Source organism: Anguilla anguilla, chromosome 2 (assembly GCF_013347855.1).
Source record: "Anguilla anguilla isolate fAngAng1 chromosome 2, fAngAng1.pri, whole genome shotgun sequence".
NCBI classification, from domain to species: Eukaryota; Metazoa; Chordata; class Actinopteri; order Anguilliformes; family Anguillidae; genus Anguilla; species Anguilla anguilla.
Window position 1 is genome coordinate 9236321 of NC_049202.1, and position 110363 is coordinate 9346683.

General features: G+C 45.9%; 2 protein-coding genes across 9 annotated transcripts in view; one reads left to right on the plus strand and one right to left on the minus strand.

Moving 5' to 3' along the window:
- Window positions 1–8003, minus strand: part of LOC118221102 (zinc finger and BTB domain-containing protein 18-like) — a 10176-nt gene extending 2173 nt beyond the window's left edge. Inside the window, exons 1-3 of one of the 8 annotated variants that reach the window (XM_035405816.1) lie at window positions 5456–5533; window positions 5270–5423; window positions 1–2228 (exon numbers count right to left, since the gene is read on the minus strand). The exon at window positions 1–2228 is cut by the window's left edge and continues 2173 nt beyond it. In XM_035405816.1, the coding sequence (XP_035261707.1) occupies window positions 733–2228; window positions 5270–5423; window positions 5456–5533 (1728 nt within the window). In that variant the 3' untranslated portion in view covers window positions 1–732. Of the gene's footprint in view, window positions 2229–3930; window positions 4127–4357; window positions 4595–5269; window positions 5567–7561 lie in introns of those variants that run through there. The other 7 variants (XM_035405822.1, XM_035405819.1, XM_035405817.1 and 4 more) reach the window with 7 other exon arrangements.
- Window positions 8004–23632: 15629 nt separating this feature from the next.
- Window positions 23633–97832, plus strand: LOC118221018 (RAC-gamma serine/threonine-protein kinase-like). Its single transcript, XM_035405581.1, has 14 exons — window positions 23633–24154; window positions 36892–37243; window positions 75057–75182; window positions 80117–80228; window positions 80513–80657; window positions 81025–81156; window positions 81528–81593; window positions 82237–82305; window positions 84182–84304; window positions 85172–85300; window positions 88151–88365; window positions 88634–88721; window positions 89259–89361; window positions 90576–97832. Exons 2-14 carry the CDS (start codon window positions 37198–37200, stop codon window positions 90659–90661), a joined length of 1440 nt encoding a protein of 479 aa, XP_035261472.1. The 5' UTR covers window positions 23633–24154; window positions 36892–37197; the 3' UTR covers window positions 90662–97832.
- Window positions 97833–110363: the final 12531 nt, after the last annotated feature.

The following is a 110363-nucleotide window of genomic DNA, read 5'->3' on the forward strand; positions in this document are numbered from 1 at the left end:
AAAACACATCCACTTAACCCACATCCACGTTAAACACATCCACATTAAACACAGCAGAAGATCCGATCCTGTTCAGCCACGGTAGTGCGCTACACACACACGCACACACACGCACACACACTCACTCACAAAAACCCACTCACACACACTGCACGTATGTTCATGTATTCACTGTACCCGTTTAGTGTACTACAATAATATCTCTTCAGTGTCTTAACTGCATTTCTTCTGAGATGTGAAAGACTTTGCAAATGAAACAAGTGAATTTTCTCCTTCAAAGAGACAAGAAGCCTTGAGGTGAAATCTTCTGACCATACGAGTCAAACATGAAAGACCCAGATATCTGAAATAATTAAAACGCTAAACCACAAATTACCTCTGCATTTGTTTCCAGAGAAAAACTGAACCATTTCCCTCCCCACTCACCCCAAATGGAAATATACAGATACATTTCCAATTAAGTCCCCCCTCCCCCCACCCACCCCCACAAAAAGAAAATCAGTAGTAATATTTATTTCAGACTAAAGTGCAGTTTCAGCAAGGTTGAGACGGACGTATAAGAACCGTGACCGATTCTAGAAAAAAACAAAAATAAAAAAAACCCTCCCGCCCTTTCCCACCAACACCACCACCCTGTCCCCACCTCCCTTACCTCTCTGCCCAACTCAAACGTCTTTTCATAATTTAAAAAGAGTCTGCTTTTGCGCCCCGTTTTTTTATTTTCACACCGCGTCATTTCCAGAGGTCCTGCGAGCTGTCCTCCAGGGTCCAGTCCCTGACGGGCGGCAGGCCCAGCGCGGCCGCCGCCGCCTCGCTCTTGACCGAGACGGACAGCGAGTTGACCAGCTCGCAGTGGAACTTGCGGATGTGGCGGTAGAGGTCGCCGGACTGCGTGAAGCGGCGCTCGCACCACTTGCAGGCGTGCGGCTTCTCGCGGGTGTGCACCACGGCGTGCCGGCTCAGGTTGTGCGAGTACTGGAAGCTCTTGCCGCAGGTGGCGCAGGTGTAGGGCTTCTCGCCCGAGTGTGTGCGCTCGTGCCGCTTCAGCGTGTACATGCAGGAGAAGGTCTTGCCGCAGATGGAGCAGGTGGGCACGTTGACGTCGGGCGCCGGCTTGGCGCGGGCGCCCTCCTGCTCGCGGAAGTGCGAGCTGAGGTGGATCTGCAGGACGTGCGGGCTGGGGAAGACCTTGCTGCAGAGCGGGCACATGAAGATCTGCCCGTGGGGGGCGCCGGCGAGCATGTTGGAGACGTAGGGCAGCAGGGCGCCGTCCAGCCCCGGCGGGTCGGCCTGGGCGCGGTCGCTCTCCGGGCTCAGCATCTCCTCGTCCTCGCTGGCCTTGTCCTCGCGCTCCAGCTCGCCGCACAGGCCCAGGTGGGCGTGGTTGCGGGCGTGGCCGTGGTTGCGGGCGTGGTCGTGGTCCGCGTCGTAGTCCCGCCCCCCCAGGCCCTCGTCGTCCGACCCCGTGTCCCTCTCCACCTTCACCTGCGCCAGGCCGGGCGTCGACCCCCCGCAGAGGTACGGGTTGGTGGGCGTGGCCTCCCCGGCCCCGCCCACCGATCCGGACTTGACGGACAGGTCCAGGACGCAGTCCGCGTCGGCCGACGCCCTCCGGGAGACGGAGCCGGCCGAGCTGCAGGGGCTCCTGCCGATCTCCGCTTTCCCCGCCCCCAGCCCCGCCCCCAGCTCCGCCTCCCACGCCCCGTTCCCTACCGGGGACCCCCGCCTGCCGTTCGCCTCCTCGTCCTCGTCGCTAGGCAGCAGGTCCCCGGAGACGGGGTGCCCCGCGCTGGCCTCGGAGGGGCTCCCGGGCCCGGAGGAGTCGTCCTCCCGCTTGGCCCCGCCCACCCCCGCCTCCCTCTTCAGCCGCTTCTTGCACACCTTGACGATGTCGTACATGTGCAGGTAGCTGGCGGCGGCCAGCACGTCCTCCACGGGCAGCGCCTCGAACTGCAGCCGGCCCTCGTACATGAACTCCAGCAGCAGGGCGAAGGCGGGCGCCGTCACGATGTCGCTGTTCAGCTGCACCACGTCCCGCTTGTCCAGCTGGTCCTTGTAGAAGAGGTGGAAGTACATGCTGCAGGAGGCCAGCACGGCGCGGTGCGCGCGGAACTGGGCGTCGCCCACCAGCACCGTGGAGTCGCACAGGAAGCCCTGGTGCCTCTGCTCCCTCAGACACTGGAGCAAATGTCTGCTGTGGTCCGGAAACTCCATGCTGTCTACATAACCTGCAACACACACAGGCCCGGCGCGTTAGCGTTAGCGTCCCCGCTCACAGCTTCACTCACACACAGCTCAATTACGCCACGTATTTACTTTACTTCATACGGACATAAAGATCATACTGATGCCCTGCAGCAGCATCAGCCATAAACTCATTTGCATCTCTAGTCTCCTGGCAGGTCCCTACAGTGCAGCTGGCTATTTTTTTTGCCCATTGTGGGCAACTGGTCTTGTAACAGTATGGAATACAATCCAAAAAATTTACATGCCTAGAACACACACATAACAGGCATTCAACACGCATACAACACACAACCACGCATTCAGTACGTATCCAACACACAAACCCGTCTTCAACATGCATACAACACACATTAAATGCGCATTTAACAAACAAAACAACAGACAGTGTGTGAGACGGAAAGTGTGGAAGCTAAGGGATTGTGGGTAAATGGAGAGAGCGCAGAAGAGTGGAGTGTTGGGCAGGTGTGTGGGTCGGGCGGGCAGGTGTGCGTCGGGCCGTAGACGCCCGATTGCTCCCTCTTCAGCGCGTTCCCTCACTGTGCCGGTTCCCTCACACGAGCCGGGTCACTCGCTCAATCTGAGCGCCAGCCAGAACTAACACGCATTTCCAGAAGGCTGGAAACGGACGGCTCCAGTTCTCAAGGATTAATCTGAATGAACAGGCGGCATCGCGCAGTCCACCAACTTACTTCACCCACAGCCCCCCATTTACAAAATAATAATCATTTTTGTTTTTCTAAAAAATTAGCTGCATTTCCATTTTTGTTTTGTTTGGCATGATTCAATGAGAGAGCACTTTTAGCAGAAAAAGAATACATCACAACACTCATCTAAAAACACATAATCTACCTCTATTTTAGGGCCTGCATTTCAGATGGATAATAATTTTTAAAAATAATACCGACATATTTTCCCTTACTAACAAAGCATTAAACTTTTTTTTTTTTTAAATGACAAAATGAATGGGGGGGGGGGATGCTCCAGTAGAAGCATCGCTGAGACGCTTCATCCCTGGGGGAGGCTGCAGTGGGAGGCGGACGGAGAGCTTCCTCAAACGCAGACCGCTAACGCCGCGCGCTAGCGCCACGCCACCCTGCTTTTCCCACACAGCGCTGCGGCCGCGTGTATTTTTAAAATAACCCGCTTTAGCCACACCGCGACTCGCTTAGGTAACAGGCTTTTCCGCTGCGCCCCCAACCCCTCACCCCTCCATCCCCCCCCCACCCCCGCCCGGTACGTACACCCCCCCCCCCCCACAGGCCCTACTGCAGGCAGGCAACAGAGTTTATTTTCACCGATTTTTCACTAAAACTGCTTTTTTTTTTCCCCCAGACCCTAACTGTCTCAAACGAAGGCGGACGCACATCAAGAGCTTTTCACACGCAAGACAGCTGACAGCAATAAAGCCAAACGCTGCGGGCCCCAGAGACACTCCGTCTTCAGAAAGATCCCGAGTTCTTGATCAATACGGAAAAAATCACACGCATACACATGCAGGTAAGTAAAGAATACAGGAACTGAAAATTGGAACGTGGGGGTTTAAAAAAACGAAAAACCGCCAGCCAACACTCACTCCCGCTATGCTCTCATAGTCAATGCTAATTCTAAAAAAAAAAAGAACAAAATCGACAATTTCACCACATCGGCAGAGACTGTCCCGGAATCTGAAAGAAGAGAGCACACCTGTTCCCCACAGAGACGGCAGCCTCGCCATCTTTCTCTCCGTTCGCAAAAAAACAAAAAAAAACAAACAAAAAAAAAAACGCTTTTTCTTACACTAGTCTGATCGGCGCGCTGAGGGAGACCCTCTTTCCAGAGCTTCGGATTTCCTTCAGTGCGAAACGGCTTAAAGGCGTACAACTGATCACCTCCTCAGCACGCCCCCCCGCCCCCAACCAACCCACCCATGCCCCCCACGCCCACTTACCGCCCCCCGCCCGCCCCCCCAACCCCATCTTTCAAGGAACTACACATGTCTCCCCAAAGAAGACGCGCAACAGATTTACAATACAATCACTTTAAGTGCCTTGTAGTCCACACCGATCCTAATCCTTAAGATGGCCTAAAAATAAAGAGGAGAGTGGAGCGCGCGCACACACACACAGCTCACAAGGTAGCGCCGATCAAATTAGGAGGCAGGGAGGACGGAGCGGGGCGAAGGAGGCGGCTTACAAACATCTGATCCAGCTGACTGGGGCCGTATGGCAGCTGCAGCTCAGATAAAGAGATTAAGACTGGGAGGACTGCGATTACAGCTGTCTGGCCAATTCAGGCAGCTCAAACCTGCGAGTGCTAAATTAGTCACAGCCGGAGGGGGGGGGGGGAAGAGAAAAAAGTATTCAAGGAAAAAGGAAAACGGAACAGTACTTTCAAAACTGACTTCAAATAAAATTCATTGGAAATTTTTTTTTTTTTTTTAAAGGGTTTCAAAATTGGAACGGGTTTTTTTTTTTTGAACCCTTGGAAAAGCCATAAAACCCCAGTCCCTGCATGTACTCTTGGAGTGGAAGTATACTGGCAGAAAATAGCACTGTGCCTCTTCTTCAACTGCCACAGGACAAGTGTCAAAAGTTACACTTATTTTTTTGTTAATTTTCTAATATAAACAAATGTTCCACCAGTATACAATACCGCATACATACAACCAACCAGGATAAATCTAAAAAGACATCATTCACAAAGCTTCAAAACAGACGAATACACTTCGGGAAAGATTCAAAATGTAACTTCTCATTAATATTTTGCCACATTTTTCCCCGAAATACCTGTGTATAAATGTACTGAAATTTACAGTAAGTCACAGCTGCCAAACTGCCTGCAAAGATCCCAAACGAAAGGACTACTGCGGATAACGTTCGTCCTGTTGACAAATTTCATCTGCCTTCCTGAACTGGAAGCCAAAAACTAAACAAACTAACTAACAAACAAAACAAACAAAAAAAAAAGAACCTAAATAAAACAAAACAATTAAAAAAAAAAAAAAAAAAAAAGCTCTAATGTCCCATTTGGAAATGTTACTTACAGACCGTAAGCATGTGTGCGGAGAGGAGATGAGTCTCTGCGTATGAGACGCCGGCACACAGTACCTGCCGCACGCGATAAAAGTCCTCCTTTAGCAGCACCAAAGACAGCTGCTGTCCCTTTGCCCGAATTAGGGAGAGAGAGAGAGAGAGAGAAAGAGAGGGAGAAAGAGAGAGAGAGAGAGAGAGAGACGATCTGACTGGCAGACACAGACGCAAATGTGGAGAAGACGTTGGAGGGACTGAAACCCCTCATACACATCCATGCGCACGCACACACACACGCACACACACAGACTCCTGGTCTGTGTGTTAGAATAAAAGACTTCGGGGGGGGGGGGGAGTGGGGGGTGTGTGTGTGAGAGTGGGGGTGGGGGGTGGCAGCCTGTCAGCTGCTCTGACATCATGTTCAGATGGAAATGCTACCTCCAGCTGTGCTCCTTTTACCGCCATATGCTGCTCTTCTCCTCTCTGCCACCAGCCCCTCTCTTCCACACAACTTTGTTTCTTTCTCTCCTTTTTAGAAAAAAAGGGGGGTGGAGGTTGGGGGGGGGGGCGTACAGCCAGCGAGGTGCTTGTCTAAAGCTGGCCAAGTCCCCCCCCCCCCCCCAATCCCTTCTCCTTACATTTAATTCCCAAGTAAAAACAACTTTGGAAAATAGATCCATGAGGAAGAAAACGATACAGCACCTTTCTAAACTACTTTTTTTTTTTTTTTTTTTGCAGGAGGAGATTTTTGTTTCTATGTATTATTTCTCACTGGGTGTCCCTCCTAGGAGCCGTAAACAATAGCAGGCGCCGCGCATTTGCAACTGACAGATCCACGCAGCTGATATTGTTTTCGACTTCTTTCTGGTTCAGTGCCCTCGCCAGAGCCGTCATTCATTTCACTAACCCCTTTGCACAACTTGTAGTGGGGGGGACGGGGATGGGGGGAATATAATGAAGAACAATTGGAACAATCATATTGAGCTCATGAGAAGGATTCTACACAAAAGCAAAAAATTCCTTGATGGAACAACTAAAGCTTATTACGACCCCGATTACCCACGCGCGACTCAAATGCTTTACTCTCGAATATGACCCTTTCCCTTCTCAACTCATTTTATTGTCATAAGACCAAATATAGACGGCATTAAACTACAGGAACAACCAAACAGCGAGTTTAACCAAGACGCGGTTCCCAGGAAATTAAAAGCGAACGTGCTGTCCAAACCGCCAGCTCTTGTACAGTTCAATTCATTAACCGAAATGGCAGGGTGCGCGGACGTTCCGACGCAGTTTTTCGAGGGATAGCTTACTGTTAAACATGTATATATGACCTGACCATACATGCGAGTTGACATGTTTTTATACTCGACATCGCTTTCATTTCTGGTCTACTTCCGCTCTACCCTTCAGAGATGAGATGCTTCAAAAACACAAATTACATGGTAAAATAACGGTCTAAGCTACGGCGCGCTAACAATCTACAAAAATATGAAAACTAGTCAGCATCTTTCAATGGAGGGGAACATTAACAAACAAATATCAATTGAACTTCCTCAACTGTATATCAGCCAGAGTGCATAAACTTGCCTCGGATTAAACGGCAACAAGCGAACTTGTATCTTGTGTAGGTACGATAACTTTCGGAACACAATGAGTTGCTGTCTAATTTGAAAGGTTTGCTACAGAATAGGCTACGCACTGATACAAAAACAAACTTGCTAAAAATGAAAAGTATGTCCATAAACTCTATCGCTGGAACATTCAATGTCGCGAGCGGTTTAGATAATTACTTTTAAATACTAGAAATGACTGTAGTGGGCAACGCTTTGAACAGTCACGAGAACCAAAGTACTTTTTTTCTAAATAACGCGTTGTGTTTAAACAAACAAACAAACAAACAAACAAACAAACAAACAAACAAATGTAGACTACTTCCCTAAACATCACATCTTGCACATTGCCATTTCTCTCCTGCAATTCAGTCCCAGTTTCACCTCCCACCTTGTTCTACATTAGAACTATACTATAGCATATAATACTAACATACACACACACCGACAGAGACAAATAAAGAGAAAAGACTTGAAAAATAATACGACTACAATCTTCTCCCCTGGAGAAAACATAAAAAAGTAACCAACCAAGCAGCAGTAAGAATATTGTGGGCTCTTTAAGGGCCTTGCTGCTTCGCCTTGACACATTCACATGACCGTAAAACACCAACTACTCATTGCAACTATTTTATATAGCCTAAGGGAAACTCGCTTGTACAGCACTACTTTTTTCTCCGTCTTATAACCTACCTCTCCCTGCAACCCACTCCGTCACTGCTCTCCTGTGGAAAGCACGTCCGTATAAAATGTAGTCTAGTCTACTTACACACAAGGTCCCGTTTCTTCCGATCAGCGCCGTCAAAATCCTCTCAGGGGGGGAAAAAAGAAGTAGATTGACTTTCAACAGCACTCCGTAACAACCTGCGGTTGCAGGAAGACGGTGCGAACAGGCGAGTAGGCGAGCTGCAGTAGCCAGATGTTCCCGAGCTGTTGCTGCTGAACTCCAGTGAGCGAAAGGAAAGCGTCTGACTGGCACCACAGAAGCCAATAGAGTCGACGATAAGAAAAGCCGAAGCAAATTGAAAACGGCCGCTGGGGGAAGGAGGCGGAGGGATGTCAGTTCTCCGCGTAGGTTGACACCAGGCAACAGTGAGAAGGCAGAAAAAAGACAAGTGAGCTTGTTCCTCGAACAGACTGGCGCAGACACTGGGCGCAGAGCACGGAACGAGCGAGACAGCGCAGTGTTTTATGGGAAGTGTAGTCTTGCGTTTTAAAGGGAGAAGAAGAACAGGTGCATTGACTAACTTTTCTTGCAGAATTATTAAGGAACGCACCGGGAGCGCAGAATACAGCGAAGGGACCGGGAGGAATGAGGCATGACAATGCCTTTCATTTTGAAACAATCTGGATAAGTAAACGATGAGATGTCGATATTTTGATTATGGTTTTAGAAGTTAGTCATTTCACAATGATTTAAAAGTATTGGTTTGCTGAATGCGCTTTAAGCTTGTAGGATGGTTTAATTTTTTAAAACTATATCTAGTCCTACGAATTAATTGACTGTACTTTCCATTAGTACTTTCAATTTGCATTTGTGTTATCTGTTTGCTGATAAGATGCAAATTTACTGGGTTTAGTTGTTGCACGACAACATCGAGAGTGCAATGGTTCTTTAAACGTACAATGTGCCATGCGCAAACCATTTTCAGATGTGGACATGGGGGAATCCAATGCAAGAAGATTGAAAACGACAATTTTCTACGAAGATTGTGATACTGAATTTTAATTTATTTTTTTCATGTTGAATTTATGATTGATGGGTGAGAAACCCTTTACTGTAAAGCATTCTGAGATGCAATCCTGATAGACGATATATAATATGATATATAATTATTAATCCATTATTATATTTAATAATAATTTTAAATAGATTATTAATGATCAAATACATACCACACTGTCATATATAGAGCCAATTCCCCTTAGATTGCGCAGTATATTAGTATTTCATTGTTGTATATTGACACAGTGAACCAAAAACAGCATCTAAGGACAATCCAGAAGACTAATTTAGAACAAATGTCGCTATAATTTTGCAGTATTCCAAACTTTCATAAAGAAAAATACATAATTGAAATAATAAAAAACATTATCAAGAAAGTATGACGTTTCATTATTTTATTTTCATTTTTTGATGAATTGATGAATTTGTTTCCACCTCTCTCACTGACCATAAACACAGATGTTAAATATTAATATGGTAATCATAAAACAACATCATCCCGTATGTCAAGATTTATTGGTCATATGTCTTTTTATTGCTTTCGTTAGTGTATGAAAATAAAACAGGACAGAATGTTAGTTTTAATGTTAGTAATTAAATTACCATTGTCATTTGATTCCACCTTAAACATCAGAAGTTATCACTCATCTTCTATTCCTGATTTATTCAGGGTAAGATGAAATTTAACAGGAAAGAATGGAATGGATCTTCAAACAGCACACATTAAATGCACAATATTAAAGACATGTCAGACTTCTGGATCTGTCTGTAGATTGCAGGTGTCCATTTTCCTAACCCAGTCAACTGTTAGTTGGTATATATGTCAAGCGTATAAGTCATTTTCCCTGTGACCTCAATGTACATCTTTTGAAGTAGCACTTGCCTGGAAATAGAGCTATGGTTTCACTTAATATCCATGGTAAATACTGTAGGTCAAAATAAACATACGGTGACATGAAAGTCTGAAATTCTGTAACTCATTGCAGTTTGACCGCTACTGAATCTGAATGCCACTTGCCACAATTCCTTCTAATTATGTGCTTTACAGTACGGTTATAAAGCAATTACCTTCTAACATCTTTTTAATTGTGGGGTAACTTTGCAAAGAACTGCCTACACAGGATTACAGGAATTCAGAGGTTTCCAGTCTGAATGAATGAGTGATCAAATTAATGATTTTTAAATTAAATTTGTAAGCAGAGATTTTTATTTTATTTTAGATTACTTTTACGTTTTATCAAAATATTTAAAAGTTGGCTGGGTGATATTTCGATTACCTAACAACTACAACGATGATGTCCACAGTTTTTCTGGTCACCTAGACTGAATTATGCATATTTAAGCAGTTTAAAAAAAAAAAAAAATTTAATGGCAATAAGGACATTACTCCTCTTCTGCCTGGTAGTGCTTTCGTTTTAGCCAGGATCAGAACTCTGACTCATGAGCCCAAGGATTCAAATCAAAGGTTGGAACAACTTCGGACATAATCCTTCCAGCCACACGTTCCATACGACGACTATTCTGTTTGTATTCGCCTCCTTTACATATATTTTAATTGAAAAGGTCCCTAACATTTCACACTAATCGCATGCACTTGTGTTAGCTGCCGGGCTGGGTCCCTTTGGTGGAAGACTGGAGTGAACGCTGTTCTCTAACATCTCTTCCTAACTCAGGTGACAAGTTTTTTTGGGGGGACAGGGGTCAAAGCAGCACCTTCCCATAAATTCTCAAATTTGTACAAATTAAAGAAAGATTAATAATTGAATTAAAGATGTACAAATTAAAGAAAACCGAGACAATGTATTTGGTGAGTATTGAACTGTTTTCTAATTATAGAGAAATGCATGATTACTCTATACAGTAGGTCATTTTAGGACAATTCTACACTAGAACTTAAGGAGGATGGGGCAGTTTAGTTTTCCATGCCACATTCTGAAATAAATTGCGGTTTATTTTACACAGATGTAAATGTAGCATTGTTGCTTTTTGTTTTTAATGTTTCTATGATATCTGACCTAAGAATATTGGTTTGTAGTACTGCTATGACAGATTGCATAAATGAATGATTTCTTTATGAATGGCTGCCAGTGTTATGATGCTGAAAGGCTCCCCATTCATCCTGAAAAATAAATCTGTTTGAGGAAAATTCACCATGCAATCTTCAGATATCACTAGTTTTTCAGTTCCATATGCAGCGATGGAGATGTTCCTAAAGGAGTAGTATCTTTGTAAAGCAAAGTGTATAAATAAAAATAAAAAACAAAACCAAATAAAACCAAACCCCCAGAATTCTTGTACCTTTTTCTTTAAATGTTGCTGGAAATGACAGTTGTTCAACAATGGCCACATTCAGAGAGGAGACAGCCTGATGTTAAAATGAATTGGGGTCCTCACACTCGGTCTGTTTCAACAGACGTCAAAGATGTTTTAAAATCTTCTGTTGTTTTTTTTGTTGTTGTCTTTTAAAGGCCTGCATGGACATATACTTTACGAACATTATAGTATATATTTTAAATATGAAATGCAACCAACATGGAATATATTTACAATAGTTTTTTTTTTTTTTTTTTTTGGGGGGGGGGGGGGGGGGGGGGGTATTTGTCAATATATATCAATATACATAGTATATTTTAACAATTTAGATATCATGAAACACTCCTGCAGAGAATTTTCAACAATATGTTTACTATGAAAAAATGTACAGTGATATTTAAGGAGAACTTTGTTGGAATAAATTTTGGTGAAAATAAAATATATTTCTTTAAAACTGTCAGTAATTTGCTAAAAATTTACACAAATGCGTTAATGGATGCAAACGATTATTTTACCCAGGTCTGCTGACAGTAAAACACATTCGGAAGTGTCTGTGTGAGACTTGGGTAGTAAAACATCATGTGTCCACATTCTGAAACGGCGCGTTTTTTCAGCTCGTTAAGGCCAGATTGCGTTACATGCAGAGATGCCTCACCGCAGTACAAGTGTGCTAGCTGTGTAGCCGACCTCCGGCATTCATAAAGTCCGTTGCAACGGAAAATGCGGGGCTTTACCACGGCCTGTTGTGTGCGTTCAGTCCTGTAGAGGTCGCTGTGGAGCACGTTTTCTGTGTAGCTCAAAGAAGCCCGTACACAACGCGTCCACAAATCTTCTCTGAATTAAATACGTTTTTTTTACTGACTAACCTGATTGAGCGTTATTCTGGCTTCTTATAAGAACTGCAACATTTTGAGCCAAATATATACAATATGATGCTCAATCATAATCATCAGGTGTGTGGAAGGCAGAGAGGGGTGGGGGGTGTGGATGGTCTCCGAGTGCCCCATGTACTTGATGTCCCCCTTTTACTCATATTAATATTTTATATATGAATAAAATCAAATCCTTAATTATTCTTTTGCTGCGCTTCACTTTGGAAGAATGTGTTTTGGGCAATAACTGGGTGTCAGAAAGCGGTTTTTCTAGGTTGGTGTGCCCTTTCCTCACTTTCCAAAGGTTCCTACATGGGCCTGGTTATCATCATCATCAACATGGCTATGCAGATGGAGGTGTAGCCTGTGCAGCTGATAAGTAGTTCACTATCGCTGTTGGTCTTCCTGCAAACAGGAAATTTGTGAACTATCAGGGTCCCAAGGCATTCAGGGTCCTCGTAATCCCTTAGGTAAGTTGTCAAACAATCTGAAAACTATACTCGGGCTAAAATGCATATTCCAGTGGTTTTTGCTAATGTGAGTCTAAATAAGTACCATATCTTTATGCGCCGTGTGCATTCCTAGGCCTACACACCCAGTGTGAGAACTGTGGTCTGACACTTGTCACGGTTTTGACAGTTCATACTGAGAGGGAATTTTGTAAAAATACGTTTCTCAAAAGGGTGGTGGTCAAGGCCTTCATTTCAAACAGTTTGTTATCGTGTCTCTTCAGCTATACACTTGTACGCTAAGTGCTGTAACTTGTGGACCGTGTCCTTCAAGGCGCCATGTTCAGCGACAGAATGGATTGCTTTTGTACACTTGAGTGGCTGTCTGTCCCCGTGTGAATAGACCCGGTGGAAGGATTTCTGTCGTGCCAGACACATCGTTCCCGTCTGTGATATTTTAATAAAACCTTCTGTTCATGCCTATGGTTCATCGTCTGTTAGTAAAACTGAGGGGTTAAAATACGGAAGGACAGGATTCTGGAGTTCCTCGGTAATTCTAAGGCACTCAGAACGGTTTACTTGCATCTGGCGTCTGTGAAAACAGTGTCATTATCTAAATGAACTCAGTCTTCGCCACATGCCACACATGCAGATGTATTGTATATATGAATAGCATGAAACCAATGGCATACTGTAGGGTTGGAGCGTGTATATTTGACCCTGATGGAAATTATGCAAGATTGGAAGCCACTGAATCTACAGTCACAAGAGACTCAGGAGGCCTTGAACATTCAGTCTTAGCAATGTTCTCCCGCATTCTTCCCAATCGGCTGCTTCTCTGATCTGACTGGTAATAAGCACAGTCTTACATTACTGTTTATTTTTTAAAAACTTTTTTTAATGGGGGGCATAGAGGGAGGCACGCCTGTCCTGTCTCTTTATTTGGAGGGGGAGGGGGCAGATATGGGACGTGATCGACGACACCCAAAAACAACACCGCAGCGCGTAAATAATTCATGCCGCTGAGGGCCCGTCCTGCGTGTGTCCAGCGCGCCGGGGGGGGAAACAGCTGCTGCCTCTCAGCACTCAGAGGAAGACTCTGGAGGCGCAGCATCTGTTTCGGTAGGGTGGGGGGTTGAGGGGGTGGGGGTGGAGGCACAGACATGGGGGTGTTGGGGGGGGGGGGGGGGGCTCTCTCAGGGGGTACAGCCTCGATGGGTGACTCTGCTATGGGCTTAACATCCCCAGATGTCAGGGTTGGCAGAATAACGCGGCGCTGAAAGGCAGTTTTCAAGCCTTTTAAAATTTCCGAAAAATTAAACAGAAAGAACGTTTTAATTAAAGGAGATCAATAACTAATTTCCCCTTGTTGGGAAATAATGCAAAATGCCAGTTGCTGGAATGACACCATAACCATCAAAAAACTATTTTATAAATGACATCCCTCTCAAGGGGGTTATTTCTGCACATCTATGATAATCAACTGATGATCTCCTATGTCTTTCCATCAACGATCAATGGATAATTCACCCCAGCATTGTAGATACTCAGCACTGCAATGGTCTCGTAAATTCCATCACCTTTAAACATGTGGAGCTTAACGACTTGGTGCTCTGCGGTGAACTTTGATCCCAGGACCTTGTTAAAGTGGCCACCCACTGAACAACCTCAGTGTCGTATAATGTTATGGAAGTCGCTTTAACCTAGAGGTTGCAGGTTCGATTGTCAGGTGGGGCATTGCCATTGTACCCTGGAGCAAGGTGCTTATACTTAATTGCTTCAGTAAATATCCAGCTACATAAATGCATTGTGAAAATATAATATATATCTGGATATGGATGTCTGTGAAATATAAAGATTATTTCATACCATACCAATTAACCTGATTGTGTACATTTAGTATCTAGAGTCAAACTCAGTGAACCAGAATAGTTAACACAGTCTCCATTTGAGTGGCATCGACAACCAATTAAGCATAGCGCGCTAATGCGCGCTGTGGCTTTAAATGTTTTGTAATGCTATTATGCCTGCGGCACCTTTGTACTTAGCCAATGAGGAGGGCTGCAAGATTGATGTTCCTTAGCACCCCTCCCCCCGGGACGTGTTTTTAAAGCAGATGTTTACTCCTGGGTCCGTTGGGGAAACTTCACCGCGAGACAAGCTCACTTAGCCCTCTATACGGGAAAAAAAAGGAACTCAGTTTGTTCAGATTTTCTACACGGTCACGTCCACATACTAAATGAACCCCAAAATCATGGTTTTTAGCTAAAAGCAAACACAAGGGAAAATAGACAGGACGCTGAGAGTTCTCTAGGGGGGGCTGTGGGTTTACTAGTTTTAGTCTTCCCCCAAATCAGCCGATAAATATTTCAGTTTACTTACAAGACTTTAAAAAGGTCATAATTAATAATGCCTTCCTATTCATACCTTCAGATTCCGCAGAGAAATGTACTTTTGTGTGTGTTGCCGACAACTTGAACGATCGGTCATTACAGGAATTTTGACACCTATCCTGTCATGCATGCATATACACATTTATATATATACATATATATATATGTAACAGGTCAGAATTGACATGTATCAGCAATGCATTTTGTACTTGCATACTTAGAACATAGTGAAAAGTAAAAATAGGCAATTACAGAAGTCATTACAGAACAGGCTCTACTGCTCATTGCTCTGAAGCACGAGAAACTCTTGTCATCATGGTGTCATTGCTCTGTCTGTAAACTGCGTGTAATGACACCAAAGCACACGGTGGTTTATTACATCATCACTCCAGTCTGAATGTACAAATGAGCTATGTGCTTGTGCAGTTAAGAGTGGTCTGACTGTTGTTTTATATGCGGTAAGAGAAAGATCTGTCTTGGCGGGCAGTGCTAGTTTATGTGTAAAGGTAAAGTAAAATGTATTTTTATTTATTTATTTATTTATTTTTGGATGAGCAGGGTCAGTTTTCTGAAGATAAACAGGAGTCCAGGCTGCACAGAGATGGCTGTCCTTTTGGTAGAAATGGCACTCTGTTTTAGCTTGGAGGCTCCATTAACCAATTGGCCCTCCAGATGTCAGACGGCATACGATGGCCAGACCTGCATAGATCTGTTCACTCAGACCACTGTCCCGGACATCTGGACCTGCTGTCTCTCTCTCTCTCTCTCTCTCTCTCACACACACACACACACACACACACATTCTTTCAGTCAGTCCCACACGCACTCCATCTCTCTCTCCCACTCTCTTTCTCTGTCTCAGTCGCTTTCTCTCTCTCTCTCTGTCTCTCTCTTGTGCTGTCTTTCTTTGTCTTTGAATCGCTCTTTTAATCTCTCGTCTGTCTCTCTGCGTGTTTCTCACTCTCTCTCTCAGAAGAGCCCATTTGAGTTTGAGCTCATCTGCGCTTCGCGCATCGTAGTTTTTGCGGTCCATATTCCTATATTTTAGATGCTATTTGTGTAATGCGTCGCCGTGTAGAGACCACAGCGGTTTGAGTCTCTCTCTCTCAGGAAATGCATGGCGAGAGGGAAAAAAAAAGAAAAGAAAAAAACGTCTGAAGAATCAATTGATGAAAGCGACACCGAATGAGATGTGTGCAGAAGCTCTGGAAACGGCAGAGATGTTGGCAGGCGCCGAACGCGTTGGCACGGAGTCCGCTGGCGCCAAACCTCGGCTGGTAGGCAGCAAGTCCCCCAACCTGAGGAGCCCCGAATATTTCGGAAAAGGGAACGAGACGCAGAGAGGAGGGACAGACGAAAAACACAAACACGAGCGGGGTTAAGGGCCCTCTCGCGTGCCAGTGCTGACCGCTGGAGAGGCCAAGGGGGAGACTGGCCCTTCCTCCCAACGCTGGTAAACTTGATTCATGCACTTGAATTCGTTCCAAGCTCATTGTTTCGTCTAAATCAAGTGGCATGTTGTTTTCTTGTTGCAGAAATTCTCTGGAAGAATCTTCAGTGTAGACCAATTGGGTGGGGCGGGGGGGGATGGGGGGTGGTTCTGTGTGTGTGTGTGTGTGTGTGTGAGGGGGGGGAAAAAGAAAAATCATTCAAATTCTTTGTGTTAACGGTGTTATTAATCAAGTTTCAGTAATTTCATGATGAACTATTTATTTTTATGCCTGATTTGTAAGTTTTTTATATTCTGTATGTGTAGTTTTTGGTCATTTTATTTTGTATTTCTGTTTGAAGAAGTACAGAACATTTGGAAAACATGGTGGATGAACAGGTGACAACAAAGCTAAGGGGTCTTCTCTATCTTTCTTCCCAAGTGGAACAAAACTCCCAGAAAATTCATGATCAAGTGTGTGGAGGGACCATATCTGCAGATTCTCAATTTTCCTTGAACACATTACATGCCCTGATGACCTCACTTGGAAATTCTGTTGAATGTCCTAAAACTGAATTGAGAAACAAAGGTCTAAGAGAAAGGAGGTGTCACAGTGTGAGAATAGAATATATACAACACACTAGCTCTATATTTCTCCACTAACCCAGACTGCCCCATTCACTGATAGATTTTCTTCTGTCTTCTATTTTTACTGAAGATGTAAGGCTCTTATAAGAGCGTATATCCTCTATTGCCAGATATTGTATGGGCCGAACAAAACAGGCACTTAAAATGAAGGGTTATCACTCATATTTGGGGAAGATTTATCCTCGGTTGGACCGCTTGTGTTAGCGTGGCCTTGATGGGGAAGCATTATTTCCTGAACAAGTGTTGTGCCTTAACAAGAGATTTATAAATCTGGCAAACTGGTCCACATCCCTGACCTGAGTAGATTTGTTAGGGAACACCAAACAAAACCAACCAAGGGGTAGAGAGAAAAAATACATCGCCCAACCACCCCGCACCCCCCACCCCCCACCCCCCGATGGCACCAGTATTGGTGGGCGGAGCCAGTGGTGGCGACATCAGCCAATGCGAGCATTTGCCTCGCGGAACCAATTCCCAGGGGCGGCAAACCTGCGGCAGCTGCGGGCGACGCTGCACCCATGCCAACCGCCAACCGCGGCGGCTTTGCCCGCTGGATCATCTGTTCCGGCACGTCCATCTGCACCCGCACCCCCAACCCAAACCTCCCCCCCTCGCCACTGCATCTGCACCTCCTATAGAAAACCTTCCAACAGTGCGCTCTGTGGAGGCTCCGCCAGAGGGGCCAGATGCTGGAGCTGTAAGCCCCAGGCTCAATCCACCAGGCCTTTTCTTTTTTTTTTTCACTCGTTATTTCGGGGCTGAGGAAGCGGCCATTTTGGCTGAATGTTTTTTTTTTTTAAATAAAAAAAAATGGGCATTGGATCTATGTGAGAGTTGCGATGGGGTACGTGGGAATTATTTCCTGTTGCCGATGGAGACCGTTGGAAAACACCTGCCATCTCGAGGTTGCTAAGGCAGGAGGTTTGGATCGGGGGGGAAATTGTGTCCCGGGAACGAGGGGCGAGAATCACTGCATGTTGAAAGCGTGAAGCACACAGAGGCACAAAAATTAGCCTCATTATCTCTATCATTATCTGTATAGCGGTAGGATTTATTTTGGCGGGGGGGGGGGGGGGGGGGGGGGGGGCTGAGAGCCGGGTAGTTAGGGGGGCACTGTCCAGATGGTAATTTCCCACTAAACTGGCTCTCATCTGGCCACCTAATCACCCCCCTATATTTGATTGGCTGTCCAATCCCTGGCATTCCCCATCCAGTTTGATTCCCCAGGCCATCACTGCTAAAGAGGAGCTCACTTCTCAGTTGACAGACATGGTTAAATGAAAGTTAAATAAATGAAAAATAAATAAATAAGTATCAGTCCTCACTAATGATGGCACAGTGAGGTTTCACGCAAACCATGAAACGGCGGGGCCACAATGTCCTTTCATCCATTCATAAATCCATTATTTATACTGGGCAGGGTCGCGGGGGGTGCTAGAGCCTGTCCTCGGGTGCATTGGGTGAGAGGCAGGAATACATTCCGGACAGGCCGCCAATATATCACCGGGCACACACACCATTCACTCATTATTCACTCACACACTCGATTTAGAGTCTCCAATTAGCTTAACTGCATGTCTTTGGACTGTGGAAGGAAATCCATGTGGACACATGCAGAACATGCCAACTCCACACAGAAGTGCCCAGTGTGTTTTGCTGTGAAGAACAAAGCCTTTTGAGGGAAAGGTTTTATGCAGAAACTTCAATCTCCTGTTACTTGTCCAACCTCAATATATCAATGAAAACCTGCACATAAAATCAAATTGTAACAGTATGGCCCTGTACATTAGGGTCTTAGAAGCAGATAGCATTTTCTCCCTTTTTGAATTCCATTGGCATCCATTAATTTACTCTAGTCTTGAATTAATCAATTAATTCCCCCTTAATTTCCTTCCCCATGACTTCAAGCAGAAGCAGGTATGATAAAACAAATATACAATATTAACTTCCATGATGTTCCAATTTACTTTTTCCTCTATAGAAAGATGAAGTGTCTGAGCACGAGTGAAAGGAGGACACCAGAAAATGGAGAAATTGTCTGCGATCGAAGTTCATTCACAGAATCTGAGAATCCATCTACTCTGTTTTCTGTATGACGGCAGGAAAAGATATTGGCAGAGACGCGGATGAAAAACTGAAGAGCAAAAAGATTAATGAGCATTTGTTCATTCGGCTGAATGGATCAATAATGGGAGGAAGGATACGGTGGTTAATAAGATCTCGCGTAATGTGTGAGCTTTCTGGGAAGCTGGATCTGCTCAGGCACTTCTACTGAGTGGCCAGCTTTCCATGTCCTCAATTGCACTTCCTGGTCCGGCAGTCAAATATCTCATTAAAAGAAATTAGTGCCGTCCAGATACTTAGCGCACACACTTGGGAAGCCTCCTGTGGGACCGTCATTCCGATATTGAATGGGGGGAGGGGGTGGAAAAAAATCAAAGATGAGCCACTCCAAATGGGGGGATTTGCGGGGGTACAAAACCTAAATACCTAAATAAAAATTGGAATGCAATCTGTGGGTCCAGATGCGACCTCTGTTCCCCACTGAGACCGTACTGTCCCGCCGGGGCACTGATGGCTAACGTGCTAACGTGCTAAAGCCAGCAGCGGAAAGCATGCGATGCTAATGAGCGCTGGAGGAGAGCACAGATCTCCAGCTGTGCTGCAAGGGGTCTTGGGATACATTGTCATACGGCTGTGTTCAGGGACGGGGGTTAGTCCCCCAGCAGTTTTGAGGCATACTCAAGGGAGGGGTGCACAAGTCTCCTGATGTTTTTGTTGAACACCCCCACATTGCCTTTCTGTCCTATTTAAGCCCCCCCCCCCCCCAACCCCCAAAATGTGACAGCTGCTCATTGGCTGCCAATCAATAAAACCCTCTGTCCTATTCCCACGATGTTTTCCTGAAAATGTCAGTGACTCACCAGTGTATGTGGGTGCATCAGTGCTTACACACTAAGATCCAGAAAAACAAAGTTATTTAAAATTATGACCCATATTTTAGACTCTGCCCTGGGGGGGGGGGGGGCGGGGGGGGGGCTCTATCGTGACATCCCTCAGTGTCTGACACCAGCAGAGCCAGAGCCGAGCAGTCTGCTGCACCCAGACACGCGAGCGTTAATACCTGCCGAAAACGTTAAGTAACTAACGTCATTAAGAGCTGTGTTTTCCGGGCGCGCTCCGGTCATGCCAGCGGCTGGCCTCCGGGGGCAGCGGGCGAGTCACTTCCACAACAAGACGATTACAGCGCCTAAATCCCGTCTCTGTAGGTAAGCTGCCGTGCGACGGGCGCAGATCACGCAGAGTTCAAGGTGGATTTGTGCTCCCAAGTGCACGACCCGTGTTCACCTGCGCCCCGTCTGTTTCGGTGACCCCTCGGCGCCCCAGGACTCACTGCTCTGCTGCTTCTTCTTTTCGGGGGAAAAGTATCAATGGGACAAAAGTACTCTCTGCAGAAGCGTGTGGAATAAATTCATGGGGTCACTTTAAGCTTAACCTGAAGATCAGAAGTTAGTTGCTCTATTACCAAAAATATATATAGAGTATATTTGAGAGTGTGGCAAAATATACAGCATCAGGTTGCTGGGTGAGTCATCCTGTTAAAACATTGTTCCAGTGTGTGGATGGGCATCACTGTTATACTTTATTACAACTGTAAATGTATTTATACAGTAAAATGATTACTCTGTACCATACTTAAATTAAAAAATAGCATTGCAAATGTTAAGAAATGATATCGAAATAGTGACGTCATATCATTGCATCATTGCGTTTTTTTGCGTCATTACTTCATCTAGGCTGGGAATCCTAGTGACAAATTGACCAATCACTAGAGACATACCATGAAAAAAGTTGGTAGCACTCTGGGACCCCGTAACATAGGAATTTGTGACTTTAGTGCTCACACTTTAATGTGTGCTAACCGAGGGAAATAACCATGCGGAGCGTCATTGGAAAGAGGGTTCAAAGAAACTGTTTTGCGATACAATTATTTTTGGTTTTACTGCTGCATGAAAGAAATTACGGGATTATTTATAGAGAAAGTGTTCGGAGACCCACAGTAAAGTGAACGGGTTTAAGCATGTGGAAAACCACTTTAATATTAGGTGCATGGTTTTTTTTTTTTTTTGTCTTTTTCTCTCCAGCGGGTACTCAAGCACTCTATCACGAAAAATAATCACAATGGACGTCCCCGGAGTGTTGTAATATCGGAAAATGGATTTCTAAAAGCTGCGCAGCAAGTGTTCAGTGTAAAATCAATTCTGATATACGATAGAATGGAATACGTGTGGTCCTGTTGGACTGTATTTAGAGTAAAAGCTGAGAATTTTTATGCGTGTAATACCTGTGTTTTTTTTTAGGTGAGAGGTTTGGCCGACTCTGTCTTATGAATTTCCCCCTGCATAGATGGAGGTTCAGTCCCTCCCATGGCACCTTCTCTGTTGTGGACCCCTTTCTATTTGTTACCCTTTCTGCTTTTTACCTGTCTGAATAAAATAAATAAATAAATATGAAAGGAGGATGGACAGCCATGCTCTCAGTTTTTGCTATTATTTTTCAAATCCTATTTTTAAACTGTTTGTATTACTTATGAATACAGATTTTATTTTTCTATTTAAGGCATCACATCTGATTTGATTTACCTTTTTCCCAAACATCAGAATTACAAATGTGCTATTGCCACTGCCAGTCTGCATTGAGTAACAGTACTGCTCATCCACACTAGCTGCAGGTGAGCTACGCCTACGGGAAGCCTGGGGGCGTTCCTGCAGCAATCCGATTGGCTGTCAGCAAGCTGACCAGCCCCAGATATGACAGGAGATTGGCCCAGAGCCTAAACAAGTCAAGTGGGTTTGTTCTGCATAAAATAACAAATCCACGCACTTTTTCAGTATTTATGAAAGATTTTCTTGTTCCTCTTTTATCCCTGATTTTCAGGAAATACGAAGCACGCCCTGCAGCTACATGTGCAGGATCTGCATATAATCAGCTCTGTCAACTGTGGTCTTTTTGCTGTCTCTTTTAAATGGGAACAACAAAATACAGATACAGGAATTCTCTGCCCATCATTGGGAACTGAGCAAAAAGCCACATATTTATTCTCAAGGAAACGTGTGTATGTAAATATGTGGAGTTATAGCAAAATCCAACAAAGATATCCAACCAGGTTTCGAGTCAATTCAGTTTTCAGTTCAGTTAATTGACAAGATGAACTTAAATTCAATTCATGATCCTTTGAAAATGATCCTTCGTGATCCTTTTATATTTTCATTTTGTGAACTGACTGAACTCCCATTGCTTGATGAGGTATAAATGTCTGATGGACTTTCTAAACTTGCAGATATTACATTAAAATGGAAGGATTTCAGAGAGTACTTATTGTGTTGTAAATATTAGCAAATGGTCCATTATTATTATTATTATTATTATTATTATTATTATTATTATCAGGGCTATGATGCCTGATTATTGACACAATTTAGCTTTGGATAATTGATCTAAGGGAAGGAGAGAGAGAGAGAAAATGACAGACAGACAGATAGACTGTTAAGAAGATCTGAAATGTTGATACAAAGCTACACAGAAATGAAAGATTTACGTTTAGCGATTGAAAGAGATTGTGAAAAGCAATTAAGGGAGAAGACCAGGCTCGCATAAACGTGAAAAATTAGCGCTGGAACTAACGGCAAGAAAATAACATTGCAAGAAATGCAATATAATTTTCTGCAAGAGCAGCTTTAGGCCTACCAGAGGTGGTCCATCACCTACAATGGGCTTAGTGCTGTTTCACAGGGTCAAGGGTGTTCCTGAATTTACAGACTGGGCAGGTGCAGTGATAAGCCCCAGAGAAAGAGACATACATTAATTAAGCATGAACACACGTTATGTAAATGGAATTAATTTTGTAATCTATAGAAAATTTGACACAAAAATAAACTGTAATATTAATAATCACAGGCACACTTTCATCGCTCTCATCTAGGATTACTTCCACGGCAGCCACAGACTATTTTTTTTAATTATGCAGGCTACTGTAATTGTAATACATAACATGTCGCTCTTGTGTAGTGCTTTTCAAACTTGGTCCTGCACGGGGACCCACAGTGAACGCTGATTATTGTCACAGCCAATATTTTGGAATTTTTGATCAAATAAAGTTGCCGAAAACGTGTTTGAATTCTAACATAATTTTGCACTTCCCTTACTCCAGAAAAAAACAGCCATTTGTTCTGTCGTTACACTCTTTGTTTTTCCAAGATATCTTAGTTCCAGTGACCATGGTGACCACAGTTTGAGCAATTAGAACCCCAATGATTTCACCTGCCACGTGTAGCCTCTTTCTAAAGAGAATCGTTTGTCTTACAGCACACTTCAGAAAATTAAAGCATTAGTCGGTCCGTACTGATTAAAAGTCCTGGGATGTAAAAGTGGAATATTTATCACGCAGCTATTTCTGCCATAATGCGGCCCTAAGAGGGTAAATCATCCTGCAGTAGACATTACGTGTCCAATTAAGGACAATTAACAGCTCATTTACTATTCAATTTGCAATTATGGTAGGAACGGAAACCAGCATGCAGAGTGGGTCCCACTCCCCAGGATCACGTTTGAAAATCAAGTTTCCTTATTTACTTTCTGAAATAAATAAATAATGTAGATGCCAGCACGTGGTAGTATGTATTCGCAACTCTTATGTAAGATGCAGCGCGCGTGCTGCGCTGAACCTCCACAACGTGCCAGGTCGCTAAAGGGGGGATTATGCATTGAGAGATTTTCCCCAAGATAGATGTGATCTTTTTGACGGTTTTATCCACATATTTATGTAGGCTCATTTAAATACACTGGAGGGGTGATAGTGTCTCCGCTCTCGATTAATGCAGAAAAAAACACTCGCGAGTGTTGCAGGGAGAAACGGGGGAAAGACAGGGCAGCTTGCAGCCTGGAGACTCCGTATACAGTCGAAAATGTACCGATTACCGATCCAGGATCAGCGCATCTCTCCCCACTGCACATTCTACACATTTGGGCAAAAACCCGAGCCCTGATCAGAAGTCAGTGCTCGGGGATGCGAGATATCCGCATTTGGGAGCAGCCGAACCGAGACTGACACGCTCGAGTCAGGGACAGGGAAGCCGTCCGAAAAGTGGTTGGGCGTGACGTCACGAGCTTTCCTGAAAGTCAACAACAAGCGCTAGCGGCAGAAGCGCAGCGGCGGTGCGAGAGGGAACTGCTGCCGCTCATCACATGCTGTGTCTATCCTTTTCTGCAGGGCGACCGAATAGACGGCATTATCCGGAGCAGCAACAGCGTTAGCACTCGTCTCCTGTTTATTTTTGCGAGTGACTGTTTTTTCCCCTCCCGATTCATTGCTGCGGCGTAGAAAAGGGCACGAGCGTGCAAGGGACACTGTCGAAGGGGAGCCCCAGAGGTCTCCCCGTCACTGCCCGCCAGTCAGGTAATAAGTAGTCTAATAATAGATATCAGTTATAATAATATTTCTTATTGGCTGCGGACAGACTTGCTCATTGAAGAATTGCACCGTTTTTGTACCGGGTCTGCTCTGTGTATCGTGAATGGGTGACACCGTTGCTAGCTGGCTAACGTTAGCAAGCTTGCACATTTACAAGGATGGGAGGCTCGGTATCTTGATGCTGCAAAAGGAGGCTGTCACACTCAGACGAGCGGAGGTGGTGGGATTGTATGGCTCTGGCCTACTGCACGTTTCTGGAGGCTCCTATCTTATTTTCCAGATCGGGAAAAAAGGATGATGCTTACTTTCTCGAGCATAACAATAAACGCAATTTAACCACCTTTATGCAAATTAGTGGTGTCGTGCAAATTTAAGGAAAATGCTGTATTGTTAGGTAGCTAGCTATCCAGCTATAGTAGCTGGGAGCTAACTGGCTAGCTACCTAGCTAAATGCAGAATGTTGCTGGCGGCGTGCCTTTTTTAGATATAGGTAGCTATATTCCTTGGAATGGGTGATGTCAGTGACATTTGTCCAGCTATAGCAGTAAGTATTTGCATATCATATTCTGGCATTAAATAAATGTCTGATGTAGGATTTATTTCCGCTAGTAGTGTATTATATAACAGAAAATGACACCCCACCCCCTTTAGACAAAAGCTCTTGTTTGTTTGTTTATGGTAAGGACACAATGGTTTGTCCTTATTTGACGGCCAGAACAATGCCTGTTTATGGAGAGTACGGCGGTGCGATGGTATACGATAAACAAACCATTAGTTGGTGGTTCGAAGATATGCCTGCCGGTGTCAGCCATTGTTTGTGTTGTCATTAGCTACATTTTCCTGTTTATGTCGCATCCCAAGCCGGTACTTCCAGAAGCTGCAGAAATCGCCCATTTGAACAGCTAACTTCAAATACGACATTATGACTTTGTGGTCCCAGTTTTTGATCGATTAACATGCAGATTCGTTCATTATATAATGCAGTGGTGGTGAAATGAGCAATTCTGCGCCGATGCGTATCATACACTTATTGTGAATGATAACAATGGGAGGGGGAGGTCATTATGAATCTAAGCAGTAGCCGGCACAGTTGGAAGCAGGTTTAACTGCTCACTGGTTTCACTGACACATATTCTTAATTGAAACGATCAGAGGCAGAACAAGTGTATTCCTGAAATCAAAATGGTGATATGTGAATGTACTGTATGCGAACATGGAAGTGTTTATATGTACAAATAAAAAATGAAATGGTCAGCTGTAGGTTAATCCCAGTAAACATTTGCTTGAGAATGCTTGCAGAAATAACTAAGGCAAAACACTAAATGCCATATAGTGCAATTTTCATGAATAATCTTACACGAGACCACAATATACAGTAATCTAGAATGCGGTTAAAGCTAATTTATAACTTAAACTGCTAAGCAACATTCTGAATTTCTCTGAGACATTAAACTAGGGTAGCCAGGATACAGTCGGTATATCTATTTAATTACACGCCTTAACTGTAGAACATGATATGGTTTGCACAGTTGAAACCTTTGTAATGAGAAGAGAAAGTTGGTTCCGTTTGCAGCTTTCTCAAATAATGTTATTACTGTTCAATTATTGTGTACCTCTTGACACTACATAGCGTTTGCTTTGCTGTCACCAAAGATTCTATAGACTGACCAGATTATCATCTCCATAATCTTGCCTTAACCTTCCGCCTCCCTACTGTCTACACAGAGAAGTTATCATTTTATGTATCTTATGAACATTCATTAAGGAGCATGGCTGAGTACAGATACAATAATTATGCAGTAATATAGCACCACAAACTCTAAACTGTAGTTAAGAAGCAGTGAGAATGGAAGGAGTGTAGGAACTAGGCTAAGTGTCTGGTGAGTGTGTAGGATCTGTGCTTCCTCTTGCTCCGATGCTTCCTGTTCTGAACCAATGCCCTTCTTTGTCGCCTTTAGCTTGCTCTGAGTTCACAAATACTGTGCACTGCACTTGCTGATGGTCTGATATCCGTAAATTTGTCATAAATTGTGCTAATGGCAGTTGAGTTGTTAAAAGTTTCTTTTTAAGTCTAGTGTGATATTTATTTTGCCATACTCACTATTCCGACTTCTGTTTCATCTCATACTTGACAAACCCAGTTATCTCACAAAACAGAGACAGATGTGTTATAAAGTGTGCTGAAATAAGGGTTCTGTTTTTTTTTATCTCTTGTGCATTTGTGGATTGATGTTACTGTTCTTGTCTTAGGCTGTTTAGATGATTGTCACCAAACTGTTCATATTCTTCATATTTTATGTTAAAATTGAGGTTTTAATTAGCTATATATTTATTATTCATTGAAGCCAGGTTTGAATTTTGTCTATAACCATGAAGAATTGAAAGTGCTTAGTTAGCCTTCTTGTACCAGACAGTTTTAAAGCAACCTTCTGCCTGTTTTTTAAAAAACTTTTCCCACCTAGACTCTCCCTTTCTCTCATAGCCTAATTGAGAGGTTGCAAGCTGTACAGTTTCGGGGACCTTCTGTCCTAAATCTAAGTTTTCTTTCAGTTTCAGTTTCAAGCACCAAACGAATATTGATATGAACATTTTAAGTGAACAGTAATTCTTCAGAGAGCAGCTGTAGTCAGTGCCTTCTGCCCCCACTTGACAGTACTGTGTCCGCCTGCATGTCAGTGCTGTGTCCCTGTGTGTCAGTGCTGTGTCCCTGTGTGTCACTGCTGTGTCCCTGTGTGCCAGTGCTGTGTATCCCCATGTGTCATTTCTGTGAGTTCCCAAAAGTCAGTACTGTGTGTCCCTACGTGTCAGTGCTGTGTGTCCCTGCATGTCAGTGCTGTGTGTCCCTCCATGTCAGTGCTGTGTCCCTGCATGTCATTGCTGTGTCCCCCTGCATGTCAGTGCTGTGTGTCCCTCCATGTCAGTGCTGTGTGTCCCTCCATGTCAGTGCTGTGTCCCTGCATGTCAGTGCTGTGTGTCCCTGCATGTCAGTGCTGTGTGTCCCTCCATGTCAGTGCTGTGTCCCTGCATGTCAGTGCTGTGTGTCCCTGCATGTCAGTGCTGTGTGTCCTTACGTGTCAGTGCTGTGTGTCCCCGTGCGTCAGTGCTGTTCCAGGCAAGGCTCTACAGCCTCTCTGTCAGTGATATTGGGAGGATGTGTCTCAGTGTTGAGTTGTCGAAAGCGGCATCAGTTTTACGGCATCACGTGTGCATGTGAGCCTTTCTCAGGTTACCCGCCCGACACGGTTTTCACTTCCATTCATAAGTGAAGACAGCAGCAGTCTGAGGTTCCGTTTCCACCCAGGAAGTTCCTGTGCTTTGATGGGGTTAGATGAGGTAACCTCAGTTCCCCTTCTTTGCAGACACCACATACGCACTCAGACGCAACTCAGACACAGCCCAAACCGAATAGAGTTCATTAAATATTTCTCTCACACACGCACATGCAGACGCACACACACACAAATAAATGAACACATGCACAGACACGCTTATACACAAATTCATAGACACACACACAAATAAACACGTGCTTACACACTCAAACATACACACAAACACACACACATACAAACACACATACACACGCGCACGCATTGAGGAACAGCCCATAGTTTTGTTTGTTGATGCTGTCGTCATGTGGTCCCGTCTTGTCTTCTTTTGTTTCCTCCATGTTTGAAAAGAAAGGGGAGTGCAGAGTGGACCCCTTGCACCTGTCTACTGACACACACTGCTGTGGGACAGCCAATCAGAGCCTCTCTAGGGTTTTTACCATTGTCTCTCTAGGGAAGAGATTAGCACAAAGGGTTTTATTCTGTAGTCTGTCAGTTCTTTTATTTTAAGATTACAGTTGTAGTTGTTCGAAATGCGTTTTTTTTTTTGTTGCTTGAAATGTAAATTCATCTTGGCTTCCTGTTTTCATTAAATTCCTAACCCACGGTTCGAGATGAAACTTATTCGTACTTTTTTTTTTTTAAGAATGTAAAAATAAGTGCAGGTAGGTTCATTAAAACCATCATATTCTTATGAATAAAACATGCTCATTTCTTTGCCTGCGCTGTATGAATAAGGCATTTTGTCTCTGTGCCATTTTGTGTTAGGGTAGACTCAAGGCCAAAGTGTAGGCTCTTGTTTAAAATTCACTGGCAATATCCCAGCAGAGATATTTATTAATTTTTTAAAAAAGGTCAGTTTGGGTAAGTGTTCCCTTGAGTTGCAATAAAAACAGAGTTCTGAACAGTCAGTCTGCGTTTTCTTTATAAGAGGAAGCCATTTGTTTTGTCCTGAATTAGAAAATGTACATTATTTTATTTAAACCTTATAGGTTTCATTTATTATAGAAATTTTTGTGAAATCCTAAAGGTCCCTATTGTTCTCCGGTCCGCTGACAGAACTTCAGGTTTGATCCATGGAAATCCTTGGAAACAGGATTCAGCCTGTGAAAAATGGGATTTAAGATGGATGTTTCACTGTAGAATTGGACATTTTAAAAACTGAATAAAATTATTCCTGTGTAATTCCGCATAATTGTTGCATAGTTGCTGGTATTACATGAGCTAAATTGGCAGCGTAGTTTAATTATTTGCAGATAAGTTTGCTTAATGATTGTTTTTTTGTCTGCATTGCTCAGAAAGGAAGAATGAAGCTAATGTAATGTGGACTGTCTGCGTCTCTACTTGGTGTGGAATACTCAATACTGAAGAAACTAGCATGTTGTTTCATTATACAGCTGTCCCTTCGCAAATTGACAGCCTGAAGTTGCTGGATGAACATGAGTGGTGCTCTTCTACCACCTGAAAACACTTCATTGACTGCCTAAGAAAAGGCTATAAAAAAAGCTAGTTTTTATTAGTGTTTATTATTTTTAAAATGTAATCCCCGTGGAATGTATCTATGACGTTGCTTTATTCAAATATCGTGGTGTTTTCGTTAAACAAATAACATAAGTATATGTGCACATGAACATGGTCAAAAATGGAATTATCAATTTTTTAAATGGACTGCGCTCTTTTTGAAAGCTCAATGTTATTATGCTACAAACAGCTTCTACACTGAATCTGATTGTAGCACTATACATTAAGCCCTCTCCAGGTCCTGGCTCCTCCCCTTTCTAGCCTTTGGCTCCTCCCCTCTCCCAGCCTCCAACCCCTCCCCTAATCAGAATTGGCCCCTCCTACAGGTGTATAAAATAAGGAATGCTTTGTACTGTATTCTCGACTGTACTTGTGTGGTTTGCCTGTGAGTCGTCGGTCGGTATGTGCCATTATTCACTTTTCAGTGTCAGAACAACCTTGCGCTTTCTCTCACACCAACTTGTGCCTGAACACTTTATTGTGTGGAATGCACAATAAAACTTTATTTATAAATCCCACCTGCCTGCAGGTGCTTTGATTTTGTCAGACATCATTCTTGTGTGTTTCCGATTACCCGCTGATCGATTTATAATTTTACAAAATGGCTTGCAAACGGCTCCGCTGGTCATTATCCTTTGCCTGAAAAGCACCTTGCTGAGGGGGTACAACGGCAAGTGCCCCACCTGGGAGTCGAACTTGCAACCTCTGGGTGAGAAACCCAGTTCCCTAACCGCTATACCACATGGCCGTTTCAGCTCTTCTGTGGAGCTCTGTGCAGACTGTGGCAGTCTGATTCGTTCTGTGTCTCAGCAAAGAGCCCACCTCAGCTTAAACAGGAAGCTTGCAGTACAGATGACTGAACGTGTCTGTGTGTCCTCAGCCCAACGAGCACCCCTCTCCTCTCCTCCACTCTCTCCCAGACGACCCGGCTGCTCTCTCTCCGTTTATTTTTATAGCTGGTTCTCTGGCTGGCTTTATTGCACCTGAGACAAAAAAAAAAAAACCTGCATAGGCGCTCTCAGAATTTATCCTGCCCACGTTAAAAAAAAGAGTGTGGAGTGGGGGGGGGGGGGCTAGGGGGAGATGGGGGGCTGGGGGTTGGGGGGGTGAGTTTGGAGAGAATCTCCCGTCTGAACAATTACAATCTGCGGCAGGGTCTGTGTGTGACTGTCCCTAATGCCGCCTGGTTTTAATGCGGTGGGGATTTACGCGAGCTTGTGACACGGTGAGACTGATTAATGGTGTGTGGTTGCCTCTGTCTGGATCCGCCGCCTTGCCCCCCTCCCCTCACAACCCCCCCCCCCCCCCCCACGCACCCCCTCCCCAGAAATTAAATTAATATCTGGAGGGTGCTCCCTCCGGTTATGTAAAGAGATTGAATTGAGTGCGGCTGCCTCAGCGGCGGCGGCGGCGGCTGCAGCCGGTTGCCGCGGTGACGGCCATTGTCAAGGCAGCGTCTGCCTTTTGTGTCGCGCCGGGGAAACGGCCGCGTGCGACGCGAGGGAGCCGAAAAAATCGCATCGGGGGGGAAACGCCGCCCGGCCGCCCAAAATAAAGAGAGAGAAACACTGCACTGCACCAAAAATTCAGCACCGGGGGAAGAAAGACGCTGGAAACGCAACACCTGCCTCTGCTCCAGCCCGCTTTTCCAGCTGCCGCTCTCGTTGTACAGGGGCCAGGAGTGCTTAGCAGGGCACGTGAGACTAAACTTGTTAAAAGGTAAAAAAAAAAAAAAAAAGGGGGGGTGCTCTCTGGAGGGGGAGGAGCTACTGTGTTTGACTGCTTTTGGGGTTTCGTTTGGTAACTCGGGGTGGGGGGTGGGTTTGGGGTGCAGGTTAGGCAGCAGGTCAGCTCATGTCTCGTACTGATACAGTGTCTGGGACAGAGAGCATGCTCCCGCTGCACGCTCTCTTTGTTTCGCCGCTGCGTCTGCATGTGCACGGTTTCCAAACTGCGGAGCGGAGACCGCGGACGGTGACGGTCCGAGCGGCGCGCGGGGGGGGCATCCGCGGACGCCTCGGGTGCGTGCGCGTGGCGTGGGGTGGGTGGAGCTAACGCGATCGCGATTGAGATGCTGGTCAGAGGCGGGCGGGCGGGCGGGCGAGCCGCGAGCCGTGAGCCTGCCTCAGACTGAGCACGTGCGCTCGGCTGTCGCTCGCCGCAGAGCGAAGAGAACCCCGTATGCTCGCCGCGCGGCGCGGACGTGCTCTCAGATGACCCGCGCGGATTCGCTAACGCGCCGAGCGGCGGACTGCGCTGGTGGGGGGAGCGAGTCTCTGACTTTTCTGCCTCTCATTTTTTTCCTCTACTCTCTCTTTTTTTCTGGCAAAAAAAGAAAAGAAACTTAAACGTGGAAAGTCAACAAACTTATGCGTGTGCACGGTTACCACGTGAACGATGATTTGTAAGTTTCTGAATCCTGTGCCAAATCATACCGGTCAGGTCAGGACACAATCATATTTTTTTGTTGTAGTTGAACCTCACTGATTTACTGCAGTGCATGCTGGGATAAACAACTTTTCCTGACAGGCTAACTAAAGGATGTTCACCCTCTGTTCAGATGATACTTTTTTGTACCATCCAGAGGAAGGTAAATGTTGCTGCATATTTATAATGGGAGAGTGGGCTTGGGACCAATCAGCTGCTAATACCATAATGTCCCTGACCCCCCTCAGCATAACCATCCTTAACTATCCACTCAGAATCCACTCCCTTACCACAGGTAAGGTCTGGGGCGGTTTTATTTGGATTATTGGAAGGGGGTTATTTGGGTAAAGAGGTACATTACTCAGTGAGACTCTTAGTTATGTTTCTTGAATATTTCATACGTCTTCCATGATTTCTTCTTGTTGGAAGGCTTCAGTCTCAATATAAGGCTTGCAGCAGTTAATAATATGATGTTAGGCCTAACTGAGCGACATGTATATTGGATTTGTCCAACAGTGTGAATGGATTAGTTCAGACAATGCTTTCGATAATATAAGTTATACCAGCTGCAGAAATGTTTTTTTTTTCACTCTGCAGACCTCATGTGGAACTGCACTGTTTTTTTGTAACCTAAAGGTTGCAGGTTCGATTCCCAGGTGGGACGCTGCCGTTGTACCCAAGAGCAAGGTACTGAAGTCGTCCAGCTGTTGTGGATATTATGGATATAAAAAGCTTCAGAAAGCAGAGCATGTTGCTCTGCATAAGAGCGTGTTAAAAGTGCCTGTGTAATGTAATGCCAGGCAGTCCTATTGTTTACGCTGAGAGAAGAGTGTATGAAGCACAAGCAAACCAATCTCTCTTTTTTCCTTCGCCTGTTTAAGGCCAACGCATCAGACACAGATCTATGGGACTGTTTACTTCACAAAGTATATACCAGCTCAGGTCTTTGGGAGGGTCCTGTTCAAATACCGGGAAACAAAATCTAACATTCACCCAAAGTATTAGAAGTCAGTTTATTTCCTCTTTGACGCATGCAAACATGGGTACCTGCTGTCAGGTGCTTGAATTATAAACATTTCTTTGTACTGTTTTATTAGCAGCGTTGTATTTGTGATGATGTATTGCCAGTGTTGTATTAGCAGTGTTATATTTGTGATATTTTATTAGCTGGGTTGCATTAGTGATGTTGTATTAACAGTGTTTTATTAGTGGTGTTGTACTTGCGGTGTTATATTACCAGTGTTGTATTACCAGTGTTATGTTAGCAGTGTTGTATTAGCAGTGTTATATTTGTGATATTTTATTAGCTGGGTTGCATTAGTGATGTTGTATTAACAGTGTTTTATTAGTGGTGTTGTACTTGCGGTGTTATATTACCAGTGTTGTATTACCAGTGTTATGTTAGCAGTGTTGTATTAGCGGTGTTGCGTTAACAGTGTCTCCAAATGTCACACGCATGACATTTTGAATGTATTCGGTATCCATTCTGACCCGACTCTTACTCTAAAGCCAGTGCAGCTTCGGTATTTCCTACACGCTCACTACAGTGCAGGGTGAATCCGTGTGGGTGTCACTGCCTTTCTCTCACACCACAGCGACTCCTTGGTCTGCTCCACTGTGTCTCGCGCGCCGGTTCGGCCGAGCGCAGATTTCCTCCTAATAGACGCACGAACACGGAAACCGTCTCTGAAACGTGGACGGAATTATGAACTTTCTGCTTTCAGCAGGGCGGAATAACAATAAGGGTTTTTTTGTGTGTGTGTGTGTGTGTGTGTGTGTGCCGAGCCGTTTGCCGCGTCTCTCCGGAGCGCCGGATCTGATGGCTCCGGCGGTACGTGCCGTCTGCGAAGCCGGAGCCGCGCGAAAAAGAGACGCCGCGGGACGCCCGAGGCCGCGGACGCCGCTCTTCCGTCTCGCGCCCGCGCGTCTCGGGCCGCCGCTTCCCCGTACGTAACTCGTACGCGCTTTCTACCGGTTTCCCCCCCAAAATCGTTTTCTTCTTTTTGGCTGGACCGCAACAGCGGGGCCAACCCTACAAACGCGAATGACTGTGACTGAGTGACTGAGTGAGTGATGGAGTTACACCATTGGTCGGCCGAGTTTATGAAGTTACACCATTGGTCGGCCGAGTTGCAAAGTTATGCCATTGGTCGGCCGGATCACGTGTGTTAGGTCCAGCCATATACTGGGTTTTGACCTGGTCTTGCTTTTCTCCGTGTGGATGCGCCCGTCTGTAGCCGACCACCAGTGAAAAGTAGGAGTCTTCCTGAAGTTGAAATTGGGGCGGAGCTACCATATGCCAGCCGTGGACTGGCTTCCCAGTTTGACCCAATCGTTGGTTTTCCGTTGAACTTGAAACCGTTTTGATTGGTTCAGACAAGTCGGTGTCTGACAGCTTATTGTTGCTCTGCATGTAATGGGGTTCATGAAACATAATTATTGCCATCACGACCCCCGTGCCAAAGGCTGCTCCCACCCACATTCAGTTAAGCTGTCGAAAACAGAACTTGCATTGTCCTTAGGCGTGTGTCACTGAGTGCCTGCGGCAGGCGTGTTTAGAGTAGTTCTTCCGATCACACTTTTTAATGGTTTTACCATTTATTCGCCATTTTGCAGTATTCTTGATCCACTCAAGCAAGTAATTTGTTTTGAATAAAGTGGCTCTCGGGTTATCGTGATCTGACTGCATGCTGCAGTGTGACTCCTTTACTGAAGCACGTACATTACAGTACACTTACCTTTCTACTGTTCACTGGATAATTAGGTTTCTAAGCTAGTGCGTGTGTGTGTGTGTGTGTGTGTGCGCGTCTTGTGTGTTCATCACTGTGAGTGTGCGTGTGCGTGTGTGCACGCGTGTGTAGTTTTTTGGGGGTGAGGGGTGGGATCAGGGTAATGACATCAAGGCATACAAATAACCATTAGCATTATCCTTCACAAGATTACCTAGAAACTCATAAGATTGATGTTAGATTCTAATAATCTGTCAAAACGTGATCTGTGACAGTATAACTTGGAAAGAGATAGCAGTCAGTGTCTCTTATCAGGGGAATTTTGGTGGCCTTTGCATGTAGATTCCCGAGCGATAAATCTGCAGTTTTATTGTTGTATTATTTTATTTTCAAGTGCTGTGTGAAGCTATTAGAACCCGAAGAGAGTCCGGGATTGGGGTTCTGTTGAGCAAAAGCTGGGATGCCTCTGTCAGTAGATTCCCCCTGATAATTCTGGAGCTCAGAAGATGGTCTGTGCGTCATTAATTTGCAGATTTTTTTATGACACACCATTTCTTTGTTGTGTCAGCATGTGCTGAGGAGCTGAGGGGAATGTAGATGTGCGACTTTCTAAAGTGGAGAGAAAAAAAACTACCAACAGATTTTAGTTCAAACCTTAGCAGTTCACTTTCTGAAATCTGGATTGAATCACATTGTTGTCAGAATGGGTTCATCAGTCACAGTGTAGCTATCAGTTACATTATACGTAAAATGCCATCTTCATGACTGAATGTATAGGCGCTCAACTCTCAATATATTTCCTTGGTGTGTGTATATTAAGTGAGTGTTCGTGTCTTTTTGTAACTTAGCTTTTTTTTTACTGGGAACTGTGCCTCTAAGACAGGGGTCTTAAACTCAGTTTCCTGGATGGCCACAGTGCCTGCAGGTTTAATTCCAGTCCTGGAGGGCTGCAGTGCCTGCAGGTTTAACTCCAGTCCTGGGGAGCCACAGTGTTTGCAGGTTTAACTCCAGTCCTGCTTTGAGGATATTTTCTCAGTGTTTCTGAAACTGACTGAGGATGATTATAACAGTTATGATTATCATGTGGTTATGGTTTGGTGTAGTGAGACAAATGCATACTTCGCTCACATTTTAATTCCCAAATCTCAGCAACTGTGTGAACAAATCATGGAGGTGAACAATGAACATTACATGTGCAGAAGTTGTGTTGTCTGACTGATGTTATAAATATCACTGAAATATCAGGTGAGTCTGTGTTTGCCTGATACAGAAAATACAGAAGTTCTTGAAAAAGCACAAAGAAGGGCAACTAAACTGGCTTCAGGTTGAAAATGTTATGAGAAGACTGAGAGTGGTGAAAAAACACGAAATTCTAATTCTTCGCCCATTTAACAAATCTGCTACTACTGTCTTGTCCACGAGCATGCTAAACACGATGGCTTCCCTTCCTGTATAAAACTAGTTGGTTCTTCAGTCAGCTGATTGGGCTATGAAAAATCTTATTTATAAATGTCTACTTCAGGAGAATTATGAAGTCTTTAGCTGGCAGGTGCTATATTTCACAGTCTGAAATACAGCGGTTACTGCTTCTGCATTTACTATCACACAAGCAAATTTAGGACGGAATTCAGTGAGATGCTTGTTGAAAACCCACTAAACTGTTGTTCTTGTTACAGTTGCCTTAGATTTGTTAGCTCGGTCTCATATTTTAGACTCTACGCGTAAAGACTGTTGCGATGGTAACCTTTGGTTACATTTGCTGTGCTTTCACCTGAATGAATCGAGGGCATTTGAATTTGATCATTCTAGATTATGGGCCCATTTAAATCAAATGCGGAACTTAAAGCCTACAGATTTGTTTGCCAGTCAAAACCATTTCACCCCTCCCGCTTAGCATGGTGCTTACCTGTTTCATTTGCATGCCAGCTCATTGCCAATGGCAACTGTTTCCTTGATTGCGGCCTCCGCTCCACCACCCCCTAGTTTGTGAATGATGCCCACAAATGATGCCCATTGTCCAATGCCGCATTTGTTTGGTGTTGAGTGTGTTGTGTTTTAACTCCTGTAGGTTAACTATCCCCACGTAACACTTTACAACTAAGGAAGCTGTCAATCACAGCGGCCAGATTTTGTTTTTTTGTGTTTTTTTTTTGTTTTTTTTAAACAAAAGGAAGCAGAATGTCTGAGCGCTGGCTCTTTTTGCGCACGGCTGTGGCGAAGGCCGGTTTGTTCATGTGAGTCTCTGGGCCGTTAGGGTTTGTATCAGCGCAGGCGCCGGGCCTTGTGGCTTCATGTGAGGTTCTATTGTGGGCCGGTTTTCCGTTTAATGGAAATGGGTTTTTTTTTTTTTTTTTTTTTATTGAACCATTGCCGGTGTGTCTCGGTTCTCCAGCTCACGGCACCGGAAACTGGTACTGGTACCACACTGTAGAGTGACACAGAGAGACAGAGAGACATAGAGAGAGAGGGAGAGAGAGAGAGGGAGAGAGAGAGAGGAATCAGCAGTGAAGTTCGTGCTCGGTGGCTAAAGAGGAAGAAAATGTGATGTTGTTTGTCTGGATGGGTGGGGGTGGGCGCTTTGTGTCTTAACAATGACTGTATTTGTCACGTACGTGTGTGTAAGGCTGGAGCCGGGGGGGAGTGGGGGCAGAGGGGAGAAAAGAGAGAGAGAAAATCCATGCATTCTTTTTTTTTTTCTTCTCCTACTTCCTTCCAGGCTGAGTCACCGCTGAAGAGTGGGAAGGACTGAAGAGAGAGAGAGAGAAGGAGAGAGAGAGAGAGAGAGAGAGAGAGGGAGGGAGGGAGGGAGAGAGCGTGCAGCAGCGGCTGAGGAGGAACGGCGTGTGTGTGTGTGAAAGAGAGAAAGAGAAGGAGACGCGCACGCGGTTGCGGACGGAGAGAGTGAGAGAGAGAGAGAGAGAGAGAGAGAGAGAGAGAGGGAGCGTGTGCAAGGGAGGGAGAGAGCGCGAGAGAGACAGCGCAGAAGAGGAGAGCTCACCCATCCCCCCTGCAGAACTCCACCATGAGCGATGTCACCATCGTCAGAGAAGGCTGGGTACAGAAACGAGGTGAGTGCTGCCTGAACACCGCCCGGCTGAACACGCTTACCGCTGAACGCCGCCCTCCTGGAAAAAAACGTTTGGCACTGAACACCTCGTCCTGCTGAACACGCTCATCGTGGCTCACGTACCACACTGTGTGTGTGTGTGTGTGTGTGTCTGTGATGTGTACATGTGCCTGTGTGTGAGAGGTGGATGTATTGCGTGTGCTGGTAAATATCTGTGACTGTGTGTGTTTGAGTACGAGATGTATATATTGTTTGTACGTTGTTATATGTGTGTGTGTCTACGTGTATCTATGTGTAGTGGATGTGACGTGACTGTGTGTGTGTGTGTGTGTGTGTGTGTGTGTCAGTCTGGCTCAGAATTCAGGCAGAGATGCTGAGCTCGGCTCCATGCTCATCTCCCATGATCCTCTGCTGCAAGCGGCAGCCTACGTCACTGGCTGTATTGAGAAGGAGCGGCGTGGTATATTCACTGGTCTGTGTGTGTGTGGCGTGTTTTCTGGTCTGTGTGTTTGTGATGTGTTAGCTGTTCTGTGTGTGTGTGTGTTTGTGTGATGTGTTAGTTTGTGTGTGTGTTTGTGTGTGTGTGGCGTGTTTTCTGGTCTGTGTGTTTGTGATGTGTTAGCTGTTCTGTGTGTGTGTGTGTTTGTGTGATGTGTTAGTTTGTGTGTGTGTGTGTGGCGTGTTTGCTGGTCTGTGTGTTTCTGATTTGTTAGCTGTTCTGTGTGTGTGTGTGTTTGTGTAATGTGTTAGTTTGTGTGTGTGTGGCGTGTTTGCTGGTCTGTGTGTTTCTGATTTGTTAGCTGTTCTGTGTGTGTGTGTGTTTGTGTGATGTGTTAGTTTGTGTGTGTGTTTGTGTGTGTGTGGCGTGTTTGCTGGTCTGTGTGTTTGTGATGTGTTAGCTGTTCTGTGTGTGTGTGTGTTTGTGTGATGTGTTAGTTTGTGTGTGTGTTTGTGTGTGTGTGGCGTGTTTGCTGGTCTGTGTGTTTGTGATGTGTTAGCTGTTCTGTGTGTGTGTGTGTTTGTGTGTTTGTGTGATGTGTTTGTTTGTGTGTGTGTGTGTTTGTGTGTGTGTGTGTGGCGTGTTTGCTGGTCTGTGTGTTTGTGATGTGTTAGCTGTTGTGTGTGTGTGTGTTTGTGTGTTTTTGTGTTTGTGTGTGTTTTTGTGGCATGTTTGTTTGACTGAGTCTCAGTCCCTACTGTTTCCCTGGGAATCCAGAAGACGGGCTGTGAACCCTTGTACACCCCCCCCCTCCGTGGAATACGCCATTCCCGCAAAATCCCAGCCTTGCTACCCGTGTGTGTGTGTGTGATGTGTTTGTTTGTGTGTGTGTGTGTGTGTGTGTGTGTGTGTGTGTGTGTGTGTGATGTGTTTGTTTGTGTGTGTGTGTGTGTATGTGTGTGTGTGTGTGTGTGTGGGTGTGTGCGTGCGTGCGTGCGTGTGTGTGATGTGTTTGTTTGTGTGTGTGTGGGTGTGTGTGTATATGTGTGTGTTTGTGTATGTATGTGTGTTTGTGTATATGTGTGTGTGTGTGTGTGATGTGTTTGTTTGTGTGTGTGTGGGTGTGTGCATATGTGTGTGTGTGTGTGTTTGTGTATGTATGTGTGTTTGTGTGTGTATGTGTGTTTGTGTATATGTGTGTTTGTGTGTGTATGTGTGTGTATGTGTATGCGTTTGTGTGTATGTGTGTGTGTGTTTGTGTATGTGTGTGTGTGTGTGTGTGTGTGTTTGTGTGTGTATGTGTGTATATGTGTATGTGTGTGTGTGTGTGTGTGTATATGTGTGTGTGTGTGTGTGTGTGTATAAATTCTGCATATTACATAAGGGACAGGACGTCCTCTGAAGGAGGAACAATGGCTGACAGGAACTGCTGGTTTGCGCTTGCTGTGGGAAGGCCTGAGGGGGGGGGGGGGCTGGGGGGGGCCAGTCTCGTGCTCCTGTATGACCCCTTTTTACAAAGGCCTGTCCCCCCTCACCCCAGCCCTGCTTCCCCCACTGGGGCTCTCTGTGGCCTGATGTGCCAGGTTTACACCTTACTGCCCTGGGAAAGCAGTGCATCTTATAGACCCGCCCAATCTCCAGGGGTGTCGCCAATTTTTCCTGACCAATCACATCGATGCAGTGAAGTCAGGTCCAGGGTGAAGGCGGTGGTTCAGACGTGAACCGTGAGATGCAGGGAGAGAAGTGGCTGAAATTTGAAAGGAGGGCGTATGGCAAACTTTGCTGTGATCTATCAAAGCTGCCGGTCCCCATCTGTGATTCTGTGGGTCTGTGATTCTGTGTGTATTTGATCCTGTGCATCTGATTCTGTACATCTGTGATTCTGCGTCTGATTCTGTGCATCTGTGATGCTGTGTGTCTGATTCTGTGTGTCTGTGATTTTGTGTGTCTGATTCTGTGTGTCTGTGATTCTGTGCATCTGTGATTCTGTGTCTGTGATTCTGTGCATCTGAGATGCTGTGTGTCTGATTCTGTGTCTGTGATTCTGTGCGTCTGATTCTGTGTGTCTGTGATTCTGTGTGTATGTGATTCTGTGTGTCTGATTCTGTGTGTTTGTGATTCTGTGTGTATGTGATTCTGTGTGTCTGATTCTGTGTGTCTGTGATTCTGTATGTATGTGATTCTGTGTGTCTGAATCTGTGCGTCTGTGATTCTGTGTAGCTGTTTCCCTGAAGGACTGTTCTTCTCAGACGGTGGCCTGTGTCTCAGCCTGTAAACACACACACACACACACACACAAGGCTTTCTTCAGAGTTGTCAGACTGCAGCCTGTATTCTGTGTGCTGAACATGAACAGTGTGTATTCTCTTCTCTGTTCTGTCAGCCTGTCAGTCTGCCTCCTTTCCCCACTCTGTGTGTGTGTGTACACTGCTGATTGGTTTGAGCCGTTGTATTGCTCCTCCCCTTCTCTCCCCTCCCCCAATCACAGTAGAGTTACGGGTTGCTGGTTCCTGTGTGATACTCTCTAGCTCATTGGGACTCCTGGTACAATCTGTTTGTCTCCAGGTACATTTTTGCTCAGTCATTCTGGGGCTCAGAATTGATTTTTTGTGGAGAGAATGCTAGCGGTGGAGTGGAGGGTCACTGGGTCTTAATGTTGGATTTGATTTGTTTTTTTTTAGACCTCAGTGGGATACCTGCAGGAATGCTGTAAGATATTGAACTGGTTGAGGTGTGGGTTTGACCTGACTTCATGTTTTTTTTTTTTTTTGGACAGGCCTGAAATGTGAAATGGTGTCCTTATCCATTGTGTTCTTAAATAGGGGCAGCAGTGCAGTATAATGGTTAGTGTACTGGGCTTGTAACTCAGGCGTACTGGGTTCGATTCCCAGCTGGTGCACTGCAAGGTATCTATCCTGAATTTCCTCTATTAAAATAACCAGCTGTATGAATGGGTTTCTATGTAAAAATGTAATTTGTGTAAATAGCTCTGGCTAAGAGCATCTGCTGAATGCTTAAAGATAATAATGTGTAAGTACATAACAGTGACAATGTGAAGAGTATGCATCACATGAAAATGAGAACCAAACTTCTTCCCTCTTATCCTGGAATCCTCTGTGCTGATTGGTCGATCATTAGTATATGTGGAAATTTTTTCCTGTAAATATTTGTGTGTAACCAGAGGTTTAGCTGGGGGTCTAAAGGGGTCGACAGTAACATGTTATTGTACCCAGGTCAGGTATCAATGCGGTCGGTCGCTGTGCTTTCAAAATAAGATCTCCCTGTGTTGCCCATCGCCTGTCCGTGATGTTTCTCCAGAGCCCCGCCCACAGACACGCCCGTGGACACGCCCACATTTCCGCCCAGAGTTCCACTCAGGCAGAGAAATTTGAAAAGCTCCAGTCTGGGAGCTGGGAAACAAGCTTCCTTTTGTTTGGGTTGGACCCCCTCCAGTATGACCCCCCCCCCCCCACCCCCCGGGGGCTGAAGGGCTCTGCAGAGATGCTGCTGCTACAGAATTTCTGTTGGCCCTGATCCAATGCAGGCAGCATCTCCAGTGGGATATTTTTAAAAATAGACTCTGGATGATTCAGGAGACGGGGTGGGGGTGGGGGGGGTCGGGGAGGGGCAATGGTGCAGTTGGAGTGAGGACATCATTTCCTATGAACTCCATGGCTGAATGGAGCACCTCTCTAACGGGCTGTCCAGGCCAATCACGGGCCTCCTCCCAAAACACATAGCGCACAGCTACAGGGCAATGCCCCGATGGTCAACAAGACCGAACCAGGACACACTGGTCACCCACACGGAACCAGGACCAACTGGGCACACAAGCGGAACCAGGTGCAACTGGGCACCCAATTGGACTCTCCTCATGTATTCTAACCTGTGTGTGGGCCCCACAGCTCTGCTTGGCCCTTCTTTTGCTGTAGACTTTGGGACCCTGTTTCCAGTTCTCAGTTATTGAAGCCCCATGTCCTTTGGGGATGCGGGCAGGAGGAAGAGCCTCCGAGCCGGGCGCTGCTTCCTGCTCACCCTTCGCTCGCGCGGCGGAAGTCATTTCGGCTCAAGTTTCCACCGCAGGAAATCCGCCCGTTTTTTCGCTCACATCCCGCTCGCCGGGCTAATCTGATTTCCGTGTATCCGATACGCGCGGTCGATTGTTCGCGCTGGAGTTATCGGGCGCTCATGTCCGAGTCCTCTGCGTGCAGATCGAGATCGCATTTCTCTTGCGTTCCATTGGACCTGAGGATCAACAATGGTGTATCTCATGGCTACCGCATGCTTATTATGGGATGGTGGATGTTGTTTAGAGAAACACGCGTGCGGAAGCGTTCACACTTCTTCGCGTGTGGTTGCGCGGTCGGTTGCATGTCTGAGGCCTGAGATCTGGTGTACCTGGAGGACAGGACATTACCTGGAGGACCACGCCTGCTCCTGAACTTTCATCCCATGCCACTTATCACAAAGTGCAGGGCTGTGGTGAGTGGGATTTCTGTGGAGCACAGGAAGCGGCTGTCGTTGGCACAGGAAGTAGCTGTGGGCCGCAGGAAGTGGCTGTCTCGGGGACAGGAAATGGCTGTGGGACATCGGAAGTGGCTGTCTGTGGGGCCGGGGAAGTAATTTCTGTGTGCCACAGGAAACTGCTCTCAGTGGGGCGCAGGAAGTGATTTCTGTGGGGCACAGGAAGAAGATCTGGACCACTGGAATAGACTGACTGTGGATCAGATGGAGTGGCTGTCTTTGGATCACAGGAAGTGGCTGTCTGTGGGGCAGAGGAAGTTGTGCTTCTTGTGCTTCTTGCTGAGAGCTGGTGAGAGAGGACAGTGAGCTCTCAGTACGAGCCCAGGCCTGTCTATCTCCCTGCCACTGCAGCGGGGTGGTCATGTGACCGTGACAGGATGCTTGTGTCCTGCAGCCGTAGTGACTGTTGAGCATAATATTGTGTCAGACACACACACACGTACACACACATACATCAACAACTAGTGAAGGTGAATTTTCTTTCTTTCTTTCTTTCTTTTTTTGGCTGAGGGTCTGGTGGGATGGGTCTCTGTGTGACCCAGGAGCGTGTGTCACACCCCTGTCCCAGCACAGTATCAGTCCGGTCTTCAGCTGCTCCTTCTGGGGTCTGCTCTGAGCGTGCTCCCCTATTGCCAAAACCCCCCACCTCCCCACCAGAGTTCCACAGCCTCGCGCGGCCAGACGATGACACCTACGAAGGACAGAGCGATGGGGACGGGGGGCAGTGCTGTGGTGAGGGGTCGGGACGGGGGGTGAGCGGGACGGCTGTGACTCAGAGCGTCCCAGAATGCACCAGGTCAACGCGTCCATTCCGCAGCGTTAGTCATCAGGCTTCCAGTATGGGTACACACACACGCCCCACACTCATATACACACACACACACCCACGCACACACACACGCACACACACACACACACGTGCGTATCCCCTCCCTCGATAGAGACTGGAAATACACATCTCCAAGTGAGGCGGCAATCGTGACACGTGTGCAACAGACAGATCAAGGTCATTCCAGTGAGGGAGAGTAAAATGCGCACACACACACACACACACAAATACACACATACAAACGCTCACTTCGTTCTCATGCCTGTATTTATTTTGCATGCTATTTAAATCATTTTAATTTGCATTTAGCAGTCCCGCCATTTATCAGAAAGGATTCCTGTTAATGGTTGGTGTGGCACAGTGAAAGACCTTATTCCCCCCTGCATGAATCAATTTGAATAATCAATAGTTTGATTGTAAGTGATACACCGAGGTTTAGATGAGAAATCTTAATGTTATGAAGACCAGTGGTGTTCCAGGCTGATGGCTTGTATTTAAATAACTCTGCGCAGTCTGTGTGCATAATGTGATGGTTTACTCAGTTATTTAAATCCTGGTCCGGTGTCGCTAAGCTCTGATCATACGCGTTTGTGCTGCAGGCAGTGTGGTATAATGGTGAGGGAACTCGGTTTGTAAATAAGAGGCTGCAGGTTCCAGTCCCAGGTGGAGCACTGCAGTTGTGCCCTGGAGCAACGATACTTAACCTGAACTGCTTCAGTAAATATCCAGCTGTATAAACGGATTGTGCATAAATGCAAGCTGTGTCGGTGTCTGCGCATCTGCTAAGTGCATTAATGTAAGTGTCTGGCGTGTCTCTTAGATTTAGCGGCACCTCCGGTTTCTGTTGCTGCCAAGTGGGAGGAGCCTGAGGGGGAGTCTGGGATATGTAGTCTGGGATATGTAGCCTGCATAAGAATTATCCTACTTCCTACTGCTGGCTTGGTAATATCCCTGCAGACCTGCGTGTTTCTGTTCGTAGTGCATTGTGTGTGGGGTTACTGTTACCACCCCCGCCATACACGCACAGTCACAGGCCCCCCAACCCCCATCTCCACTGCCTTTCTTCCTCTTCCTGTTTGCAGTGAGCTTTGATTTGCTCAGGTGAACTTCAACACACCTGCGTGTCACTCACAGTCTTATGGTTCCTGTGTCTGTAGCTCTGTGGGGGCGGAGAGATCCTGCCCTGGACATTTTATCGGATGACTCCGCTGGCGTAAGTGTGTGTCTGTGTGTGTGTGTGTGTGTGTGTGTGTTTTTTTTCCCTCTCCCTCTCTCACTGGAATGACCTTGATATGGCTGTGTTGTATGAACTTAGTGAATGCTGTCTCACTTTGAGATGTGCATTTCCTGTTTCTGTTAGGCTGGGGGAGGGGGGGCAGTGTTGTGTTGGAGGGGTGGCAGAGAACATTGCCATGAAGCAGTAATGTAATGTAATTCACTGAGACTCAGGACGCAAACGCAAATGTGATCTCTGCAAGTCCTGTAGGCTCATATTAGTGCTGCATAAATACAGTAATAATAATAATAATAATAATATGTGGGAGAAGGAAGGCATGTGTAGGGTGTGTGCTGGCTACTGTTTTTCTGTGTTTTTTCTGTCTGCTGACCTCACTGGAGGGGGTGGGCGTGTCCATTGTGGGCCGAAGATGTGGGAGGGGCTTTTGGCTTTGAGGAAGTGTGCAATATACCTTTCCTAAAGAGCAGCTGCAGTGAAGATGCACCTGTATTGTAGGTTACAATGTGCATGAATAAGACACTCTGTTATATTAATTATTCGATGGGTGCTTGACATATAAATGCAGTTTTACCTTAACACAGTCAAAGCCCTGAGGCATGTAATTATAACTGACGTGGGTGCTGCTCATTTCGGTAACGAAACACGGGGGGTCGGAGACGGCTACGTCTTTCAGTGTCGAAAGAAGACGCCACACAGACAGGACGGTCCCCGCCAGACAGTCGAGCGACTACGGCGGCCGCCCGCAGCTCGTCTGCAGACGTTGTGCAACGTTGGGCTCCTAGTCGCAGCAGATAAGGCGTCAAGTTCCCGTTAACTGGTTCCCCTTTTTCTTACCGAGGTTCCTGTGCCGCTTGCGATGATCTTGTCTCGGGATTCCAGAAGCACTTCCTGTTCTTTCACAGAGAAGCCGCGGGCGGAGGCGGGCGGAGGCGGGCGGAGGCGGGCGGTCTCGCGGACGTGTCTAGATGTGGAAGCGAGGAGAACATCAAAGAGGCCGAGCGGAGTGTTTTTTGTCTAATGACTACAGATCTTTTCGCCTTGTTTTGTGCGACTCGGGGATCTTGTGCTCCTGTCCTGGGGTGCGCAGCGACTTCTGAGTTCCGTGCGCTCCGAGTCGCTGATTGGCTACTGAATTCTCACGCCTCGTTTCCAAAGGCCTAAATTGGCTGTCGATTGAAAGGAAACCAACCACAAAAAAAACCCAGGGTCCCTTTGACCCACCAGAACTGGAATTAAACCTGCAACCCCATTCTGTTGATGCTGTAATTCCTCATACTGTGCCCCAGCTATAATGATATTAGGCACTAATAACTAAGGTACTGTGAGAGGCCCTTTGAAAATAAAAATTCTTGGGCAGTTTGCACGGCAGCGAAATTGTCTGTGACGAGAATGGCAAATGGCTGAATAATCCCAGGCGGTGTTTACTCAGTCATGAATCAAAATGTGTTCATCTTTCATCAGAGGCCTTCGAGTCCAAGTTTGTTAAGTTCATTTAACAAATGAAAATGCACTTCATCTTTTCTAATTAGCGTACCAGCTCTGTGCGTGAACATGTAATGAGCTGTAGGACGTCAGGACTGGTGAGACAGCTGGACAGGACTCTGACCTCGGTTAGATGTGTCAGTGTTGGTGCCACCCACCCTTCAGGTGGTGCTGTGGAGCCACCATTTTTATTCTCTCATGCAAATATTACGCAGAGATTTTTAATGAGATTATCCATTTAGGTTTGCGTTAAAGGTTTCATAAGAAATCTGTCAGAAGGTCTGCGAAGTCTATAAATTCCAGATTGCAGATGCATGGGTCTTATCCTTTTTTTTTTTTTTTTTTCTATTTTTCATCTTAAACTTTCTTTACACTCATCTCAGATGTGCCCCCCCCCCCCCACCACTGTTTTGTTTAGATGTAGCCAAGCCAATTTGAACAGCTAAACCAATAACCACACACCTCAGCAGAATTCATATTTGGAAGGCTACAGCACGGAAAAAACTGCTTTATCATCTTCCTTTCTTCTGTTCTACCTTCTACCTATCGCAACAGCGATATGAAAATAACCGCGATTTCCAGATGATTTCAACTTACGGAGCGTACATTTTAAAATGGCGAGAGAAGAAAAAAAAAACACCGTAAGACCGTAAGGCCTAGTCACAGTCAGATCGATCCCTTTCGAGAGTTGCAAGCCGTGCAAAACGAAGGCTGATGACGTTTGGGGTTTTTTAAGGTGGCCACGCCGCCGCCATCCTGCGGTTTTTAGCTGTGTCGGGCTCCGCTCTCCCGGGGGACTCACCTGATCCAGGTAGCTCCAGCGTGCGGCAGCTGCTGCTAGATCGGGTGACTCCTCAAACCGTTAAAATGTCGCGAACTGAGAACAGTCACCGGTAGTTTTGGTTCAGTCCGGTCATTTGAACAAAAGGACTTGTGTGAATCCCATCTGCCTGCAGACTCCAGGAAGCCAGCTGTATGATATTTAAGAGCAATCTATTTGTCCATCAATATCATTTATTTATTCATCCTCTGTTTAACCGGAGGGCAGCCGTACTGAGATTGGCATCCTTTTAAAGAGAGACGGCATCATACCTAAGACGGCATCATACCTTTGTAAAAACGCAGAGTAGCCTTCAACATGCTGTGTTAGCTTATCAAATGGCAGTGAAGTAGCAATATTAAAACAAACAGCAACATAAACAAAAAAAAAGGTTAGTGTCATGCATGGAAACGGGTATACTTCTCGGTTTCCGTTCTGTGAATTGAACCAATTTCACAACGAAAGAGAAACCGCAGAAGTTTTGGATGTGGCACAATGCGACAACTTGTTTTCCTTTTTGGTTTGTTCCCAGTTCCGTTTTTTTTTTTTTCTTTCCATGTCAGATGCACAGTTGGCCGTAAAGAAGACAGCCATTAAAATGGCACGTGATGCTTTTCTCCCTCTTCGTAACGGGTTAGGGTTAGGGTTAGGGGGCGTTGGGAGGGTCTAAACGGTAATAATACGATGACACTGGATACAGAGGCCGAGGAATCTGCTACGCGTCTCCGGTTTCCGGACCTGTTCTACCAGGCAGCGCAGCCACAGCAGATTACGGTGTCCGCTTTCAGGCGACATTACCTGGCTGCCGGTTAACGGGGGATGAGGAAACGCAAGCGCAGCCACGCGCTGGGCTGGGCTGGGCTGGGCTGGACTGGGCTGGGCTAGGCTGGGCTGGGCTGGGCTAGGCTGGGCTGGGCTGGGCTGGGCTGGGCTGGGCTGGGCTGGGCTGAGCTGGACTGGGCTGGGCTGGGCTGCGCTGGGCTGGACTGCAGACCTTTGCGAGCCAAACCGCTGCAGACAGCTTGGAAGAAAAGATTTTTTTTTTTTTAAGTCAATTTAAGGGATATGTTTTATTCATCCTCGTCCTACTGCCCAGATCCGGTCCGGTGTGTTGGCTGACTGTGCTGGGGAGTCTGACGGGAACAACAGCAAGGACAGTTGCAGTTTGAAAAGCCGCACGACCGTTCAGGATTTCATTATTGAAATTCACTTAGACTGCAGGCACTTTTTCAGACGGAGGCTTTGGGGAAATGTTTAAGTTTGCAGTACCTACACCCCTCCCGTGGGTGACGTGACGTCTGTTGTGCTGCCACTATTAGCCAAACTCAGTTTATGTCCTAATGGCATAGCCAACAAAGACCAAATTAGTAATAATAATAATAATGAGTCTGCATTCCAGCTGGGTTTCTGCACACTGTGCCTGGGGAAAATAGGGCTCATTCCAATCACTTATTTTATCCGTCGTAGTCTCCTTCGCCCTTTGTCTGACCCGGAAATCGATCAAGCTCCACCATCTTCAATGACATTCCAACCCGTTAAATGATCCTTGAAGGACCTAGGAGGCTCCTGAAGGATGCTTTAGCTAGGAAACATGAGTATATTATTTGCTGAAGTATTTTTCGGAACGTGTGATGTATAAATGATAGACCTGCCTGATAGACCAACCTCTGCTTAACTGCCACATGTGTAATTGACTGAACAATGATGTTCCCTTTGCCTAATGCATGTTTCCTCAATTCCTCTGTCGTCATGTCCTTTCCTTGCATCCTCCGATGGATGGACCTAGGAATTAGGAAAGGAAGCAAGGAAAGGAAGCAAGGGGGAAAAAATCAGCATGTTGAATGAGCCCATAGTTTGAGACGCTCCATACTCAAATTCTCAGCATGCGTCACTCTGCAGATTCCTGTCTGGAGTTGTGAGTTGCTCTGCACTCCAAGTCCCATCATACCTCACTCTGTAAAAAGAACTTTTGTGGCTCTAAGTGAAAATAAAACAGTTAGAGCGTTTTGTTGGATGTACCAAGCATAAGTCAAATTTAAGTACCGGGCATAAGTCTTTTTAAGTGCCATTCATGTGGCTGAAGTTGATTTCTAGCTCTGATTTGATGCACCTGTTAAATTAAAATTTAAGGGTACGCTTTGATCCAGAGAACAGCCACAGGGTCCCTTAAAGGAACACAAAATGTCCCATGACTTTGCAGTTCAAGGGTTACAGAACTGACTTTGCAGCCAACAAACGGAGTCATCCTGGTTTATGTAACTGTGTGAGGCTAGTCCAAAACGAAGCCCTGTCTCAACGCTCAGTTCTACAGCTGACCCCAGAATTTCACTGGTACTGTGACGTAAGATTAATTCACTTTTTTAAAATTTGGCATCCAATGTGGGGCTTAGTATGTCCAATTCCTACCCTGATTTGGAATATCCTCTTGCTGCTTTCATGCACGATCCCCACAGTTGATTTGGGAGTGTAGGAATCCTGGGTTCTCCTCCGAAATACAAGGTGTCACCAGCCTTCTTTCCACACTGCGCACTATAGCCAAGCTTACACACGTTGGAATCGGAGGATGACCTTTCATATGCAGATTGAGCAGTACCCAATTGATCAGCGGGGGTCACTAGAAAGCAATGACCAACTGTACCCTCCCCTAGCCTATGGAGCTACCAGCCACCATTGGCATTGGCCAATGACTGGGGCTCTTCCATGCGACACAGCATTGTGCCTTAACCAAATGAGCCACCCAGCAGCCCAAAGGTTAATCCACTTAACAGTCCCCTTAATTCAAGTAGATGTGTGTGCATGTTTGTGCGTTTGTGTGCGTGTGCGTGTGTGTACTTGTGTCTGTGCGTGTGTGTGTGTTTCTGTGTGTGCGGGCGCGCTTGGGTGTGTGTGTGTGTGTGTGCGTGCGAGCGTCTGTGTACTTGTTGTATACGTGTGTGTGTGTGTGTGTGTGTGAGTACTTGTAGACGTGTGTGTGTGTACTTGTATATGTGTGTGTGTGTGTGTGTGTGTGCGTGTGTGTGTGCGTGTGTACTTGTATACGTGTGTGTGTGTGTGTGCGTGTGTGTACTTGTATACGTGTGTGTGTGTGTGTGCGTGTGTGTACTTGTTGTATACGTGTGTGTGTGTGTGTGTGTGTGTACTTGTATATGTGTGTGTGTGTGTGTGTGTGTGTGCGTGTGTGTACTTGTATATGTGTGTGTGTGTGCGTGTGTGTACTTGTATACGTGTGTGTGCGTGCGAGCGTCTGTGTATTTGTTGTATACGTGTGTGTGTGTGTACTTGTATACGTGTGTGTGTGTGTGTGTGTGCGTGTGTGTGTACTTGTATATGTGTGTGTGTGTGTGTGTGTGCGTGTGTGCTTGTATACGTGTGTGTGTGTGTGTGTGCGTGTGTGTACTTGTATATGTGTGTGTGTGTGTTTCTCAGTGCTGCAGAACCCCTGCCGTTTCCGTGGCACCCAGCCGCTCCTCTCTGCCTCGCACGGCGGCGGGTTCAGTGAGTTCAGGGCTGCTGGCACCGGCGCGGAGTACCAGACCGCGCCAATATCAATCACCCGCCCCCGCCTTCCCGTCTCCCCCCCCCTTCCCCCATCGCCGCCAAACCCTCCCCCTCTCCCCCCACCCCCGTCCTCCCTGCTGTGGCTCTACAGTGCAGTCAAAACACCAGCCAGTTATTTTTTGATTTTATTATTATTATATTTTTTACTTGTTGTACAGACACTGCTTTCTCGCTCTGTAGACTCATTCAGCAGAAGCAGCCCCCCTGCGTGCCATTCTGGGGGTGGTTCTCTCTGTTTTTCTGGCCCCTGTGCTCGACTAGGTGCCCAGACCTTCTCATGTGGACCCCAGTGTACGTGATGAACCCTCCAGGTTTCTCTGCCTACCCGATTGGCTCGAGGGAGAGGATCGAGGGTGTGCCTGGCAACACAGCTGATGGACAGCTAGCATAGCAACAGAAGTCTACGGCTTAACTGTAGAGTAAATTCTATTTGAACTGTCACCAGTTAAACAGATGTCTTACTGTTCATGGGTCAGTGGTCAGTGAGTTCATACAGCCAGTTCAGGAGTCAGTGGTCAGTCATATTCATACTGCCTGTTCAGAGGTCAAAGGTTAGCCATTTCATACAGACTGTTCAGAGGTCAGTGGTCTGTTCGCGTGTCCCCAATGTTCAGCCTTTATTTTCGTGCTGTTTTCTTGAAAAGATGGTAATGAGCAGCCAAGCCAAAGGGCCTAGAGAATACGTTCTCTTAAAAAAAATGTTTTGTGGGATTAGTGGCCAGGTGGCTAATTTTCCCAGTTTTAATACAGAGCAGATTGGAGCTGGTTTCTCTTAAAGCCCAGATGACTGTGGGCCTTTTATTAAGTGCAGAGACAGCAGCTTTCCCCACCTGAGTTTACCTGCCCTTCTCATAGCATCTGCCTTGCCTTTATTACTGAAACACGCGTGGCAGAATGTGAAATGGGTGCTGTTTTTTTATTTGTGTCAGTATGACCAGCTTCCTCACTAATTTGCTTTGAGGAGCAGGGTGATTTGGGCTAGGTTTAAGTATTACACATGCCGCGATGCATCTGTACAGCTTGGAGTTTATTGACGCACGCCAGGAAATGTACCTCGCTCAAGGGTTCAAACATGGCGTTTACCGATACTGTAGAATCCTATCCTTTTTTTTGACGTGAGCCCAAAACCTGAGACAATTGGTTGAACCCACAGACAGGGGTTCATACATCTTTGGGAAGTTTTATTTTGGGGATATTGAGAGGAGTTTCATGCTTGCTTCATTGATGGTTAGCGATACTTGTAGTGTAAGGTCCTGCAGCTTACAGTTTTTATGGGTCTTTAAAGTCAGACCACTCCTTATTCTCTTGAGACCGCACTCCATGAAACGAGTGGCTGAAGACTCTGTGTGTGCAGCCTGTGTGGACTGATTGTTATAGCAAGCGTTTGGCCAGCAGGGGTCGCCGGTGTGTGCGACGACACACGGGACATCCCACGACCTGAACCCCTGCCCCAAGATGAGAACCTCAGGTGTTGCATTGACTGTAATATCATTCAGGTCATGTGGAAACGATGAGAGCCCACCTACTGCTGTAGTGGGGAGGCGTGACGTTGGGGGGGGGGGGGGGGTGTCATGTGTGCTCTGGTGGGGAAGGGCCTCGGGGTCACAGCGAGACACGCTGCCTGCTGCTCATGAAGAAGAAGAGAGAGAGAGAGATGGATAGAGGGACAGGGTGAGTGAGAAAGGGAGGGAGAGAGTGGGAGGGAGAGAGGTACAGAGAGAGAGAGAGAGAGGAGGGAGAGAGGGACAGAGACAGAGAGAGAGACGGAGGGAGAGAACGACAGAGAGAGAGGGAGAGAGAGAGGAAGGTAGAGAAAGGGAGAGAGAGAAGGCAGGAGAGAGACGGAGGGAGAGAGGGACAGAGAGAGAGACGGAGGGAGAGAAGGACAGAGAGAGAGGGAGAGTGACAGGGAGGGAGAGAAAGAGGGAGGTGGAGACAGGGAGAGAGGGAGAGAGAGAAGGCGGGAGAGAGAGAGAGAGCATCCTTCTGTACGATGGCACGAGCAGAACCGAGCCACTAATCCCTTCCCTGCTGAAAACTGAGGACCTGGGGGCATGGAGGGTGCCAAAAAAAAGGGAATAAGTCAAGGGGAGAAAACCCGGGCCTGTGAAAGCAGGGGTTTTATGGGGGGTTCATTGAATTTGATGGTCCCGCCGGGAGGCACCGTAAACCTTTCTAATGGAGACGTTATCTCAGCGTTTGAGCTTTGAAAAGGTGTTCGCCGCGCGGTTACTTTACATCCCAGATTCTCCATGTCTCAGCGGCCTCTTGAGCGCCCCTGATATTCCGTCAGCGGAGAGAACCGCCTTTCCGCTATCGGCGCTCAGTTTGAACGGGCCGAACGCCCGGCAGTGGTTTTTAAAATGGTTATCATTTCTTTCGCGACTTTCTCCCTTTGCTGTTTGTATTGTGTCGGTGTTGATTCTCGCTTATGCTGTGGGTTTCTGCCCTGCTGCAGAAGAAACTGTTTGGAGGTTGACGGTCACAGGCGTCGTCCTGGACGGTAGTCCTGTGTGATGATGTTTGTCAAACGAGTTGATAGAGCTGCCATGGCGTAGCTCAGGGAGGTGGGAAGCACCAGCCCCCCCCCCCCCCCGCTTTCTGGCCACACCCCCAATTGCAGTTGCCATGGCGCAGCACAGGGCCATGCCCTGCAGGCCAGACCCCCTCTGGTCGCAGAATGCCTGGTGCAGACACTGGGTCATGCCCCTGGCCACACCCACTTGCCTCCTAGCCACACCCCTCAGCTGTATATATATACATACATATATATGTATATATATGTGTGTACTGTATGATTGGCACTTGAGCATGCTGGAAATAATTACAAGTCTTTTTGACCCTCTTTAAAGAGACCTGCAATTAATCCCGGTGTGTGCTAAGGTGCCTTCGTTAATTTTCGCTTGTTTGTTCCGAAGAGCGTTCCTTCTCTGCTCCGGGTCACAGCTGTGCGTGAACGGGATCGGCAAATATCAGGCTCCTGAAATAAAACGTCACGTTACCGTCTGCGCGTTTCGCCGGGCGTTTGTCGGAGCCTGTTCCGCTGCGCGAGCCTCCCGGCTCATCGGGGCTGAGGATCGGAGCGTACAGGCTGTTCTTTTCTTGAGCAGCGACGGCGTGCGGTCAGGGCCTGTGCTGTGGCTGACGGTCACAAGGCAGAAACGAAGCCGGTGGGAATACTGTCTGTATGAAAGAGCTTAACCTTGTTATGGTGCGGTACAGCGTGTTCCTCCGGCCAAGTCTGGGATGTGAGAGTCTGCCGGAATCTTTCTCAACGCGCGTGACTTCCTGCTCGCTCGGGAGAAGTACAGATCCTGTCGTTACGAACGCAGTGTCTCTGCATGCCCAAAAATAGTCTGCGGGCAGTGTAGTATAGCAGTAAGAGAACTGGGCTTGTACCTGAAGAGGTTGCGGGTTTCTGATCCCAGGTTAGACTGAGGCACTGCCCCTATACCCTTGAGCAAGATACTTAACCTGAGTTGCTTCAATAAAATACACAGCTGTGTTAATAGTGTAGATTGTATGTTTAAAAAAAATGTAAGCAGTATAAGTTGCTCCGGATAAATGGCTAATTCACCTGGCTTTCACCTGGAGCTGATTAATTACCCTGCTGATCTGAAGGAGATTGGGCAGATCTAACATTTCCTGGAGCGTGTGCGTGTCCAAAAATGGCAGATCCCACGTATGGGTGCAGTATTGGATTCCAAGGTATGAGCGTGAGCGTCCGGCAGGGACACTGTATGATGTCAGTGACTCCCTGATGTGAACCAGTCATGGAACTTTCTGATTGGATGATTGGGTGATTGATAGCTCAGCTCCGCCCAGTGTGGTGGTTGTAAGGCCCTGTTAGCTGCAGCAGTTAGCTGCTGTGCTGCAGGTCTCCGCAGCGGGAGTGTGTGGAGATGAACTGCAGTGGGGGGGGGGGGGGGTCTGACTGCCTCAGCAAAGATATGAAAGCCACTTTGTGTCTGTAAATGGCACGAGAACCAGACAGTAGCCTTTTCTGAGCTTTTAACTCGCTGTATTTGTGTTTACTCGTGTGCGTGAGTGTGCATGTGTGTGTGTGTGTATAAGTGTGTGTGTGCGTGTGTGTGTGTGTGCGCACACGTGCGTGTGTGTAGGGGTTCTGTGGGGAGTAGTGGTTGTGGGATCTTGAGATCACATGACCCAACAGCAGTGTCTGGTCCCCCCCCCCTCCCCGTCACGCTGTCACTGGCTGGCAGACCTGGCTGTGATGCCCCCCCGCCTCGCGCCACAGTCCGCTGAAGGTTAATCGCCAGATGTGGCCGACCCCGCCCCTGGATTGTCGTTCTCTCTCCCCGCTCGTCCGGGGATGGCAGCGAGACGTCCGCGGCCAGGAGGGCGGGGCGGTATTTTTAGTCCTCCTCAGCAGGGCTCTGAGCACCGGGAATGGATCAACCCCCTGCCAGGCGTATTAATCGCTCACCGAACCCGCGCTCATCACCATACGTTTCCTCGGACGCTAATGAGGTTTCATAACGGCGCCGGAGTGATCGTTTTAGACGAAGGTGTCCGGGCTGCCGCTCCGCACGGCGGTTCTGTGTCTCCAGTCAGTGGCGATGACTGCAGTTTGCAGATGAGTCCTGCCCCCCCCCACTGGGGTATTAGTGTCAACAGAGTCTGGGAAAACCAGCAGTGTTCCATGTTTGTGTGTGTGTATTTATTGTTTATGAAAGGTATGTAATTCAGATTTTATAACTAACACCAACATTTATACCAGGTCATCAAGTGTGCTTGCAGAACTCTCCAGAAAGTTGGAAGTTGGGCATTAGCAGTGCATAATGGGATTGCATGCAGAGTCCATGGTTATGGACTCCATGGGCAATGAACTTCAACTGTTGAAAGTGATTATTGAAATGCCAACCGGCTGTCTCATTGTTAGTCACGCTTATCATTGTAAGTGGGTGTGAGTTTGTAATAATTAATATGGACACCTATCAGTGGTCTGTACTATCTGGTTACAGTAAGGCATTACATTGTAGATTTTGGGCTGTCCCAGGTTAAGGAATAGCACTTTGTAGCAGACATTACCCAAGAAGCTTCTGGAAGATGGAGGTTGCTTGGTCATTGGACAAGAGCTGAGGGTACAGAAACACCAGCGCCCTCCACTGGAGGTGTAAGGAAATGTAGTGGTGAAGAGAAAGTTCTTGGGGCAGTAGAGCCGGGCAATAAATAAAGTAAATGGATAATTATCTAATAATTTTTTGAATGCAATACCTGATGTGGCAGTGAGCCTTCAAATTTCAAAGGCCATATGAAATGCTTCTGGGAAAAACATTACTCCTACTTGTTCAGTGTTGACATGAAAATCAAACCTGCAACCTCCTAGTTACCCTAAGCAATACAATACTGCTGGGGGGGCGGGGGGTCTGCTTGTGATCCTAGATGGTATATGCTGGGGCAGCTGCAGAATGACAGTGCTTTATCCTGCCATGCTCTTGTTGGAGATTAAGTCAAATAACCTTTTTCAGCCAAGTTGAAATGCGTTGCTTAGAGAGTGCGCTCGAGATCCAAAAGCGTTTCAGTACGGCTTCTCGTAAAACCAAGCCTAGATTGCCCGGCAGTTTCCAGCGAAAAGGGAACACCACCAACCGTCATGTGGCAAAACGAGGGGTGGTACCTTTCCAGGAAGTCAATTTTAGGAATATCCGTGGGTAACGTTTATTCCCGTAAATGACCGGATTTGAATGACTGTCGTCAACTGGACCATAATGATAACCACTCTTCGGGCTTCACCGTTTTATCCTCTATCGTTTCAGATGTATGTGATGTCTTCTAAAACTGAACACGTTTGCATTCATTTTGATTTTTAAATAAATCAAATGTAAACCTGAGGAAATCTAATGCTGTGATTGACGCTAAGGTCCCGTGCCCCTTCTTAATTGATGAGCAGTCACATGACCAGACCGATGTGGTAGATGCTGTTTAATCGGGTTTTTTTTTTTTAGCGGGGTTGCCACGGGGATGCCGCGCGCTGCGGCTCCGCGCTCCTTAAAGCGTTGGCCCCGCGGCTCGAAAAAACGTCGAAAAAACGCGTTCCCAACCCAGCCTCGCACGGCGCTGCAGTCAGATGCGTGCGCGTGGAGAGAAAAAAACACCACCGCCACCGTTTTTTTTTTTTGTTGTTTTTTTTTCCTCTCTCTCTTCCTCGAACCCAGACGAGCGAAGGCTTTGATACCAGCGGGTGTCTGTCGGCGCTATTTTTAGAGCGGGATTATTACCATGCGCCGCGCGTTCTGTCTCTGCCGGGCGCGGCGGGGCGGAAATCCACACAGCTGAGGACTTTAAAAAAAATATCGGGGAGGTCTGAGCGAACCCCCCCCCCCATTCCCCCATCCCCCCATCCCCCCATCCCCCCCAAAACCAGGAATAGTAAAACAAGGAGGGCACAGATGTGCTGTCACCTTACTGGTAGAAAAAAGGGGGGAGAATCTCCGCCAGTCAAGCGATTATGTTGGCTTTTGGTAACGACAAATACAAGGCCTGTAGTGCTAATTTAGGGCTACTTCATTGTAATTCTCATAGACATATAGGCCTATGATTGTGTGTGTGTGTGTGTGTGTGAATGCGTGTATGTTTGCATGTTTGTATGTATGTCTGTATATAGGCATTTCTTGTTTACAGGAATATGTATTCAAGGGCCTATTCATCCAGTAGATTGTGCAGATGCTAAAAGTGCAGGGGGAAAGTACAGCACTCATTCAGTCGCTGTCCTGCCTGTTTCACCGCAGGTTGAAAGGACTTGCAGAATCAAGGACAGCTGTTTAATGGCGCCTTGTTTACTGTACTGCGGGGTGTAAATGGAGAAGGGGCAGCACTGAGCTCTGGAGGAAAATAAAAAGCCTGCCGTTCTGCTCCTCTACAGACTCCCTGCGTGTCTTGAATTCTCTGTATGGATCCGCATTGAATAGGACTCGACACCTGCCATTCACCGCACTGAGATGTTTACAGTGGCTTGCAAACAGTATTCAGGCCCTTGGCACGGTTTGGACATTTCTTGTGCTGCAAAAAACAACCCAAAAAACAAAAAACAAAAAGGGTGCTGCCCCTCTCTGGTCTGGGTGAGGTAGTGCACTTAGAATGTGTCCTAACGGCTGCTGTGACTCTCTGTGTTTGCTTTTGGGGTGGGGGTGGGGGGAGGGGTCGTTGTGGACAGCAGCAGCTCACAGACATGAGTGGGACTGTGGAGGGGGGGGGGGGGCAGATTTAGGGAGGGGCTGAGACGTGACAGCTGCAGACTGGGGTGGGTTAGGGTGGGGGGGGGGGGGGTGTTTGGGGAGTGGTGGTCTGGTTGGAAGGAGGAGTGGTTCCCTGGGGGGTGGAGATAAGAGTGGGGGTCCCTAAGTTTGGAGGCAGCCAGCAGTCCCCCCCCCCCCCCCCCCCCCCACCCCTTATTGTAACACAGCCTTTGGCGGGCAAAGCTTGCAGCGGGTCTCACACAAAGGACACAGATGGTACCCGAGTGATTCTAGCATACCCCCCCCAAAAAAAAAACAAAAAAAAAACCCCCCCCCCCCCCCCAGTTTGGTGCTGAGATTAGCTCTACTTGGCCTTCTTTTCTCTTTAACACTGGCTTTCTGTGTCTGAAGTGGTGTTAACCTTCTTGCAGCAGTTTAAGAATCAAAACACACATGTGCATGTAGTTAGCGTGTTTCATGCATACATACATTCATATGCGCAATGCCAGATGCAGTAAAGCGGTCCAAAAAAACCCCCAAGATAACATACTGCCACTCGCATGAGAAAGGCTGGTTAAACCATGTACTTTTTACATCTATACACTGTAAGCATTTATAGATGCACATTTGTCATATTTATCTGTTTTTCGATATCAGTGTTCATCAAGATTCAGCTTTGTGGAAGTCTGTTTTGTCAGTGGGGGGTGTGTGTGTGTGTGGGGGGGGGGGGTGTTCGGGTCCTGCTCCTGTTTAAGGCCCCACCCCCCCGCATCTGTATTGTTGTGTTTTAATTGCGGGGGGGAGACTCCGCCATGGAGGCCCTTGGCAGATGCAGGGGTGAGGAGGTGAACACTGGGCAATTAGCCTTTTGTGAAGTCCCCACCCGCCCAGCTCCCCCCCCCCCCCCCAGTCAAAAAAAAACAGCGCTGCGTTTGTTATTCCACCTCATCTGCTCTCTGGCGAACGTGCGTGTCCCCCTCTCTCTCTCTCTCTCTCTCAGCGAGGAGGGGCAGGTGTCGGGGGTTCCCCGTACCCCAATACTGAGGGGGAAAAAAAAAACAACCGGGGAAAACAAAATGAAAGAAACGCTTCCGCAGTGGGCCGGTTGGCACAAAGCGATGGGGGGGCAGGTGGCCCCGAGGGAACGTGTGTGTGTGTGTGTGTGTGTGTGTGTGTGTTTGCATGGGGGGTGTGTGTGTGCGTGTGGGGGGGAGTGTGTGGGGTGTGTGCATGGGTGCGTGTGTGTGCATGCGTGTGTGCGTGGGTGTGTGTGTGTGTGTGTGCACTGTGTGTGTGTGTGTGCGTGGGTGTGTGCATGTGTGTGTGTGTGCACTGTGTGTGTGTGTGTGTGTGTGCACTGTGTGTGTGTGTGTGTGTGCACTGTGTGTGTGTGCTTGTGTGGGCTGCGCTCGGGGGGTACCTCACTGATTAGGGAAGATTAGGGGCTCCTGGAGGAGTCTGCACCTCTCTCCTCTCCTCTTGTCCTCTGTTTTTGTCCTAGAAATGAGCTGGGAGGGGAGGGGCAGATGACAGAGACAGGAAACACCCAACCCCCCCCGCACCTCAGACTCGAGTCAAACAATTATTAGAAATTTTTGCATAGATGTTTGAAAACGATAATCTGATGAACTGCACCTTAAAATTCACGGGTCAAAGTTTCGCCCAAGCATTGGCTTTTTAAGTACATCGACAGCAGTAAAGACTTCCTGTGTTATGTGTAGCCTATTTTCACTCAATATTCTCAGAAGGATTTCTGTTTTTGGTTCAGTAAGTGCATTACTTTGAAGACTTCCAGGGATTTGTAAGACTGTTTTTGCGTTTTTCCAGCATCTGAAGTGTTTAACGTGCATGTTTGTCTCAGGGTTGGTGGGCTGCCAGGATTTTGCCTCTTGAGAAGTGCAGATGCTGCGATAGAATTGAGTCCTTAACACGGCACTGCTGTTGGTACAGATTTAGGGGCGTTTGGATGTCCTAAATAAATAAATAATGAGGGCTGATCTTTGTCATGGAGATGCTTGCAGGGCCAGAGAAGGGGGGCCGGGGGCAGGGGCGCACCACTCCACTGGGTCATTTGGGGCTAAATTAATGATTCTTTCTGTTGTTATTTTGGGTCATTTCTGTGGGTAATTTAGGTCTATGTTAGCTGGAACGCAAGCCTTTTTGAATAGTATTTCTGAACCAGAGCTGAGCTGTGATGTTACCGAATGATCTAATGCTCGAGCGAAGCGTGCAATTAATCCAACTTGCTAGCCTTGTGAACTTCCGAGCCTAGCGAATGGCTCTGAGGCTGAGCTAATTTGTAGGACAAATTACCTGTAAGGACAAAAATACATTGCAATATATTGTGGTAATGTGCCGTTTTTGGGGGGGGGGAGAACTGGATCTGGCTAGGTGGAAAACATTTTAACAGCAATGTTTAAAGAGATGTCTTGCAATTTCTGAAAACTGTGATAATTTTCTGTTTGCTCATATATTGTGATGTGTTGCAATATCTCTCCCCATCTTGATAATGTATTTCATTTCAATATGTTGCCATATATTCCACTTTCATGTAGAACCAGGGGCAGCAGTCATAGCAATACTGAAACAACTGTTGCTGGAAAAACAAACCAGGGTGCCACTTCTTTATATTAGTCTTCCTGTTTCACACTTCCCGTTTCGCGCTTCCTGTCAGACTGGCCACATTCGAGCCTGGCTCTCAGACCACAGACACCAAACTAGCTGTCAGACAGGAAGTGAAACTGAAGGAGGAAGTAGTCTGAGAGGTGTAGGAAAGGTCAGGGCTACTATAACAGCCAGTACTGGGAACGGGTCTGGAAGTTGATTGCATGCCAACACTCCTGAACGGTGCTTAGGTTTTTCTAGTGCAGTGATATCATATGTGTATGTGCTTGGGGTGTGTGTGTGTGTGTGCGTGGGTGTGTGTGTGCATGAATGTGTGTGTGTTAACCATTAGTGCTCACAGCTGCTTCAAAAGAGCACCTGTGCAGTGGATGTTTGCAGTCACAGCTTCTTCTACAGAACACCCCTACTTTTAGTGTGCTGATGGGGTAGGGTTTCCATTTTCCAGCATTTACTTATGAGGCCTGTGTATATGTGTTTGCGTGCATGTGTGCGCGTGTGTTTATGTATGTGTGTGTGTGCATAAAGTGTGTGTGTGTGCGTGTATGCATGTGTGTGTGTATGTGTGTGCGTGTACGTGTGTGTGTGTATGTGTGTGCATATGTGTGTGTGTGCGCGTTCGTGTGTGTGTGTGTGTGTGTGTGTGTGTGTGTGTGTGTGTGTGTGTGCAGCCCAAGTTTTGCCCTGCTTTGTTTTGCTCAGTTTATGCTGCGTGGAACGCGTCCTAATCGCTAATCTGCGCTACACTGTAATTAGCACCAGTCTGTCGCTTGAGGGGAGGGGGTGGGGCCGGATGGGCGGAGTGGGGTGGGGTGTTAAGGGGGTGGGGATTAGAGGCATAGTGGTGGGGGGCGGGGCTTGTTACTATCCAGGCCCAGCCCTGTTGTAGTAACAGATAGCTCCTAGCAACAGAGGAGTATAACAATAGCTATCGAGCTATCGCCAAGCGGAGGTTGGGGGCGGGGGGTTAGGGCATCCCTGAGGTCACAGTGCCATCTCTCTGTGGTTTGGGGTACCAGAGCTGTTTGGGGGGGGGGGGGGGGTCTCTCCTGTGTGTTTTAGGACAGTAAGCAGGCTCTCATTGTTTGATTCTGCATCTGCTTAGATTCCCATTTCCTCCAGTGTCTTTGTCTCATCAGTACCATGTGCCATTCCTGTTTAGCACAGCAAGAGTGTCACTCTTAGAGGAAACCCAGGGAAACTCTGTGGTTGGACACCGGCCGAGTGCCTTTGAGGTCCTGATCAAAATTAAAAATAAATGAAATACCAGAGTTCACACTTAAGTGCTGTTCGATGACACAAGTTAGGAACACTGCTGTTTACGTGAACTTGGGTAGCTATGCGTACCTACCAGGCGAACGAGACGTAGCCTGTCTCCGGTTGCGGTGTGCCGATTTGTGTTTATGTTGTGAGTCTTTGTGTCTTTGTAAGTTCTCCCGTTGTGCATCTCTAAGGGAGGGGGACTGATTTAATTCATCAAATGGATACCACGTAGTGCAGCGTATCTGGGGGTGGTGGGGGGTGCCCCACCGCGGAACTGTCTGGAGACGAGCAGCGAGACTAATCCCAGGATTAAAGGATGCAGTTTATGTGGCTAGATTAGGAGTGCAGAATCTGCTTTTGACCTACAATAGCACGGCCACCAGGCAGAGCACTTCAAACCCGTTAATCGTCAGTGAATTCCAGCGTGCTAATTATGTCCCGCTGGTGGAGGAGGGGTTTTTTTTGGGGGGGGGGGGGGGGGGGGTCTGAATAAGGTTGTCCAATTTCAGTTTCTTCCTTGGGCTTCGGTTGGGGTGTATTTTGGACTGAGGTTGCCGTAGTCGAGGCGGCAAGTTATCATTGAAGTCACTGGTTGTGTTCACACACGTTTCCTTACCTGATGGTGTTCCGAAACTCTACTGTGCTTCTGTAACCGAACGTGTTCCGGAACTCTACCGCGCTGCCTTATCTGGCAACGTTCTGGCACTCTACCATGTAAAATCACATTCTCTCCAAATGGCTCAGATTTGACCATATTGCCACCTTGCGTAGTAAAGTGTAAACAGTCGTTGTTCGAGGGCCTGACAGCACCTGAAAAGCGATGACAAGTCCGCGGCGCTTGTGTAGCGCCACGCTAACCGTGGAACTCCCACACGGATGATTGAACCCACTTGACAGGTACAAACCGGGGCTACGTTTTTGCATTTGAGCAGGTTTAATTGTCTGTGTGGGACGGGGGTTTAATTACCATACCATCATGTTTCCATAACCGGTGCACCTCCACCTCCTGTCGATTAGCTGGTTGTTACCGGGCAGACTTGTCCTTGCTCGTGTGTAATTTGATTTCTGTTCGCGGCAAACATGATTGAAGAGCAAAAACGTGTAGCGCCGTTGCGAGGACGCCAACACCTGCTCTCCCTTTTATCCTCGTGTGACCTGCCTTGTGAAGCTTGTATGCCTTCCTTCGAAGCTCAGGCTGCCCCTTACCCTTGCTAGAGTGTGCCTCTCGCTCCGTGGTACAGAACACAGTGTACTCTGGGAAGGCAGAGGCTTTGTCAAGGAATTTTTTCTTTTTTCACTGCGTGACATTTCCATTTTTTTTCTGCACCTGCCCGAAGGTTGTATATTTTGGTTGTACCTCACATTTTTTTCTTGAATGATTTGGGTGAAATGCAGTTCATTGCAGTTGCAGAAAGACAGAATACTGCAGAATGCTCTTGAACTGGGGGGGGGGGGGGGGGTTATACACACGTGTGCGCACACACACACAAGAACACACGCATAATCATGCAGACAGCATATTCTGTGTACGGTTCAGATTAGTGGCAGAAAGGGGATTGGCTGAGGGGCAGAAAGCCCCTTCACTTACTCCCGTCATTTCCTCCAACTGGATAAATTTTAAATCATGAGCACAACAGACAGAAGGAGTCTGTTTAAGCACAGAAAATCCTATTAGCAAAATTACGCTCGTATTAACTGTAATATGAATAGCATGTTGCTCTTGCAGTGACAACAGTGAACGTGAAATCTGATCGCACATGGCGTTGTAAATCGACTGCGAAGCTCTGCTCACATAATCGTAAATCATTTGGCGTGTTTAGGTTCTCTTTGGTGGGAGTCGTGGGAATTTCAGTTTCCTGCCTGTCTGACGTGTATATTGATGATTCTCTTCTATTATCAGCCGAAGGGAACCTTGTTTCATTAATGTAAGTTGGTGAATGAGGGAGGGAGAGAGGATTTTGAGTTATTGTGTTTTACATATCCCTGAACAGCGAGCACGTTCCTAAAGCCTGCTTTACTTAGTTGAAGGGCAAACTATAATTGCAGCATTTTACTATAGAGGTGCGTCTCTAATTTGCTTCCCCCATGCACTTCCTGTTGATCACACTTCAGTTGAGTCTTGGGGAGAACCTTGACTTGGCGGCCAAACCAGCTGTCATAGCAGAAAAGGAACAAAACAAATAACCTCATGGATTTCCCATTTTAAAAAACCTGAAGCATAAATAAGGGGTTTGACCGCTTAATTTTTTTTTAGAGAGAGGCATTTTTGTCTTCTGGGAGGTCCCCAAATGCTTTTTTCGTTTTTGAGTTAGCTTTTAGGAAGATGTAATTGCCTGTCACGACAGCATCCTAGAGAAACTCTCATCATAATGATGTGACTTGTGACGCGCCGGTACCCCAAGGAATGCTGGCCTCTCAAAACCGCCTCATCACGGTTCCGCCACTGTAATGAAGTTCTGTTCCATTTAATTTACATTTCAGGATTTATCACATGCTGTTACTCAGAGTGACCCACAAAACGTAGGTGAGGCCCAGAAACTTGGTGTATAAGGCTTTTGTGAGTTAGGCTGAACATGTGCATCTACGCCTGGTAGCTACGATCCTATGCGATTAGGAGATGAGCGTGAGGCCAGCAAATCAGCTTCAGTGTTGATGACTAGAGCACCCCCTCATGTCTAATGAACAAACAGGCAAGTACAGGTCTGTACTTAGACCAAGGGACACACAGGGAAAGGCAAAGAATTGTCGCTAAGGATTTCTGCCAGTGTTGGACTCAAAGTCAAAGTAAACGTATTATTAATTTGTCGCACTTGTCGAGTTTATTAGATCAACAGTTTTGTTAACCGTCAGCTATTTTACTGCAGTTGTTCGGTTGACTATGAAATACTTCACTGCAAAAACCAAAAATCTTTTTCAATCTTAACAAGTACTTTGTCTTATATGTTGATGTAGTCATATTTCTATTACATTTCTGTTAAATAAGCCATAAAGATTGCCAGTGAAGTGAGACAGTTTTACTCATTTCAAGATTTGCCAGTGGCGTAAGAAAAAAAGCTAAATGTAACTTAAAAGAAGATAATATTCTCTACCTGAGATAAAAGACTTTAAGTCTCATTACAGGACTAAAACACTTTTTTTGACGCGTTGTCTGTTCGATAAGCACAGTTCTGAATGTGGGTTATGAACACAGTTGATTTGTGTCCCTGTGGTCTTCCTCTCTGTCAAGGCTGAGGCGATGTCATCGGGTTCGGCGGTAACCGCGGAGATGCAGGACAATAAAAGGAGGTTTTTATTTTTTGGGGTCACTGGGCTTGGTGGGGTGCAGGGGTTGATGAGTTCCCAGCAGAAGTACATCTCTACCCCCCCCCCCCCCACTTTGGCAGTTGTATGGCTTGTGCCACCCTGATTAGAGGTTCCCCCCTTGTTTAATTATTTAAGTAGTTATTTATTTATTTTTAAATTTAACTGCAGGACAGCCGTCGCTCAGCTCATACCACCCCCTCCTCTTCTCTCACACCTCCTCCACTCATTTACTGAGACTCAGAGTGGCCTCCCCCCCCCCCCCCCCCCCCCCCCCCCCCCCCCCCCCCCCCCCCCCCCCCCCCCACCAAGCCCTACCACCTGCAGCTGTGTGGAACAGCATGGCCCCATCAATGCAGCCTCTTACCCAGAGTGAACAGAAGGGTGTGTGTGTGTGTGTGTGTGTGTGTGTTTAGTACTGGAGCGTTTCACCAGAGAGGCCCTCATCCCAAAATGGTTTAAGCAGCTGTCTTGTGGGAGACAAACAAAGAGTTTATTATTGCATCTATAAGGAGATGGAGGACTAGAGAGGCATAGGAGTGCGTGTGTGTGTGTGTGTGCGTGTGTGTGCGTGGGTACGTGTATATTTGTGTGAGGGTGGGGGTGAGCAGTGGGGGTGGGTGCTTGACTGTGATTGGCCGATCAGGGAAACGCTGCTGCTGCTACTGATTGTTGACTTGCCATCTGCCAGAAGGAAAATATCTTTTTTTCAAAGCATGACAGATTCAGAGTGGTGCTGGAGAGTACGGGCAGAGAGAGAGAGAGGGAGAGAGAGAGAACAAAAAGAGAGAGGATGAGAGGGATGTGTAAACCTGTGGTTGGAGGACAGTTGGAAAATGACCCTCCCCCCAGTAAAAGTCACTTCAGCACTCCACCACTCCTATTCCTCTGCGCATAGGCCGGCAGCCGATAGGAATGGGAGCAGGTCACGTCGGGACATGACCGGCAGACGCGCAAGCTCCAATAAAGGCTTCATCCAATCCAATAAAAGCAATTTCGGGGGCTTGGGGTAACTGACGTCTGCAGACATGTAGGCTATTATTGATTGGAGCTGGCCTCCCATTCCACTTACTCCTTAATGCCGCTCATTGTGGGACTGAATGAAAATCAGTTTCTGATTTTCATGTATATTTCATGACTCGCCAGACAGCGCAGATTTGCCGAAGTGTTGACAGGAGATATTGTATCATTTTTAAAAAATAATTATTTATTAATGAACGTTATTGTGATGTTGCGGGGAATTCAAGCATCATTAAATGCCAATGCTATATGCAATAAATAAATAAATAAATAAATAAATAAATAAATAAAAACGAATCGCCCTGCTTTGCGGGAAAATAACACTTCCGATTCTCGCAGATTTTACACAGACAATGGCTCGCTGATTTCTACCTTTGTCATTTCAGCCTGCCGCTGAGTTGGGTCATTGTGAAAGATGTAAAATTCGTGATTTGAAAGGGAGTGTATCGATTTGAAATGGACACGTGCTTTGGTTGGCTGTACTACGCGGCTGGTATACTTTTTTTTTAAACCGCTGCTAAGGTCGCTATTGCAGTCAATCCCGCTGCACTGTGTAAATTGGCGTGGTAACGAATATAGAAGAAAAAAACCCCACGACAGCTTTAATAATCGTGAAATGCTTGCATGCCGCTGTGGTCCTCCTTAATTGTTTTTTGGTTCGGCAGCAGCTTAGCGCATCCGAGTATTGATCAGATTTAACGGAAAGATAATTGGCAAAAAGGGAATCGATTGATTGGTGTAGCGTGGAGTCAAACCCGATGAGTCTGATTTCGATTATGAGATGTCTTGATCATTTACTGTACAGGTTCATTGGACCTGAATTTTTATTGATTGCCGTGTTATTACCCATCCCAAGTTCACGTTACGTCTGTGTGAGTGTTAATGTAAACATCCGGTTGCTTTGAAGTATGTGCTCTTTAAGTGCGTGGAAGCAATGAAATTCAGCCCTCTGGCTCTTCCTCTTTTTATTAGATGTAATTGAATGGTAATTTAGTGAATGGGGAATTGATTTATATAGCTGAGGGGTCAAAGTGTTCAACATCCGCTTAATGTGAATCCCCCCCCCCCCCCCCCCCCCCCCCCAAGAGTGATGGTCTTGTAATGGAAAGCTACACGATACGCCAGCAAATGTAAGATTTAGCGGCTAAGTATGCCTCGGCGTTTGGGGTACAGGGGTGTACTGAGTAAAGAGGGGGGTCCTGGCAGGGGTGTGCGGATGGTAATGATGTATGGGAAGGGTGGGGGGAGGGGGGTGTGTACGCATTGTCTTCTTCTGTTCCAGCTGCCCACCCCCAGCCCAGTACTCTCTACCCGTCTGCAGTAGGCTGAATAAATAATGAGCTGGTGTCTGCGCCGAGCTCACTGAGCGCGCTCAGTGGAGTCCGGCTCCGAGCCCCGAGAACTCCACTGTACCCCTCTGCATCATCACGGTTACGGGCGTTCGCTAATCGGTTTTTCACCAAGGTAACTAACCAGGGGGCTGAAGCGCATGAGCATTTGGTGTGGAAAGGGTCCCAATCAGGGGGATTAGTGCAGGTCTTTGGTTGATGTGGAAATGGTCACGCACGTGGAAGTGCTGGATTTGCGTTTGTCGCTAATAGCCGTTGGGCCTGTGGCTCAGTGCATTTTTTAACCCCCTCAAACAAAGAAGAGTTTCCCAGACAGACATAATCCTCTCACCCCTCCCTCGTCACCCCCAGTCACTACCCCTAAAACACACAATCCACAGCTCAGTGTGGATGAGTCTTTCTCACTTGGTATTGGGCTAGGATCCCAAACTCTGGTTTCAGAGGGCCGCAGCGTCTGCTGGTTTTTGGTGTGTTTCAACATTTATGTGCTCAAAAAAAAAACCCACTAAAACCAGCAGGCACTGTGACCCCCTTCAGGACTGGTGTTAAACCTGCAGGCGCTGTGGCCCTCCAGAACTGGAGATCTCTGCTATTGCACGGTGTTCATGTACAAGCCAGTCCTTCAAATGGAACCCAAGCCGACTCATCCATTATAAACACTGCTTATTTTATAACCTCAAAAGCTTAACCCTCCCACTCGTAAATGTTGGGAAAATTTTTTTTTTTTTTTTAAAACAACTATGACAATTTACCTCGGAGGTTGGATTTTACTTTATTTTACTACAATTGGCTGAGTGACATTGATTGGCAGGTACTCATTATTTTTCCATTCCTATCATCAGAATAAATCAATCACATGTAGCGTAATGCATGGCAAAGCACAGCTTAACCAGAGTGTATGATTGACAGAGCCAAAGTATTTTATAGGCCACCAGGTGGGTGTGTTTTACCTTTGAGGGTGTGTGCCATCAATATTCAATGTTCAGATATTTAGTCAATATTCAGAGGGCGTGTCTTAAGTCGCATGAAAATCTGAATCGGGATATGATTTTGACTCATAAGTGCATACAAGAGTGCTTTATTAAGTCTGCATTTAATTCTCCTTGTCTGGATTCCCTCTGTATTATGAAATGTTATATCACAATAGTGTTTTTTATTTATTTATTTTATTTTTTTACATTTCTGTTAACTGAAAAAGTAGCAGGGGGAACTTAATCGTAAAATAATTATCTGTTCTATTTCCGGTATAGGCTACATTCCACCACATGGTTCATTGTGTGTTATATTGAATATAGTCAATTCTGTAGGTATTTTTTATCAATGTATTGATATTGGGAAAAAAGCACTCTGTTGCTGGACCCTAGTGTTTCCACAGCACAAGGAGAAACTGTGTCCAGTTTGCCGCCTGTAGGCATTCTGGTCATGTGTTAGGTGGCGTCGTGGTAACCAGCGTCACGGTAACAGAGTCTTGACTGAGGGGGGGGGCTCCTCTTCCTGTCTCCTGGGCCCTGCCCACTGCCATACCTGTCACTTCCCCGGTAGCCAGGGTGTGGCGTGGGATTATATTCCTGGTGGAAGTTTTTATAATTTAGCCCAGAATTAGGGTGGGGGTTTGTGTGTGCTCCTCTGTCAGGGGCTCTCAGTATTGACCAACCCCCCCCCCCCCCCCCCCCAAACCTCCGCAACATGTAATGCCACTGGAGCTGGGGGGGTTGTTTCCGGGGCAACGCACTGCAGTGGGAAAAGAGCCTGTATTTGGGAAACAACATCGCCATCTAGTGAACAGCAGGGGAACAGCAAGAGTGAGTGAGAGAGGAGGAGGGAGAGAGGAGTTATATTTTTCCTATGGGATGTTTTAAATCTTATTGAAAATTGTGCTTGAATGAGTGTTACTTAATTTAACATTTTGAGCACACTGTAATAAATGACACAGTCATTTTCAGTGTGATTTTCTTGCGTTGTATTTGCAAATGAATCGAATGTATGACATTTCAATGAGTGAAGTTTTGTTTTGGTGCTGAACAGTTAGAAAAAAAATCTGTAAAATGTAAAGCAAGGCACTCTGGCTTCACATAGCATGACCGCTTTAGTTTAATCAATCCTGACAAAAACAGCCCACAGCACCCACTCAAAACGGCGGCAGCTACCTGCCCCCCTACACCCTCCCCCAATTGCCTGGCGCCTCCTTTGGGGGGTGAGTTCACACCCCTGCAGTTACTGTGCTTTTAAACAGGAGAAAAGGCCAAAATGCCACCCACCAGGGCCTACAAAGGCTCAAACTCCGGGGCGGTCTGCGAGAGCAGCTGGACTTTCACGGGCATCTGCAGCAGCGGCAGCAGCGGCCAGCTTTAGATCGAATGGCTGTTTTACAGCCCTGGCAGGTGGGGAAGACGCGTGCGCTAACGGGCTAGCGCAGGTCACTCGTCCTTTCTGAGGGAACCCAAGCCGATCAGATCAGTGCTCTGCTTACGGACACTCATTTGCAGTCTCATTGTCTGAAAAAATTTCTATTAATTAAAGGAAGCAAAAAAAAAAAAACTTTCTGATTAGTACGGGGAACAGATGCAGTGTACTCGTGTACTGTAATTGCTTGCCATTCAGAAATGGTATTTATTCAAATCAGAAATGCCATTTCTCCTAAAGTAGAATCAGACGCGTGTGACAATTAACAAGTAAATTAGTAAACTAATCTGTAAATTCATAATGGGGTAATAATCAATTAGCAAATTAATTAAATTGGCTCAGTACTTTTTAAAGTACGCCTTTCTATGAACATATACTGTAGAGTGGGCAGTTTATTGCCAGCTGTTCATTTCTATTTTCCTTTTTGTTTTGTTGTACAGTCTTCACCTGTACAGGTCTTTGAAACATCCTGGGTATGCACACATAGTATAAACACTTACATACCATAAACACATACAGTATGAAGAAGAACGTATTATTATCGTTATTATTGTTCATATTATTATTATTGTTATCCTCAGAAATAGAGCTACAAAGCGGTAGAGCTACAGAGATATATCGCTACAGAGATATAGAGATACAGAGTGTGCTCTGTCAGTAACCAGCAGAAACTCCAGGAACAGCTGACAGTCTCCTATAGGGGGCTCCAGGCTGCTCCTGGCTTTCCACACCCCCCCCCCCCCCCATTCTCACTGACTGAGGGGTGAAACTCCACTGAGAGGGGCTCCAGATGCACGCCCCCTCACCTCCACCTTTGGGGGCTTTCACCCCTCTGCCACGCACGCTGGGGGCCTGCCTGTCCCATCAGGGGATGACACAAATACTCTGTAAGTGGATTGGCTTGAGCCTGCCCAGGATCCCAGATCAGGTGTCTGAGAACCTTAACATAGCCCTGTATGCTGTCACATGGTGTGTGTGTGTGTGTGTGTGTGTGTGTGTGTGTGTGTGTGTGTGTGTGTGTGTGTGTGTGTGTGTGCGTGCCTGTGCCTGTGCCTGTGTGCCTGTGTGTACAGATGAGTGTGTGAGAGTGCGGGTATGCATGCGTGCGCGTGCGTGTCTGTGTGTATGGGTGAGTGTGTTATAGAGCGTGTATGTGTGTGTGTGTGTGTGTGTGTATGGGTGAGTGTGTTAGAGAGCGGGTGTGCGCGTGTGTGTCTGTGTGTGTGGGTGAGTGTGTCATAGCGCGTGTATGTGTGTGTGTGTGTGTGTGTGTGTGTGTATGGGTGAGTGTGTTAGAAAGCGGGTGTGCGCGTGCGTGTCTGTGTGTGTGGGTGAGTGTGTTATAGCACGTGTATGTGTGTGTGTGTGTGTGTGTGTGTATGGGTGAGAGCGTGGGTATGCGTGTGTGTGCATGCGTGTGTGTGTTTATGGATGAGTTTGTTAGAGCACGGGTATGCGCGTGTGTGTGTGTACGCCTCCGTGTGTGCACGTGTGCGTCTGCACCAGGTGTGTGTCTCGGATCCAAACAGTGACAGTGTGAGTGTGACTTCCTTCCGCGCTGTTGACTGGGTGTTGTTAGTGGTGTCATGACCTTCGCCTCTGTTTTCATCTCCGCAGGAGGGTGATATGAGTGTTTGGTAACTTTCTTAATTAAATGCATGAAATAGTAATTTAAAAATGTATTTTCTGTTTACTCAGGTTCCCTGTGTATAATATTACATTTTGTCTAAAGATTTGCAACCATTCAGTGTGACAGATGTGCAGTAATAGAGGAAATCAGGATACTTTTAAAAGTACTTTTTAACGGCAGTGTAATAGACAATAGCTGGGATTCAAGCGACATTGTCCTTAACTTTGTGTTTGTAAAGAAAAAAATTATATTCTTGGTTTTAGTTTTTCGTCAAAGGTAAGGACAAATGTTGATTGAATGCGGGTCAATGACTTTGCATTGAACTAAGGCAAGAGGAACAATGAAATAAATGTGTGCCCTCCCTTTGGGGGTATAGTTCAAGACAGGAACGGTGCGTAGACATGCCGAACTGCTCGATTGACAAGGACTAGAAGCTGCAAAAATGTCTTTGTGATTTCAAGTTTATAATTAGACATGACAGAGACAGCTCAGAGAAGCGTGTACGCTGGCATACCTCAGTTCTTCTCACCTACTTCAGCAGGAGTAATTTGTCTAAACCTTAGGAACGCTTGATTGTTGAGCCAGATAATGCGTACGTTGTGCCCAGGGTGAGCTATTCTTGTGACTATTAGATGAAGGCACGTTTTGAATTGCCCACTCCGGCACTTGCACTGATACTTTCTCTGTGGCTTTTTCCCATCAGATTTGAATTTATAGGAAAATTTGATCATAGGGAACTACCTTGACAAAACACACCAAAGCATGGATAAAATCCGCGCTTGTCTGTAACCGATGTACTGTAAAAATAAACGTGTTACAGTGTTTTTTCCTTCACAACCACTGCTTGCCGAGCTCAGCGATCTCCGCAATCATCTTGCCAAACTGTTGGGGGGGGGGGGGGGCAAAAAATTTAGTCCTCCTCGCCATTATTTGTACGTCAAACTTACAGACAAATGTGGTGGGGAGAGAAAGACAGGCCTGTGCCGCAGTAGACGTGTGATCGCCGCGACGCGCCGAAGCTTTGCCCACCAGCTGAAGGACAGAAATCACAGCGGTACATCTCGCACATGCAGGGGAGCGATCTGGCATCCTCGGATGCTGGCCCAAAGTTTTTTTTTCTCTCTCTCTCTCTCTGACTCTCCTGTTTTCTCTGTCTCTTTGTTTCTGTCTTTGTTGGCAAGCCAAGTGTGCACTTGTGTTGCCAAAGCACACAGAAAAAGAAAACTAAAGGATGTAAAATGGAAAACAAAAATACAATAAAATACAATATTATTGAAATCATACACCTCTCTCCCCCTCGCTCGCTCCCTTGCTCTCTCTCTCCCCCTCTCTCCACCGCACTCTTTCTCCCTGTCTCTGTCCCTCTCTCTTTCACTCTCCCTCTCTCTGCCTCTCTCTATCCCCTTCTCTGTCTTTCCCTCCCTCCTAGCACCTGGCTTCTCTCCCAGGCTGCAGCACACTCAGATACTTGGGTATCTGTCCACCGGTGCCGAGGGGGTCCCAGGGCGGCCATCTTTATGCCATCTGTAGATCAGACTGGCCAGCCCTGGCCAAAGCCTTACATTACATCCCTGTCTCCGCTAATTGACAAATGGTTGTTTTTTCCTGTTTCTCATTTGAAAAAACCTCGATCTCTCGAAATGAGCACGGGGACGGGAACAGAAGCGAGTTTCTGCGCAAGCTGATGCCGGTGACGGGGCGCCCAAGTTTTTTTTTTTTCTTTTTTTTTTTTTTGCAGAACGAGGGGGTGTGATTCCGCATGCCCGTCGCGGCTACGTCTCGGGGCTCATACGAGCCGCGCCGTTACCGTTATAGTGTGTGATGGAATGGCGCTCGCTGCTGTCCGCGTGCCGTTGGAGAGCTCCGGCGGGAAGCCGTTGCAGTGGGCTCTTCACCAGAGAGCGCGTTTTGCGCGTGATGAAACAATCGGTTGTTTGATTAAACGGAACTTTTCACGCCGTGTCATCTGGGCTGCACAGCAATAAAAATGTAACGCTGTTCACAACCAAATATTTGTCGCTAGATTGTTATTTATATGGAACTAAAATAGGGTGTGATTGATTTTATTCTCCAATTTGAAATCATTGTTATGGTGCAGTGGTCTCCCTCCTGTGTAAATACAAAATGTATTTATAGTACTGCAAGTATTAAAAGAAAACTAAGCTCTTATTCAGTATTACTGTTGTTTAATGACTTTCCTTTGTTGGATGGTTTAACATTTTTAAAAAGTTGTGGAGGTCTGATTTTTACTTGCCATGACCTGCATCCAAACCACAAATTTGAATTGTAATTTTTTGTAATTGGTACTTTCTCTTATTGGGAATATTTGCATTGTCTTAGATACTGACCATTTCTAAAAAGTGTAAAATTACAATTTTGATCACTGCATAACACGTTAAAACAAGTGGTTTAAAGTAATAAAAAAATAAAAAAGAATAAAAAATTTGATGACAAACCAGTGTGAGAGACGTGAACATAGATGTTGTATCTAAGGAAGCGCCGGTGGCTGTTTATCTGAGTTTCTGTAGTTTCTGGTCAGTGCGTTCAGGGAGAGCGCTACTGCTCTTTGGCTGCTCCATCTATCTCCCACTCGCTCCCTCCCTCCCTCTCCCTCTCTCCCTCCCTCCATCCCTCTCTCCCTCCCTCCATCCCTCCCTCCCTTCCTCCCCCAGTACCCAGCCTTCCGCAGGCATTCCAGAGAAGACCTCCGTCTCCTCAAATTAACATGAGCAGGTGTTTTTCCCTGACACGTTAATTAAGAAAAGCTGCCGTTATTACGCCGTAAGTGGCTGTTACAAATCGAACATGTTGTACATTTTCTTTTCCAGAAAATAAGCGATCAGGGCTGTCACCGGCTGGACCCGTCAGCCGTAGCCGTAGGAGGGGAGGAGGGTGCTTTTAAACAACACCACGATCACATTCCTTTTATTTTTTTCAGCGGTGGCCAGTGAGAGTAGCCCCGCGAACTGTGGTTTCACTGACTGACTGATTGACCGACCGACCGACCGACTTGACTGCCTGACTGACTGACTGGCTGACTGACTGACTGACTGACTGACTGGCTGACTGATTGACTGACTGACTGACTGACCGACCAACTGACTGACAGATTAACTGACTTGCTGGCTGACTGAGGGTCCACTCTCTGAGGGAGAGAAAGGGCTTATGGGATTTGTGACACCACATTACACAGTCTGCTTTTGCCCACAGCTAAACCCACTTAGAAAAGGGGAGAACATCAGTGTTACTCTCAGTATCCATTTATAATCGATATGTGTGAAGTTGACCAAACGAACCGCTACAATCTGCATTGTACTCAGCAGCGAGTTTAGCTAGTAGGACCTCTTTATGTGTAGATCTAGGGAATGTAAATTTCAAATAAATAACAGTCAACTGCAAGGTTCACTGTGAGAATGAGCCCTGGTTTAGTGTGATTTTCTGCTTGCGTGTGCTCCTTTGCTGTTTTTACACCATTAATATTGTTTGCTGTTTTAATCACACACAGATATTTTAAATGTGGTATATCTGAGTAACTTATAGTTGTGCAATCTGCTTTAAATTACAATAAGTGAGTACACTGTGTAAAATCGGAGGTGCATTTATGTATATGAGTACGGTTTGCTGTTTATGGGTACAGTTCTGTTTTTATGTGTACAGTCTGCGTGTTTATTGGTACGGTCTGCCGTTTATATGGGTACGGTATGCTGTTTATGGGAACAGTCTGCCGATTATGGGCGCGGTATTCTATTTATGGATACAAGATTTTTTTTACGGGCACAGTCTAGTGTACATGGGCGCTATGGCGACCAAGTAATAGTCTGATTGATGTGATTGTTTCACCAGATTCTGCTGTAGAATGCACATACTGTGAGTTATCTTGCACTCTCTGTGAAGTACATTATCTTACACAGTCTTTTAAAATAAAGTGCATTACCTTACACTGTTGTTATGAAGTGCATTATTTTACTTTATTGTGACGCCTTTATAAACTGAATTATCTCACACCTTCTTTACAGGGAATTAAATGCGCTGTTGTTATAATAATGCATATTATTTAACTTTACCTTCACGGGAGAATGAAATGTGTCGTCCCGCCCTGCTTTATATAATGTGCGTTATGTCTCTCTGTCTCTTTGCAGGAGAATATATTAAGAACTGGAGGCCGCGGTACTTCCTGCTGAAAACAGATGGCTCCTTCATCGGCTACAAGGAAAAGCCGCAAGACGCAGACCTCCCTTACCCCCTCAATAACTTCTCTGTGGCCAGTGAGTCCGCATCTGCTCTTATTCTGTCTCATTTCTTCTGAACGTGAGCATGTTACCGTATGAATTTCAGGCCGTGAAGCACACGCTGATGAGTATGAATTTTAGATGGGGTGTTTTTGGCATTTGACTTGAGAAAGCAGCCCAACCTGTAGGGGTGTTCAAGTGTGTAATGGATTGCAGAGGGGAGCAGGAACCACAAATATTTGGAGTGATCTGTATTTTCGGGTTTTTGTTGCATGCTTTTGTTGGCTCACTCCCTGATTGGTTGGTGTGATACCCAGAAAGGCCATACTTCCTTGTTATGTCCCTCAATGGGGGGGCGCTGGTCACCATGAGCGCCATAAAGTCTTATTTGTTATTTCGGAATTCTGCGTGGGGGGCTCGTCCGGGATCCCACTTTTGATGCCGGAGTACCATTCCTTTGTTATTCTGAAATAACAAACAAGACTTTATGGGTGCGCTTTGATGACTAGTGCCCCCCACTGAGGGCAGAGGGACATAACATCCTGTAGCCCCCTTTCCCTGCACCAGAGATGTGATTTTTTTCCCCTGATTTAAACCCTAAGCGTATGTCATGGGCCTGTGTACACCAAGAGGGTCTACACCCTTTCACTGCAGACAGCAGGAGAGATTGTTCAGCATGTAAAGCCAAACGCCACTGACACCCAGACGCTAAGAGTCTGAAAATGAGCATGTCCTCGTTAGTCAGGGGAGAAAGCGGGAGAAACGGCGTCCAGACTTCCTGTCGCTCGGCTCGTGGACGCTTCGGGCTTCCTGTCGGGGCGGGCCCTGCTCGTGGACGCGACGCTGCGGACGCACTGCAGCAGATCTGGGTTCCGGCGCGCTCCCGTTCGTCAGCTGGCTGGGCCAGGTTTGCGGCTAACGCCTGGGGGAGGGACGGCAGCCCCCCCTCCATCCGTCCCAGCCTGCTCTGGCAGCTGAGAGCCGCTCCACATCTGCTGCAGGAGCTGGGAGGCCAGGTGGTGCCGAATGCGCTCCTGAAATGGGGAGCCAAAGCCAGGCAAAACCCCCCCCTCCCTCCCGCCGGAATCACATGGCACCCAACTGGCAACCCAGAGCGGGCTCTCAAAAAGTTCTCCTGTCTGCTAGGCAGGCACATTATTTTGTCACACTGGCAACCCGAGCCACACGTTCGTAGGGCCTTCTACTAGCTCCGCAGACAGTTAAAACAGTCACACTGACAACCGGAGTGAGCTTTAAAAAATACCTTTTTATTGCTTCCTCAGACATCTTACAGGATTCTTATTGTATAATTCTATCTTGGCAGTTTTCTCTAAAATGAGTTATTACTATGGGAATGCTTTTTAGTGTGTCTTTTTCTAAATGTTTATAAAACTAAATATGGGTTTGTGCAATCGAAGAGTAGTTGTATTAAGATCTTCCTCAAATTTTTGTTTCATCTGAATCTGGGGAGTGGAAAACGTTGAAGTTTTGCCAATTTAATCAAAACAAATTCTGCAAAAAGGGGGAAAAAAAAGCTTTGGAGAAGCAGTGTGATTGGTTAGTTTATACTGTAGGCTTTTCACCAAGAACTGTGATTGCTATGAGGAAAACAGAAATGAGAGGTAGTGTCCAGTTGGATTCACCAGACCTCTATTAATCCGCCATGTTTGGCCCGTTTAATCAGACCATCTAATTGGCCAACTATGCATTTTCCCCTGGGTTCACTGTCGAGTATTGACTATTTTTTTCCCTGAAAGCACAAAATTGATTATTAAAAGGTAATTAAAATGTGCAGTTTTTCAAGAACACCCTGAAAGTACTCTTAATACCCTCTATCCTGCAGGAGTGTGATATAGTGGTTAGGGAACTGGGGCTTGTAACTCTGAGGTTGCAGGTTTGATTCCCAGGTGTGGCACTGCTGTTGTCGCCGTGGGCAACGTACTTAACCTGAACTGCTTCAGTAAATATCCAGCTGTATAAACGGGATTGTATGTAAATAGTGTAAGCGGTGTAAGTCTCCATGGATACGAGCTAGTGCTGAATTCCTAAGTGATTGTAAATGGAATCATTCCAAACACACTTCAGCAGTGAACCTGGGGCTGTGTGTGTATATGTGTGTGTGTGTGTGCGCGCGTGTGTCTGAGCTGCTGATTGACAGTGGCAGGCAAGCACAAGAGGGTCCACTCTTTGAGGGAGAGAAAGGGCTTATGGGATTTATGACACCACATATACACACTCTCCTTTTGCCCACAGCTAAACCCACTTCTTTTCATCGCCATTGGGGGCACAGTCTCCACAAACGCCTGTTGTGCCATTCCTAAATTTTACAAGAGAAAAACCAAAGCGTCCTGTAAGAGATTTGTCGACACATTCCTCATGAGTCAGTGAAGGTACACACAAACTCCTGAACCACAACAGGATACTCATTGAGGCACTAAATGGGCAATTAGTGGAACTACTTTATAAATGAATTCTCAAATTGATCAACTGCAAGAAACCTAATTCCATGTTTTTTTGTATTTGGCTTCAGTCTGTGAAACTTCAATATGTTTTTAAATTACACACTGAGAGTAGGCCTCCCAGGGTGAATAAGGTTTCTGCTCTGTGTGTTCCTCTGTATATTCTGAGAACAGAAAGCAGTTTTAGCTGGCTCTGTTTGAGAGATTGAGAATGTAGTGCTACTACTACTGCTACAGCTACTACTACTGCAACTACTAATAATAATGTTGTATATATTATTTACAAGGAAACGCAGTATAGATAAGATAAATCTGAAATAAACCTTGCATTCATGAAGGCTGTACAGTCTTATCAGACCTGGCCAGCGTCTAAAAGATTAAATCTCTCGTGTTTCTGCTCTTTCCACTCATGGATAAACAGATTGACCTGTTAAAACGGAACACGGAGAGTGCGACGTCTGCATTCTGCCGAACGAGGCGGCTGGTGCTCGCGCGCGCAGCCGTACAGTACCGCTCACAGATTGCACCAGCGCTGTCTTAATGGAGGTTTTATGATATTTACCATCTGGAAAAGACGAGGCGCACATCCGCGAATGACATTATGGAGCCGATGTATAAATATTTTGCGTGCTGCGTACTTTTAATTACTTCTCCGAAACGCCGCCGCGCTGTAGGGCTGTTCCTACGCCTCTCTCGCTCTCTCGTTGCTCTCCCGTCCTGCAAGCTGCTTCCCGGTCCTCAAACGCACAGTGCCATTACGCGCACGTTGGAAGCCGGAGTTTATGCGCTGTTTAATTATCGCCGCTGCGTTTTTTTTTATTTTACGGCTCTTGCCTGCCAGCCAAACCTGTCGTCTGCGATCAGCTGTGGCGAAGCAAACGTCAGCTTATTTTCTCCCCCTCCCCTCACCTCTCCTCCCTTCCTCTTCCCCCCTCTCCCTCTCTCTCCGTTTGTGGATGTGAACCCTCCTCCTGACCTTGTGTTACCAGCAGCTTGATGCAGGTATGCAGTGGCAGTTTTTTTTTTTTTTAACAATTTTTTTATTTTTTGAAACGTTTTTAGATTCAAGGGCAGGTTTGAGACCCGGCTGTGTCGTCATTAACCTTCCTGCCCGTGTTTGCGACGCCCCGTGGTTCGATTGTGGCGGAATTGGCGGGCGGAGGGGCCTCGTTACGAGCTGGCGGAAATTTTCGCCTGCTGTTTGGCCCTTGTGTTGTCACGGCGATGTCTGTGGTGACACCGGTGTCCTTGACGCCTCTATCTGTCAGCCATCCCCACCCCCCCCCCCACGGTCGCGGCCGCTTCCCGTCTGTTTATCGCGTGTTTTTGGGGTCGTGACCTCATCCGCGTACCTGGATGGGGAGCCCGACCGGTGGGGGGGCGGGAGGCAGCTGTTACTCTGGCGCACGCCGAGAAGAGAACCTGCCGGAATGTTGTTCCACACCTGCGCGGGGGAAAGATTCCGCCACCTTCCCCAGGTCTCATCCGTCTCGCCGCGGGACCCCCGGCTCTGCTCTTTGCCCCGCCCTCGATGGCCGTTGCCACGGAAACGGTCTGTCCATTGTTGTGCCCTGCAGGTGTGTGTTCAAGTGCAGGAGTGCAGTATCAGGTGTAATAAACTGCAACACTTCATCCCGGACAATCTTTTCTTTTTTTTTTTGAGCGGGGTTGGTTCTGCACTTTATTGGTTTGTTGGGTGGTCAATCACACAAACAGGGCTGTTGCTTCATTGTGTGTAGCACCTATCGATGATCTCCAGCGAGTGCCGTTGACCTGTGAAATGCACTATTCCCACAGAAAGCTTTCATCCCTCTCCCATTATGATGTGATCAGTGCAACGTGACTGATTATCATGTATTTATTTAAAATATTTATGCAAACCAAGTTAAAACAAGGACAATTTCTAAGTGTTAGAAATACCTCGAACGAGCGCAAAATATTTTAAAGGAAGTGGTCACGCGGAGCCTTCTGTGACGATGATGATTAGAGTGTGTAGTGAGTGGCTGGTCGTTAGAGGGCTGCTTATAAAACAGCACGCTGTGATGTATGCTTTATGTGCTGTGGATAATGGAGATGCAGCAGGCGCTATCTCTGCAGAAACGCTGCGGAAACAGCATCAGCACCCTGGATGTATGAGCAACAGACGGTGTGTGGAGTGGACATGTGGACCTGCCCTGTGTGAACATCCCTCTCTCATCCCTCTTTCTCTCCCTCCCTCTCTCTCCCCCCCCTTCCCCACTCTTCTCCATTTGTCCCTCTCGTTCTCTTCCCCTTCATCATCCACCCCTGCTCTTTTTCTCTCCCCACCCAAATCCCCTCTTTTTTCCTTTTCTTGTTCCTTCCTCTCTCCCAACTCCACTCATCCCTCTCTCCTCCTTCTCTTTTCTCTCCACTCCCTCGCCTCTACCCCCTTCTCCCCCTCTCTCTTTCTCTCTGTCTTCCCCCCTCTCTCTCCTGTCCCTCTCTCCCACCCACCCACCCACCTGCTCTCCCTCTCTCTCTCTCTCTCAGAATGTCAGTTGATGAAAACGGAGAGGCCAAAGCCGAACACCTTCATCATCAGGTGTCTGCAATGGACCACGGTCATCGAGCGGACCTTCCATGTGGACACTCCCGAGGAGAGGTGGGTGGGGCCCGTTGCCACAGCGATGCTATCTGTGATATCACAATCACCTGCACCAGTGCATCATGGGTATTTCCCATAAATTATCAGCAGTAAATCCCAACTTTTCAAAGTCTCTTCCTTCAGTCTGTATTATAACCAGGCACCAGCTTTCAGCTAGTGTACAACCTAGAGCAAACAGTAAACTGGATTTAGGCTGTAAAACCTTTATAACTATATTCAGAGAGGAGTGTGTAAATGGGTTAGTGTGTAAATGAGTTAGCGTGTAAACACTTTGTATATAGAGAGGAGTGGATGGAGGCGATCCAGATGGTGGCTGATAAACTCCAAAGACAGGAAGAGGAGAGGATCCAGTGCAGCCCCACGTCTCAGATCGATAACATCTGTGAGGAGGAGATGGACACCTCTACCAGCCACCACAAACGCAAGGTGAGCATTACCTGCCTCCTCAACCACAAATGCAAGGTGAGATTTACCTGCCCCCTCCACCACAAACGTCAGGTGAGCTTCATATTTTTCATAATATGTGATCATGGTGAGCACAAATATACTGAACAGAGAAACCATGAACTACAACTCAATTAAACTTTTTTAGAAAATGAAATCCCTATGGGAAAAAAGCATTGGAAATCTTCAAAGGGAACCCATGGCGGAAGAAACTTCTGAGTTGGCCTACAAAAAGACACCATCCCTGTAACACGCTATTAAGACTAATAGGAGAACATGTAACAGGATGTGACCAGCAGACCAGCAGTACATGAGCAGGAAGTGACATCATGGTTTGTTTTTGTTGCAGACGATGAATGACTTTGACTACTTAAAGCTCCTGGGAAAAGGCACTTTTGGGAAAGTCATTCTGGTGAGAGAAAAGGCCAGCGGGACGTATTATGCAATGAAGATTCTGAAGAAGGAAGTCATAATCGCAAAGGTATGTCTGTACCTCCCCTCTTTCACTGGAATGGAACCTTCCCGCAGAGATTTAGCCAATCAGGGTTGGATTTTAGTGACTGTCCACATAGTTTATGCCTGAAATGGGGGGGGGGGTTATCCAAGAAATTGCACACAAAAAAGTATCTCCAGAAGAAATGTCTGAGCAAAAATGTCTCTCATAAGATTTCTTTAACAATTTCTTATATGTATAAGTTAAGGAAAGATAAACCTTTTTTAAAAGTGGTATTGTAAATCAGTTATTCCTCTCTCTCATGTTCCATTTATGTTTTACCAACAGTGGCTCAGAGTCTAAATAGTTTGGATTTACTGTGACAGCTCCCTGAGAATGTGTGTTTTTTGTCTCCTCAGGATGAAGTGGCTCACACACTCACCGAAAGCAGAGTATTAAAAAACACCAGACATCCCTTTCTAACTGTGAGTGCTCTCCCCGCATCCGCATACACACACACACACACACACACACTCACACACACATACACACACGCACGCACATACACACACACGCATGCAGGTACATGCACACACTCACATACAAATGCCTATGCATATGCACACACACACACGCACGCACGCACACGTACACCTTCACACTCTCACATGTAAAGCACTAGAGGCCACAGGATTTGATTGTGTGCGCGCGTCGCCACTAGAGGCTAATTATAACAAAGAGAATAAACTGTCAGGAATAAACAGCGCAGCTTCGGCTCACCGTGTGTTTGAGACATCACAGCAGAGGCGTAATTTTAGTGACACCCCAGATGTCGCGGCGAGGTGCGGGGAACGCGCGCGCCTGCTTTAGCAAAACAAATCAGACGGGGTGCCGAAACGCCCCTCCCCCCCAAATCCGCCACTCTCGCCCGCCGCTAGGGCTCGCAGGTAAATGCCAACAACTGCTCTGCTTTAACTCCGCTCTACTCGAGGAGAAGCTCGCTTCCAAAAATGTTTGTTTTTCCCCCCCCGTCTTCTTCTTCTGTTGTAGTTTGTTTTCTGGAAGTGCGTGACCGTCAAATGTGTTCCTCATTTCCCTGTTTATGTGCTCTTCCGCTTCCTGTTTCAGTCTCTGAAGTACTCTTTCCAGACCAAAGACCGTTTGTGCTTTGTGATGGAGTACGTCAACGGAGGAGAGGTGAGAAAAATTAACGGCTTGTTAAAATTCTAGGATTGCCGAGAGATTGCCAGCATACAGTGGCCCAAGGACTGAGCTTGAGAACCATTGGTTTAGCTCAGGGGTGGGCGGTCTTATCGGAAACTGGCCGGTGTGGGTACAGATTTTTTGATTCAGCCCAGCACACTAAGACACCTGATTCTACTTATCGAGGTCTTGATTGAAGACCATGATTAGTTATTTAATTAATCATGGTCTTCAATCAAGACCTTGATAAGTAGAATCAGGTGTCTTAGCGCTGTGCTAAAACAAAAACCCAAAAAACCTGCACCTACACTGGCCCTTTTCTGATAACATAGCCCACCCCTGGTTTAACCCAACTATCCGTCAGTAACCACACCCGATTGCCTTGACCCAGCTGTTCCTCGATTAGCCACACCCCTGCATTATGGGATAAATTGGTTTAACCCAGCTTCCTGTAGTGGGACCGTACCAGCCCAGTTGCAATGCTGACAAAAGGGTAAAAAATATCACGTGCAGTTACTGTTGAGTTTTTTTAAATGTCAATTTTCAGGGCATTCAGTGCCACAAAAATGTGGGTCTGCTGAGGTCCGTTGTATCAGGCTGGGCTGCAGTGGATACGTGTGGTGTGGGACTCCTGGGTAAATCAGCCCTCTGAAGCTCATCTCATATCTTCAAACAAATATCCGATTAGTGTTTTCCAAAATGGACAGCCAATGATCCCCCCCACCGCCCCTTTCTGTGGCCTTTACCTGCGCTCTCAGGTGGTGGAGTACAGTCCCCCCCTCCCCCCCTCCCCCCCCCCCCCCGACCTGCGCTTTCACAGCTGCCAGCGTAGTTATGAAAGCACACCTGTCCTCAGCTGCGGCCAGCGGCCATCACACCCCTCCCCCTCTCCCCCCTCCCCAATCCCAGCAGCCCCCTCTCCAATGATCCAACAGTCTGTCACAAACTGTGAGCTGCTGGTGCAAACAATCCCCCAACAATTAATGTGAGATCCTCTACAGCAGGGCTCTCCAGCCCAAAATCCCGCTCTGCCACAGAGCCTGCAAATCCTGCAAGGCCGTGAAGTCTGCTGCTTCTCACCGCTTCATTTAAAGCACTGATTGGCTAGAGTCCACCACACACCTTGTTTCCATGGCCCAAATTGACTGTCAGTTGATTGAAAGGAGAGAATATGCTGACACTGCAGGCTTCCAGGACTGGAGTTAAACCTGCAGATACTGCTGCCCTCCAGGACTGGAGTTAAACCTGCAGACACTGCTGCCCTCCAGGACTGGAGTTAACCCTGCAGACGCTGTGGCGCTCCAGGACTGGAGTTAAACCTGCAGTCACTGCGGCCCTCCAGGACTGGAGTTAAACCTGCAGTCACTGCGGCCCACCAGGACTGGAGTTTTGAGGTCCCTCATTCAGTAGCTTGAAAGTGATTTGTTTGAAAAAGGTTGGGATAGAGAGGGGAACCGAGCATTTTGTCTGACAGAGCGCCTCAACATCTGACAGGGAGTTGGGGACCAATTTTGTGGGGGGGGGGTGTGTTGGCGAAAAGGACTCCCCTCCCTCCCCAGCTCCCACAGAGGGAGGGGGTTATGTGGCAGTGGCTGGGGAGGGGAGGGGGGGGGTGTATTGATTAACAGGCGGGTTTAACAGGCCGCTTCAGAGCCTCTGCGGAAAGCTGAGAGATGATTCGCCAGCTGCCGCCGAGCGTTCGCCGCGCGTCCTCAGAGAGCGCCGCCATCTATCAGCGCAATATGGCGACGGCATCGGCGGTTTGCGTTGTGTTAATTTCCACCCCCCCCCCCCCGCCAAATGGGTAATTATTGCCATCCCGTTCCCCCCGTCCCCCGTCCCCCTCCCCCTCCTGCTGTTTATCCCGCAGCTGTTTTTTCATTTGTCGAGAGAGCGGGTTTTCTCTGAGGATCGGACGCGGTTTTACGGAGCCGAGATCGTCTCCGCTCTGGACTACCTGCACTCCGCCAAGATCGTGTACCGGGATCTGAAGGTACAAAAAAAAATAAATAAATAAAAGTTTTCTGAAAACTAATCAGACATTTGGAACGATCTCGCCGTCTTGTCCCTGTAGTGTGTGTCTTATTTGCACGTGTGTGTTTGTGTATGTGTGTTTGTGTGTGTGTGAGCGAGCATGTTAGCGTGTGTGTGTGTGTGTATGTGTGTGTGCATGCGTCTGTGTGTGTGTGTGCCTGTACATGCGTGCATGTGTGTGTGTGCATGTGTTTGTGGGATGTGTGTAATGTTAATTAAAGACCAGTGAGTTTGTTAACATCAGGCTGTGGTGGCTGTTGAAGTGTTGCTCACTGCACCCAAACTACAGCAGGAAATTAGAGCAGAATTATTATGGATAAAAACTGATTTTAACCCATTGATTTTTCAGTTGACGCTTCATTGATTGGAACCAAGTTGAATTTTATTTGGTTAGATGTGGTTGAAGCCGATTGGCTGATGTGCGGTTGACACCAGATTGGGTGAGGTGAGTTTGAAGCTGATGGTGTTCATTTGAAGTTTATGCCGTTTGGTTGAAGATGACTGGGTTTAGTTGCAAGCTAGCTGATTGGGTTTAGTTGAAGCTGATCAGGTTAGGTTGAAGCTGATCGGGTTTGGTTGTAGCTGATGGTGTTTGGTTAAAGCTGATATGGTTTGGTTGTAGTTGACGGTGTTTGGCTGAAGCTGATGAGTTTTGGTTGCAGCTGATGGGGTTTGGTTGTAGCTGATGGTGTTTGGTTGAAGCTGATATGGTTTGGTTGAAGCGGATGGGACTTGACAGAATGTGGCTGAGGGGCATGTGGTTGAAGTTTTGATCTGAGCAGCAAAGATTTATTGACTTCTCTCTGTCTTCGTTGTGTGCCACCAGCTGGAGAATCTGATGCTAGACAAAGACGGTCACATCAAAATCACGGACTTCGGCCTGTGCAAAGAGGGCATCACAGACGCTGCCACCATGAAGACCTTCTGTGGCACACCTGAGTACCTGGCTCCTGAGGTAGGAACCTGACCCCTCTCTGCTGTACTGCTAAGCACCCGTAGCCTTGTACAGGCCGAGAGCGCTGTGTGCGTGTGTGTGTGTGTGTGTCTGTCTGTGTGTGCGTGCGTGTGTGTCTGGGTGTGTGTGTGTCTGTCTGTGTGTGCGTGCGTGTGTGTCTGGGTGTGTGTTTGTGAGTGTGTTTTTGTGTGTGTCTGTGTGCGTGTGTGTTTTTGTGAGTGTGTTTTTGTGTGTGTCTGTGTGGTGTGTGTGTATGTGTGTGTGTTTGTGTGTGCGTACGTGCGTGTATGTGTGTGTGTTTGTGTGCGCGTGTGTGTGTGTTTGTGTGTGTGTCTCTGTGTGTGTGGTGTGTGTGTTTGTGTGTGTCTGTATGTGTGTGTAGTGCAGAACAGAGGAAGCGTGTGGGTGTTTTGGGTGTAAATGTTTATCTGTTGGATGCGGACTCCGGTGGGATGGGTGCAGGGGGATGCTTTGGCCCTCTGCTGTGCCAGGAGAGGATGTGAGTGTTGGATATTTTTTCGCGGGAGTTTGTGACTGAACAGAAAAGTGAAGTCTAAACAGAGGCAGATGGTGACAGATGGGGGGCGGGTGGGAGGCGTTTGGGGGGGGAGGGGGGTGGCCGGGAGGGGGGGGGGGGGGGACCTGCAGATCTGTACCCTGTACTGGAGTAAAAATAACCATGCGTCTGCCGCCAAGTTCCACAGACGCACAGTAGTGGGGCTTACAAAAAGATAGTGAGAGAAAGACAGGGAAGAGGAAGAGGAGGATGAGGAGGAAGAGCAGGAGGGATCCTCTCATTGTCCCTCTGGGTTATGGCAGTACTGTAAAGCTTGTGCCCTCTCACTGGTCCACTGGGTTTGTTTTTAAACTGCAGGGTTGGCACAGAGTGCGTTGAGATGTTTAATGCAACCTCTTTACCTTGCAATCACACCTTCCTTTCCTCTGATCCAAAACATTACATTCAGAGTTCAGTGTGGTTTCAGAAATACCATAAAACCCTAATGTGGGTATGTCTCACATGCAGACACGCACGCACACAAACACACACACACACAGAAACACATGCGCACGCCGCACACACACACACGAACACACACAAAAACGCATAAACACAAACACACACTCTGTGCTCTGCCCACAGCTTTTGAGATGGGTTGCCCTTTGTGCATTAATCTCCTGTTCCTGACATGCTGCTCAGTCCTAGAAAAACATCCCTGCCTGTATCTCCTACCACTAAATGTCCACCCCTAAATATCCACATATACCAGGGATCTCAAACTTTAGTCTTGGAGGGCCGAAGTGCCTGCTTGTTTAACTCCAGTCCTTGAGGGCCGTAGTGCTTGCAGGTTTAACTCCAGTCCTGGAGGGCCAGTGTGATATGGTTCCTTTTTGAGAAAGCGATATAAATATTTTTCTGGTTATCAAAATTAGTCTTGTCTAGGCTGGCCTGTTCTTGATGCGCCGCTTCCAAGCGTGTTGCTTCAGGTGGAAATGACCACTTCCTGCAGGGTACTGTTTCACTTCCTGTCACCCTTGGCAATTATCACAAAAAAACATTCTTGAGATATTATCGCTTTTACTTGTAAAATTGGATTAATTTCAATGGATCAACAGTTCATTATGCATTATGGAAAATTTAACTTTCATCCAATAATACCATTTTGGACCTGATGTTTTCCTCTCATTAAAAATTATATAATAATTTTTAAAACTTGAATCTTGATGGTGTCAGATTTTTTTTTTAATCATGGAAATGTATTTAGGAAAATTGCATTTTTGCCTTGACTGACCTGGACCTCATTTCTAGCAAAAGTAATAATATTCTCTGATGGTTTCCACAAAAGTAAATAAAGACTAATAATGAAATAATGTTTTCTCCTCGTCTCCTGGCTTCCTAGCGCCAGCTTGCTTCACTGCCACAGCCTACAGTGCCAGCTGTAAAAGTTACTGTCAGCTTGTTATGTCTTTAACTAAACTGAATCCTGGAAGCTTTCCCACACCAAGCTCATTTCCAAAGCTTGTTTTTTTTTTCTTTCCTTTTTTTTTGAGAAGATGAGTGCTTGTTCTTCTACCTTTCTCTGCATCTCTTGGCTAGAAGCTTTGTGTGTTGGACAAGTGAGCAACTCTGATGTAATAACCTGTACAGACTGACACCAACTCCCCCCACCCACCCCAATCTGCTGATTTGGTCTTCTAGTAAAACTGAGAAACCAGGAGGTACTTTGGATACCACGCTGTGTTCCTGTAGATTCGAGAACAGGAATAATTATTTAAAAATTTTGGAGCATATGCTTAATTGGCAAGAATTCATTTATGGATGTTTGAAGATAGATATGTTAATTATGACCTTTGTGGTAAAAGGTGGCTGTCGCATGGAAAGTGGAGGCCACTCCCCCTGAAACAGCTGCATAATTATAAGGAGGCGGGGTTTCTGATAGTGAGTGGCACTGTGTTGAGTAGGTGGAGTTTCCATTAGAGAGGGTGTGGCAGTACATTGCAGAGGTGGAGTCTCAGATAGAGAAAGTGTGACAGTACATTGCAGAGGTGGAGTTTCAGATACAGATGGTGTGGCACTGAAACACCGACAGTCAGTTTCAGGTTATATAGTTTTCTGCATTATTAATTTCATGCTACTATTCACAGGCTTGCACATTATTACAGCATTGTTAGCATGCCAGTACTGCATTATTACTGCATTGTTAGCATGCCAGTACTGCATTATTACTGCATTGTTTGCTAACTGCTCCAGACGGTGCATTGGCTGCAGGTCACGTAGGGCTATACCTTAATAGCATGTGGTTGGCTTGTTGCTAACGCTCCTCCCACCCGTCACCCCCACGCCTCCCCCAGGTGCTGGAGGATAATGACTACGGGCGGGCGGTGGACTGGTGGGGGCTGGGCGTGGTCATGTACGAGATGATGTGCGGCCGGCTGCCCTTCTACAACCAGGACCACGAGAAGCTGTTTGAGCTCATCCTGATGGAGGACATCAAGTTCCCCCGAACCCTCTCCGCCGACGCCAAGTCCCTGCTGTCCGGGCTGCTCATCAAGGACCCCAACAAGAGGTTCCCCTACCCTACTGACCCCCAAACACCCCTCCTACTAACCCCTACCCACACCTTACTGCCCCCTTATGACCTCCAAACACCCCGTCCTACCCCCACCCACTCAGTGCTGAGTCTCTTAGTACTTAACAATAGCAATCATTTTTAAGTGGTTCTTTCATTCAGTATATATTGACATACGTGTACATACATAATATATACAGATGATTACATCCAGAGGAGTTTGTATGAAACACAGATATTAATTTGTTTTGTTTTTTTTAAATAGACTTGGCGGCGGTCCAGATGATGCGAAGGAAATCATGCGCCACAGTTTCTTCACTGGTTTAGACTGGCAGGACGTGTATGACAAAAAGGTGAGACTGGGAGCTGTCATCACCTCGCTGAGTCTGGGGCTGAGAATACTACCAGCTGCTCGTACTTAAAGTAATTGTTACTATGAGAAATTGTCACTGTAAACTCTACAACACTGCCTTCAGTGTTTGACCTTTAAAACTGAGCAGTAGTAAGCTTCCTGTTTTGTCAGTAATGTCTGTAGCCATGTCTAAATATAATTCTGTAAGGTCAGGCATTGTCATCTTACCAACTTTAGAATGGTAAAAGTTTAAATTAATTATAGCTTTCTGTTCTTTACATTACTTCATTGTGGCTGTGAACGAACTTTTGAACAAACTATTGCTGTACCTCTGTATCCCAGCATGTAAAGTGAATGTACCCATGATGCACTGCTGCAGTTAAAGATTTGACACTCTTTCTGCACAGATCTAACATGGACTTCCCTAGGATAGCTGTGATGGTTTAAAATATGGAAGCTATAGAAGTGTTTCTTCCATTCAAGCCCATGCAGCCCCCATTACTGCTCAAACTTTATTTTTAATTTTCTTCCCCCTCAGCTGATACCTCCATTCAAGCCTCAGGTGTCTTCAGAAACAGATACCAGATATTTTGATGAAGAATTCACAGCGCAAACGATCACAATAACTCCTCCTGAAAAATGTGAGTCGTGATTCTCTCATAAACCTTTTGCAAATTTAATAATATTTATCTAATGATTCACCTTCCCTGTTTGTGTATTTGTTACACGTCACCCTCAATGGAGTTTTAATAATTGCTCTCTGTCGCAAACTAGAATTTTGTCTGGTTTGTTATTACATATAAAATACTGTAATCTGGATTTTCCTTTCTGTTTTAGACAGATTTCCATGTTCTGAAGGTGTTTGGCAATGTCTCCCACCCATCACTTTTCTTTACTGAGAGTGCATGTCCATCAACCCACATGGCTTGCCAATATAAAATACATAGTTTTTCCGTCAGAGGTATACAATATAGACTGGCCACAAAAGTAACCAATGACTAGAAATACACTGTCTATCTCATTTCGTTTGAATACATCATTCGTGTTTACATCAACCTCCTCTGCTAACCAGTTCTGCTAGCTAGCAATCTGCTAGCTAAATTAGCTAGTTAGCAAGCGGCTATCTACGCAGCTATTTTAGCTGTAGCTAGTCAACATGTTAGGTGAAGTCCCGACAGTGTATGGAATATAACCAGTCTCAGGTTGATCAAATTGGTCTGAAGGGGTTGACAGATATGGGAGAGAATGCTAATCTAATTTAAGGGCTCTCAGCAGTGCAGGCTGCCACTGAGGACGGTTTCCATAGAGAAAAACCATCCTGCAAATTTCAAAGCTGCTAAATCAGGGGATGCTGAGCCCGTCACCCCCCATGAATATGGCTTAAGAATCGGAGTTGCCTATCATTAAGTTATCAGACCGTGTTACCGTATACTTCATTTAGTTTTCTATTTGAGGACAGAAGCCACATTTGTGCAGACAGCAGAGATCTGAAGGGTAGGCTACATGTTTCCAGGTGATGATGCTAACAGGATGTCTGAAAGCCTATTTTGGGTTGTTTTATATTATTACATTCTTCTCGTTTTTCTCCATGTACTGTACCGCTGACTGTGGGTGTCAGTGGGCTGCCTGTTATATAACAAGATTATCCAGTTAATGTTATTCATTAGTACATTTATATTTCATTTCACACATGAAAAAATTATGTTGATTTGACATTACACTTTTTCAGATTTAAATGGTGTGTAACCTACCGTATATTTCCTCAGTAAGTACACACATCTATACCAAACCAAGTAACCAGAGTCCTGTTTTCAAAGCTGCTGCATTATGCCACTCTCCTCTTCCTCCCCTGCAGTTGATGAAGATGGTATGGACTGCATGGACAACGAGAGGCGACCCCACTTCCCGCAGTTCTCCTACTCGGCCAGCGGGCGGGAATAAGACCGTCCAACGGCCGGTTGCTCGCGCTTCATTGCCGTTCAAGGCTATCACTGGAAATATGTTTACTCCCGTTTTTCTCGGTCTTTATTTATATATAATATAGACACGGAATCCCGTTAAAGTCTCTTTTTTGTTTGCTTTCATTGTTTTTACTTTTTATTTTTAAGGGAGTACTTTTTTCTTGGATTTTTATTGTAAGACTCAGTCCATATTGGCTCCAAATAAACACGTCTCCTACGTTTTCGACATCGCTGACAGACTGCAAAAGGGGCGGTGTCTCGTTTGTATTCGTTTCGGTTTGTATCTGTTTGCTCACTGTTCTTTTTATCTTTTTCGCCATTTGTTGAACAAACCGATCACTTTTCCTCGTAGGGAACAAAAACGATACGCTGCCTTATGCATGTGTTGAATTTTCATTTCACATTGGCGATGGGTTGCCGTGTGGCTCGCGGATCATGAGAACTTTAACTCACATTGCCGTCGTATTTCCCCCTTGTGGCAGAAAATATTACTGCGCCCTGCTGTTACGCTTAATCTCAGTGGATTTGGGTTGTTTTCGCGTCGTTAGCTGCGGAGGTATTGTATTTGAAGTTACACGTTTTATTTTGCAGAAATGAAAACTGCCGTAAACTCAGTTCTTCACTCAGGCTACAAGTTAACGAGCACATCTGTGTTCAACTCAGTTACAGGTTTCGCTTCGCTCACCTCATTCAGCGGAGTTTGCTACAAACTATTGCCAAACGCTCACTTCTCTGGTCTCACTCTATAACAGTTTCTTATATCGGATTTAGGAAAAAAACGGCAAATGTTTCCAATGTGTTTGTGACGTTTTATGTTCTAACCTGTGTATTAGCCACTCGCTAGTTGAGTTACTCAGATCGTCAGGATATAACGTTATGCATCGTTAGGATGGAATCGCACTCTGGGGTATCCCTTTAGTGAGCATAGCGCAAATGCTACTTAGTAGGCCTTTCGCAACAAAGTGGGTTTAAAGATCCATTGAAGCTGATCCGCACGAACCCGAATGAGACAATGTTTAAAGAGAGAGAAAAAACTATTAGGAATCGCAGGTACTTATCCTTCAGAGTCTGTCATCGATGGCACTGGCTTTCGAGGGATGCTACATAGGCCTATGATCGGGCTCAAAGCGGACACACCTTTCCTTCCTTTGATGTATATATGGAACGCTTTTTTGACGGACAACATATCATCGCTAGACATGAAATATCGTCTTATTGTATTAATAGCTGGCTAACAAAACAAAACAAAGCAAAGACAACAACGAAAACAAAAAAAAAACGAAGGAGAAACTACTAGGACATGAGAACGTTTTCAGATGTTTGGCGCCGTTTACGATCTGCTCCACGCTTCACTTAACGGAGGAAGAGGAAGAAGCGGTCAAGTGGATTTTGGGACGAGGCAAAGCATCCCATTCTCAAAGTGCAATCACAGGGGCTGTATGGACATTTCATATGTGCGCTGGAGAGAGAAAAACAGAAGAAACACTGGTAATATACTTTTTCTTTAAAAAAAAAAATGGTTTTGGATCTTTGTCTTTTTTGTGTGGGGTTTTGTTGGGCTCTACATATTTTCTGTTTTACTATTATTATTATTATTATTATTTGCACCAGGGCAAAAAAACGGTTATTTATTTGTTGTTCCAATTGAATTGTTGATGTTGTTTGGAGTTAGGAAGTATTGCTCAGTCTTTTGTATAAAAGCAGCTGGGGAAGGCAGAAGAATGTAGCGGGCGCAATGCTTAAAAAAATTTTCACCTTTTTTATTCTAATTTTTTTTCATCTTCCATTTTGTTTGATGTTTTGTTTTGTTTGTTTTCCTACCAAAATGTCAGGGTGAGGACCCTGTGGGGGAGGGGGAGGGGAGGGGGAAGGGGGTTTGGTTGGAGCCCCCTGGTTACCATGGTAGTATTTATTCTCAACATTCCATTCAGGGGCTTCACATACTAATGTATTGATTTATGTGTAAATGATTTGTTTGCCTGTTTGTTTCTCTAAAGGGCTGAACAAGCTGTAAAACCCTTTATTACGAGCAGCGGAAAGTATCTGTTGTCTTTTTGGCTGTAGGGGTCATTCTGTAATCGTGTAAATTCCAGTGTGTGAGCAGGGTACTGAAGCAATTAGAGAAAAGAGACTTTGAACAGCACACCCTAGCAATTCCCTTTTTTCTGCACAGAGGGGTGTAAACACTGGCGGGTCAATGGACCAGCCATCTCTGCATGCTGGTTTGAACTGTTTTTTTTTTTTTTGCTGCAGGAAGAGGATTTTGGAACCAAAATTACAAATAATTGTCGACTCCGGGCCAACTGTCACTCTGACTCGAGCCTTTCGAAGGGCGGCTTTGCTCATGGGTTTGAATGAAGTGCGGCCATTTTAAGGGTGCAGAGAGACTCGAGGACTGCGTGTCATTTCCTCTTGTCAGTGGCGAAGCTTGCAGATGGGCTAATGCTCATCATGTGTTCTGCAGAGAGCTATCGACACGGTCACGGGCCTGGGTGTCTGTCGTGCGACCACTTCGACTATTCCAAAGGAAACAGAGTTATTGGGAGAGAGTTCACAAGCATAAAACACACCTGCCTACCTGTGCATGTATTTAATCAAAAAAACCTTTGTAGGGTTATTTCAATTGTCAGAATGCTTGAATCCATTCAGTGGTGTGCAGTGGGGGACCAAGCCATGTCTGGCTGACTGGTAAAAATGAGGATAGTCACACAGGCGTGTGTTGGAACGGACACCGGTGTGCCATTGTGCATAGTAAACTGTCAAGTGTTAATTCAACTCTTAACGGTATTACTTCAACTCATAACGGATAACATTTGGTCCCACTCTGAGTTAGAGTTGAATTAACACTGGTAGAGTTGAATTAACACCGGGCATTTTATTGTGAGAAGTCCACTAAGGAGCCAAGTCCTGTTTATCCTGTTAAATTAATTTTGTATTAAATTATTCTTACATTAGTGTTGGACCGTGTAAATACTTGCAAGCGCTTCTTACGATAGCAGCTTTCCTTTATGCAGTGTACGAGTCAAAATCGGCGCCTGGAGGTAAACGTTTATGAAGTTTTTTGTTTTTTCAAAATGTGAGTTGTAGCATTTTTGTTTCCCTGAAAGAGATTAACGAAGAGCTTTATTTCAGTTCCTGTGAAGAATCCGTTTTCGTTTGGTTTTTTTTCTTGCAGCTGGTCACAGAATCAGTGCTCTGAGCGTCAGACCTACCTTGTTGGACATATTGGCTTTATTGTCAGTAAGTCTGTATCTCTAAACTGTAAATAGACCTCAAAGGTTGTATTATTTCTACAGCATGGATTTCCCCCCTGACTGTGCTTCTCTCTCTCTATATATAATGTTGCATATAGGCTGTTTAAAACAATACATCAAATATCTAAGAAAATTATGCATATTGGAAAAGTATACTCACTGCCCTTTTAACACATTAAAAATCTTTCATTGCATCACAGATACACCTGTTTGTATTATTTATGATGAAACATTTCATACACAGTCCTCTTTTAGTTCTGTAAATAAAAACACATACAGTTGTACAGTACCACTTGAATTATTTAGTTTGAAATGGTGGCATTTTTATTTTGGTTCAGATTTTTGGACTGTGTGTGAGAATAATATCGGAGGCTGCTGATGAAGTCTTAACTGAGTCTCAGCTCTGTAGTTTTAAAGACCTTGGCAAGTGCACTGATATCAGAACTGAACTGGCTGGAGTGTAGAAGGCCCTGCAGGGTTATTTTTTCCCCCCCTTTGTTTTATTTAAAACTGAAGCAGAAAATTAAAGCAATAAGCACGCGCACAGTATTCAAAACACGCCTTCACCTAAATGATAAGAGTTGTTCTGTCGCAAAAGGCATCATTACATTAACTGGTCTTTTGCGCAGTACGCAAACGAATGCCGGTCACACAGATTGTTCTTTAGGTAAGACGATACATGCCCAGGTTGGGATTTTTGGATAGTCCTCTAATGACTTCCAGAGGTTGATCGGTCTGGTTAGCAGGAACAGAATTGCTCAGGTGAAGTGTGTGGAACTAGATGGCTTAGCCCCATAGAGGATTATGGGCAGGTTGATCGCTGGGGGTCGCTGTTTGTGTTGGTTTGTCACATTTCTTATCTGTGATTGGTGGTGATTTATAAAAGTATATTTTTGGTTTACACCACACCACACATATAACAAATGTGCCATAGGGACATTATTGGGAGTTCTGGTGTAACACAAGTGATGGGATATGAGGCCTCATGTCTTGTGGAACCGTAATGTGTCAAGCTAAGGAATGTGTTCATTGTTTGTGAGACAGATAATACTCCGGTCTTGTGTGCTGTCGCAGATGTCCATGGTGATCAATGTAGATGAGTTGGTTTCTGAGAACGTAGCTTATGGCTAGATAGAAGTCGTTTAACCCTGTAAACTCTACTGTAATATTGCTGCAGTCTGTGTTCACCAATGTTCAGAGCAAAATTATTCTCTCATATGTTTAACTTGGCACCAGTCTTTTGGTGAGAGTCCTCAAACATCTGCAGGAGAATGGGGGGTGTGGTTCGCTGAGAGGGAGTTTGCTCAGGGGGTGGGGTTTACTGAGGGAGAGATGGCTGAGGGGGTGGAGTCTACCGAAGGGGTTATGGGTCAGGGGGTGGGGTTTACTGAGGGGAGTCAGGTCAGGTGGTGGAGTCTACTAAGGGCATTGGCTCTTTGTATCAGTGTTTGAGTGGGGCTTCTATTGAGGAAGCTGAACTAGCTGAGATAGTGACAAGCGAGGTTAACTCAACCCAGACTCAGCTACGACATGAGTTTTCACTCCATAAAACAACTTTTCCGCTCGTTTCGTTTATCGTGTATAATTAGGCTAGATTGCTGTGGATAAGCTAAGGAGATGCGGACAGAAACAGCTATAGGAAGTGGAATGAGCTGGATTCACAGCTGTTATGGCCGAAGATGCACTATGAATATGATCTTCCTTTTCCGTAAATGGCCGCACATGAGATGTAATCCGCCTAAAGAAGCCCCTGAACCTTGCGGTGGTAGATCGCGGCTTATCCAGGGTGTCACCTGTTCGTATCCCAGCAACAGGCAGCATCATGGCGCTGTGGGCTGAACTGAGGAAGCTCATTTAGCATTGTTTTCTGTTTCACGGTCTTCTCGTAATGTCTCCCGAAATGCTCCTTTTTGAGGGGCGGGGCTTGGGGGGGGAGGGTTCTTTTTTAACTGGGAAGTTTATGCTCTTAGTAGATTGTCCTTTTTTTATTGTACTGCGTTAAAGCACTTTCTTTGATTTGCTTTTGTGTGTTCTGTTCAGGTACATTTCTAAGGGCATTTTATACCTTTTTCTCTTTTTGTGGATCCAAGCTTGTAGTGGCCTTCACCAGACTGGCATTCTCCCTCCTGTTTGTTTTGTAAAATACGTTTATCTCGGATATTTCTGTTTTATATTGATCTCAGATTTTATTTTATTTTATTTTATTTTTGTTCTCCTAAAAAATATTGGGTCATGCAAAGTAAGGTGTTAATTCCCATAATTCCCTTAAGCAGCTTAACCAGAATAAATGCTTGCAAAAGTTGTAATTATGTACATTTATGTTTTTAAAGAAAGCATCAAGAAACCGTTAGCTATCATTAATGGAGTCTTGTTTGAGGCACTGTTGAACACAGCCATGCCATCAGCATAAATGTGCGTTTGTAAAATAGAAATGGGTCGTGTCTGACTGATGCTGTCGAGCCCATTGAAAGGGGCTGGAGCTGAGGTGGTTGGTAGTATCCTGCATGCAGCGGTCCTTGTTGATATTGCAACATATAAGAGGTTTACAGCCCATTAAAAAGAGGCTGATTGGCATTAAGCGCGAGACTTTGGTTCCATATCGCATTTCATTGCAGTTGCTTTTTTGAAAAATGTATTTCAGAAGGAAAAAGACAAATGTGTCCCTGCAATATGTTTGTGCAAAAAATAATAATAATAGTCTTTTTTTTTTCTTTACTTGAAAGCACAGGTTTGCCCCATGAAGTCCATGCTTTTTATTTTGTGTTATTTTATTTTGAATAGTGTATCTTGTGAAGTCCGGATGGACAAGACAAGGTGTGTGGGAATATGGGGGGTTGCCAGGAGACTATTCATTCTTTGACATTGATGAGGTTGAGCTTTTCCACAAGGTCATGAGACCTGCTGTGACTGGGTGAGGGGAGTGTTGATTTACATTCAAAACCCGACATGGCTGGGGTTTTGCCCCAGCAGTGTCGCTTCCGTAACATTTATTATTATTGATAATGATGATTATTATTATTAATAATAATGAATCATTGTGTGCAGGTGTATATGGAAATCTGGGAAACTGAAATGTATGTGTTTGTTTCAACCTTCAGAGTAATGCCTGATCTTTCTTTCCTCTGAGCAAATCATTCGCATTCTGTGTGCTGGTTTCCCCCCTGGGGTGTGGGAAATGGATGAGTCCAATAGGGATTGAGGGGTGAGGGGAAGTACTGGATTGTTCCAACAGGGATTGATTTGGGGGGAGAGGTGCCGTGCACTTTTCAGGATTCAATGTGACAATGTGGGTTCTATCCTAATTAACTGCAGGATCTCTCTCTCTGTCCATATATATATATATATATATATATATATATATATATATATATGAAACACCTCAACATACACACTTTGCTGCTACTGTTTGTATTGTCTACAACAGATTTTCTTGTTATCTTGCTCCTGGTAGTGTATTATGAACGAGCATGAATTGTAAAGTATTTATTTAAAGAAAAAAAAAAAAGCGAAGTCTTTGGGGGGGAAGGAAAAATAACCCACTTGTAAATTAATTTTCCGTCCATGTAGCTTTAGAGTTTGTGACATTTCTTGACCTTTGACCTTGCTAGCTCTGTTAACAGTTCCATGTTAAGATCCTATCATGTGGTTGAGGATTTTACGCAGAAGGGAATAAATTGGTGAAAAAAAAAAGAATACACTTGTATTAGTCATATTTACTGAATAAAAAAATGTTTTATTTCCTTGCATATAGGACCCACAAGGATGTGAAAATGATCTGCAAGAAACTGTTTTTGTACACTGTACATCCTTAGTATTTTTACAGGTAAATGTATGATAGCAATGTGCACATTATTTTACTCTTAACGACTGCTGAAATAAAGCACTATGTCAATCTGTTCTGTGTGCCTGCCCATTTCTCATTTCCTGTCTTGTATTTTTATACATTCTCAAATAATAACGCATCATTTTTACTTGATTAATTGAAATGACTCAGCTGGAAGCAATATTCAGTCCAATCATAGACCTAGAGCCACAGGGTGCTCTTAAATATGCAAATTCATTATTATCTACATTTAGCTCAATGGGGATTTTCCACTGTCTTTACAGTTCAGAAAATGGCCAGTTTTCTGTATGAAAATCTGTTCATAGGATGATTCCTATGGGAGTTGCATAGCTTTGTGAGTCAGAAGACTGTATTTGTATAAACAAAGACGACGTATGTTACATATGACGTATTAACCACCAAATTGGTCTGATCATTCAACCCAGTAAATACAGTAGGTGGCCAAAAGTATGTGGACACCTGACATCCAAAATCTCATTCAAAATTATGGGCATTAATATGGAGTTGGTCCATCCTTTGCTACTATAAAAAATTTCCACTCTTCTGAGAAGGCTTTTTACTAGAGTTTGGAACATTGCTGCAAGGATTTGCTTCCATTCAGCCAAAAGAGCATTAGTGAGGTCGGGCACTGACTGTGCCATTAGACCATGTTCACAGTTGGCTTTCCAATTGATCCCAAAGGTGTTGGATGGGGTTGAGGTCAGGTCTCTGTGCAGGCCTGTCAAGTTCTTCCACACCGATCTCGACAAAATAACTTGTATATGGACCTCGCTGTGGGTGCTGCAGGAGCCTCGGGATGCGGGGGTGGGGGTTTGGGGTACGGGATGGGCATTGGGGGGTGACAGATGCCCCATGCCTGTAGGGCAGTAGATATGCCGTCTGTGTGGGGGGTGGGGGGGGGGGGCATCTCTCCCCTCATGAGACCTGGGCGTGGCCCCGCCACTGAGACCAGCCCTTTTGGAGCCCTGGGGGGGTAGAGCTGCTACCACCCCCCCCACCCCCCACCCCCACCCAAAGCCTGGCATAACTCGCCCAAGCCCCCACCCCCCGGCCATGAAACCCACACAGAGGGCCAGAATACCCCACCCCACCCCCGCCCCCGCAGGGCTGAATCCATAGTAGAAGCTTTTAAGTTCATTTCAGTCCTTATGTGCTTAATTTAAGCAAAGGTCCAAGCTGTGCTGTGGATTGAATGGAAACTACAAAAACCTTCAGACACTATCCAAAATATCCTTCATTGCACACAAGAACAGTTCTGGCCAATCAAAAACATACGCTGAAGCTGAATAATATCCAAGAAATCCCTGAACTGCCTTGGTATTGTAGCATACCTTTCTAGACTCCTATTCTGCTGAATGGATTCTTTGCTGAACTGTTGGGAAAATACCATTAACCTTAATGTACTTCTCTGCCACCTCAAATGTTTCTACAGTCAAAGCCTCGCCCTAACAGGAGAGGGAGAGATGAATGGAGTGTATTATATCCAAAGGGCAGGACTGAATAAAAAAGCAAATCTTCTGTAAGGTGGCGTTCCCCACAGGGGTCTGATTAAATTAGACCCCCATCCAGCAGCTAAAGCGCTAAATCCAATAACCTCCCCACATCCGCTGGCGCCCGCTTTAATTAGGTTTTTTATGCAGCTCTGCAGCCGGGCGTGGCCCCGACAGCCTGCTGCCGCCCTCTGCCAGCGCCCCCCACTGGTCGAGCGAAGCCCACGGCATTGTGGGCCACAGGAGGGGCTCTCCTATTGAGCAGCCGGAGGACGCACCTCCATCTGCAGGCAGAGTCACAAATAGCCAGGCTACAGAAACAGTGTCTCAAATAGCCACGTTACAGAAACATCCATCTGTCCATCTGTTATCTATACCTGCTTATTCCTAGTCAGAGTCACGGGAGGTGCTGGTACCTATCCCAGCATGCACTGGGCAAAGCTACAGAAACAGTGTCTCAGCCAGGCTACAGAAAAAAATGTCTGAAATAGCCAGGCTACAGAAACAGTGTCTCTAATAGCCAGGCTGTTGGAACTTCCTCTCACACATACTGGCTCCAGGATCAGGCTATAGGAACAGACCAATGAGTGGAACAGATTCATACATGCTGGCTACAGAAACTCACTCAGATCAGGAGCCTCATTCCCATTACCCGTCATTCCCTAGCAGAAGCAGAGAAACATCTCTGGGCTCATTTGTGTTGTGTGTTTCACTGATATTACAGGGCCGGGAAGAGGGTGTATTCCCTCAGACTGCATGTACAAAATGAATGTAATCCTTTTGGGAAATTAATTCAGTTATGCCTGTTTATTGCATCACTGTTTCACCTTTTTCCCACCATTAGCAGCACTCCCTGGGGGCTACTATGCCTCTACAGTTTATTCTTCAATTACAACAAAGTAATGAATGGAAACGGCATCATTCGACATCACTGCCCGCAAACAAAAACGCAACTACCATAACTAAAATGACTGAGCAACAGAAATATTTCCTGAGTAAAAAAATTACAAATTGGAGGGAAGATTTCTTGAGCAAGCTTGTGCAACATTAATCTTCTTTAAAAAGCTTTTGAGACTGCCATATGAAAAGGATAAATAGGTATTATTATGAACATTAAGCTATTTTTAGACCTCTTGCTATTCCCGCTCACAGTTATGCACCTGCTTCCCTGGAGGGACTACATCTCCCAGCATCCCTCCTTATGTTTATCCCCTGTTCTGGGTGTGCCCACTGCTTAATGAATGCCCTTATTTGGCAAAATAGTCTACAAACCTGGTTTTTCAAGGCTAGAATTGATTACTGATTCAAAGGAACCCACAAAAACCTGCAGACAATGTGACCTTCTAGGATTGGAGTTTGAGGTCTGTATGTTAGATATTTTTTGACTTGGATGGATGGAGGGGTTTTCTCACCTAATTAATTTGTATATTGAGCAGTCAAGTTGTTTTTAAATGCTAAACTGCTTTAAATTGAGCTTTGAATTGAAGAATGGACAGAGGTCTTTTAGGTGTAATCAATATTGATTATAATGTCCTTTAACAGAGTGGGTCATTGAAGCATGGATCACTCCATTGGCCACTCTTAGATTATCAGAAATCCTTATTCCAGGTCACTTCCATAGCTTACTCTGTACCTGTGCCATTTAAACAGTTCTCTCCTGATTTGGACACATACACCTTTCATTGTGCTCACTTCCTTGTTGAGGACTTCCAAATGATTGTCCATAGTTTGCATTTGCTACAATGCATGATGGGACTTGTAGTCACAGGCTTGGGTGTGTGCCATTAGATGACCATGACCAAAGGTCTGCCATGTTGGGACACCTTTAGGCCTTCTCCCACCAGTGATAGGGTACAGTTAATTTTACCTTAGTTTCTCCCGAAGTAGGGTTGCCAGATTTCGAATTAGCCAAAACTGGACACTATGCATGTGCATACATGTGAGCACTTATGCACAGATGGGTAACGTATGGCTTTGCTGAACAGGGGAGGGGCTATCAGAAACAATAGAACACCTGGGGGAGAAGGAAGAAAAAAAAGTAACAGTGGACACAAGAAGTTCATTACAAACCAGTGATAAAATTTCAATCAAGAATTCAGACGAGGCATTTAAATTGTTCGGTCAGGACCACAAACCGGACCTGTACAAATCATTTGAAAATCCAATATTCCGGTTCAAAACCGAGCATCTGGCAGCCCTCTCCCAAAAGCCCACTAGGTGCTGACAGGTGACCAACTGTTGTACGGGACAGAGACCCCACTGCTTAGAGGGGCATCAGCCCTGCTGCGGTGAGTACCTGGCTCACAGGTGAGTGTGTCACAGGCCTGTATGCGCTGTGCTCTCAGCACAGCTCACAGTATGAGTGACTCAAACAGCCCTTCACACTGTTTCAAAAACAGGATCCCAAAAACTGTGATCTCAGGACCCTGCAGGACCCAAACATCCGTACACCCCGAGTGCGCATCAGTGAACTCTCTCCTCCCTCAGGGTCAAAACCCTTTGCTGGTTTCCATGGCAACGCTCCACCCCCATACCCCCCCCCCCGCCCAGTCCCCCAGCAGTTTGACCCCCTGTGTTCCGCAAACATAAACAAAGCAAGTCTTGCAGATAATTGCAAGCCGCCCCACTTCCCTGGAGCTGGTGGAGGGGGGTGGGGGGCGGGGGGGCGCGATAATGGAGAACCGCCAAGGCCAAGGGTGTGTGTGTGTGTATGTGTGTATGTGTGTGTGCGTGTATGTGTGTGTGCGTGTGTGCATGTGCATGTGTGTGTGTTTGTGTGTGTGTGTGCATGTCTATGTGTGTGTTTGTATTTCTGTGCGTGTGCATGTGTGTGTGGGGCGGGGAGTTGGGGGGGGGGGGTAAAACAGGTCAAGTGCAGCATGGCCGCTATCTCTTGGGCAACCGGTCCCACCCCACCCCTCTAAATGTACATATAAATATAAATGCTTTGGTATGGGTATGGGAATCTGTTTTGGAGGCTTGGAAGAGCTTGTCTCAGCTGTCCCTCCTGCCCTTCACCTCCCTCAACCCCCCAGCATCACACGTGAGTCACGCCCCCACAGTCCCCCTAACCTGCCCTGCCCCCCCCCCCCCAATGGAGTTACAGCTTACAGCTCTGCCAGCCAGCAGCTGACCTCCAACCGTCCACATCAGGCGTGGGTTTGGGCCACTGAGAACCAAGAGCGCTTGAGTGACCAACGCTGGCTTTTTTTGCAAAGCAATTGCTTTATTAACCTTTTTAAAAACACGTTTATTTTTATTATGAAACATGCAAGAACAGAAAACAGCCAGCTTATTAGTCTCCCTGCGAATCTCACACAATGAAAACGCTGTGAATAATGTCAGGTCATCTGTGCCAGGCTGCTTTTGCGACTGGTTCAAAGCCGTTTTTTTTTTTTTGTTTTTTTTTGGAAGAGGTGTAATTCTGTGTTACATTCCGTCCAAGCTCCTGTGTTCCACAGGTCTCAGAAATGCTGGAGTTTATTGGAAGCAGCTGTTCAGGGTTCAGGCCTGGGTAGGCCACAGTGGATTGGCAGTTATAAAATTAGTAATTGGTAATAATTGAATCAGTCTAGTCTGCTTCATCTCCTCCTGAATTTGCTCTCTCATTCACCTGAAACAGGTATTATAGGACAGGAGGCGTACCAGTCATCCTTAAGAATGCCCTTGTGTTTTGTTGGACTGTATTCTCTGGTATGTTTTTGTTTATTATGTCCCAGGGGTTCAGCTCAATCGCCACTTGTGAGGGGAATTATTTTTTCAGGTTTCCCCTAAATGGCATTTTCCGAGACTTTTTGCTTCCCTCTGCAACGTTTTCTTTGTGAGGTACGACGCGACAAACGATGTGTTTTTTCGAGTTTAGTTTTCATCATTAATTTGACAGTTTCGCCCATGTCAGGTGCTGCTGCTGCTATAGATTTAATTAGACTGGCTATCTCTGTTTTTTGCGCGTTCCGGGGATTCAGTGGCGTCTCTGTTTTGTGTCGTTTTTAATGATCTGTTTATTTTCTGTTTTCAGTTTTCAATGTTTAATGTGCCTACCCACAGAGTCTTGACTGTTTAACAGTGGAAAATATACGTTTACTTCGGTTTGTTACAATGTGTAAATTACGTAATTCACGTAAACGACAACTTTCTTTAACTGCGTATTCAGACGGTAAAGGAGTAAGTTTCTTATAGGAAAAAAAATCTTTCCAATTTCCTCCTATTACCGGTTCAGACTGCGCAGTGGAGCCGTTGATGCTCTGATAACGCCTTCTGCATCTTTTTGCCTAGAGAAACTAGAGGTTTGAAAGTTTTTAAGACGCCGTCTTGTAAACCTTCGTCGCCCTTGGCAACTCAATCAAGCTGGATGGCGCGGAGCCATTCCGCAACTCCGGTGATCGGCTCAGCAGCGCCACCCTGCTGCAGAACTTGTTGCGTTTTTGTGCTTCGTTTAGTTTTTTCTAAAATATTAATTTTTATTTTTTTCTAAGCTGTATTGATTCAAGAAATGGGAAAGTCTAAAAATCTATCGGAATTTAAATGACTTCTGCATAAATATGATATCCAGATTCAAAAGAGTATTCTACAGGTATGTGAGTAGGCCTACGTCTAGTCGTATCTATAGAAGAAATACCGAGGTTAATATGCTTATTATAACATTAGTAAGGTGTGACTGATTGTCTGAGCATTTTTTATCTTTAGAAAGTTAGGGATTCAACTAAATCTGCAAATTTCTTCAGCAGGGGTTTTCTTTTTTACCATTTCCATCTCACACATACTGACCTTTAAAAATGGAGAGAGAGAGGAGCTAGAATAGTGGCACCTATTTCCACCGCTACAGACATTTGCGTGGACTTTCCACAGGTAAGACTTCTGAACCCTCCTCCCCCACCACCACATGCACATGCTTGTGCAGGTATGCACCACACACACACACACACCTGAACATAAAGTTTTTAGGCCTTTTTTTCTTTCTTTCTTTGGCCAAGTGTTCCGGGGAAAATGGGTAGCATTTAAAGATGGAGAGGAGGAGAAATGTCGGAATGGGAGAGGAGGACGGATAAAGAGGAGAGAATAAGCAGCCAGATGATGCCCTGCCCCCCAGGCAAGGAGGGTGCATGGGTGGGTGCCTGCCCCCCTCCCTTCCCCCCCCCTTCATCCTGTACACGTGAGACCATTTGTTCCATTACCAAACCTCCCCCCCCCCCCCCCCCCCCGTCCTCACAGCTCAAACAACTGCACGCGCTCAGTGCACACATGGAGGCCCGGCACCACTCTGCTCATCCAGACGCTCTAACCAGCCCTGCTCAGGCTGCCATATGGTTGGCAGCAGCCTGTAGATTTAGCAGCACATCTGCTTATGCATTACTGCCTTCCTGCAGGCCTGGGGGGCTTCAGGTGGGGGGGGGGGGGGGGGGGGGGGGGGGGGCGGGGGGTTGGAGGAATAATAATAATAATAATTGCAATAATTTGTACAGCGAGCATCAAAACTGAATGATGGACACTATGTTTGAGAGAGAAAACTACAGTGCTATTCATGCAACAGGCTTCTGCATAGGATAATAAGAGCTGCTGTGTCACTAGCAAGATTTTAACCAGCCACGTATTGGGTTTAAAAATAAAATAAAAAAAAGTTTGTATTGTTTTGGGCCCCTTTGACTGCTTCTACACACAAAATCGGGGGAAAGTATGAAGCAAAATGAAGCGTTTGAATCCAACCCTTAATTAGAAGATGGAAAAGTCAAAAACGGAGAAAAATATCATGCACATAAAGTAAGTTATAGCAAGGCTGCATATTGTAACTGAATATTTGCAGGCTGTTGGCAAATTAATTTAGCTGATTTCTAATTGTTCTTCTACTCCACCCTCCCCCCAATAATAGATGTTTCCTCCATATTTCTCAGGTATCTCTAGCACCTTATATTTTAGTTTTTCATAGACTGCAGCCTCACCAGGTTTACCAATTCTGAACAGAGAGACTGAAGCATCCTCTCTCAGAATGACCATTTTCCGAATATGACACTGTATATGACTGTTCAAACAGGAGAAGGAAAGCAAAGACTCTTTCCATCAACCTGTGTTCACTGGTGCAATACGGCGTATGTAGCAATATGTAGGATATCCATACTGTACATACAGTTTCCGGCAACATGCATGTCTCAGTCTCTTCTGTTCAGTCCTTCCGATCATTGTGCATTCATTTTGCTATTTCCTCTTTTAAAATCCTTCTTTATGAAGAAATTGATGACAAATGGAACAGATTTATTTTTATGTGTAAACGAATGTATAGATAAATATTATTATGATGGTGATGATGATAATGATTATTGTTATTATTATTTTTAGTAGTAGTAGTAGTACTGCTACTATTAAAGATTTGCTCACTCCAGTTGTTTAATAGCTCTTATTACCATTAATGTCATATGCATGTTCTTCTTCAGTACATGTTTTTAATTTACAAGTGGAATAATGTCTTTTAAACATAATTAAGCTAAAAGTTTAATGGTAATGAAGATATCCAAATCACATCAAATAATTCTAAAAGAAATAGCCCAATTGTCTTCAGAATTTTTTATAGATCTAAAACAAATATTTTTCAATAAACAAGCAGGAAAACAGTAGTGTTTTCAACCAAAATGCATATAAGCTCGTAACATAAGATGGTTCAATCCTAATGGTTATTTAGATTGATGTGTTTGGGTACTTGCTGAACAGTAATTGAAAAGTAAATATTGATCTTTTTTCAGTGAATGTACCTATTCATTTTCTGTTGAGATAAATATTAGCTACGGACCATGAACACAGTCCGCTCTTAGTATTGATTCCACTAAATGCAGCTTAATTATATTATATACTGTATTGCAGTTGTCAGTATTCTGTCAGAATTGAAATCCTAGTTTTATTCAGCACTACTACTTTGTCTTATTTACAATAAATATCAGACAATATAAACTCAAATAGAATTTATGAACTTGCACTGTAACTCCAACAGTTAATACTCAAAATGATTTGATTCATCTTAATTCTAGGACCCTTCATTAATGTAGAATTTGTCTGCTGTTGTCTTTATTGTCGCAGTATGAAAAATGGTTCAATAAGTCATAAATCAGCATAATTAAAGTTTTTTAATAATTACTTCAAGTCAGGTCTAGAGGTACTTGTACTATAGTCCCTTTCTTACTAAAAAAAATACTGGTCAGAAATTCACTGATAATATTTTGTCCTATACTTACAATACAGTTCATGTTTTACATTATTTTGATACTTTGGTCTTCCTTTGTCATATGCTACCATGTAAAGTGAGCCCTATAAAAATATGATTTTGTTGGAACATCATTTCTGAGAGAAGAACCACACTGTTAAAAATGTGTGCAGAATAAATATGCAATTCATAATGTGATTGAGGAGGTGTCTAATTATTGGTATGGCACAGAAAGACGAGTAGACGATAAAGCTTCAAGCGAAAATTATCCTGAAGATGAAACGAGAAGTAACACCACGCGAAGGCATACTTCTGATTAATAGTTTTCCCCGCCTCCCCCGCTCTAACCCCCAACCAGGCAAAAAAAATAATAATAATTTAATAACTAACAGAGCCAAACGTTATGTGCTAAAACCCCTGTGTTGCTTGGCGCTTTCCCCACGATATAAAAATAAATCAAGCTGGTTTTCCAAATGTTATCGCTCGCGCCGCGCTGCCGCGGCTCTTCGCTGCACAGATTGTGCCCGCTGAAGAATATCCGAGGCGGAGCTCCAGTTATTTGCATGTATATTAAACCCATTTGCACCAGCTTATTAACACGTACACCTTCAACTCCTCCGGGTGCCAAGGCTCACTACCCTGCGCCGTCCCCAGAATGCGAAGCTTGGAGGAAAACAATGTATTATTGATATTATCTTAAGTTTAAAACTTTTTTTTTTCGCTTAATTTGCAACTTCCTCTCACCTGCACTCCAGAAACGGAACGACGTCTATTTATCTTACAGTATTTCGCAGATGACGTTATTGTGGTGAAGTTCTACTGCTCACTACTAACAGCTTTTTGATTGGTCGTTAAATGTGAATGAAACCGAAATTCAACTCATTAATAACGTTAATAACGTTATTTACTTTTTTCTGACTGAATCTATCAGATGCACTATGCCCATCACTGTCAGTTTTAGATAAATGTATGCCAGTCGATACTATCGACTGTTGCAGATGCCTTAAAAAAAGTCCAGAAGTTTCTGGTATGAAATCCAGAACTTGTGCCACTGCACCACACAGCTGCCTTTACATATTTTCTGACACTGGTTCACAGAAATGTTCTGAAATAAGTTAAAATGGAGAAATCATCATCCAATCCTCACTCTTGAAGCTCCTTATTTTCATGGGGTCGGCTGATGTAATGACTCTTGGGGGGTCGTGGCGCTGATATCTTAGTTTTGTTTTTACGCTCTTTGCCTAAACCTTTACATGCGTCTCTGCAAAGCATTCCGCATAAAGAGCGTCTGCTAAAAACAAATGCCTGTAACATAAGAGCGACTGTAAAATCTGAATACAAGCTATTAACGTATGAATGAATGGTCAGGAATGTGACCGGTGAGAAGATTCGTAAAATGGCGTGCGTGTAATACCACGGAGCAGCTGCTGGCTGCATGTTCCTGTGCTGTCACAGGACACTGTTGTAGTGATTGGCCTGAAGGATAACGACAGATAATCAATACATTATGCAAAAGGAAAACAATCTGGAATAAAGAAATGCTTAAGCAAAGAGAAACGGTATCGTCTTTAACTGATGGTGCCGCTAGCCACTACATGCCAGCTAATTTGTCTAATTTGATTTTCACCGCCCCCCCCCCCCCCCCCCCCCCCCCCACACGCACACACACACACAAACACACAAACACACACACGCACACACACAAGGTTAGGGACCCTAATCTCTGGGAATACATGTACAAGGCCTGGACTGATGTTAGATCACTGTGTGTGTGTGTGTGTGTGTGTGTGTGTGTGGTGGGGGGATGGGGGGGGGGGTGGCAAACCTTTTTTACCTCCAGGTGAGAATTTTTTTAAAATAATTTATTTTTTAAATGTTAGTTTCGCTTCTCTACCAGCCTCATGGTGAGATGAGGATCTCTGTGCCAGGGGTTCGAGAAGGTGGGTGGGGACAATATGTGGCATCTGGGACGGGGGAGGTGGGGTATTGCCTGCTGACGGGTGCCAAGCTGGAGTTTTTGAGAGGCTGGGTGACGGTCACACTCACGCCTACGCTTGGGCCACGTGCCAGGATCCTCCAGGGATGAGTGACAGCATGCCCCCCCCCCCCCCCTTGATAGAGAGGCAGCCCCCCCGTGGGTCTGTATTACCCCTTCCCCAATGCAGCAAAGCATATATTATGATATATAGAAATGCTTCAGTATATGGGCAAATATTCAAATGAGGGTGGCCCTAATATATTTCTGTTAAAATATATGTTCTCTGAAATATATTTAATGACATTTCCCATATAGTTAATACATGTTTACGTATGTGATACAGTATAATAAATTTACATATGATGCAGTAACTATATTACATTTCTGTAAGGGCAGGCCCCAGCAAAAATGCTCAGATGCAAAAGAAATACATTTTTTAAAAATTACCTCACTGGAAATGAATCACCAGAGGATACACGGGGGGGGGGGGGGGGGGGGGGGGATGAAGGAACACATTCAAATTCAAACAGCTCCTTAAAAATGACACCATTTGGGTGTGGAAGCAGGGGCTAATTAACTCGTATGAACGGCCATTATGTGCTTGGAGAAGTAAGAGGTCCGCGCTGTTCAAGACAAATAACACCAGCCGGAGAAACCGTCCCTGCTGGAGCCTTCGGAAGCGTTTCTCTGCAGATCGTGCGTACGCTGTGCGCGCGTGTGTGTGTGCGCCGCGACGGAGCCGCGCAGCCGAACCCCGGCCCTTTTGTCTTCGCCGCGCTTCGTCCCGTCAGAGTTTCGCCGCGCAGGTAAATAATCTGGCGGATCCAGATGGCGCGGCAGATGTGAGATCGGCGCTTCCAGAATCAGACGGGCAGAGCGCGGGGCTGCCCGAGTTCCCGCTCTTAGCGCTAACTAATACACGCGGCGGGCCCTCCGGGGGGCAGCACGCACCTGCTCCCCTCCCGCAGCCAAAACTTACAGGTGTTCCAGATGCTGCCCCACCCTGCCCCACCCCTGCCCCCCAGCAGTGGGGTGGGACAGGAGCACTGGTTTTCACAAAGAGATGCTCACTGAGTGATCCTCGATTCGTCTCTGCTTCACTGCGTTGCCGGGGCTGGAAGATTGTGTTTCCGGGGCTGGAAGGTTGTCTTGCCAGGGCTAGATGGTGGTGTTGCCGGGGCTGGAAGGTTGTGTTGCCGGGGCTGGAAGGTTGTGTTGCCGGGGCTGGAAGGTTGTGTTGCCGGGGCTGGAAGGTTGTGTTGCCAGGGCCGGAAGGTTGTGTTGCCGGGGATGGAAGGTTGTGTTGCTGGGGTTGGAAGGGTGTATCCCTGAGCCTGGAAGGTTGTGTTGCTGGGGTTGGAAAGTTGTGTTGCCAGGGCTGGCAGGTTGTTTTTCTGGGTGTGTTAGAGCTGCTCCAGGTGTACTAAAGCTGTTCTAAGTGTCTTAAAGCTGTTCCAGGTGTATTACAGCTGTTTCTGGTGTGTCACAGTTGAAGGTAACATTTGTGTCAGTGCTACTGTGACCACATCAGTGCTCAGCTGCTTCCTGAAAGTCACCACAGCGCTGCAGTCGCCCAGTATGATCTGCTGCTGACAGACTGTCATCTGTGAGGTCATGACTCACCATACCAGTGGGATGGAGGCATCACCAGTCCCAGGGTCTGTGGCTGTCTCTTCATAGCAGATTTCACAGTGCCAACATATACGAGGTCTTAAATGGGCCATGCTACCTTTTGTTGGATTGTCCCCTGCCAGTTCTCAGAATTTCGGGATGACTGGTGATACCCAGATACCCATCTCCTTACAACTCAGGTTTCCTGAGTTGTAATGAGATACATCGCTGCTTTGCCCCCCAATTCCTGATCTCTCCACCAGATCAGATCAGAAATTCTGAGACAATGGACACTTTCAAAGATCAACTGAATACATTT

Bases quoted from the DNA above. Each gene is read 5' to 3' on its own strand.
- LOC118221018 (XM_035405581.1), top strand. From the start codon at position 37,198: ATGAGCGATGTCACCATCGTCAGAGAAGGCTGGGTACAGAAACGAG. The intron at 88,366-88,633 runs GTTCCCCTACCC...TTTTTTAAATAG, and splicing joins ATCAAGGACCCCAACAAGAG to ACTTGGCGGCGGTCCAGATG. The intron at 88,722-89,258 runs GTGAGACTGGGA...CTTCCCCCTCAG, and splicing joins AGGACGTGTATGACAAAAAG to CTGATACCTCCATTCAAGCC.